At 62.6% G+C, this 135,583-nt stretch overlaps 8 protein-coding genes across 13 annotated transcripts; 5 read left to right on the top strand and 3 right to left on the bottom strand.

Moving 5' to 3' along the window:
• Positions 1-28,853: 28,853 nt before the first annotated feature.
• Positions 28,854-47,493, top strand: SAMD11 (sterile alpha motif domain containing 11; the record flags this gene model as incomplete). Of its 3 annotated transcripts, none has more annotated exons than XM_081088281.1 (14): positions 28,854-29,370; positions 30,429-30,520; positions 33,986-34,167; positions 35,434-35,484; positions 38,752-38,876; positions 41,284-41,373; positions 41,525-41,659; positions 43,872-44,037; positions 45,038-45,153; positions 45,345-45,423; positions 45,504-45,955; positions 46,138-46,262; positions 46,596-46,706; positions 46,790-47,493. In XM_081088281.1, the coding sequence occupies 14 exons, from the start codon at positions 28,854-28,856 to the stop codon at positions 47,054-47,056; spliced, it is 2,508 nt and encodes an 835-aa protein (XP_080944407.1). In that variant the 3' UTR covers positions 47,057-47,493. The 3 variants fall into 3 exon arrangements, with proteins under 3 accessions (XP_080944407.1, XP_080944406.1, XP_080944408.1); XM_081088280.1 differs by having other exon boundaries at positions 41,522-41,659; XM_081088282.1 differs by lacking the exon at positions 28,854-29,370 and having other exon boundaries at positions 30,449-30,520; positions 41,525-41,663; positions 43,828-44,037.
• Positions 47,151-58,863, bottom strand: NOC2L (NOC2 like nucleolar associated transcriptional repressor). Of its 3 annotated transcripts, none has more exons than XM_081088283.1 (19): positions 58,807-58,861; positions 58,540-58,692; positions 57,366-57,540; positions 57,158-57,280; positions 56,418-56,538; positions 56,243-56,333; positions 54,581-54,659; positions 54,341-54,451; positions 54,031-54,144; positions 53,199-53,387; positions 52,933-53,072; positions 52,034-52,145; positions 50,472-50,585; positions 50,059-50,160; positions 49,144-49,287; positions 48,949-49,062; positions 48,373-48,505; positions 47,929-48,048; positions 47,151-47,706 (listed from the first exon to the last, which is right to left on the bottom strand). In XM_081088283.1, exons 1-19 carry the CDS (start codon positions 58,830-58,832, stop codon positions 47,597-47,599), a joined length of 2,271 nt encoding a protein of 756 aa, XP_080944409.1. In that variant the 5' UTR covers positions 58,833-58,861; the 3' UTR covers positions 47,151-47,596. The 3 variants fall into 3 exon arrangements, with proteins under 3 accessions (XP_080944409.1, XP_080944410.1, XP_080944411.1); XM_081088284.1 differs by having other exon boundaries at positions 56,418-56,535; XM_081088285.1 differs by lacking the exon at positions 58,540-58,692 and having other exon boundaries at positions 58,807-58,863.
• Positions 58,864-60,049: 1,186 nt separating this feature from the next.
• KLHL17 (kelch like family member 17) lies at positions 60,050-65,485 on the top strand. 2 transcript variants are annotated; one of them, XM_081088287.1, is made up of 12 exons: positions 60,050-60,272; positions 60,953-61,212; positions 61,291-61,412; positions 61,518-61,739; positions 62,132-62,248; positions 62,466-62,679; positions 62,970-63,114; positions 63,197-63,364; positions 63,739-63,827; positions 63,930-64,003; positions 64,180-64,361; positions 64,620-65,485. In XM_081088287.1, the coding sequence occupies exons 1-12, from the start codon at positions 60,160-60,162 to the stop codon at positions 64,846-64,848; spliced, it is 1,935 nt and encodes a 644-aa protein (XP_080944413.1). In that variant the 5' UTR covers positions 60,050-60,159; the 3' UTR covers positions 64,849-65,485. The 2 variants fall into 2 exon arrangements, with proteins under 2 accessions (XP_080944413.1, XP_080944412.1); XM_081088286.1 differs by having other exon boundaries at positions 63,721-63,827.
• Positions 65,486-66,280: 795 nt separating this feature from the next.
• PLEKHN1 (pleckstrin homology domain containing N1) lies at positions 66,281-73,555 on the top strand (the record flags this gene model as incomplete). The annotated part of the gene is given in 17 exon segments (XM_081088066.1): positions 66,281-66,364; positions 66,367-66,427; positions 66,430-66,545; positions 69,048-69,194; positions 69,271-69,351; positions 69,457-69,529; positions 69,860-69,987; positions 70,057-70,188; positions 70,291-70,371; positions 70,935-71,010; positions 71,099-71,247; positions 71,355-71,504; positions 71,672-71,812; positions 71,986-72,126; positions 72,464-72,673; positions 72,826-72,874; positions 72,957-73,555. Coding segments are annotated over 17 exon segments (1,935 nt in total). The 3' UTR covers positions 73,073-73,555.
• PERM1 (PPARGC1 and ESRR induced regulator, muscle 1) lies at positions 73,543-78,442 on the bottom strand (the record flags this gene model as incomplete). The annotated part of the gene is made up of 3 exons (XM_081088067.1): positions 73,543-74,509; positions 74,738-74,863; positions 75,940-78,442. The coding sequence occupies 3 exons, from the start codon at positions 78,440-78,442 to the stop codon at positions 74,424-74,426; spliced, it is 2,715 nt and encodes a 904-aa protein (XP_080944193.1). The 3' UTR covers positions 73,543-74,423.
• Positions 78,443-90,014: 11,572 nt separating this feature from the next.
• On the bottom strand, positions 90,015-91,661 carry HES4 (hes family bHLH transcription factor 4). The gene is made up of 5 exons (XM_081085696.1): positions 91,596-91,661; positions 91,059-91,230; positions 90,877-90,972; positions 90,694-90,781; positions 90,015-90,609 (listed from the first exon to the last, which is right to left on the bottom strand). Exons 2-5 carry the CDS (start codon positions 91,164-91,166, stop codon positions 90,224-90,226), a joined length of 678 nt encoding a protein of 225 aa, XP_080941822.1. The 5' UTR covers positions 91,167-91,230; positions 91,596-91,661; the 3' UTR covers positions 90,015-90,223.
• Positions 91,662-96,245: 4,584 nt separating this feature from the next.
• ISG15 (ISG15 ubiquitin like modifier) lies at positions 96,246-97,960 on the top strand. Its single transcript, XM_081085695.1, has 2 exons — positions 96,246-96,992; positions 97,410-97,960. Exons 1-2 carry the CDS (start codon positions 96,990-96,992, stop codon positions 97,899-97,901), a joined length of 495 nt encoding a protein of 164 aa, XP_080941821.1. The 5' UTR covers positions 96,246-96,989; the 3' UTR covers positions 97,902-97,960.
• A 2,232-nt stretch (positions 97,961-100,192) lies between these two features.
• AGRN (agrin) lies at positions 100,193-132,836 on the top strand (the record flags this gene model as incomplete). The annotated part of the gene is made up of 38 exons (XM_081085694.1): positions 100,193-100,399; positions 102,336-102,597; positions 114,454-114,501; positions 118,304-118,519; positions 119,010-119,234; positions 119,345-119,569; positions 119,728-119,934; positions 120,790-121,008; positions 121,082-121,276; positions 121,357-121,557; positions 121,638-121,786; positions 121,863-121,968; positions 122,471-122,587; positions 122,666-122,830; positions 123,004-123,147; positions 123,267-123,391; positions 123,467-123,572; positions 123,663-123,989; positions 124,070-124,207; positions 124,638-124,765; positions 124,888-125,002; positions 125,086-125,205; positions 125,305-125,652; positions 125,793-125,985; positions 126,074-126,289; positions 126,647-126,873; positions 126,964-127,098; positions 127,528-127,618; positions 127,715-127,879; positions 127,956-128,067; positions 128,479-128,595; positions 128,668-128,860; positions 128,933-129,020; positions 129,200-129,223; positions 129,833-129,865; positions 130,063-130,287; positions 131,115-131,218; positions 131,447-132,836. The coding sequence occupies 38 exons, from the start codon at positions 100,193-100,195 to the stop codon at positions 131,602-131,604; spliced, it is 6,174 nt and encodes a 2,057-aa protein (XP_080941820.1). The 3' UTR covers positions 131,605-132,836.
• Positions 132,837-135,583: the final 2,747 nt, after the last annotated feature.

Genomic DNA, 135,583 nt, shown 5'->3' with positions numbered 1-135,583 from the left:
CAACCCAAGCATGTGCCCTTGACTGCCTCCTATCCTGACCCCGTGTAGGCTCCAGTTTGGCCACCCCCACCCCCACCCCTCCACCCCCCTCCTCAGGGCTACACCTCCCTCCCCTCAGGTTCAAGGGGCCTCTCGCCTCCATTCCCACTCTGCCCGCACATCCTGGCGGTCTTTGGGCGCCGGGTGCACAACGAGGCCCCTCACATACATGCGAGTCAGAGGCCCTGCCTGCAGGAGAGGCTGAAACAGAAAGGGAACCGCGGGGACACAAGGCATTCGGAGCTCGGGGCCTTCCAGTCCTTGCAAAATGACATGAGCAGGCGCTTTAGAAGATGCTATTCCTACTATGCTCACTAGAGGGCAGCAGAGAAGAGCATTTTCTTGGCAGGGAAGGGGGCGGGGCCAAAGGCTCTTTCTGAGTCTTGTTCTTGATAAACAGCTTAAGATCAAGATTCCAAGTATCGGCATCAGGGTGGCAAAACGGTGACCCCTTCATAAGGAATGTGAATTGCCTGTGACACCAGTATTCTTTTTTTTTTTTTTTAAATATATTTTATTGATTTTTTACAGAGAGAAAGGGAGAGAGATAGAGAGTTAGAAACATCGATGAGAGAGAAACATCGATCAGCTGCCTCCTGCACATCTCCTACTGGGGATGTGCCCGCAACCCAGGTACATGCCCTTGACCGGAATCGAACCTGGGACCCTTCAGTCCGCAGGCCGACGCTCTATCCACTGAGCCAAACCGGTTCCGGCCAGTATTCTTTAGATTGGTAAATGCATTAACAAACTCCTTTCTAGAAATACACTTTCTCATAGTACAATTTTTTATGCTCCACAGGACATGTTTGCTAATAGTCCCAATGTCTTTAGTTCCTCTCTAAGATGAAGCAAAGCATGAATAAACCTGTGTTCAGTAACCCCACTCCTCACCCAAACTCTCACTACATTGCAACAAACAATAAACCACAACACACCCCGTTCCCCACACCAGCCACCCCTGCTGGTCCTCTGCAGGCGACACTCGTTCTGCCTCATGGTTTGTGGAGAGGCCTCCGGTCTATGGAGGTGCCCCTATGTGTCTGCTGAGGCACATGGCGCGGCCGCGGGGACACGGCGCCACCTGAGCAGCGGGCAGTGTCTCCGCTGCTTCCTGGGCCTCCAGGCTTCCGGGCTGCGCTGCAGGGCGGTCACTGGACGCCACACTGCAGGCTCCACGGGGTCAGAGAGGAGACTGGGTGCTCCCTGCAGAGAACATGACCCCCGGGAGCCGATGCCATGAGGACACGCTGTTGGCGTGTGAGGATCTGCACACGGTTCCCCTTTCATCTTCCCTGACGTTAGAGGACGGGGAGGAGGTAGAGAGACGCGGACTCGCAGTCCCGGGACCAAAGCTGCAACATTGTTTGCGTCCGTCCGGGAGGGTGCTCCCGTCCACTGAGCCACACGGCCATGTTCGTACAGCTCAAACACATCGCCCTTGTTTTAGGGAGCGTCCATTACAGTGGGGACAGGGACGCACAGAAGAACTTGGCCCAGAAGCAGCCACAGGGGAGCCCGGGAGGGCGGCTGTGGTTCTAGAAACGAGCTGAGCGGTGGCTGTGACTCCAGAGAAAGAAAAGTCGCAGCGACGAGGTGACCCGCCGGGAGCTGCCTCACCTGAGGCCCAGCCGCTCCTACCGGCCCTGCGCCAGCTCCAGCCTTGCACCCGGCAGCCTCACCTCATGCCCTCGCCTCAGGCCTCAGACCTCATGCCCTCCCTCCGCACCCCTCACCTCACACCTCACACCTCACACCTCTCAACTCACACCTCACACCTCACACCTCTCAACTCACACCTCACACTTCACACCTCACACCTCTCACTTCACACCTCTCACCTCACACCTCTCACTTCACACCTCTCACCTCATACCTCTCACCTCACACCTCTCACCTCACACTTCACACCTCACACTTCACACCTCACACCTCTCACTTCACACCTCTCACTTCACACCTCTCACCTCACATCTCACACCTCACACCTCTCACCTCACACCTTTCACCTCACATCTCACACCTCACACCTCACATCTCACACCTCACACTCCACACCTCACACCTCTCACCTCACATCTCACACCTCTCACCTCTCACCTCACACTCCACATCTCACACCTCTCACCTCAAACCTCTCACCTCACACCTCACACCTCAGGACCTGTCGCTGCTCCAGGCCACCACTCACCTCAAGTTCGCCAGCCGCCTGCCTCTTACCCTGAACCCCGAGTGGCTCCAGTTGGACCACCTTCCTCTCCTCAGGCCTACCCTCCGCTCCCTCAGGTTCAACACGCTCACCTCAGTTCCCGCTCATCCGCGCATCCTGGCGGGTGGGAGGCACAGCAAGGCCCCGCCCCTAAGTCCCGGTCACGCCCCTCATTCCCACCTGGCCCCGCCCCTCCACAGGAAAAGGCTTTGTGGTTCAGCCTTTTTTTAGTTGCTAATCCCCAGGGGAGGCTATTTGCACTGAGTTTTTAAGAGGGAGTGGGAGGGAGGAGAGGAGATAAGCATGTCCATGGGTTGCCTCCCACCTGCAGCCCCCAGGCGGGGAATGGTGCCCTTGAGCAGAACTGAACCAGCGGCCCTTCAGTCCCAGGGCCGACGCTCTAACCACTGAGCCACACGCTAGGGCTGCAGCTGGACTTTTATCTGTTACCTGCTGCCGGCCTCATGTCCCAACCTCACACCTCACACCTCTCACCTCACATCTCACACTTCTCACCTCACACTTATTTATTATTTAATTCACATTTTTTTCTATTGACCTGAGGAGACATGTTTATCATACAAAATTTACCTTTATATTTGAGTCTATTACTATGCCTTCTATTGTTTCATTAATTTGTCTATGTAGTCCAGCCAGTGTAGCTCAGTGGTTGAGCATCAACCTAGGAACCAGGAGGTCATCATTCAATTCCCAGTCAGGGCAGCTGCCCAGGTTGCAGGCTCGATCCCCAGTAGGGGTTGTACAGGAGGCAGCTGATCAATGACTCTCTCTCATTGATGCTTCTCCAAAAAATCAATAAATCATATATATTTTGAAATGTGTCTGTTGGGAAGCAGTGCACTCCTGAATCCTGTCTGGAGGAGGTGATCATGAAAAGGGTCCAACTGGAACCAGGAGGCCGCTCCCCAGGAAACTGGTCCTGAGGAAGCGCTGACTTGGAAACAGCGGGAGAAAGTGCTCACAGACTCTAGCTGCCGCTGTGCATCCCACCCCAGGCGTCCCCTCTGGTTCTCAAACACTCGCTGGCACTGTACCCTGATCTCAGGCTCCCTCTCTACCCCCCACACTGCCTGCCCCAGGACGGAGACATCGCATCCGGGTCTCTCCTCGCCCGTTTCCTCAGGCACCAGCTGCCCATTAGATGCCAGGCTGGAGTCGGGACACGTAATTCATCTCAAGGTCTCTACTGGACCCTCATGTTCCCTGGCCCCTTTCCTCATGTCCTCTTCCCCATCACATCCTGGTGAAAGCAGGGTGGAAAATTCAGCTCCAGCTGTTTCTCCTTTTGCCAGGCAACCACTGTAACCATACAGGCTGGCGAGAGCAGAGGTACAGAATTCTGCTCAAGGCCTTTCCTGGCCACGTAACCAACAACCACTGTGCTCTTCACAGCAGGTTGAAGCAGGGAGGGAGAATGTGCCTGCAGGTCTCTCCTTGCCCACTGACTCATGACCCCTCAAAAGGTGTGTGGAAAAGGGGTAAGTAATTTGTCTCCAGTTCTCTCTTCACCTCTTAGCCAAACACCTGCTCTGCCCCTCACACACTGGTCTCAAAGCAGACTGGAAATGTGGCCCCAGGTCTTCTATGTTCTTCCCCAGCACCCCTCATCTCCTTCATAGCGGGTTTGAGCCAGAAAATCTGCCTCCAGCTCTTTCCTCGTCCCTTACCACAGGACTCCCCATGCAACTCACACAGCATACGACAGATATATGGATAAGAATAAAGATCCCTACTATAAAGAGCTCCTGGTGAATAACTGAGCTCAAATTTAGAAAGAAAGAAAAAAAACAAACAAACAGAGCCTCGTGTTCATTTCTACACAGGAGCTTCTCATACAAACCTCAGTTCAGGGAGTGACCTGAGGATGTCCTACCACATTGAACTGACTGATAAGTCCTCTGGACTGAGCCCAGAGGAGATGCCAGGACCAGACCAGAACACGTAGACTGGAGCAGAACGGAGCTGAATTGTGTAGCCTGAAAGGGAATTCACTCGGGGCAGCCTGACCCCAGGGCTCCTCAAGCCATGACTTAAGGACTCCAGTTGGCATTGAGCTAAAGACAAGGACCATCATTAACAGACACCAGACAGCAGAGCCAGGCTCAGGACCCCAGAAACAGACCCTGGTCCCCACACCAGACCACAAACCAAAAGCTAAACCTCAGACAAAAAGCCAGACCTTGGACCATGAATGCCAGACACCAGGTGCCAGAGAATGACACAGGACACCTTCCATCAGGCCCTGATGTCAGAGCTGCACGTGGACCCCACACAGGAATGCAGGAAACCAGCCACACCCAAACAGAGCCCAGAACCCAGACAAAGACGCAAATACAATCCACCCGAGACCACAGACACTACAGTCAGAACTCAGATCTGTGTTTAGGAATCCAGGTCCCTAAGTAGGCACTGGACACCGGACACCAGCTACCAGATGCAGACACAGGAGCTGAACCACAGGCCCCAGACCTCACACTGTCAGCAGGGCTCCAGAACAGGGGCCTAAGGGTTAGAAAATAATTACAACTGAATGATAATAAAAATACTATATTACAAGACTTATCGAAAAATGTGCAGTCTTAAGTGCACATATGAGGAAAAGAGACAAGCTGAATATTTACAAGTTTTATACCCCTCTTATCATCTAGAGTAGTAAATTAAGTCCACAGAAAGTAGAAGAAAGGAGCTGTGCATGTAGAGTTGTCTGGAAAGGTATGTGTTAGGTCGGAAAGAGCCCAGGATTGGATACATGCAGATGTGTGATGAGATAATTGACCCTCCCTGGAATTTTTAACAGATCAGCGTGCCAGACACAGATATCTGCCCCTCCCTGGAATCTACATGACCCCACACAGATAATGACTCCTTCCTGAATATCCTACTGACCCCCTGCGGCAGAAACTTCCTCAGTTCATGTCCCCACCGCTCACCCAACCACAGTATAAAACAAAGCCCCACCCCCCCACCCCTCGCTCCTTGTGGGCGCGAATCCACGGGCCCTGTCTTTGGGGTTCGTGGGTCATCCGGGGATACAGAATAAAACCTTTCCTTTTCTTTCTCTTCTGATTGACTCCACTCTCTTTATTTCCTACACTGCCTCCTGAGCCACCTAACCTAACAGTATGTACTTATTTTTTTAAATATATTTCATTTATTGATTTCAGAGAGGAAGGAAGAGGGAGAGAGATAGAAACATCAATGATGAGAGAGAATCACTGATTGGCTGCCTCCTGCACGCCCCCCCTCCGGGGGGGATCGAGCCCACAACCTGGGCATGTGCCCTTAGTTGGAATTGAACCCAGAACCCTTCAGTCTGCAGGCTGATGCTCTATCCACTGAGCCAAACCAGCTAGTGCTGGAGAGGTATGTATTTAAAACGAAAGCAGTTTTTGAAAGGGCGAGGACTACGCCCTCCACCTTGCCCCAGGGTAAGGGCTACGCCCTTCACCTTGCCCCAGGGTAAGGGCTATGCCCTCCATCTTAACTTGGCCATGTGCTCAGCAAGCTTCTTCCCGGAAGATAGTCAAGGGAAGTGCACGCCATCACTATGACCACATCCTGTGTAATGAGACACCGACTCGCGCCTGGCCAATCGGCAGGGCCCACAGTCCTTTCTCCTCCCCTTACCCCAACCCCCTATAAAACCTCTCTCCACACAGAGTTTGCTCTCTCTCTCTCGGCCACTGGAGCTTACCGTTGCATCGGTGAGTGTGGCAGGGGAGCCAAACCTAGGTTTGAAATGAATGACTCTTTGCTTTTGCATCGGACTCGCTGGCTCCCTGTGGGTTCTTGGGAATCATGAAATCTGGGCACAACAGTTTTTACCTTGTTAACGTAAGAAATCATTGAAACCTGTAAAGAATTTTTGTGAGTTTATTTGAGCCAAACTGTCGACATATGCCGGGAAGCAGAACCTCAACGAATTGAGATAATGCTCTGGAGAATGGCCATGGGTTGCACCTGTATTTATACATTTGCAATCAAAGGAGAGACATAGATGGGTTACATGAAATCCATTGGTGATAGATTAAGGAGGAGGGATAAAGCAAAGCAGGGAAACCCCTGGGATTGGATAAAAAGTAAAATGATGGACACATGCTTAGGTGGGTGCACGATCAATTAACATGATAATGAAGGAATTTGTGGTATCTGTCCTGGCTCCAAGCACATTTGGTTGTGCCCCAGGGGCTCCAGAAAAAGGGAAGTTACAAGTTACCCAGAGATTTCAAGGGTGTGTTATCATAGATGCAAAAAGACAGATAGGGGAGAACCAAGATGGCGATGTAAGGTACAGACCTGTGCGTGCTGCCTCCCACAACAACATCAAGACTACCAACTATAAGACAAACAGCTATCATTCAGAACCATGGGAAAGCTGGCCCAGTGGAAGCTCTACAACTGGAAGAAAAGAAAGAAGAGCATTGAGACTGAGTAGGTTGTGCAGAGGCTCCAAGAACAGAGGTACGGAGTCGCACGCCAGGCTGGCTGCAACTGGATGCGCAGTTTTATATCAATCAGAAGGGGATGCAGACTCTCAAATCCACTGAGCTTGTTTGGGACGGGATCCTGAGGTCCCAGACCCCTACGGGGAGAGGCGGGACAGCCTTGCAACAGGCCGGAGAGTGAGAGTGGCTGTCTCACGGAGCTGCTCAACGGCACTCGGCACTCTGAGATGAGAGACTCAGAGTCGCGGAGAGGCGAGGAGTCGAGGAGACGCCATTGCTCCTTGCTCCGCCCTGGTGATTCCCAGGGACCCCGCCCTACTCAATTTACATCCCCACCCAAGCTGTCCTAGTAGCACAAAGAGAACCACTGGCGCTTTTGCAGCCCAGCCCAGCAGACTGCAGATTTCAACTCCTTGCATAAATAAGGGACACACTCAAAAAGCAGAATCAGGTTCGGAGGAAGCCGGAACCGGACCCAGCTGGGCCGGCGACGTGGAACCTCTGTACCAGCAAACGCACAGGCAGGTCAACCAGATCCAGTCTCACACGGGACGCTGGGAGATGGCAGACAGGCAGTCTGTGCACTTCGTAGAAAACGAAATCCAAGCAAGCATACCAGATATTCAGCCACCAGGAACGCCTGGATATTTTGTCCAGCAAGGAGACGCCCAACAAAGGACAGAATGCCAAACTTCGTGTTGCTGAGATGGCCCCCATGAGGCCAAGACGGCCCCCGTGAGGCTGAGGAGGCCCCCGTGGGGCTGAGGCGGCCCCAGTGAGGCTGGGACGGCCCCAGTGGGGGTGGGACCGCCCCGGTGAGGTTGAAACGGGCCTGGTGAGGCTGAGACAGCCCCGGTGAGACTGAGACGGACCCTGGGAAGCTGAGAAAAATACCACGTGATCTCATTCATTTATGGATAATAAGGACCATTATAGACTGATGAACAAAAATGGATACAGAGGCAGAGCAGCATTGAGCAGACTGTCAAACTACAGTGGGAACCCTGGGGAGAGTTGGGGGGGGTAGGAGATCAACCGAAGGACTTGTATGCATGCATATGAGAATAACCAATGGACACAAGACACTGGGGGTGGGGGAAGCCAGGGGAATGTCAAGGGGGGAGGGGGAGGAGACATGTGTAATACTCTTTGTAATACTTTAAGAAATTTAAAAAAAAAAAAGACAGGCTCAGTTAAGGTAAAGGTTGACCTTGTCAGTGAAGATACTGGCCTAGGACAGTGGTCGGCAAACTGCGGCTCAAGAGCCACATGCGGCTCTTTGGCCCCTTGAGTGTGGCTCTTCCACAAAATACCATGTGCGGGCGCGCACGTACAGTGCGACTGAAACTTCGTGGCCCGTGCGCAGAAGTCGGTTTTCGGCCTGGGCGAGTCTATTTTGAAGAAGTGGCGTTAGAAGAAGTGGGGGGTGTCGGTTGGTCAGGCGACGGGAGACGCGGTGCAGGCGGCCGTGGGATACGCAGCGTGGAGGAGGCACGCACGATCATGCACGAGTTGAGTGAGCCAGTCAGTCAGCAGTCTCATGTGCAGTGGTTAGTGCTAGTTGCGTCCGCAAATCGCGCACGGGTGACAAAAGTACCTCCTCGAAGCATACAGTTACCTGTATTTTTCCAACCAGCTGCAAATCCTACAGGTATTTTTGTCATCAATTTAAGAATTGTAATTGTTTTGTGTTGGTGGCTTTATTATTATTTTAGCAAAGGCCAGCTTAGGAATACCCTAATTAAGTTAATAACAATGTACCTACCTATATAGTTTAAGTTTAAAAAATTTGGCTCTCTCTCTTGCCCTGACCGGTTTGGCTCAGTGGATAGAGCGTCGGCCTGTGGACTGAAGGGTCCTGGGTTCGATTCCGGTCAAGGGCATGTACCGTGGTTGTGGGCACATCCCCAGTGGGGGGTGTGCAGGAGGCGGCTGATCGATGTTTCTCTCTCATCGATGTTTCTAACTCTCTATCCCTCCCCCTTCCTCTCTGTAAGGAATCAATAAAATATATTTTTTTAAAAATTTGGCTCTCAAAAGAAATTTCAGTAGTTGTACTGTTGATATCTGGCTCTGTTGACTGATGAGTTTGCCGACCACTGGCGTAGGACATAACTGCCCACCATAAGTGCTTTAGTTAAAGTTTAATGTCAGACCATCCTTGGTGGTGACTTTAGGTCTCTGAGTTTGCAAGACCGCCATGCAGGCCTCCCCTGAGCTTGTCAGGTCAGCATGTGGCCCCTTTCGTCCACAACCTCTTGTGGCAGGATTTTGAATTAATTGTATTATTCTGAATAGTTTAAGTAAGCTGCAACAAACAAAGCCATTTTCATTTTAGAAAAAAAAGTAATAGAGGAAAACATCGGATAATTTAAAAAGTATAAGAACCTAGATTTCTGTGGTGAGAACACTAGCGGTCTTCTCTTTGGGCACCCAGCTGGGTCTCTGGACAGTCAGAGGAGGGAAATTATTCCAAATGTTTTAGACCAAATTCGCTCCCTTTCTTGTTTGCACTTCTTCATGGGTCATTGCAGCAGTTCCGATAGAGGAAATTCTCTAAAATTGATCTGAGCCTGGGTCTGCATTTACAGGCAATGTTCTTTTGGACAGAGAACAAACGTCTTAGGGTCTTTTTTATTACTAATAAATTTATCATTTTTATAGCTACCACAGTCATTGTTGAGAGGCCTAAGACCCGGCTCTGCTCCCGAGAGCCTGTGAGGTTGGCCCTCGCAATGCTCAGGTAAACTGGGACCAGAACTGTACACCCCAAGACCCGTGTCCAGTCTAGGGGATGTGCTCACAGAAAGGTAGTCCCACATTAATTCCTCACTTAAATTAGCACCTGAGATTTGTACCCCAGACACAGTCCAGGCACACTTTTCTGGTCCTCACAGGCTGGCTGTATCTGCTCCCCCGCCCCAACTCACCTCAAGTTTGGTCTCACGACCTGGTCCCACCAGGTGCATGGACACACTTCACCTTATGTCCCTCACCTCATTGTTTTCCTGATGTGTGGACTGAGGACTGTGTGTCCCGGCCCAGTTTCTCATCTCAGGTCCTGGTTGCTGTTGTCGACAAATGGCAGGAAGCAGAATCTCAACAAATTGATGGAGAACGGAGGTTTTTCACCAAGTTATATAAATAGACGTGAAAGGAATAGATATAAGTGAGTTCCATGAAATCCACTGGTGAGAGATTGGGGAGGTGGGAGAAAACAAAGAGGGGACACCTCTGGGATTGGGTAAAAGTACAATGATAGACACCGGCTGCTTTTAGGTGCTGCGGGAGAGTTCACAATTAACATGACAACAGGGAAATTGTGGTCTCCGCCCTGATGCATTGGTTGTGCCCCGAGGGGTCTGGAAAAGGGGAAATTACCAGTGACCCTGGGATGACTTGCCACAGGTGTGTTACCAGATTCAAGAAAGACAATAAGCTGGTGCCATTTGCTGTGCCCTGAGGGGTCCAGAAAAAAGGGAAGTTACAAGTTATCCAGACATTTCACAGATATGTTATCTTAGAGGCAAAAAAGACAAATGGGCTCAGTAAAGATCTAAGTTGATCTTTGTCAGGGAAAATACTGGCCTAGGACATGACTACCCACCATAACCTGTTTGTAGTTAAATATTTAATTTTCGGACCATCTTTTGTGGTTATTTTAGGTCTCTGAGTTTGCAAGACGGCCATGCAGGCCTCCCCTGAGCTTGTCAGGAGGTGAGGCTTCTCCCCCCTCAGCAGGTTCTTGGTGGTGACAGCCCAGGGTTAAGCTCTTGGGCTGGAGCTGGCTCTGCTATTACTGGTGAAGCTGGAGGTGGGATTCACACCAGAGCCCTGGCCCAGCTGCCCCCACTCAGGAGGGAGGTGGAGGGGTGCTGCTCCGGCACCAGCCTAGGGCTGAGCTAGGGCTGACCAGGCTCTGGATGTGGTTCTGGAGCAGAATGAAGAGGAGGCTTGTGCACATAACTGATTCCCCTACGTCTTTCCAAAGACAGGACGACCCCGCTGCCTTAGAGGGAAGCCAGCCCGTGATCCTCACCCCAGACAGTCTTCCCAGCCTGAGCCCCTCATCTCCCAGCTCTGCTGCAGAAGGACCCCGAGAAGATGGGAAGGGCCACCAGCCCTGAGCCAGGCACGTTGACCTTCATGGAAGCCAGCTTCAGCATGAAACAGGGAATCGCAGGGGCTGGTCGACGTCTTGCACCTGATCTGGCCAGGCTCCACCATAGAGAACTGGTCCCGAAGGAGGCAGGTGTGCAGCAGAGTCAGAATCCTAGCAGTTCTGTCCACACTGCCCTCCCTTGGCACCTTGCTTGGCTCTAGCCCCTATGCCAGGGCACATCCCACCCTCGACCCGTGTGGCTGTCCTGGTCGTCCAGCAGATGTAACACAGAGTCTGTGTAAGTCTCTTGTTCCCACTGACGTCCCCCAAAGGGCCTGGACCCAGCCCACCCAGCCCTCGCTGTCCCTGGGCCCCTGGACGGAGGGTTGAGACGGACCTAGGAGCGGGCTGCTCACACACCTCCTGTTCTGAGCCCAGTGACGGAGGTCAGGAGGGTGAGAGAGGCAGGCTGAGAGAAATGGGGCCGCGGTGGGGATGGGGCCCCGAGGGACAAGTCTCTGGTCCCCGGACCCGGGGTCCCACCCGCAGTTCCCTCTGACGCCTCTCCTCCAGCCCTGAGCTCCCCATGGGAGTCAGAAGAGGTGCAAGAGCCAGGTTCTGCCAGGTCCTCTGAACCCACAGCCCCCAAACTCTACTCCCACCCTATCCTGTAGACACAGGAGACCCTCCTCTGAATCCAGAGTCCACTCACTTTTGTAGGATTTCCTGTGATTGCACATCCTGGGCAGAACCTGGGAAGATGCCTCCACATGCACAGGAGGCCATGAGGGTGTCAGATCTGACTGTGTCTAGTGCCACTGTCTGGCTCACTAACTAGAACTGAGGCCCACGTTTCGTGTCTGCTTTGTTCATGGAGTTCTGCTGAGTATCTCCCAAAGTCCCTGCTTGTCGTAGGTGCTTCATAACGCAACCACAGCCACCCCAGGGACCCAAATGGGCCTCAGTGGGGCCCCCGTCCCCAGAGATCCCTCATCTGGGACAACATGGACAAGGACAAGGACCGCTAGATGGCATCTCAAGGTCCTCGTCCGGTCACTTTCCAAGCTCAGAAATGCCACAGGCCAGTGATGGGTGAGGCCGGCAGCTCTTCATGGGGAGAGAGACAGCCGGCCCAGCAGCCGGCCCTTTCTGCAGAGCTTGAATCTGGGCTGGGCATCTGGGATTCCGCCCAACCTCGGCTCTCTGTGAGACAGATGGGGCGCTGAGCGAGGCGGCTGCAGCCTGAGTTCCCTCTATCACTGCAATGTCGCCGGATCCGTGAGGCTAACAGCCTGGCAAAGCCACCCGGTGGCCAACGGTGCCGGTGCCTGGCCTTTGACCTCTCTGATGTCATCTGCTGGGTCAGGTCTTGATGGGGCGCTGCGGAGAGCAGCAGAGCCTGGTCCCCCACCTTCCTAAACCCAGACCCCCTGCGCTAGCTAGCGCGGAGAAGGCCCAGCGTCCTCGCTCGCCCTTGGCGGGAAGGACGGCTGGGCCTCTGCACGGGTTCGCAGAGCCGCCACCAGGGGGCGCTGCTCCACCGTGAAACGCCGCACTGCTGAGAGGAGGTCAAAAAATAGAGCCATGGAGACAGGAAGCTTTTACAGAAAAGACATAGCCATGACCAGGTTCCCGAATGCACGTCAAGGGGCTCACACTCCAAGAAGCATCTGCACGTACAGATGTGTTCTGTTCATTTCAGCCGTAGGAGCGGCTCTGGGAACCCACCTAGTTCCCAACATCCAGCCCTGTGAGGACCAGGGAAGGGGCTTTGAAATCAGTAAATTATTTCCCCAAAGAGAAGCTGCATGTGCCTGAGGGCCACTCGGTGTCTAAGGCCACTTTGTCACAGAGATAACGGTGCCTCCCAGAGGGCTGTCAGGACCCTCAGAGGCAGAGTTTATCCTTCCCACCCTGTCACCAGGCACAGCGGCCCTCTCACCACTACCCCTCTCGCCCCCCACCCCTCTCACCCCCCACCACATTGGTAAATCACTGCCTTCTGAAACCACTGTTCAACCGAGAGAACAAATGCATAAAATAAACAGGCCAGGTGCTATTCCACACCCACTAGAACGGCTGTAATCAAAGAAAAGAAAAAGAACGTGTGTGGATGAGCCCTCCTGCACTGCTGGTGGGAACACGAAATGCTGCAGCCACTTAGGAAAGCAGTCTTGGCATTCCTCAAAAAGTTAAACCTAGACTTCCATGTGATCCAGGCATTCTAGGCCTAGCATTATACCCCACAGAATTGACAACTGGTATTCAGACATGCATATGCGTATACATGGAGCACTACTCACCTTCGCCAGTCAATGGAAGCAACCCAAACCTCCATCCACTGACAGATGCGTAAACCGAATGTGGCCACACAATGGAGTGTCATCTGGTCGCGACAGGAATGGAGCAGCGACAGCGCCACAGCACGGATGCATCCTCACACATCACGCTGAGTGAAAGAAGCCAGACACAGAGTGACCTATTGTATGAGTCCATTTATGAAACATCCAGAAAACGCAAATCCACAGACAGAACGCAGATGAGTGGTGGCCAGGGGGTGGGGAAGAGGGTAGCAGGGGATCGCTGCTTAATGGGTACAAGCTTTCCTTTTGGGGTGATGATGTCTTGGAACCAAACAAAAGCATTGGTTGCACAACACTGTGAATGCTCCAAATACCACCTAATTGTTTCATCTCAACACAAGAAACAAATCAGGCAAGCTGGCTTCATGTGCCCAACACACCTGGTAGTGAAGCTGTGCCTGGAGTCATACAAGCCCAGCCACCATAGATCCCCAGCCCCAGTCTGCTGCTCTGGGGTCTGGCACATGGGGTCTGCCTCCCCGCCTCGACCCACAGGCCCCTCTCCATGTCCCTTCCGGCACCTTCCTCTCCACCTCACCTGCCCTCACCCAAGCCTTCCACCTGCACCAGCTTCATCTCCTGCATTTCATCCACTTCCCTATGAGACCCCACTTCCAACATGTACACCCCAATTGCAGTGACTGAAGACCAGCATCTGGGCCTGCCCTCCTATCAGGTCCTCCTGCCCTCAGCCTGATGCTGGTAGTCCCTGCTCCCCTAAAGGCTGACTCTGCTCCCCTGGGAAACTCCCCTTGGGTCTTCACCCCTGCCCTGCCTCTACAGCAGACCCTTGGCCCTTTATTACCCTCAGTCCCTACCAACTTCGGGAGGAGGGATCTGCTTTCCAGGACTCAAACTCCCCACTCCACTTTGGTCCTCTGTCAAACACTCTTGGTCAACATCTAGGAAGAGTAGCTTACAGAGGATCTCTGCTCACCCTGTGCCTCCTGCCACACCCACAGCTCCAAAGCTTGCCAGCCCCACTCATGTCTCCTCAGGATTCTCGGCCTCTCCAGGACCTTTCTCAGTATCAACAGCTCCCACCCCATTCAATACACTCCTTTGCCAAAACCCAGCCCGAATCTTGGGGAGCACAGGTCACATGTGCCTCCACGTGAAGAAGCCAGGCCCACAGAAAAAACTCCAGGAGCCCCACTGTGTGGCGTCTTGCTCTTCCTGTCCTAGGTGAAATCTAAGGTAAGTCCTGAGACTTTTCTGTCATTCACCAGTAAATGAAGTCTTCTGTTTCTAGGACATTTTTTCATGCTTCATTCCGTCTTGTGTGAGCATACTCACCGGCCCCTTGCAGTGGGCAGAGGGACGTGGACATGGCACACCCCCTTGGCCATTGCAGGGCCTCATCTGAGAGTGGCTGTAAGAATCCATATTCTCTGGGCTTAGGAGTAGCTTGCAGGTATATCTCTGCTCACTCTGTGCCCGCCTTGCCACCACTAGGGATGCTCTGCCTATAGATCCTCTGGATACAGTTCCTGGAAGTCACCAGGCCAGCTCTCTTCCTAGGTGGTGGGTCCTGACCAGCAAAGAGAGTGCAGTCCCTCCCCAGAGTCCCAAGTCAGTGAGGTCTTGCCTTAAGACTTCCCAGGGCCCCTCCTTATACCTGAAGGGGCCTCCCTCTGGCCAAGTTTCACCGCACTGTCAACTTTCAAGGCAGACACCTAGTCAAAAACAGCCATGGAAGCACCTACCCTGCTACAAGCACAGACTGTCTAGTATTTTTCTCATTTATTGAAAAATCTTTTTGTTCATTATCTGCCCCATACCCAAGTAGACTACAAGCTGCAGGCAGCCGGGACCTCCCAGCCCCTAGCAGAAGGAGCACACAGCAGGAGCTCAATAAAAAACTGGTCATCAGAGATAGATCCATAGACATAGACCAGTGATGGCGAACCTATGACACGCATGTCAGAGGTGACATGAGAACTCATTTTTTTGGTTGATTTTTCTTTGTTAAATGGCATTTAAATATATAAAATACATATCAAAAATATAAATCTTTGTTTTACTATGGTTGCAAATATCAAAAAATTTCTATATGTGACACGGCACCAGAGTGAAGTTAGGGTCTTTCCAAAATGCTGACACACCGAGCTCAAAAGGTTCGCCATCACTGACATAGACGCATGGAACAGACTGCGGCATCTCAGAGGGAAGGGGAGGGTAAGAGATCAACCAAAGAACTTGTATGGGTAGATGCATAACCCATGGACACAGACAACAGGGTGGTGAAGGCCTGGGGCAGAGGATGGGGGGCCCATGGCCTGGAGGAAGGTCAACGGAGGGGAAAAGGGACATATGTAATACTTTCAACAATATTTAAATTAAAAAATAATAAAATAAAATAAAAAGAATCATCTTAAAATAAAACTGGACGGCAGCATATGGAGCTGTTAAAGCTACAGGCCACAGGGGGTAGAGCAAGGAGTTGCAGAGGCACATAAGGGAGGGAGCAGGGACCACACTGAGGGTGACCATGCAGTTTCTGGGCTGGTGAGGGCAGGAGCTGGAATGAGGGTGTCGGAGGGGGAGGGGGAGGAAGACATAGGAGGGGGAGGGGCATCAGCCTGCAGCAGGAGGCAGGATCCTGCTGTTTCGGGCGCTGTGACCAGGGTCGGTAACCTGGGCAGTGCAGTGTTAGCGCCATGGTTTGTCCAGCAGCACGGTGCCTGGTGCCTGGTGCTGCTGCTACTGCTAATGGTCGCTGGTGTGTCCTCATGGTTCTCCCTGGGATGTTGGGAGGAAGGACTGCAGGCAGACTCGCTGCAGAAGCTGGTGGGTGTGGACGGGGGTGGAGAGGAGTGTGGGACCCAGGAAGGAAGGGGCGGCCTCTTCAGTGACCAGGAGGGCACCTGGCCGGGTCCTGCGCCAGCAGCGCGCTGGGTGCGCCCCCCAGGATCTCTGTCTGGGTGTGATCAGCCCCAGGACACCCCAAGCTCTGCCCCCCCCCCCCCCACCTCGGCGCAGGCGTCAGCCTGCTCCCCTGGGACCTGCGTGGCGGGACTCGCGCAGCCGCGCGCCGGGGCAGGGACGGGGCGGGAAGGGTTAAGCCGCCGCTGCGGGTGGGGGTGAGGGGAGGCCGCCGGCGAGTCGCCGCGATTGGCCGGCGCGGGGACCCGGGGGCAGCTGCGGGCGGACAGCCGCCCAGACTTCCCGGACGCGCCTGGCGCCTGGGCTGTGCCGCCGGCGGCCTCCGGGGATGCTGCCCGGCTGCCCAGGGACAGCTCCGCTCCGCCAGCCGCCCACCCCACCGGTTCCCCAGGCTCCCGCCGCGCTGGGCGGCCGGGACGGGCTCTCCCGGCGCTTGTCAACCCAGTGACAGCGCGGCTGTCCGCCACCGCCTCCGCCTGCCAGCGGGAGGCCCCAGGGTCCAGGACTCCCGTGGGGCTGTCTGTCTGTCCAGACGCCCGGTCTGTGGGACTGGGTGCTCCCAGACCCCAGGCGCTCACAGACCTTAACAGAGAGGGTGGGCCTGCGCCCTGGCCTCCCATGCTGCGGCCAGGGACCTGGGTGGGGGGTACCGGCCAGCACCTCCTCCATGACCATAGGCAGCACCTGGAAGAGGCTCCAGAAATTCCCACGTGAGGGCAGGAGTGGATGGATCTCCTATTGTGAAGAGTCCGGGTGAGATGGGACTCTGTTGAAAAACATCTAAATTCGTATAGAACTCCGCTGCAGACCAAAGGGGGGTGGGGGGGAGAGGGCGGCGTTAAGTCGCCTGGCCCACCGTCTGGCTCAGTGGTTGGGGTCAACCTGGGAACCAGGAGGTCACGGTTTGATTCCCAGTCAGGGCACATGCCCTGGTTGCGGGCTCCATCCCTGATCGTGCGGGAGGAAGCCAGTCAGTGATTATCATTGATGGTTCTATTCCTCTCTCCTTCTCCCTTCCTCTCTGAAATCAATAAAAATATATATTATTTTAAAAAGTCTCCTGGAAAAAAATAGACTGAACACCTGCCTTCCTGCCTCCCCTCCCCACTAGGACCCTGTAAGACCTCAGCCCCACGGGATTTGGGGGGAGGGCACTTCCGTTTCCACGGTCCAGCTGTTGCCTGTCTTTTCTCAAGAGGGCCCTGGACTTGGTCTGTGTCCTCTGTCCCCCACTCCACTCCCACCCTGGCCTTGCCACAGCCTACCTGTGACGCCTCCTCATCACCCCATCCTGAGCCCCTGGCCCTTTCTACAAAGGCAGGAGCCTCCTTCCAGCTGCCTCCCCAGGGGAGGGAAGCAGTGAGGCGAGCACCTGCCTGCTCCCTCATCTATCACCCTGAGCTGTGTCACCATGACATTACTCATCCTTGGCCAGTGATGAATGAGATCAGTCTAGAGAGGACCACACGCATGGGGGTAGGTGCACCCCATTCAGGACTTCTGGGCCTGGGTGCCAGAAGCAAGGTGCACTGTGTGTGTGTCTTGCACTGATGGGTACTCTTGTTGGTGGAAAGACATGTGTGTGGAATTCTGTGTGAGAGTGACAGCAGTGGGGTGGGGGCCGGCTGGGATTTGGAGTTTGGGCATGGCAGCCAGGGGAGGGCTGGACAAGGCTGCAGAGGGGAATCAGAAAAGTGGGGTGAACCATGAAGAGGGGTAGACAGAAGGAGGGGCTGGGTGTCTAGAAGCCTAGCCTGGTGCCTGGTGCCAAGGGAGGGGAGCAGGCAGCTTGAGGTGTGCAGGCTGGAAGACTGACAATCACGTGTCCCCAGGTGACCAGCAGAGCCTGCCCCTCCAGCCTGGAGCCTCCAGACCTTAGATATCCAGAGGTCAGGCAACTCTCAGCACCAGCCCAGGCAGCAGGACGGCCACTGGCTCCTGTGACCCTACTGATCCTCTCTCCCTTCTGCTGTCAGCCCAGGAACCCTTGAGAAGTCCTTAGCTGGCCATGGAGGGGTGAGTTAGTCATCACAGCAAAGAACTGAGGAGGAAGCCTTGGCCCACAGCAGCTGGGTCCAGAGGACCAGGCCTCAGACCTGCTCTGCCACCTGCCAGTTGTCACCTGTAAAGAAATAAAAAGAGCACCTAGCTCACAGGTTGCTGTAAGATTATGCTAGTGAAATTCTGAGTCACTGTGACACTTATTTCCAAGGCCTCCTGAGGGCAGGCTGGCTCCTGGGGTCTCAGTTCAGGTGGGAATAGTGGGTGCCTGTGTGGGCCAGAGTTTTGGAAATGCAGGGATGTGTGCTCAGAAGCTCAGGGGATACTGTTCTGTCCTGAGTGGAGCGATCCAGGACGCTTCATGGAGGAAGCAGCATCTGAGGTCAGCTGTCAAGATGAGTCAGGTCAGATGAGGGGCTGCTGTCAAAGTCTGTTCTGGAAATCGCTTGCCCCCCCCCCCCCTTGGGGAGCTCTGAGGAGGCTGTGACAGGTGTGTCACCTGCCCCACCTGGAGGCTTGGAGGTTCCTGCTCTGACTCCCCCATCAGGAAGGAAGGGCTGTGTGAGTGTTCACCTGTCCCTGCAACACTGCACCGGTCACAGAGGCAGACTCAGTGTTGGTTGAACAAATCTGAGCGAAATAATAAATGAGTGCTCACCCTGCAGGCAGCGGAGCCGTGGAGTTAATGAGTCGGGAAATGACAGGCTGAACACTCTGGGCAATTGAGGAGAGGCCAGTGGAGACGGTCGGAGCCTGGGAAGGCCGCCCCGCAAGGCCAGGCTCAGGGACACTGCAGACTCTAACAGGGGAGCAGGGCCGGGGGCGGGGGGGGGGGTCGGCTGGGGGTGTCTGCGCTATTTGCGCCCAAGCTTCCCAGAGTCACTGCATTTGAGGACAGTGCCTGGTGGGGAGGGAGGCCACCTCCCAGGTGTAACGCTGGCCTCCAAGTCCTCTAAGGGTGGCTGGAGGCAGCATCTTTCCCCCCGCTTGGGCCTCCAACTTGGGGTTACCAGAGGATCTACCTTGCTGCTGGCTGTGCTGACATTTTGAACTGGGCCCTACTCCTAGCTTCTCTCTGGGAAAGAGTTTTACCTGCCACTCGAAGAATTCCTGGCCCATTGGAGCCTTTGGGCCCAACCTGCCCCCCAAAAAGAAGAGACAGAGTCCAGTTCGAGACCAAGACTGAGGGGATGGCACCCTCACTTCCCCTCCACACTCTGGACGGCCCACACCTGCCGCATCTGCAGAGCTGAGACCAAGCCCAGCTGCCTGTAGGCCAGAGGTGTGCCTCCTCCAGGGGCTGTGCCCAGGCTGCTCCTCTGGCCAGGGGGCCAGCCCTGAGAGCTGCCCTGAGCTCTGTGTGGCAGGCCAAGGTCTGAACCCACCTGTTTTGGACAACGTCCATTCCAAGCCAAAGCCAGACGCTGCCAGTCCTGCCCGTGTCTCCTTTGTGCAAGCTTGTTGGAAAATCCCGAATACAGCGTTCATTACAACTGCACCCAGGTGCTCAGAGTGAGGTGCTGAATGGGGACATCTTGGAGCCAAGTGAATGCAGTGAGTTCAGTCGTGGGAAGAGGGTGGAAGCTTGGATGTGGACAGAGCTCTGCGAAAGGCTTGGGCTCAGACCCCACCCCTGAGGAGGAACCCAGCACCAGCTGGGCAAGTGCCACCGAGAGGGAGCCACACCTTCCACACGTGCATTCAGGATGTCTGCGATCTGAAGCCCCCAATCTTGCCTCAGCCTCAGCCTGCCCACTCTGGGGATGGTGACAGGAAGCGCCTGCCCCAGGGTGCTCATTTCTGCAGTTACCATAATTGCTGGGGTCTGTGCCTGTGTTCAGCCCCCACCTCTGCAAACCTCAGCCCCTCCCCCTGGCGGGCAGATGCATACCCAGGGTCACCACCGTCACTGCCCTCCCCTCTGCCAGTGCCTCGTTGCACTACACTGGTGTCTGGACTGCTTGCTCAATGCCTGTCCACCAGACCAGGAGCCCAGCACCAGACACAGGAAGACAGGGTAAGCCAGGGAGCAAAAGCCGCATCTGCAGGTGCTCAGGTCCAGGTGCTGGCTCTGCACCCAGGGAGGCATAGATCCAGACGCAGACTTTTCCTCTCCTCTAGTCAGGGCCTGGGCTGCGCTGTCTGTGGGCCTCTGCTGTGCTGAGGAGGACGGCTGCCCTTACTGACCACGTGCCCCAGGACTCCCTGGTTTGGCTTCACTGGCAGAGGGAGGGTCTGAGAGCACACCGGCTAATGCTCAGAGCCCTCAGCTCCAGGGCCAGGGGCTGGGGGTCCTGCCATTGAGGAGGAGGGAGGACAGAGCTCCTCTGGAGTCCCCACAGCCAGCAGCCGCTGACAGCCAGGCCCAGGCAGGCAGGACCCTGGCAGTGTGAGCGATGGTGGGCTGAGCGATAAGAAACTAATAATTTATGTTTCCAGCTCCACGGCCCTGGCGCCGAGGGAAGGCTGGGCCACAGCCGCCTCCTCACTCCAGCAGCCGCAATCCTTTATTGCACAAATTATTAACGACCAGAGAATGAACGGCTCCATAATCAGATCAGTGCTGCCAGCACTTTTCATTTCACTTATTTGTATAAATTCTGAAGTTGGGGTCTAGCCTGAGTTCAGAAAGCCAGCATCATGCTGGCTGGGTGCCCAAGGCTGCCTCCCCCACTCCTCCCTGCGGGACAGAGCCTGGCCTCTCCCCTCCCCCAGGACTCCAGGGGTGATGAAGACAGAGGGGGCAGGAAGGTCAGAGAGGGGGTCCACCAGGTGGGGCTCCGTCCTTCTCCTGCCCCAGGGCCACTTCCTGCCTGCTCTGAGAGGCAGGGGCTGGTCCCGGGCTGGCGAGTAGGAGAAAGCCTCCCGTGCTGAGTGAAAACCTGTCCAGGCCAGCATCCCTCCGAGGCCCAGGCCTGGACACACCTGCCCCTCCTGTCCTCCCCTCATGAGCCTCACAGGTGTGTCTTCACCTGCCTTCGCTCCTGTCCTGCTGCGGCTGGGACTGGCCGTCGGCTTCCTTGCGCCGGGGACTTAGGCTGTGAGGTTGTCGGTGGCAGCACCAAAGAGCGAGCTGCCTGGAGTCCTCCTGAGTCCACTTTTAATCTCATTGACCTCTCGTTATACTACAGCGCATAAATTCCGATTTGGAGCGCTTATGTCCCATCATAAATTGGGCTGGCAGACTTCCGATCAACAAGATAAAGCTGTCTCCTGTGAGGTGGGTGTTTTATTAGTCTTGGCCTCGGCGCTGCAGGCAGGGGGCGGGGGCCAGGCCTCAGCTCAGCAACCCCCCTGTGCTGCTCAGAGGGACGGCTAGTGCCTGAGGTCTGAGTCCCTCCTGCTGTCATGGGCAGGCACCAGGACCTGAGACCACATCCCCATAGCACCAGCGTGAGCAGCTGCCAGATCCCCGGGCTGGGCACTGGAGGGACAAGACAGAGGCCTGTGCACATGCGTGCCCTACCGAGAGGTCATGTCTTCCTTCAAAAGCTCCATCTCTGCCCCCTTGCAGACACTCTGGCCCAGCTCCTGGCCCAGCCTGCCAGCACCCTGTTCCTCACCGATTCTAAGTTCAGTTCAGTGGAGTGTCCCTGAGCAACCTGGCCTCCCACAGCCTTGGCAGCACCTCAGAAAGCCTGTGGGACCAGCATATGTGCCCTAACGGGAAAGGAGAGCAATCCTGGGAGGCTTCTAGGAGGAGGGGATGCTGCTGTGAGTCTGGAAAGTACGTAGGTGGGAACAGAGCTGAGATGGCCACAGGCACAGTGGGCATAGCACCTGGACCTGGTATTTTTAGGGACCACAAATGTATTTGAGAAAGAAAAAATAATATAATAATAACAAATATCGAATATTGAATCAGCATGGATTATATGCGTCTTCACACCAACACAGTTGTGGAATAGAATTTACACATTTTAATGGAGGAGGCTCGCAAAAGCAAGGTACTACACTAGTTGTAATGGGGCCCTGAGTGGGTGCAGAATAGTGATGTTGGGGACTGGGCTCCTGGGCCCAGGCAAGGCCTGGAGGGCAGGGAGCCCGGGCTGTTCCCGGAGGAGGCCCTGGAAAGCAGAGAGGCCGATGTGCCCATCAGTCGCTAGTTGAGTTGGACAGAGTCTGGGGCTATCATGGAAGGAGTGAGGGGTGAGAGGGGCCTGGGAGGGAGCACAGAGGGGAGTCCAAGTGAGTGCAGCTCTCTGGTGACGGGGGGCCCGGTGGTGAGGCGACCTCGTGGAGGGCAAGGGCTGTAGGGACTGTGAGAGGACGCACATGGCAAGCTGTAGACTCCTGAGTGATGCAGAGCCACAATCTATAAAGAAAACCACAGAAGAACGCACACAAGGTAAGAGTGAGCCTTGGCGAATGTGGCTCAGTGGCTAGAGCATTGGCCTACAGACGGGAGGGTCCTGGATTTGATTCCGGTCAAGGGCACATGCCTGGGCTTTAGGCTCGACCCCCAGTAGGAGGTGTGCAGGAGGCAGCTGTTCACTGATTCTCTCTCACCATTGATGTTCTCTCTCTCCCTCGCTCTTCCTCTCTGAAATCAATAAAAATGTATTTTTTTTAAAAAAAGATAAGAATAGAACCTAAGGTAGAACTCACCCATCCGTTTACTTATCCATCTACCAACCCTCCACCCATCTACCCACCCACCCATCCTAGGTTGGAAGAGTGGGAGGCAGCACAGCACCTGAAAGAGTGAGAAGCGAGAGAACAGGAGGCCGATCTGAGAGGAGCGTCTCGGGGCATGTGCAGCGCATCCAATACACAGCGAGGCCCCAGCTGGACGCAGTGTGGGGGCCAGAAGAGGGCAAGAAGAGGAAGCAGCACATGAGCATCAAGCTGAAGCTGACAAGTTTGCTGAGGGCCGTGTTCCTGGCTGGAGGATGGGACGACCCAGCTCAAGTGTGGCTTTGCCCAGACCAGTGATGAATCAACTCATCCTGCCTCTGCGGCCCCAGGCTCAGGAGCACCCACATACCTGCTGCACCTCAGACAGTTACTTAATTGCTGGCTTGGGGCAAACTCTTGTATTTTGGCAAGACCGCCCAGTCCAGAAGGATGGTCTGTCCGTCTCCTGGACGGAGTCTGTAGCACACAGAGCATGAAATCGGGGCCCCTGTGGGCACGGCACGTGGATCCCACATTTGGGGACCCCACACCCCTCTCTACACCAGCCCCAGCCACCAGCTGCCTCTTCTCCTCCACTTTTCAGGGGTCTCCAAGAGCCTACCCAGTGCCCCAGTCTGCAGGTGGGAACCCCACCCCCACCCCCACCCCAGGCCAGCCTGGAACTGTGTTAAATGCCCCTGGGACTGTGGTGACCTTGGCTATAGCCCTGAAATTGCTGCCCTTCCCCTGCCCACAGTAGGTTCTGGTCTGGCATGTGCATGTGGGCTCCACTCATGGTCTCAGCCAATACCAGGGGGTGCCCTTCAGCCCACCCACTGGGCCTGCACCTGGGGAACGGTGCATCACAGAGTCACTGCTGTCATGGCACAACGTGCAGGGCCACCCCATTGTGACACACAGACACAGAAGAGAACGTGACCCCTGATGGCTCACCGGCCATAGTAATAAAGAAACCCGCACACAGACAGCACCCACAAAGACATCAGTGCACCCACAAGGATGTCACTGACTCAGCCTGCATTTAGAAGAACAGGTCGTGTAGCTGGGAGTCCAGGGCTCGGCCTCAGGTGGTGTTGGGCTAAATATATGACCTCAGAAAGCCAGCCTGGCCAGAGCTGTGGTGGGAAACACGGTGAAACTCATGTTCACCTTTGCATGTCACTTCTGAAAATCCCTGAGAAATCAGTGGTGACAAAGTGACTGTTGGCCGTCTGGTGAGCCTGGTGGTGGGACTGTGTGGGAGGGAGGAGGCCTCTGGCAGTCAGCTGTACTGGGGGTGTACCTGTTTCTTCATGCAGGAGGGGGCGCATCTGTGCCGCCCTACACGGCCAGCATGGACCTTAGGACAGCACCACACCTGTCCTTGGGCCCCACCCTCAGCTCCTTGTCTGGGCAATACCTGCTAAAAATCCAGGATGCTGACCTTGGGCCCTACGGGAGAGCCTCCTCTCTGCGAAAGAGGATGCCTGTGGCCATGGGAGCTGGGAGGCCCAGCTGGGCTGAGAGGGCCACACCAACGGTGTGTGCAACCAAATGCTGGCATGTGGGTAGGTCAGTGAACTACGGCTCGCAAGGCACTCCTGTACGGCAGGAAGTCCACCATATAAAGTCACTTCTGGACCAGTCTGGACTCCCTGCACAGCCTGGCCAGCAACTTCTGCACACCGCCCCCATCAGCCCCTTGGACCCAGCCAGCTTCCCTCTAGGCTTCTGCTCCCAGCGTCCCCACCTAGGTGTCCCCTCTTCAACTTCCACCTGCAGAAAGCCCACTCCTCCTCCAGCACCCACTCCTGCTGCCCCCTGGGGCCTGATCGATGCCCAGTGGCTGAGGATGGCACAGCCGTGTGCCCCTGTTGGGACTGTGGTTGGTTCTGAGCCTTGCAGGTCTGCCCAGCCCACGACAGGTAAACATGCAGAGTGGATGCATGACCAGCACAGTCGGGACTGACCTCCAGGGCATAGCCCCCCACAGTGAGGAGCATGGGTCCCCAAGGTCTTCCTGTGGGATCTGTGTTGCACATGAGCTGATGTGCACAGCAGGACTGAGGTCACAGGAGGAGGGAAGTACAGATGCACGAGGACAGGCCTCTGCTGACTTCGACATGAACATGTGAGCACCTGGGCGTCCCTCCACCCTCAGGTCTGGATCTGTCCTCCCTCACACTCAGCCGTGCTGGCACAGTTTGGAGGTGTGGGGGCCCCAACTCTGCCACTCAGCTCTGGTCATCTCCCTGACCTGGCGTCTGGAAGAGGGGCCATTGTGGTGCTGCAATGGCTTGTGCCACGAGGGGTGAGGACTGCACAGGACCTCCGCGCCCACGTCCACACCCCAGGGCCGCAGCCACATCCAGGACTCCTTCCTCCCTGCCTCCAAACCCCAGGCCAGGTCCAGGCTGCAGGGAGAGGAAGGGTGGAACCAGCCTTAGGCCCTTGGTGGGAGACTCTTCTGCTCCCAGCTTCCTGGAGGGCTCTATTCCTTCCTCTGGCTTGGCACCATGCTGGGGAGCCCCCAGCTCCTGCACTCCCAGCCCATTCCTGCAGGAGCATGTAGGGTGTGATGTTAGTTTACACCCTGGGTGTGTGTGTGGCGAAGCTGTCAGCATCTGCGCACCCATCCTGTCCATGCACATGGGTGTGAGCACACATGCAGGTGGCTGTTTGAGCTTTCAAAGGCACGCGTCTATTACTGACGGGTGTTGTGTGGGCACCAGTGTGTGTGCAATGAGTGTGCTTCCTCACAGCTCAGTGTCAGCTCATTCCACACCTGTGGGGCCAGTGCCACTGTCCTTGCATACCTTCCCCAGTGGGGGCAGGTCTAGGCCTGCCCTCCAACCCCCATCTCCCTGGATGAGCACAGACCAGGGGCGGCCTGCACCTGGGTCTCAGGGACACGTTGCTTCCCTGCAGCCCCCCCTCTGGATCTCTCTTCCTAGGAGATACCGCATCTGGCGCTCCGTAAACGACTGACTGATGAGCATGGGTGGAAAGAGGGCGCCAAGGGGTGCAGTCTGGAGAGGGGCATTGGCAGCACTCCAGGGTGGGAGGGTCCTGGCAGGAGCACCGGTTGGGGACGGGGTCAGGCAGCGCCAGAGGGGGCGGTCAAGCCTGGCTGAGCCCGGGTTGGGGGCAGCGAGGTCGGCCGCCGCCTCCGCGCTCCCCGGGGAGGTCTCGGGTCGCCGTCTGCGCCGCCGCCGGGTTATTTATGATCCCCTCCCCGCTCTGGTGGCGGCGGCTCCGGCGGCGGCTCCGGCCTCAGCCCAGCAGCGGAGGGCCCCGTCAGGGGGACCGCGACCAGCGACCGACCGCCTGCGCTGCGGAGGCGGGGGCGGGGCCTCGGCCGCTGGAGGTGGGGCTGTGGCCGCGGACCCACCTGCTCCCCGCGCCCCCCGCCCCCCGTGTGGCCGGGACGGGGATGATTCCAGCCTCTGGCCCCGGTCTGAGAAGCGCAGCGGCTCCTGTGGGTCCGGGTGGACGGGTGGGAGGAACTGAACGGATCCTCGCGGGAGGGGGACGACCGGGGTGGGAAAGCCTGGTCCCCGCGGGGAAGCGGCTCTGACCCCGGAAAGCAGACGGTGTGTTTCCCATGAGGAGGAGGAAACAGGTGGGAGCGAACCTCCCTGGTCACCAGGCCCCGGAAGGGGAGCCAGCAGGGGGCTTTGCACTGTCACCATCTTTTCAGGAAAGGACCCTGGTCCTCTAGAGCAGCGGTCACCAACCTTTCGGACGTCACTGACCACCAGTTGGCGACCGCTCTAGAGAGGAGTGGAGCCAGACTGTGGCATGGAGGTTGGGCTGGCGGAGTGAGCTTAGCCCCACACCTTGCCAGCTGAACCCCTTCTCTGAAAGCCAGAGTTGGGGCCCCCAGGGCCCTCCTTAGCCGCTGCAGGCTGTGATGAAAGTGTGAAAGGTGGTTTTACAGAAGGAAAGGGAGGTCCCCTCTGCAGGCTCAGGGTGTGACTGGACAGTGGGCACACCGGCCTCCCACCAAGCCCTGGCATCCCTGCATTAACATGATGGCTCCTCCATGGGCCGTGGCAGTAGACATGGAGGCAGCAGGCCCAGAGCAAGACACAGGCCGCAAGGGTGGCCGTGAGGGGAGCTCCCACTATCAGGCTATGTAAGGGCTCAGGCTGCAGATGGGGTGGAGGGGGCTCAGGTGGTGCAACAAGGAGGGGCCACTCACTCATGTATACCCACTTTCCCATCAGGAGACAGATGTACCGGGAGTGGAGGAAACAGAAGGGGGTGCAGAAGTTTGGGTGCACTGACCAGTCAGTTCCTGGTCTGACCCCAGACCTCCATCCACACGCTGGTCTTGGTGCCTCAGCTGAGGATGAGTGGGCAGTGGGTCTGTGAGGGAAAGCAAAATGGTTGCCAATGGTCAGCCACATGCCCGGTAGGAGGTGAGTGGCGGTGATGTGTCCCCTCACTCTCAGCCCCTCCTTTGCGGAAGGTGCTGGTGCACGCTGTGACCCAGCTCGCCCTGCAGAGACTGGTCAGGGAGATGCCCTGCCGGTTGCATCTCAGAGGGGCAGGGATTGGGGTCTGGCTGCTGGGGTGGGTGGGATCTGAGGCTACTTCCAGCCTGTCCACAATGACACACAGAGAAGACAAGCCTGTCTCAACAGCTATGACCACAGCCACAGCCCCCAGGTTTCCCAGCTTCCCTTCCTAATTCTCCCCGTGCAAGGATGACATGCTGACCTGCACAGAGGTGTGGGCTGGTCACCAGGGGACAAGCCACCCTCATTCCTGCTCTCCAAGGCACTGAGGTGGACAGGGATGTAGCAGGTCCTCTGCCCAGACTTGCTCCTCACAGGAAACAGGATGTGCTCAAGGGCACATCCTTCCCTTCTCCTCCCCACCCCCTCCAATCCGATCCCTCACCCAGACTAGGTCCAGCCCACCTTCTTGCCCCACACCTTGGCGCAGATACTGTTTGTACTGGATGTGAAACACCTGGGTGACATCAGGAGTGTTACTTGGCTTTTCTGTGTCTCACCTTTGTCACCTATGAAATGGGAAAGATAAGGAAATAATACTGAAATGGTCAAACGAACTAAAGCGTATAAAGCAGCAATCAGTAATCAATAGAAGTGTGATTGTTATTAACAGAACACAAACCCTCCCACCTCCGTTACCAACGCCTCACATCACAAACCCTGGCCTCACACCCTGTAGATGCAGAGGAGCCCCCCCCCCCCCCAACACACACTGATGCCCACCACCCGCAGGAACTGGGCAAACCACACACTTGCCGAGGAAGTGGGGGGGGGGGCAATCTCGGATCTCCTCCTCTGCCAGGAGCCCACTCCGGATCTGGGGCCGCCACCACCCCACGTGGAGTCAGACTCCAGCAGCGGGCCCCAGATAGTAACTCCCTCAACAAAGGCGCTTTTCGTGCGCGCCGGCTCTGGCTAGCCCGCCCCCACGATAGGTCTCCCTTCCTCCTACCCTCAACCTCTCAGGGGGTGCAGCCCGGTCCCGCCGCCTCCTCGTGAGCCCGGTCGGCCTTCACGCACCCCCTGTTGGAGCCCGCGCCCGCCCGCCCGCCCGCCGCGCCGGGGCCTTTTAAATGGGCCAAGTTGTGGCGGCGGCGGCGGAGGCGGCGGCGGGAGTCTCCCAAGTCCCCGCCAGGCGGGCGCGCGCCAGTCTACGCGGGTGCGCAGCCCGGGCGGCGGAGCCGGGCGGGGCGGGGCGGGGCGGGGGCCTGGGACCCCCGGGAGGGGTGGGGCGCGGGGCCCGAGACTTCAGGACTCCTCTCCGCCCCGCTCCGCCCGGAGGGCAGACCGGCGAGCGGCGGTGGGGGCGGGGCCGCCCCAGGGGGCGCGGGCGCAGGTGGCCCGGCGCCCGGTGGAGCCCCAGGGTCCTGGAGCTGCGGCGGTCGGCACGTCGATCCGGGATCGATAGCAGCTCCGGCAGCACCATGTCTCCGTTAGCCGAGGCCCTGCCAGCCAGCTGGGCAGCTGTCCGAGGTGGCCCGGCGGGAGGCGCGGCGGCTGCCGGCGCCGGGGCGCAGTAGCGGGCAGGGCAGGCGCACGCACGGCCAGGCGCCTCCCGGGTCCCCCTCCCGCCAACGAGACCCTACTCCAGGCCGGGAACAAGTTGCGCCGGCGGCGGGAGCCAGGCTGCAGGACCACTGGCCCGCCATGCCGGCGGTCAAAAAGGAGCTCGCGGGTCGCGAAGACCTGGCCCTGGCTCTGGCCAACTTCCACCCGACCCTGGCGGCTCTGCCGCTGCCGCCGCTCCCCGGCTACTTGGCGCCACTGCCCGCCGTGGCCGCCCTGCCCCCAGCCGCCTCGCTACCTGCCACGGCCGCCGGCTACGAGGGTCTGCTGGCTCCGCCGCTCCGCACCCCGCGCGCCTACCTGAGCCTGAACGAGGCCGCCCCACACCTCCACCTGCCCCGGGACCCTCTGGCCCTCGAGCGCTTCTCGGCCACTGCGGCCGCGGCACCGGATTTCCAGCCGCTGCTGGACAACGGCGAGCCGTGCATCGAGGTGGAGTGCGGAGCCAACCGCGCTCTGCTCTACGTGCGCAAACTCTGCCAGGGCAGCAAGGGCCCGTCCATCCGCCACCGCGGCGAGTGGCTCACCCCCAACGAGTTCCAGTTCGTCAGCGGCCGCGAGACGGCCAAGGACTGGAAGCGCAGCATCCGCCACAAAGGTGCGCCCGCAGTGGGGACCCGGGCCGCCCGGGTGCCTGACCTCCGCTCCCCGAGGATCCGTGGGTCCGGACCCCACTCATCCGCCATCTGGGGAAACTCCGTCACCGCCCAGAGAGGGCGCTGTGGCTCCGGGGCTGCCGCGGGGACACTCCTCCCCCCGACCCCCACCCTCGCTTTGCACCGTCTCCTCCGTGGACCCGGGCAGGGCGTCCTCGGCCTCCGCCGTTCGCGCGGCTCCCGCTGCGCACTAGCCAGCTGCTCCTGACGCTCCGGGGGTCTTGGCAGGATTGCTGGGCCTCGGGACGCAGGGAAGTTACGGGAACTCGGGAGAGCAGGCGGGAGGAGGGCTGGGCAGGATACTCGCCCTCACCCGGACCCCGGGGACCCCGGAGCCACGGGTTCTGGCGGGAGTGGAGGGCACACGTGCGGCCGAGGTGTGGGTGCGAGCTGCTGGAGAGAGGGCGAGGCGTAGGGCTGGAGCAGGCAGGTGGGGGCCGCGGGGCCGCGCGTCCGGTCGGGGGCGCGCGCGGAGCCGGAGCGGCGTCGAAGCTGCGAGCAGCCTGTTGGGCTCCTGCAGGAGGCAGGCTCTTCGGGCGTGAGCGGCGGGCGCCTAAGGGGCAGCCGGGAGAAGTGCGGTGAGCGGGGGTGGGGGGAGTTAGAAAGTTAGGGACCCAGTAGCGTTCGACTTTGGGGTTCGCGAGTCCACAGTGGCCCCCCCTCTTCCCGCTACGGGGTCAGGCGCAGCCCAGGTCCTGACTGTGCCCTCCTGGGGTCCCGCAGCCCGGCTCGGAGAGGGTGAAGCTGGAGGAGGGGCGCGGGAGGGAGGAGGGCGCCCTCGGTCGGGGAGGGCGCTCGCCCGGGTCTTCAGTTTCTGAGCTCTGGAAATCCCCGCGGGACCCACGAGGATGGGGTGGGCGGCAGGGCTGGTGGTGGGTTTGGAAGTTGGACTGAGGTGGGTGTGCATATTCGTGCCGGGAGGGGGCCCCAGCCCTGCTGCTGACTGCACCCCGGAAGTGCCGCCCACGCCCTCACCGGCCCTGCCTGCCTCTCCTCACAGGGAAGAGTCTGAAGACGCTGATGTCCAAGGGGATTCTGCAGGTGCACCCCCCAATCTGCGACTGTCCGGGCTGTCGGATCTCCTCCCCGGTGGTGAGATGGGGGAGAAAGTGGGGCTACGGGGTCCTTCTTTCTTTCCGGGGGAGCATGTGTTTATTTTGTAGGATCCAGAATCCTAACCTCACTCTGCCAGTGTGCAGGAGGGAGCCCCCCGGGCAAATAGGGGGGACATTGCTTGGGGTGGGAATCCTGGGCACCTGGAGCCCCCACCCCTTTGGATCCTGAAGCTTTTCTTTGTGAGTCTTGGAGCTGCTTCTCCCAAGTCCTGAGAACACTCAGGGTGTGAAGTTTCCTCTCTGGAGAGTCTCTTCCAAATGGCTTGGAGATCTTGCCCTCAGCAGTCGGGGGGTCACCATGTCACCTGGCCAGCTTGGAAGAGGAGCTGGTCCTTGGTAATGCTCGTTCTGGGGTGTGACAGTGTTGGCCCCCCGATGTGTGTCTGGGGTGGTTATAGGCTTGGATGTGAACGATGTGCCTCTTTGGGTACCCACAGCTGGAGCCCTGCGGGGCAAGACCTTGGGTGTGCAAGACTGCCCAGGGCAGCTCGGTGCTGTGTGGGCCTTTGTAACCAGAGCTGAGGCTGGGTGGAGGCTGGTGTGGGGCCCAGCCCAGTGTAGACATGGCCTAGGGGAGCCCCAGCACGTGTCTTCCGGGCAGTAGCAGGTGGAGGGTTGATCTGGAAAGGAAATTGCATCTCAAGAAGGACCAATTTTGAGCCCCTGGGGAGAGCCGATTAGAGCCCTGGCTGCGTGGTGGGTGGTTGTGCTGCTCTTACCGGCACCACCCAGCAGCCCCTCGCGCAGGAAGGCCTGAGAGGGCCCAGGGTCCCTGGCCTTTACCTTTGGCGCAGCTGTCGGTTGGGGGAGGGAGGAGATGTCCTGGGTTCTTCTTGGCCCCTGGCGGCAGGGAATCTGGAGAAACTAGGAAGTCACAGACACAACTGTGAAGACAGCACCAGGTCAGACGCACACGCTGGGCGGGGGGAGGGACTCACTGCATGTCCACCGCACACATTGTCTGACATGAGCTCATCACCCACAGGCGTGCCCACACCAAAGACAGTGTGTGCACAGGTAGCCCACCGCCTGCCATGGCCTCCGTACCTTCCTGGGGCCAGAGACCAAGCTCGAGCTCCACTTCTGCACCCTCTCAAGCAGCTGGTGCAGAGGAGGGGTCCTCGCCTCCTCGCCAGCCTTTCTGTTCAGGTGGGAGGAGCCCTGCCTTCCCACAGGAGTGGGGGGCAGGTGGCCTGAGCCCAGGACCAGTTCCTTACGGCCGTGGCTTGGTTGGTGGTTCGGACAGGGATGGGGACACAGTTAGGGCTGCCTGCCTGTCCAGGGCTCCCAGGCTCCTGCTTTGCATGAGTGATGGCTCAGACCTGGGCTTGGTCCTCCTGAGCCGGGTCCCTCCCAGGCCTGGCACTGTACCCGCCCCTAAGGAGCCCCATGGAATTCCTGTCTTTCCAGCCCCCACTTTTGCACACAGACTGGCTTCCCCCACAGCCAGCTCCACAGGTGTACGTACACCACAGTCACAGATACTCAAGGGGCAGAATTTGGGTCCGTGGCACAGGGATCATGCAGCCACACCAGCGGCCATACTTGATGCCAGAGGAGCCAGTATTTGGCTAGGGGAGGAGGCTCGGCACCCAGTTTTCAAATCTGTGCTGCTAAGCGGGGATGAGTGGCTGAGGTTTCCAGTGTGCGTGGAAGGCATGCATGTCCCCTGTACTTGGCCGGGGTCAGGGCTGCCCATCCTGTTTCTGTCTCTGAGCCCCCCTCCCATGGGAGCACCCACAGGAGCCACCCTAAGCCAGCATAGCTGGTCTGGCCTCATTGCAAGCAGTAGTCTTAACCTGCCATTTCCCTCTCCTCTTCCCTATCCTACGGATGAGAAGCAGAGGGCACGCCTTTCCTTTCCTTAGGTGGGTTTGATTCAGCAGGAAAGGTGGTCCTGGTGCTTGGCCTACAGCAGGCTAGAGAAGGGCAGAGCTGAGCGGGACCTCCCAGCAGAGTTGCACTCCAGACAGGCGGGGAGCTGTTCCAAACTCCCACGCCCACTGACTGGCACGTGCAGGTATGGGGACCAGACAGTGGTCACCTGTGCAGCCTCACTCAGGCTCTGCTGTTGCTGGTGACGAGCTGGGCCGGGGTTAGGGTCAGAGAGGGGCCATGGAGCAAGCCCTGTCTTGTAGGCTATTCACAGACTCACCCCCCACCCCAACCCTGTGCCAGACCCTGGCTGCCCAGTCTGTCTCACTGAGTGCCGCAGAGGAGACTGGAGGGTAGACTCCTGAGGGCAGGTGTGGAGGCGACCAGGGTGCCTGGGGGTGGGGGTGCTATGTGTCTGGAGGTGATGGTGGACTAAAGAGAACCTTTACTCTGAGGACAGGACTGATGGCTGCAGAGCTGGTCCAGGGAGGGGCCAGGTACCCCTGACACTTTGTTCCTCAAGCTCAGGGGTGTGCTGGGGATGCCTTGTCCTGGCAACAGAAGGAAGGAGGTCAAAGGAGGCCCCTGGGACTGAAGAGATGAGAGAGAATTAGATGATCCCAAGACCCCTGGCACCTCCCTGAGCCAGTAATCGGTTACTAAATAAGAGAAAGCTCCCTGCCCACCAGAAAACCATCCCTGCCTTTTCTTCTTCCCCTGGGGTGGCGGGACCTGAGCCCACGGGACAGTGCCGTGTGTGGAGGCAGCTCGCCAGCGTGTGTGCGCCAGCTCTGAGCATGCATTAGTCTGTGTGAGTGCCCTGTGCGTCTGCATTCCGGCTCAGGCACCTCAGCTCTGTGCCATGAGCCCTATCTGGTCATGGTGGGCGCAGGGGTGGGGCTGAGGGGCCTTGTGGAAAACTGGATCTCCCAGGGCTCCTGGGCTCACAGTGCTGGGCTGGCCAAGTGATCTGTGAACCCCAGGCCTGCGATTGGCAAGGGCTTCACACCCCGTGGGACCTGGGCTCTGCATGGCTTGGTCTCCGTTGGGGGTTCATAGAGTCTGAGTAGGGTTGCCAGGCAGACAGGCATGCACACATGGAGGGCACTGCATGTCAAAAGAGTCACAGGACGCAGAGGGGCTGTGGTGCAGACAGATGACCCCTCTGAGCTCGGAGGAACTGGGGAAGCCGGGTCTGCCTTCAGGTGGCATCTCACACTCAGGCTGATGGCCGGGACGGCTGGGCTGGAGTGTGCAGTCTGGACAAGGCAGTGCCCAGAGCAGCCTGGCCAGGGCCACCCCTGAGCCTCAGCCCTGGCCAGGGTGGAAGGGTGTCCATGGAAGGGCTCTGCCCGAGGCCTTGTCTCCCTGCTCTTGGCCTCTGGTCAGTTGTGGCTTTTGCCAACCCTGGGGCCCATCCTGGAGGCTGTGGCTCCCTACCCTTGGCCAGGGCAGCGGGGAACATGTGCTGTGAGGCTCTGTCACCTGGGCCTGCCTGGGGTCGGGCCGTGGTGCAAGCCACCAGAGGGCCGAGGGGCTAACCTTCCTCTATTCCCTCTCTGCCCAGAACCGGGGGCGATTGGCAGACAAGAGGACAGTCGCTCTGCCTCCGGCCCGGGTCTTGAAGAAAGAACTGACCCCCAGCTTCATAGCCAGTGATGGCGACAGCGACGGGAGCGGGCCAGCCTGCGGGCAGCGGCCTGGCTTGAAGCAGGAGGATGACACACACATCCGGATCATGAAGAGAAGGTCCTTTCCCAGGGCGAGGGCATGGAGGGCATATGGGCTCAGGTGCCAGATGGGACTTCAAGGCAGGTCTGCAGGCAGCTGGAGGCAGGTCCAGGCCTGGAGGGACTGGACCCGGGTTTAGCTTGCGTGCCTCAGCGGAAACATGCCAGTCCCTCCATCTCATGGGACCACAGTGAGAGCCCACCTTGCCCCACGTGGGCAAAGGGCCACGCCAGACCTGGATCAGCATTGTTGGGGAGCGGGCACAACAATGGGCTGAGGAAGGAAGGGGGACTCTGCCCAAGGGCTCCGGGGGACAGGGAGACCCGGGCAGGGTTCGGGAAGGGGTGCGTGGTCCCACCACAGCCAGGCGAGGGGTGGGGAGTGGGTGGACCCTCCCTTGGGGCAGCCCCTATATACTTGTGCTCATGTTCCTTGGCAGGTGGTGGCTCTGCTGGGTCCTCACTGTCCCATCCCAGGCTTGGGCCGCTCTTCCTGACTTCCCACGTCTCCCCTCACGGCCGAGGAACCTCCCTCTGGCCACTGACTTCTCTGTCCGTCCATCCAGAATTTCTAGGCCTCTTCCCACCTCGTCTCCCAGCACTTTCCAATGTCTCCTACCCTAGTAACCCTCTCGGACCGCAGGACCCCACTGCCAAGCCCACACCCACACCCGGGAAGGTGAAGCACCACAGGCTTCCCCCTGCCTCCTCAGCCCGTGGTCTTTCCAGGGGCACTGCTGTGGCGGAGGACCCGGGCACGGGGCAGAGCCGGGCATGGGGCAGAGCCGGGCACGGGGCAGAGCTGTTTCCTGCCTGACCTCTGGTCCTGGCGTCCCCGCTGCCTCCGTAGTGCAGTGGTCACTTTTGGGAAGGCAGTTGGCAACAGCTGGGACCCCGAGGCCTATACCTGGGCTGACACCCAGCCATTGGCACTGGCGGCAGTTGCCGGCTCATTCCTGGCTTGGTTCCAGCCCAGCTGGGGTAGCTCTAGCCACTCGGAGTTTGGTTTGGTCACATGAGTGACATGCAGAGGGAGCTGCAGCCCCCACCCCAGCACAACGTTCAGCTCTCGGGGTCCCAGCAGAGACGGTGCCTCAGCTCTGTGCTTCCTGCCTCCTGGGGGCAGTCCTCGCAGTTGAGCTGGTTCCGGGTGGCATTGGAGACAGGCCTGAGCCGGCGCAGTTCCCCAGGGGGTGCTGGGGGCAGATGAGGGACTTGCCACACACCCGTCTGCTGTCCAGCTGCCATCCGAGAGGCCACGCTGACTCGCCTTCTTTCCTCCCAGGGTCCACACCCAATGGGACGTGAACATCTCCTTCCGGGAGACGTCCTGCAGGTGAGGTCGGGGCCTGGGTCAGGCTTGCTCCCACACAGTGTGTCTGCTTCTGGATCTCTCCGGCCTCCTCCTTCCTCCCCTCCTTCATCGCGGTCTGTCTGTCGCCTTGTCCCTGGGCCTTGGCAGCACAGCCCTGGAGCCAGAGTCTCCCTCCCCCATGGGACTGGCCATTTGAGCCCATTTGTCCAAAGACGAGGCCATAGCCGCCCCCTCCCACCCTCCCAAAGACCCACCAGGAGGTGAGAGTGGTGATGTGTGAGTGGGATCTTGAAGGAAGCATGGGAGTTCCCTAGGGAAAGGGGGTGTCTGCAAAGACGTGGAGAAATGAGGGGAGGGGCGGTGGGGGGAGGAGGCTCCCCGTCAGCAAGTCTAGCTCCATCAGATGCTAAAGAGCCTTGGATGCCAGGCCTCCTGGCTATTGTCCTCCAGGCAGTGGGGAGCCACCGAAACTTCTTGAGCTGGAAGAGTGACCAGGTGTATGTTTGAAAGGTTCTCTGGAGGCCCTGCCCAGCAGGTGGGGGGTTGGCTGAGTCCACAGTGATTCAGGCTGTGGAGGCAGGATGGAGGGAGATAACAGTGAGGGGACCTGAGAGGAGGTTGGGGGCATTAAGGGACCCAAGTTTCTGGTTCCAGGGGGGCAAGGGGAGGTCAGTCTGTGGGTGGAGCCCAGGCCGTACTTTCTGGTCAGTGGGGTCAAGTCTTATCCTCCTTACGGGGCGGCCGCAGGAAGGGCAGCGGGCAGTGAGCACCAGGTCTGGCCGAGCTGGTCCTGCCCACTCCCAGCCTGGCTCCGAGGTCTAGATCTGGAGCCAAATTACAATGAAAACATCTTCAAACTTATTTCTACCTCATTTTGAAGTTGCCCGCTGAGCTGGTCCTTTTTATAAACCACCGTGAACAGTGGTGACATCTTATGAGGCTTGTACTTGGGAAGCTATAGGGTAAATTTACTCGCAAAGCTGGTAGGAACCCAGGAGCTCTTGCTCCTCTCCAGGGCAACTCTCCCTGCAGGCCCCCCAACCTCGCCCCCACCTCCCCGGCCGGCCGTGGAAAGTGGGAGAGGATCCCCCTGCTCAGACAGGCGGCAGAAGCAGCTAGGATCATTTCCTGCCTCTTACCAGAGGAGAGGTGGGGGATGGCCCAGGGGACTTTCAGCCCCTCCATGCAGCACCCGGCCCAGCTGCCTCACACTGCCTACCTTCCTGTCTTTGTTGCCGTGGCTCCTTTTGGCCCTGTCCCTCTGTCCTTCTGTTTCTAGTCTCCTGTCTGTCTGTCAGACTCTGTCCATCTGTCCAGTCATGCCTGTTTGTCTGCCATCATCACCCTCTATCCTTCTCCATCTGTCTCTTCGTCTGACTCCGTCATCCATCTTCATCTGCCTGTCCATCGTCTGTCTGTTCATCCCGTCCTTCTATCCATCTGACCCTGAGGTGGCTGGGTCTGAGCCCTGGGCAGCAGGCAGACGTCCCTGCCCTGTCGGAACCCCTGAGCTGGCCAGGAGGTGGGAAAGGACTGGGCAGTGAGATGGTCGCTGAGGGAACCTTTAAGGCCCCTCTTCCTTCTCCCAGCGCACCCTCCTCCACTCAGCCCCCCAGGGAGCCTCAGAGCCCCCTACAAATTGCAAGTAACAAACAGCAGGTGAGAGGGTGTTTTCATGGCTCAAGAATCTCATGCTGGATGCCCAGGGAGGATTCACCTATCATCAGTCAGTGTGTGCAAAGTTCCTTCGTCGTATAATTTGTTCAGTGAGTGACCAGAACAGATTTCCCAGGGCAGGAACAGGCTATCTTGGGGTGAACTCCCAAGGCAAAGAGCGGGGTGTCCTGGTTCCCACTGGGCATCACCCCCAAGGAGCTGCCCCACCCTTGAGTGCCCGAATGACCTGTGCATGAAAGAGCTGATGGCTGAAGTGGGGGCCTGTTCTCACATGTCAGTCACCTTCTGCAGGAGCCCTGGGGACCTGAGGGCAGCATTGGCCCCGCCTCTAGGCCCCACCCCACCCTGGTGCTGAGACAGCAGCTCATCTCCTACCCCCCTCGAGTTGATGAGGATGCGTGAGGGGGTGGATTAGTTTCTAATTAGTCCCCTAAAGTACCTGCTCCCACCCCACCTGCCCTCCTGTCTGCAGGGGGAGGCCACCTCCTCTCCTGAGGGTGGGGTGGGAGGGAGCCCAGCCCTGGCGTCTTTGGTGCTGAAACTGATCTGCTTAGGGGACAGCCCCGGATAAGCCGCTCAGCCACCCAGGCCAGGGCACAGGGCTATTTACTGAGGTTTAGGGTCGGTTCCAGGTCACTCCATGGAGGTCCCCCTGCAGTGGCCCAGCCAGGAGGCTGCTCTGTTACAGGTGGGCCAGGGAGCAAGGGTGCTGGGGGGGAGGGGGCAGTCCCTCCCTGCTTCTCCTCTGTCCTGCCCCGACTGTGTCTGCAAGGTGGCAGGTGACCCTTCATCACTAAGGGAGTGGGGCGCCACCTCTACAAGTCGCACTGGGGTTTCTTCACTCCCTCTTCTCTCTGGGGTTCTGTAATGTAGGATTGAGGAACAGAAGTGAGAGAACAAAAGTTACCTACATGCTTACCCTAAGCCCACCCGCCCCCTCCCCAGGGCCTGGCTGAGGTCCTGCTGGGAGCCTTGAGGTGAGCAGGCTCCCACCCTGCCTGTGTCCATGTCTGCAGGTCTGCAGGTCCGCAGGGCTGTGGCTCCCATGAGTGTGCATGTGCCTGTGTGTCATGAATGTTCGTCTCCATTGAGGAGCTGGCCTTTGGTCTGACCCTTGGTTTCCTTATTTGAAGAAATCAGGGGTCCATGGCTGGTTGCAAGTTTTCGTTGAATAGTATGGGCAGCGTTCTCCCTGAAGCAGCCAAGGCTGCACACATGTGACAGTGTGTGCCCGGGCTCCCCGGGGGCAGGCATACTGCCTGGTGGGTGCCTGGCTGCCTTCCCAGCAGGGGGTATGGACACAGTCCTGGTCACTGGAGAGAGCGTGGCAAGGCTGCGCCAGCCTAGCTCTGCACAGACCCTCCCCGGAGCTGCTACGGGGTGTGTGTGCAAGTTCCCCTGCCCAGCAGACACTTGGCAGGTGCTAGCTGTTTGCAGTTGGTCCTGCTACAGGGATGCTCACACATGTGGGGTCACAGGCCACCCCCGGAGGTGTGCAGAAGGCATGGCCGCACTCAGATGCTGTCCCCTGGTGCCGTACACGCCCACACGCAAGCTTGGTCTGGCACCCTGCCTCATGGGTCCCACCTTCCCCATCTTGCCTCGCTGCAGCCAGGAGAGCGACCTTCCCACCCTCCTATCCAGCCTGCATCGCAGCAGCCACCTCGTTATGCCTGAGCATCAGAGCCGCTGTGACTTCCAGAGAAGCAGCGTGGAGATAGGCCTGGGTGGTCCAGGTGAGGAGGCTGGGAGTACCAGGGGCCAGGAGGGCGCTGCCAGGGCCACAGCAGCTTAGCCTGAGGACAGCCCTTGCCGCTGCCCTCCCAGTGTCTGCTTAGTGGCCTGGATGCCGCCACCCCCAGCAGCCTTGGCAGGCAGCCAGGGAGGCCAGCGGAGGAGGAGGGAGGTGGCGAGGCTGGCTGTCCCCTGGGGCTGCATGTGATGGTAATTGTGTTAATCCCGGCCAGCAGGGAGGGGGCGGGGGGGGGGCGCGGAGGCCGTGGCTCCATGGTGGCGGCTGCTGCGGTGGGCTTGGAGTAGCGAGGCCTCTGTCACCCCTGCTCACAGGGGCAGACGGAGGCAGGGACGGTCAGGGATGGGCGGGCCTCGCAGAGGCTCAGAAAGGCACGCCTGCGAATGACATGTACTGAGACCCTCCAGCCCCACAGCTCACGGGGTCCCAGGAGGGAAGGGTCTCACTGAGAGCAGGGAGACTGGGTAGGAAGGTGCTGGCCCAGAAGCTCTGGGGTCACCTCGGAGGGGTGGCTCTTGAGGGGCAGCAGCTCAGAGGGAGGGGCTGCGGAGGGTGGGGCAGAGTGAGCTGCAGCTGACAGGGCGGGGCTGTGGGCTGGGCAAGGAGCTGGCAGGGTCCCTGGCTGTCCTAGGAGCCCTGGGCAGGGAATTTTCCAGCAGTGGCTGCAGTTCTCAGGGAGGCTGGCAGGGGATGCCAGCATCCTGGGCCCCTGAGCGTCCCATTGGTGCCCTCCCCCGGGCTCCCCCCACATGCCTGTGCCTGGGAAGGCCCTGGGGTGGGGGCTGCTTCTGGAGCCGCACTGGAGGCTGCTGAGCAGGCGGCTGATAAAATCTAATTGCCCCATCGATTGGCGGAGCCTCCGGAGCCCGTGATGATTGAGATATTCTGAGCCAGCGGGCCCTCCCTGGACAGCAGGGCGCCTGCACCTCACGTGTGCCCAGCCCCAGCCAGGGGTGCTCGGGGCCCTGCGTGCCTGGGTCAGGGTGTCCTGGGTCAGGGTGTCCTCACTCCCACTTTGTGCCGAGGTCACCCCTGCTCTGCAGGAAGTGCCACCTGTGCACTGGGCCCAGGTTTCACCACAGTCTTGACCTCTCCTCGGGGCTGTAGCATCCTTTGCCTCCCTGTGTTCCTGTGGCCCTGCCGTGGGGTCACCTGCCTGTCTTCACCTGCTCTTCCCCAGAAGCCGCCTGCTAATCCTGTCCCCACAGCCCCAGCCCCTCCCCGGCACCTGAGTGGGAAGGTCAGGGGGACTGTGTGTGTGTGTGTGGGGGGGCCGGCACCTTGTGGTTGGCTGCCTGCTTCTGGATCCAGGCTGTGTCCCTGCGTAAATGTGGCCTTTATCGCGGACTAGTCACCTGACCCCCTGGCAGGACCTTATGCAGCCACCACATGGGGGACCCCTTCCCCCCATAGAAAGGGGTGGGGGTAGGGGGCTCCACTGTGGACAGTGGGAAGCAGGTCACAGGGAGGTGAGAGCCCTGGGTTATGTGCAGGTCGGGGTGTGGACCCAGCCCTGGCATAGTCAGACATGCAGCCCTCCTGCCTGGGACCCTGAGGCCACCGGGCTGCCCACTGGACTTCTCTAGGGGCCTCATGCTGGCTGTGCCCCCATCCTGCCAGGCCCCTGAGATAGGGATGGGCAGGGCCTGGGTTGAGCCACGGGACGGGCCAGTGGCAGCAAGGTGGCCAAGATCAATAAGTTATTAGCACCATTCTGTCAGCTGTAAAGTGGAGATTGATCGCGCCGCACTTCCCGGGCTGATAAAAATGACAGATTAAGGGAATAAGGAAAAGGAATTAGGCTCTGGAGCTGATGGCAGTGCCCCTTTGCCGAGGCGTCCTGGTGGCCCTGGGTCACAGAGGGGGCGGCTCCTGCACCCCACCCCCAGGCCTCCCTGAGCAGGGAGAGTGTGGGGCAGTCCTCACCCCTGTCCTGGGAGTGGCATCAGGAGCCTCTTCTCCCTCTCTGGCAGGGTGCTGAGCAGACCTACACTTGCACTGGACAACCCTCTGGCTGGGTGGGGGCAGCAGGATGCCTGTGGGGTCCTGAGTTGCCCTGAGGCTGTTACCAGAAATCTGCCATCACATCTACACACGCACACACACACACACACGCGCGCGCGCACACACACACACACACGCCCAGAGCCCAGGGCCAGCACCGTCCTCTTGCTGGAGGCCTGGGACTTGGCTAGGCAGTGCCTTCATGTGGCCAGGACCCACAGACACCCTGAGCAGTGATGGGTGTGGTTCTGGGCTGACCTGGGGCTGGGCAGGGACGGAGGCTGGAGTTAGTGAGCCTGGGTTGTCCCTCTCCCTCCCTGCTCGGCTCAATCTCCATCCCTCCAAACCCTGAGCTACATGGTGGGGCTCACTCTACCCTCCCCCAGGTGACCTGTTGGGCAAGAGGCTAGGCCGCTCCCCCCACATCAGCACTGACTGCCCTTTGGAGAAGAAGGCTCGAAGCAAGTCCCCCCAAGGTGGGAGCCCTCTGTGGGGGGTGGAGGGGGCAGGTCACAGGACGGGGAAGGTATAACAGACCTGAGACCCTCTGCAGGGTGGGGTATGCCCAAGCTCTCCACCTGGGCGGCAGCTGAAGGAGACCCCTCCCTATATGCTCCCCACAAGCAGAGACTCTGTTGCTGTCAGAGCTGGGGCCCAGCATGGCCCCTGAGGATCACTACCGCCGGCTCATGTCCGCACTGAGTGAGGCCAGCACCTTTGAGGACCCGCAGCGTCTCTACCACCTGGGCCTCCCCAGCCATGGTATGTGCCCCTTACCAAGTGTCCACCTACCTGTGCTGGGCTCTCCCTGCCCCTGGAGGCTGATACTCGCCCTGAAAAGAAACCCTGGGGTCTTTGCCGACAACAAGGCTGCGCTGGGTGCAGGGTCAGGCCCTGGACCCCCGGCCCCATAAGCAAGCTCCCTGGAGGTGGGCAGAGGCATGACTCCCCTCCCTCTGCCAGAGGGTCCCACCCCCACCCCTACCCCCCACCTGCATGTCCCCTGCGGCCCCACCCCTACCCCCCACCTGCATGTCCCCTGCGGCCCCACCCCTACCCCCCACCTGCATGTCCCCTGCGGCCCCACCCCTACCCCCCACCTGCATGTCCCCTGCGGCCCCACCCCTACCCCCCACCTGCATGTCCCCTGCGGCCCCACCCCTACCCCCCACCTGCTTGTCCCCTGCGGCCCCACCCCCACCCCTACCCCCCACCTGCATGTCCCCTGCGGCCCCACCCCTACCCCCCACCTGCATGTCCCCTGCGGCCCCACCCCTACCCCCCACCTGCATGTCCCCTGCGGCCCCACCCCTACCCCCCACCTGCTTGTCCCCTGCGGCCCCACCCCTACCCCCCACCTGCATGTCCCCTGCGGCCCCACCCCTACCCCCCACCTGCATGTCCCCTGCGGCCCCACCCCTACCCCCCACCTGCTTGTCCCCTGCGGCCCCACCCCACTCTCTCTCACCCGCAGGGCCACCCCCCACACACACATGCAGACACTGTCATTTCACACTGTGAGCCTGAGTGGGAGTGGGGGCCCATGCCCCTGCCATCCATGCAGGCAGTCCTGTCCCTGTCTACACTGCAGGCCTCCCCTCCAGCTGGAGGGTGCCACGGTGGGTGTCAGGGCCTCCTCCAGGGAACGCTAGGCCTGCCTGGGGGAGGCCCCAGACGGGGAGCAGCAGCCTTAAGAACGTCCCTGGTGGATCCAGGAGAACCTCACTGGTACTCAAAAGCCCGGCTGGAGGCGTCCTCCCTCCCCGTGCCCCACCCTGTGCATGGCCCTGGCCATCTGTCCTTCCCAGCTCTCATGGACGCCTGGGGGTCCCACCCACCATCGCGAGATCACACCCAGCACCCTGCCCAGCTGCACCCTGACCCCAGCCCCCAGTCTGCGGAGCGGCTGTTGTGGCTGGAAGGTGGGTGGGGGGTGCTGGGAGAGGGGGCAGGACTTCCTCTCCTCACACAGGCACTGTCCCCGAGGGCAGTGAGGCACCGAGAGCCTGAATTATTCACCAAATGTTAATAATTTAAAAATCTTCCTTTTTAATTGCTTTCCCTGCCCTGCCTGGGGCCGCTCGGCTGGCCTGCGCGGGGGAGGGGGCGCCGGCCGCCGGGGAGCAGCGCCGCGAGCTGGGCTGTCAATCACGGCCCCGCGCCGCCGCCCCCGCTGCGGAGCCGACAGTAAATAACCCGGCCGCCGGGCGCGGGGGCGCGGAGGCCCCACTGGGATCGATGCAGGCGGCCGCGCCGGCTGGGCTCTGCGGGCTGGCACCCGGCCCGGGCAGGGCCCACCTCCGCTTTTCGGGTAATTAATTTATAAACAGGCGGCGGCGGCGGGAGCCTGCACACCGGGGGGCTGCGGGGGGGGGGGGGGGACTCGGAGGCCCGCCCCGAGCAGGCTGGAGGGATGCGGGTGGGCAGCCGAGTGCATCAGGCGCAGGGTGGCGTGTGCACAGCGTGTACCCAGGAGGGGGCCGCCTGCGCAGCCTCAGTCTTGCGTTGGAGACCACACTGCCCTCCGAGAGCCAGCCCGCGCCCCCCGCCTCGGGCATTGCACCCCCCCCCCCCCAGGCCCCTGCAGCCTTGGTCTCCATGCTCTCGGAACTGTCCATATCAACACTCATGCACCCCCACCCTCCCATGCCTGCCGGGTGTTCGCCTCCCTCCTCCCATCGCTCCTACTGCAGTTTGGTTACTAACATCCCCATGTCACTTCCAAATGCTTTCCTGGCCCCCCTCCCAGGACAGGTGGGTGCCTCCCACTCCCACCCCAGCATCCTCTAGGGTTAGGCTGTTGCGCTGTAATGATCTGTCTCCCTTGCCCTACGGCCTTTGTGGGTCAGTGTGAGGACGAGCTCTCACTGGTTCTGGCCTTGGTGTCCTTGGCCAGTGCCCTGTGCTGGCCGCGGGTAGGAGGGTGAGAGCCCAGGGCCCTCTGGGTCACTGCTGTTGTCGCCCCCTCCCCCAGACCTCCTGAGGGTCCGGCAGGAGGTGGCAGCAGCAGCAGCAGCTGTGAGGGGCCCCAGTGGCCTGGAAGTCCACCTGCCCACGTCCACAGGTCAACGTCGGAAGCAGGGCCTGGCTCAGCACCGAGAGGGCAGTGCTCCAGCCGGCACCCCATCCTTCTCAGAGAGGTACTGGGTGTCTGCATCTCAGAGACCCCCATATTCACTGTGCTTGTTGCTGGGGTGGAGACATCACCTGGTTTCTGCAGGTCAGGGCAGCAGCCTGCACCTTCCTGCTTGTCAGCCACCTTGACTCTCTCGTCCCAGCCGCTTGGCCCTGTGGGGACTGAATGTGCCAGGCACTGGGCTAGCCCTGGGTTCATGGCTTATCGTGCAGAAGGGACCTGATGCCCTCCTGAGCTGGGCAGAGGCCCGAAGAAAAATATTCCTGGGGTAGAATGCGTGGGGGTGACCAGCCCTCTGGTTGGCGTACTAAGGGCGATTCCCTTTCCATTGAGCAACTATGGGACCTGCTGAATCCAGGTGCCCCTGAGACAGCTGAGGGCCTGGCTCCCCCAACAGGTAGGTGAGGGCGCCAAGACTCCATGGGGGAGGCCGTGGCGAGTGGGCAGCAGGCAGAACCCGGAAGTCGGAGGCCACTGCCTCCAGCAGCACCGAGTCAGACTCGCGCCTTTGGCGCCACAGTTGCTCGTCGCGGCCCGCAGACCCCAGGAAGGGAGGAGGGGGATGGTGGACCTCCAGAGGGGCGAGCGAGTGATGGGGCGGGCAGAGCTGCAGCGACCTCTGCCTCTGCTGCCCGCTCCCCGCGCCCCCCGCCCAGAGCGCCGTCTACAGCCGCCTCCCGAATCGCCGCTAATTGCGCTCCGCCCCCGGCCGCGCAGGGTCCGAGGACGGGGAGGCCAGGGCCCGGCGCGCCCGCGGTAATTGCCGCTGCAGCCGCCGCCGCCGGGTCAGCCTCCGCGCCGCCGCCGAGATTAATTGGCGCCGCCAGCGGGGGCCGGGCGGGGGCGGCGCGCGACCCGAGGCCGAAGGGATTGGCGCTCCGACCGCCAGCGGGGCCGCAATTAGCAGCGCGGCCGGCGGCGGGGCGGCGGGGCGGGGGCGGGGGCGGGGCGGCCGTTCCGGGAATGGAAGGGGCGCACGGCGTTCACCGCCCTGCCGTCCACAGGGAGCTGTCCCAGCCGGCCCCCCTGCTGTCGCCCCAGAATGCTCCGCACATCGCTCTGGGCCCCCACCTCAGGCCTCCCTTTTTGGGGGTGCCCTCGGCGCTGTGCCAGACCCCAGGTGAGGAGTAGGCGGGGGTTCGAGGCTTGTGTCCTGGGGGACCCGTGCGTTCGGGGCCACCCGGGTTTGCCTGTGCCCCACCAGCGTCCGCGAGTGTTCCTCTAGGACCCAACCCCGCCAGGGACAGACGGGGGCGGGGGTAGGCGGTTGGGGGGCACGGGACCACTCGCTTCGTGCTGTCCGCTCCCCAGGCTTCGGCTTCCTGCCCCCGGCCCAGGCGGAGCTGCTCGCCCGGCAGCAGGAGCTCCTGCGGAAGCAGAACCTGGCGCGGTAGGTGGCGGGGCCGGCAGGGCAGAAGGTGGCCCCGTCTCGCTGATCCTGACCCCGGCCCCCCGCACCCCCTGACCCAGGTTGGAGATGTCGGCCGAGCTGCTGCGGCAGAAGGAGCTGGAGGGCGCGCACCGTCCGCAGCTGCTGACGCCAGAAGCTCCGCTGCCCCCGCCGGACGGCGCGGACGCCCTGCTGGTGCTGAGACCCAGCTCCGCGCCCAGGCTGGCGCTGCCCCCACAGGGACCCCCCGGCTCCCCCACCCGCCGAACCCCTCGGAAGGGGAGCGTCAGCCCGGCCTTAGCCCGGCCCAGTGAGCCCAAGACCACCGGGGCTGAGCTCTGGGTACAGGATGGCTCTGAGGATGAGCCCCCCAAGGACTCAGACGGAGAGGACCCCGAGATGCTGGCTGTTGGGGGCCGGGGCCTCACCCCAGGTGGAGGGGCCAGCTCTGAGCGGAAGGGACTTCTCTCAGGGTCCCTGCCCCCCTCTCTGCCCTTGAGCGTGCCCTGCGTCAGCCCCTACTTCCACACAGGTGGGCACTCCAATGCTCTAGATCCCTCAACAGGGTGGGGTGGGAGGAGACCCATCCCCCACTTCTCCTTAGGAAGCCCAAGGGGAGAAAAGGCCCTTTTAGTCATGGATTTGGACAAGGCAGATGGGTGGGAACCTGGGAAAGAGGCAGCCACAGTCCTAGTAACACCCCCTCCCAACCAGGTGCCATGGGGGGACTCTTCAGCGATGGGGAGGCGGCCACTGTCCCCGAGGACATCAGCAAGTGGACAGTGGACGATGTCTGCAGCTTCGTGGGGGGCCTGTCGGGCTGTGGAGAGTACACACGGGTGAGGGGGCACCTGCCCAAGATGGTGCTGAGCTCCTGTTCCCCAGTGCCTCTCCTCACCCCCCTTCTCCTCCTCAAAGGGTGTGGGGGGCACTGCATGCTCCCGTCCCAGCCTGCAGTGCTGTGCCCTCCACACAGGCACGTGTCCACGTTTTCTTTCACATGAATATTTTCCCTACAAACTGCACCAACAGCTCCTCTTGGCTCCGCTTTCCAAAGCCTTGAGCCCTCCACCCCTCCACCCCGACCTGGCAGCCTTGGCCTGGCTGAGGGACCCTGAAGGGTGAGCAGGCAGTTCCCACACTCAGGCCCTGACAGGCTCCCACCCCACCAGGTCTTCAGAGAACAGGGGATAGATGGGGAGACCCTGCCCCTGCTGACGGAGGAGCACCTCCTGACCACCATGGGGCTAAAGCTGGGGCCTGCTCTCAAGATCCGGGCGCAGGTGCGTGCCAGGGGGGCGGAGGTCCCACGTCCCGGAGGGACAGCACCGAGGCTGCAGACCCCCAACCCAGGCTCTCTCCACAGGTGGCCAAGCGCCTGGGCCGAGTCTTCTACGTGGCCAGCTTTCCGGTGGCATTGCCACTGCAGCCACCAGCACTGCGGGCCCCCGAGCGGGCACTCACCTCAGGGGAGCAGCCCCCGTCCCCAGCAACGGCCCCCTCACCCTTTGTGGGGGGACATCCCACTGCTGGCCAAGCCTCACCCGAGCAAGAGAACGGGACCATGGCTCTGCTCCCAGGGCCTTCAGACCCCTCCCAGCCTCTGTGCCGAGTTGTGGAGCCCACCCTTTAGTGCCAGCCACTGCGATGCAAAGGCCCCTCCCCACAGCTGCTTTCCCTCCGGTTTTGGGAGCAAAAACACAAAGAACTTTTAAAAAGAAAACATGTGACAAGAGGAAAGGAATGTGTTTTAAAAAACTTCTGGGGGTGACGCAGAGCCTGGCGCACACGCCTGGGATCCAGCCCGGTGCTGCAGACAAACCAAAGACGAGCGGTTCACAGGCCAGGCCGGCCCCTGGCTCCCTTGGGAACAGACTGCAGTGAGATTTCAGCGTCCTGACATCAGGTGAGAGCGCAGCTTCCCTCATGGGTACCCAGCACCCTTGGGTGCAGCAGTGGGCTGGCTCCACAATGCAGGCAGGTGTCAGTCACCAAGGCTGCCACTCCAGCGATCAGCACAGTGCTTGGTACTTCCTGGTCTTTGATGTAAAAATAAAGCCCTGTCCGCCATCTACTGTCCTTCCTGGGGTGTGGGCACTGACCCCAAGGCCTCAGGCCCAAGGCTGAACTGCTGGTGAGATGGGGCACTGCAGGCAGACCAGGATGGTGGCCCTCAGTCCTCCTCAGAGAGTTGTAGGTCCTCCAGTTCATCCTCCGGCCCCTGGGCAAGCAGTCGCCACAGCTCCCGGGGGGCCGGCCCTGACTCTGCATCTGAGCCTCCATCTGCAGGGAGACACCGAGGCTACATAAATTCTGCTTTATCAGAAGGAAGCCAGCCTGGGGGTTACTCATCACTAATTAATCACAGCACTAATTAATTTATCGGTGCCGCTGCTGCTGGCTGCCAGAGCTAGCAGGAACAGAGCAGCTGGCCCTACATCCCCAGGGAGGAGCCTTGGGCACGAGCTCAAAGGGCACAGCACCCTGACCCCAGGAACCACTCACCGTCTGAGTTGCTAACTTCTTGGCCACTGCTGCTGCCGTCCTTGTCTTCACCCTCGTCGTCGTCATCATCCTGGTCCTCGTCCTCTACCCCCTGCTGAGCTCCAGGAGACCTAGATGTAACTGGGGGACCAAGGCAAAGAGCCCATGGGAGGGGCCCACTAGCAGATGCACAAGGGGTGGGTAGCTAGGCTCACAGCCTTGCACCAACCCTCCCCTTGGGCAAGTGGAAAAGATTCAGAACTGCCCTGGAGAGTAGTGGGGAGAGGGACAAGGCCTAGGGACACATGTTCCAATTCCAGGAGGCCCACCTCAAACCAAAGAAAGCAAAGTGGTGGGGAAGGGCAGAGTGGCCCCCACAAACAGGAGCTGAGGTGGGAGTAGGCACCCCTCCACCAGGTCTGGTTGCCCAACCCTGGGAGTTCAAGCCGAGCCACACAGGCCCACCTCTCTCTGAGAAGTCTGCAGCATCATCATCATCACTGTCCAGGTCGAAGAGGTCCTTGAATTCCACCCTGTCCTCATCCTTTCTGTCCCCCAGCTTCCGCCGCTTTATCTCGGGGAAGTTCAGGTCTTCCAGCTGAAAGGCCCAAAACGAGCAGCGGGTGAGGGTGTGCAGGGAGCCCTGGGTGCCAGCCCGGCCCCACAGCCACAGCCGTGCCACCAGCAAGAACCCTCACTCCTAGACAGCTCCACCTAGACCCAGTGCCTGTCCCCCCCCCACCCCCCCCAACACACACCTGCTGGGCCACTTCTCCCGAAGCCTAGTGAGCATCTCTGGGAAGGATTCCTGGACAGCCACCCGCCCGGTGGAGGAGGCCCCAGCCATCCACTGGCCTTTGAGTGTCATCCAGGTCACAGTCACATCCTTCAGGGCAGCCCCAGCCCTGCCACCCTTGCAGACATTGTCCCCAACAGGCCCCACCCCCATCCCGTCTTAAAGTCATAGGCAGGGTGCTAGGTCCTTGTCTCCGAACAATCCAGCCGGGCGTGCCCAGGCTCCGACAGCCTCCCAGCCCGTACCCGCTCTTTGCCACTGATTTCCAGCTGGATCTCCCGGTCCCTCAGTTTCCGCCACTGGCTGTAGTACTTGGTGAGCGGAGTCCCCTCCTCTCGGGTCTGCTTCTCCCAGTCATCCTATGGGGAAAGGTTGGGGTCACGTCCCATCCTGGGCAAAACCCCAAGCCCCAGCCACACACGGGTGCCCTCCCCACTGACCACGGCCTGCCGGCTGGCCACACCAAAGGAGGCCCTCTGGCGGAGGCTGCAGATGTGGTCTGCGTTCTCCTGCACCTTCTCCAGCAGCTGGCGCACCTGCCGGCAGTAGTTGGCTACCTTGCACTCTCGGAGGAAGGACTTCAGCTGCAGAAGGAAGAGGGGCTCAGCCAGCTCCACACAGGGCTGCTCTGCATGCACCCAAGGGCCCACTCCCTACATGTGCCCAGAGCGGTAGAGGGGTGGAGGCATGGAGCTCTGGGGCAAATGCCTGTGGGGGCAGAACATGAGAACCAGGGCCTGGTCCCTTCATTTACACACTTGTGGGTTTTTTACTTTGAAGGAGAATCAAGCAGTTGTGGAAACCACAGGACTGCAAAGCCTAAGATACCTCCTGGCTCTTTACCCAGAACAATGTGCTGATCTGGGGCTTCAAGCCCAGAAACAGAGCCTTGCCCACCCGAACCCAAATCCCGATGGGCTCTGAGCCAGTGCACTGGGTGGAGGCAACCCCAGCCCAGGGCCATGCAGACAGGCAGCACCACTCCCAGGAGGCACAGGCCTCCCTGGAACAGGACATCTCGGCTGAAAACGAAGGATTCCCATGAGAGCCAGCAGGGGCTTCGGGGGGAGGGTCCCCGCCCCCCACCCGGCCCCTCTCTCCTGAAGGAAGCTGAGGGAGCCCTACCCCCCACCACACTCAGGACCACGGGGAGGCAGGCAGGCAGGAGACCAGCCCACTCAGTCCCAACTCCCCCAGGACGGACCAGGGCCCAGGGTCCCACCGCTGCTCTGTGGCTGAGACAGGCTGCCGTCTTCTGCCCTGGTGTCAACAGGGCTGAGGCGATTCCACAGTCTCGTCAGCCTCACAGGAGGTCACAGGGGTCTGGGCAGGGGAGCCGGGCAGCGGGCACTCACCTGCAGGATGGCGGGCAGCGCCAGCTCCGGGAAGGCAATGCTATGGGCCTGGCTGTGCAGGTACTCGAGGGTGAGGTCGTACAGCTGCTCCACCAGCCCGTCCTGAGGAGCAGCGGGAGGAGAGCTCAGGCACCTCCCTCAGGCTCAACGCCAGCCCCTCTCCAGGCAGGAGGAGGTGGGGACCCACAGCTTCACTCAGGCTCATGGGGCTGGGCCCACGGGTGTCTGTTCCCCGACCCTGGGGGCCGACAGGAGTCCATGCAGAAACTCCACAGGGCAGCCAGCCCCTCCTGGTCACACGCCTCCTGCCTCCATGGTCACTCAGGATGCTGACCGCCGTGTCCTCTGACATCCGGGGGGGGGGCCCCACCCGGGCACTCCCTCCTTAGCCCCTCCCTGGAGGCCAGCCTCACCCGGTAAGCCTTCTCCTGCAGGTTGACCTTAGACAGCTTCAGGATCACAGCAAAGTTGATGGGCTTGGAACTCATCCGTCCCGGCTTCCTGTTGAAGTCAACCTGCTGGAAAACCTGCAGGACCGACAGCCTCATCAGACTGCAGTGCTCACACCCCACTGCACCCCCGCCCCCTGGGTCCCTGAAGACGCGTCATGAGAGTAGGGACAAGTGGCCAGAGGCAGTACCAGTCCTGCAGCCCACAGACCCCCTGGCAGGGACTGTTTGCCTTCCAGAGCTCTGGTGGCCCCCAAGGGAGCCCCGCCACCCAGAGCGGGACCCTGGCCAACGGGCGTACCCAGGCCCCACGTCCGGAGACGAGTCCTTCAGTCCAGGACCACAGCAGCCTCACCCACAATCATGTCCCCAAGGGCTGCATCCCCAGGAGCAACACACCGAGGGGCATGAGGTCTCAGACGGGAGCTGGCAGCCCTGCCTCTGCGTCCTCTACAGAGGGCAGGCTGCTCTGTGCGGGCCCTGCCTCGGGGAGAAGCCCTCCCGGTCAGGAGGCTAAGGCTGCCCAGGAACAGAGTGAGTGCCTGGCCTCTCAGCGTGATGTGTGGACAACAAAGTGGTCCCCGGGAGGGCAGGGTGCTTGTCCCAGCCTGGCTCAGCCTGGGGGGAAGGAGTTGGTCTGATCTCACACACAGGCTGCTCTTAACCTCTTTTCCACCCAGGGAGGGAAGGGCTGGGGCTCCCCAGAAGCAGAGAGCTCGGCTCCCGCCTCTGTGGTCCGTTTTCTCTGGAGAGGAGAGGCCTGCACCCATGGGTGAGGGAGTGCGGGACGGAGCTATGGCGAGCCCAGATGGGGTCAGTGCAAAAGTGAAGGAGGAAAGAGATCAGTTGAGGGAGATGGTAGGCAGAGGACAGACAGCCCTGAGCTGGCCAGCAGTGGGAGCTTCACCCTGGACACCAGGGCTGTTTGGGGGGGGGGGGGGTCGGGGGAGGTTGTCATTCTATAAGCATGAATCTTGCACTGTCGCTGCCTCAGGGCATTGAGTGAGGAGGTTCCTGAGGTCCCCTCCCTCCCCCTCCTGCTCCAGGGCAACCACAAACCTGCCCTGTGTCTTCCTGAGGCACAGCTTCTGAGCTGTCTGGTGGGTGATGGGTGTGAACTCTGAGTATTTCCTGGGTTGGGGCCTGACCACCAGTGGATTTCTGGGCTTTGGACCACAGCCTTTCCCCACTGAGCTTCCGTGAGCACGCACACACAGATGCACACACAGACACACACGCTCGTGCACACACTCGGGGACGTGCAGAGGGCAGACGCAGCCTTGGGATCAGACCTGGGTTTCCAGCCTGGATCTCCCGCTCATGCTCATCTCGGGCAAATGCCCGGATCGACCCAGGTCTGTGTCCTAAAACCGGCAACCTCAGGCCCACCCCACGAGGCAGCTTCCTTGTCCTCACTGCTGCTCTTGCCAACTAACACATGCCACCAGCCTGGGCAGGACCAGGGATGCCCTTGCAGCACCTGTGCTCTGCAGGTGAGGGCCCCGCCCACTCACCTCCCTACTCACCTCGAGGATGAAGGGCAGCACGGGGATGAAGGTGCCGGTGCCCTCGGAGAGCAGAGTCAGGATACGCACGCAGTGCATGCGCAGCGGGTAGAAGCGTGCGGTCGGAACCAGCCTAGGAGCAGGAGGATGGGAGTGAGATGAGGCCCAGCCCCAGGGATCCCACAAGCCCGCCCCACCCTCCTGGCACTGCCCCGACCCTTCCCATAGCGCCCCCACCGCAGCAAGGACCTATCACCCTCTCAGGGTCACTGGCCACACCTGCCCCACCGGATCCCTGACAGAACAGGGCAGGACACAGGCCCTCAGGACCTGCCTCCTTGCTCAGCTATGGGGCTGAGGGGACACCCAACCAGATTTAACTTTGTTTCATTTTAATGTGTTTGTAGGGATCATTCATTCAAGCCTTTCATCCCAGCTTTCAACTCTCTTTCAGGAGGACAGAGCTGCCCCCTCCTGGCCAACAGCCACCAGGCCATGCACAGCTCCTCCATTCTCTGCTGAGACCCACGCCCAATATTCACACCCAGGATTGCACACACCAGACCCCACTTGCTCTGTCCAAGAACCCCATGCAAATAAACCCAATGCCCTTCAAACTGCACGTGGCCCTCTCCCAGAATGCACACTGCTGCATCCTCGGACAGAGATGCTAGGGAGGCACTCACGGCACAAGCCACCCAGAAGCCCAGCTGCCCGAGCCTGGGGGGTCCTCCCACACAGGGTACAGGCCGCAGACAGCTCTAGCCCAGCCCCTCCACGGGTGTCGCCGAGTCACAGACCGCAGACCCTCCCTAGAGGCCTGGCCACCTGGAAGAGGACCCTTGCAGGAAGCCTCTGTGTGCTGCCCCTGCCCCTGCCCTGCCCCCTCGGCCTCGGGGTCCCCGCACCCTCGGACTCACTTGATGCAGCCGAGCACGACCTGGGCGAGGGGGTAGATCAAGGGCTGGAGGGTGTCGCTGGGGCAGATGGTGCTGAGGACGCGGCACCACAGCTGCAGGCAGTGCATGAACTGCCAGTTGTACACGGACTGGTGTGTCTCCTGCAGGGAGCCCCCAAGTCAACAGGGTCCCCAGGGCCCAGCCCCTCCTACACACCATGCATACAGGCCCCCGCAAGCTGTGCCCCTCCCAACCCCACAAGGACCCTGCCCCAGCCGGCCACACACCTTCTTGCGCATGGTCATGGCATTGCGCAGGTGGATGGCGAGCTGGCGGATGTACAGGAAGGCGTGCTGGTAGGCGACGCTGGTGTCCAGCGCCAGCAGCTCGGTCAGCGTCCGCTGCATGAAGCTGATGAGGGGCAGGGTGCTGGGAGAGGTGAACTTGCAGTTCCTCACGTACGTGATGTACATTTGCTGCCAGAAGACCAGTCACAGCTGCCTGAGCTCCCAGGCCCCGAGGCCTCACCGTGACACCTGGGTCTGACCCTCAGAGCTACTGCCTCTCAGAAGCACAGCCTGGCTGTGTCTGCTGCAGACCCTCCCCTGGGGCCCCTGCTGCTGCTCAGCTCCCACAGGGGCGCACCCATAACCTGGGGCCCAGAGCCTGCAGTCAGAGGGCGGGCCCAGTACCAAGGGAGGGTGAGCTCCAGCAGGAACAAGTTTGGTGGCCAGCAAAGGGACCATGAGGGCCTGCGAGGGAGGAGCCCTGCTGCCAGGCCGATGCAGGGGGATCTGGAAGGTCCCATGCGAGGCAGGCCACTCTTGGTCTGGAGTCAGGCACCAGGGTCCCTGCCCCTCTCCACACCTGATGCCCTTGTGCACTGAGGGGAGAGCTGCGTACTGCAGTCCACAGAAGAGTGGGAGGAGGCAGGGATGCCATCATTGTCACCACCCCTTCTCAGGGAGGAAAGATGACAAGGACCTGGATCTGCCTTGAGCCAGTCCGTGAGAGGTGCTGACCACGAAGGCAGCCTGCCAGCCCCCAGGCTCAGCCTCTCAACCCTGACCCGATGGACACAGATGGGGCAGTAGGGGCGGGAGCCGCTGGCCACACTACCTTCAGGACGGGGCTCAGGAAGGTGTCTTTCTTGTGCCGGCAGACTCTGATGAGGACCAGGAAGGCCAACACTCGGACTGTCTCCTCGCCCGTGCTCCACAGGACCACCATCCTCTGCAACGAGCGAGACGTCACAGCCGGCCCCGGCCTCCCCAAGTCCAGCCAGAGGCACCCGTGGACATGGCTGAGAAGCAGCCCCAGCTTAGAACCTGTTCCCACGTGCCCAGCTGTGTTGCCCAAGGCAGACCCGTGTGGGGGGCATGCTGAGGGTAGCCACATGCACTCGAGCACGCCAGTGGGGAATGCCCACCTTGAGCAGCATGCGGCACTGCTTGGGGAAGGTCAAGAAGTAGGGCACGGAGCTGCTGATGTGCTGCAGGAGGGCCGCTGCCACCGTCGCCTCTGCCACGCAGGCCACTAGCTGAGGGAGCAGGAGGTCAGCGCCGCCAAACCCACCACATGAAGACACAGAGAAGGACCAGACCACTGCCCATGGCCAGGCCCTGGTGGCCAGCAGCCCGCCACCCCCCCATCCCCGCGGACATCACACCTGCATGACTGAGCTCAGGTAAGCCTTGACGTCCAGCCGGAGCTTCCCCCACAGCGGGCTACTGGATGGCTGCAGCGCCCTGCAGAGACCACCACACCCCAGAGTGAGTCCCAAACCTTAGACACCCCCCAGCTTACACGTTCTGTCCATGCACAAGACACAGGGCACGGGGCCTGTGGGGCGACCCTCTCAAGAGTGGCCATGACCAATGCCTGAGGGACAGACTGCCACTTCCCAGGGTTCCCAGAGGCACACACCTGTGACAGGCAGGGAGGGCCGCGGAGTCTAACCCAGGCGCTAACCACCACCACTGCAAACAGGTATTCTGTGGCCCAAACAAGCTTTAAAAAAAGCAGTCGCCCGGGCGGTCTACTCAGTGGATAGGGCGTTGGCCTGCGGACTTAAGCGTCCTGGGTTCGATTCCTCTAGTCAAGGGCATGTACCTCAGTTGCAGGCTCAATCCTCTGCCCCGGTCGGGGTGCAGGGTGCCTGCGGGAAGCAACCAATGTGTCTCTCTCACATCAATGTTTCTCTCTGTCTCTCCCCCTCTCTTCCACTCTCTCTAAAAACCAATGGAAAAACGCCCTCTGGTGAGGATTAGTAACAACAAACCCCCGAAGCGGCCCAGCCGGTGTGGCTCAGTGGGCGGAATGTCAGCCCATGGACCAGAGCTGAGCTGTGGGCTCCATCCCCAGCAGGGGCGTGTGGGAGGCAGCTGATGGCCGAGTCTCTGTCATCAACGTTTCTCTCTCTCTCTCCATCTAAAAATCAATAAAAAGATGTTTAAAAACCACCCGCCGAAGTACATGAAGGGGCAAAGGCCAGGGGCACCATGGCAGCTCGCTCTGCCCAGGAGGCAGTGCTCTCCACTTCCTCCAGCGAGGGCAGTGCAGCGGCCTCCTTCCCGGGAGGGCACCGCCAATGCAGCACCTGCTGCCCGCACACTCACTGCTGTCCCCTTCCGCCCTGCCCGGGTCAGACAGGGCGCCTCCACTCGGCCCAACCCTCCTCAACCCGTCAGTCCAGCCTGATCACCACCACCAGGCCCAGGCGATGACAGAGGGCCTCTCTGGACACTTCTTTCTTCCTTCGAAATGGCTGTGTGGCCCGCTCTGCCCCAAGGAACCCGTTCTACCCATCTGCTGCCCTCCTCCCTCCTCTGAATACAGCTCCTCTGCTCGATCTACCTCTAATGCGGAAGGAAAGGTTCTCAAACCCAGCATCGACCAGGCCCCCCCAGGAGACACACCCAGCAACCGCAGGGCAAAGGGCAAGGAGAGAGTGAACAAGACTGTTCATCCAAAGAGGAAACAGAAGAACAGAGGAAGAGAAGGAGGGAGGGAGGTAAGGAGGGAGGGGGGAGGGGGGAGGGGGAGGGGAGGAGGGAGGAGGGAGGGGGGAGGGGGGGCGAGAGAGAAAGAATTCTGACTGGGGAAAATGGGGAACAAAAGGAAGCAGTTTGTGGTCCCTGAGAAATTCTGGGCAGAGAATTTCCCTTCTCAGGAAGAAAAAGGATGGGGCCACTCCAACGGGCCCTGGGAGCTGAGAGCCTGCTCTCCCCAACATCCCTCTGTGCCAGCTGGGCCCAGAGGGAACTGCCAGGTCCCAGACCTCGGCTTTCCCCACTGCAGGGCCCTGAGCACCCCCACACCCCTCCCTCACCTGCTGCTGTCCTTTGGGGCTTTTCCAAATAGCAGCTTCTGGAGGCAGCCAAGGAGCTCTCTGACGCAGAAGGTGACCAGAGCGTTGAACACTGCAACGAGGGGCACAGATGCCACTCACAGGACAGCAGATGGACCCGAGAGCCTGTATCCCAGGTCCCCTGGCCCCAGCTCACCAGCACTGTCGGTGACCTGGAATTTAATGGCCTCAGCACCCGCTGGGTCTCCTTGGGTGGTAGCCACAGCTGCTCGGAACGCCTGCACCACTTCGTGGAACAGCCTGGGAGTCAGGCGCTGCTGAAGGGGCAACAGAAGCCAGGGTGCTGAGGGAGCCGTCAGCCGTGCCGGACAGAGGGGGAGGCAGCCAGCGGCGCCCAGACCTGCCCTAGGAGAGACGGCACCCCGCGCCCGCATCCTCACACAAGGCAAGAGGGGGGGACAGTGTTCCACGTGCCAGGAATAAAGAGAGAGCCCAGAATCCTCCTGGGCGGCCGGGAGCCGAGCTCAGGGACCGCGGGGGAGGGGCTGAGGGTCCCCGATCCGGACGATGGCCAGCTGCGCAGCTTCTGGACTGCTCCCTTGCCGTCCCTTCCTTCCCCTGTAAACCTCGGCCAGACCCGCGGAAGAAGGGGCCTGGCTTAACCAACTGGCAAAGGCACAGAGACCATATCCTGCCCCCAAGAGGCCTGAGGGAGCAAGGAGCCCAAGGGAGAAACTGAGAGCAAAGGGGCAGGCAGAGCCCTGGGACCCGACTGAAGGAGAGAACGCGTCCTGGAGCCCTCGCCTGAGAAGAGCTCAAGAGCTGTGCGCGGTAGCTGGCTGCGAGGAGAAGGGGACCCCCCATCTGCACGGTCCCAGGTAACCCAACCGAGTCAGGGCCGACTCCCAACGGGGGATGGGCCCAGCCATTTCTCACTTTCGCTGCCTGCTTCCACCTCTCCACCATGGCCAGGGTCACCGGGGTGGCGTCCCCCTTCTTCCCCTCCGGTGCTCTGGAGGCCCCATCCTCGTCCTCCTCACCTTCCTCATCACTGGCTTCCTGCACCAGACACAGAGGGCCAGGCTCCAGCAGGGCGCCGAGGCCAGGAGCGCCCCGGCCCCACCCAGCTCCGCGCAGCCCTCGCCTCCAGCACGTCCGGCAGGGAGTGCAGCTGCTCCGCTCCGGCCTCCGAGCCGTCCGAGTCGCTGAAGTTCAGCAGGCTCTGGTCGTTCTCCTGCAGGAACTTGTAGAACTCGGGGTCTTTGTCCTTCAGCCGAGAAAGCTGGTCCTTGTGCTCGGATGCCCGGCCCTTACGGCGGCTGGGGAGGGGGGTCAGTCATCAATCAGATGGGTGGGCAGAGCCAGCAGGTGGGGGTGAGGCTTCCTGGCCTCCCCTGGGAAGATGGGGGCTAACCTGCTCCCTCACAACAGCCGCCGACAGCCGAGGCGGGGATCTCGGGGTAGGTTTTCAGATCGCCCTGGGCCCACGGTCCACGCTCACATCCCTCTCTCTACGCCTCAGCAGGTGCATTTCAACCGACAGCACAGCACTGAGCCCGGGTCCCCCAAACTTGCTCTGCCCACCCCTGCTTCACCTCCGTGGTCGGCAGCTCGGCCTTTCCGGGCGCTGGGTGGAAGGTCGCCCTGCCCGGCGCTCGGGCCCAGCATGCACCGTCCGGAGATCCCGCCAGCAACGCCTCCGCTGCGACCAGACCATCCCTCAGGCCCCGTCAGGGTCCCTCCCGCGCCCCTCCCGCGCCCACAGCAGCACGTGCCTCGCGGTGCCACCGTCACGTGCCATTCCTTCGCTCGCAGCGCCAACCCCTCGACGGCCCAGCTCCCGGGACGCCTAACGACGGCCCCTCCGTCACCTCTCAGTCCACACTCACCTCCGCGGGGGGCCGCGCCCCGCTCGGACCGGCTTCCGGCCGCCTGCCCACCCGGACGGGCTCCCTCCTGCGGCGCCGCCTGCCCCTGGGTCCTTGGCTAATGGCCACCTCTTCCCACGACCTTCTCACGCCGCTCGGCCCAAGACGCCCGCCCCTCCCGCTTTTCCTCTCCGTCTCACCCTGCGCTTCCTGCTCACCCAGCCCGAGGGGCGTCCCGGACCGGCCCACGCCCGCCCCAACCCGGCTAGGCAGCGGGGGGCCGCTCGGTCAGCACCGGCGAAAGAACCAATCAGCCCGAGGGTGCGGGGCGGGGGCCGTCGGTGCCCAGGTCTCCACGCTGAGGCCCCGGGAATAGTCCGCACCCCGCGGTGGGCGCGCCGGGACGACGAAGGGATGCTGCCCACCCGCCCGGGGACACGCCCCGCTCACCCGGCCGAGGGGCCCCCGCCTGGCCCATCCGGGTTCCGGGAGGCTCCGCGCGCCGCCCGCGCCTGGGCTTCCTCGGCTCCTTCAGGCTCCGACTCGGACTCGGAATCAAAGCCCGAGGCCAGGAACTCATCCACCGTCAGCTCCGCCAGGCGCCTGCGGGCCCCGACACCGGAGTCACGACCGCCGCCAGCCCGGCGCCCGCCCCGCTGCCCGGACACGTGGGGGCGCCGCGGGGAAGCCTCGTCGGTCCCCAGACCCTCAACTCACCGCTTGCGGCCCCGCACCCCCGCCATGCCCACCGGCTGCCACGTGAGCCCCGTTTCCGGCCCCAGAATGCCGCGCGAGCTTCACTTCCTCCGCAGGCCCCACCCCTGGCCCCGCCCCGCACGCTGGCTCTGTGGTTCTCCAGCCGCGGTTCCGGCGGCCTGCGAGCGGGAGGGCGGGCGCCGAGCTCCAGGGAGGCGCGAGGGAGGCGGCTCCAGCGCAGGCCCGGTTCGGGCACGGCGCAGGCCCGGTTCGGGCACGGCTCCCGCGCGCCTCCGCTCGGGCACGGGGTGGGACGTGCCGCTCATGCGCTGTGTCTGTCTCCTGAGAGGCCGTGATAACCTACCGACCTGGCGGGACCCCGGGCGCCCTCGCCCAGCCGGGTCACAGCCCCCAGGGCCCTGTAAGCACGTGCCTGTGGGGATGTCCATGCCTCTGGCCACGGGCAGAATGCACCACCGAGGACCCCCGTAGAGAGCGCTCTTACACATCAGCAATAAAAACCCACGCTCTGGTAGGAAAAACAGAGCAAAACAGAAACGGTGATGCTCAGATGGCAGTTCGCCAAAAGATGCAGGACACCCTGGTGGCCAGACTGGCCTCGCCCGACCAAGGAGGGTCGGAGCCCGGAGAGCAGTGTCCGCCTCACGGGACGGTCCCGAGTCCCCGTGGTGGGGAAGGGGGCGGGTGGGAGGCGCTCTTATTCGAGGGAGTTGCCCAGATCTACCCGAAAGGCCTGTGCCTGGTCCTTCCGTGAGCGACTGGCCCTCTGCTGGGAATTCACCCGTGAGCACCTCTGCCCGAGGCCGCAGCCCGGGTCGGCAGGGGCTGTTCCCTGATGTGCGAACAGCAGGTGCAAAGGCCGAGGCCGGAAGGTTGCCTTAAGGCCTGTGCCCTCCTTCCCGCCAGACCCCACAGTAGATCCCACAGCCCCCGGGGCGCGGGGAGGCTCTGGTCAGACCCCTCGACCTCGCGCCCCGCTCCCCCCACCCGGACCCCCGCAGCCCGCGCCCAGCTGGAGGTCTGGGGCTTGTAGGGGGGGGGCTTCTTGGGGGGCTAGCGGGGGCTGCAGGCCGGGAAGCTTCTGGGATGAAGCGGCAGGCGGGGCCGGGGCGGGGGGCGTCCTGGAGGAGCGGGCGGGCGTGGCGCCGGGACGTGGAGAGGATTCGCGTCCCACGTTGCGCGCCCGCCGCTGCGGGAGCGCGGGAGGCGGGGCGGGCGGCGCCGAGAAACGACGGCTGCGGGCAGCGGCGGGAGCCAGGGACGCCGAGCGGCCGCCACCGCCGCGCAGCCCTCCAGCGGTCCCGGCCGTTCGTCTGGGCTCCTCCGCGGGTCGCGGGTCCGGTGGCCGAGCCCATGCAGCCGCGCAGCGAGCGCCCGGCCGGCAGGACGCAAAGCCCGGAGCACGGCAGCCCGGGGCCCGCGCCCGAGGCGCCCCCGCCGCCGCCGCCGCCGCCGCAGCCGCCCGCGTGAGTTGCGGGCCCGGCCGGCGCCGAGCAGGTCCGGGAGGAGGAGAGGGGCGCGCCGACCTGGCGGGCTACCGGGAGGGGCGGCCTCGGCGCCCGCAGGCTCGGGCCGCGGGCGGTGGGCCCAGCTGCCCTCCGTGTATCGGCGCGCACCCCGGGCGCGGGGCCGGGCGCCCCGAGGTGGCTGCTCCCGGAAGCTCAGCCCCCCGCCCGCTGCCCTTGGTCCCGGCCGCGCCGCTGCTAGAGTCGCGGGCCGGGCTGCAGGAGGGGGCGGGCGTAGGCGGGACGGGCGAGGCCGCTCGGAGGGGTCAGTGAGGTCACGCCTGGCCGGTGGGCGCCGGGCCCGCTTCACAGCCGCCTGAGCCGCTGACCAGTCTCACTCCGGGCACTTCGGTGCCGGCGCGGCTGTGGACACCGACTCCGATGGGGCCGGGAAGGCTGGCCATGGACAGAGGAAAGCCTGGTTCTGGCGAGGCCTGGGCACATGGGGTCCTGTGCCCACGGAGGGGTGGGCAGAGGCTGTACAGGCCCGACACCCCGACCTCATGCGGGACGTGGAGGCTCTGCGGGAGCAGATGGGTGAGCCTCGGCCGCAGGGCAGTCCCTGCAGGTGCCAGGTATGGCCCTGGGGGAGGGGTGGCCTCCTGGTGCCCCGGCCCTGACCTGGCACTGCCCGCCTGCAGCACCGAGGCGGAGCGTGCGCGGACCCGGCAGACCCGGCCCACCGCCCCCATGGAGGGTGCCATGCAGCTGCTGAGCCGGGAGGGCCACACCGTGTCCCACAACTCCAAGCGGCACTACCACGATGCCTTCGTGGCCATGAGCCGCATGCGGCAGCGCGGCCTCCTGTGTGACATCGTTTTGCATGTGGCCGCCAAGGAGATCCGAGCTCACAAGGTGGTGCTGGCCTCTTGCAGCCCTTACTTCCACGCCATGTTCACAAGCAAGTACCACCCCCAGTGGGCACTAGGGGGCTCTTCCGGGCTCCCCAGGCGACCGGCCTGACCCACCCTCCCCACAGATGAGATGAGCGAGAGCCGCCAGACCCACGTGACGCTGCATGACATCGACCCTCAGGCCTTGGACCAGCTGGTGCAGTTTGCGTACACGGCTGAGATTGTGGTGGGCGAAGGCAACGTGCAGGTGAGGTGCTCCCCCTCCCGACCTGTGTCCCGCCTGGCCTCCTGCCTCAGCTCTCTTCACCTGTTTGTCGCTGCTCCCCTGCCCTCTCTCCCTCCTCACCCACAGACTCTGCTCCCCGCTGCCAGCCTTCTGCAGCTGAACGGCGTCCGTGACGCCTGCTGCAAGTTCCTGCTGAGTCAGCTTGACCCCTCCAACTGCCTGGGCATCCGGGGCTTTGCCGACACACACTCGTGCAGCGACCTGCTCAAGGCAGCACACAGGTACGTGCTGCAGCACTTCGTGGACGTGGCCAAGACGGAGGAGTTCATGCTGTTACCGCTAAAGCAGGTAATGTGCCAGCTGGGGTGCAGCTTGGACCGTGACCCAGTCCCTGGACCCCAGACAGCACCCAGCCCTTGCACTCTTTGACCCCCATCATTTGGGCCCTTAAGGCCCGGGCCTCTCCCCCTGGCCTTTATTCCCAGCCTCTGACCCATGTTCCAGCCCCACCCCCTGCCTCTGACACATCCCCTGCCCCCATCTTCTGACCCCACCCAAGCCTTCTTCTTTGCTCTGGGCCTGGGTACCCAGGAACTGGGTCTGTGGCTCCTGACCCCACTTGGCCCCTCCTCATAGGAACACTGGGCCCCTCCATTGGACTCTCCTTCCCAGGATCATCAGGGCTCCGTGGGCCCCCGAGACCCTCCCCAGATTTCAGGTCTGAGGGTCCCTACCCCCAGGTGCTGGAACTGGTCTCTAGTGACAGCCTGAACGTGCCTTCAGAGGAGGACGTCTATCGGGCCGTCCTGAGCTGGGTCAAGCACGACGTGGATGCTCGGAGGCAGCACGTCCCACGGGTGAGGCCAGCCCCGGGGGCCGCTGTGTCTAGGAGGGGGTGCCGTGTCTGAGGACCTGGGTGCCCCTGGGCTCCTCCGTGTCCAGGGTATTGCAGGCACGTGTCTCGAGAAGTGTCCAGGGGACAGGTAGACAGGTGTCTGTGGGGGTCTCACTGCCAGGAGGAAGTGTGCCCACGGGTCCTACCTGCTGCCTGACCATGGCACTCTTGCACCCCAGCTGATGAAGTGTGTGCGTCTGCCCCTGCTGAGCCGGGATTTCCTACTGGGCCACGTGGACGCCGAGAGCCTGGTGAGGCACCACCCTGACTGCAAGGACCTGCTCATCGAGGCCCTCAAGTTCCACCTGCTGCCGGAGCAGAGAGGCGTCCTGGGCACGAGCCGCACTCGGCCCCGACGCTGTGAGGGTGCCGGCCCTGTGCTCTTCGCTGTGGGTACGCCCACCTGCTTGGTCCCCCACATCCCTTCCCTCTCCCTTCACCTCTGTCAGGCCTCTTCTGTCCACGAGCCCGACACCAGCCCGTCCCCCCTGTGCTGGTCACATCCTGCGCCCACCCATGCTGCTCCTCTATCCACCTCTGGGGGACCCATGTGGTGTGTCCCACTCAAATCCCTGTCCGCACCCTTGGAGCCCCTACGCCCTCCACCTTGAGCTGTGCCAGAGCTGCCCAGCCCATTACCTCCCTGAGCCCCTCATCTTGTCCCGTCCCCTCCCCCTCTCTAGGTGGCGGGAGCCTGTTCGCCATCCACGGGGACTGTGAAGCTTACGACACACGGACGGACCGTTGGCACGTGGTGGCCTCCATGTCCACTCGCCGAGCCCGGGTGGGCGTGGCGGCCGTCGGGAACCGGCTGTACGCAGTGGGCGGGTAGGTGTGGAGGCTGCTCTCGGTGAGGGGCCTGTGTGTGCCCACCGGGCCAGCCCTGACCGGAAGCGGACCCCTCTCCTAGTTACGACGGGACTTCGGATCTGGCCACCGTAGAGTCGTACGACCCCGTGACCAACACCTGGCAGCCCGAGGTGTCCATGGGCACGAGGCGCAGCTGCCTGGGTGTGGCTGCCCTGCACGGGCTCCTGTACGCAGCCGGTGGCTACGATGGGGCATCCTGCCTCAACAGGTAGTGGCGGGGGCCCGGGCAGGGTGGCCTTTAGGGTTGGGCTCGGCCACGGTGTGCTGCATCAGGGCCGCAGAGGTCAGACCTCGAGGGGAGCAAAGCGGATCCCGTCTGTCCCAAGTCCCCGAGGCCTGTTTTCTGTGCCAGCCACCTGTCCCTTCTGCTCCTCTCTGGGGTCCTTCCCATGGGTCCAGGACTGGGCCCAGGTGGACACTGGCACAGGATCACCCCGGCAGCAGGGGCCCGTGCACACCCAGCAGGCCCGCTTCCTGCTCCAGTGAGACTCTGGGGCCAGTCTCTGTGACTTCCCATCCTCTGCGGGAGGGCAGCCCTGGTCTGCTACCGCTCAAGGCCAGCAGTGGTCCTGTCGTCCGCAGTGCCGAGCGCTATGACCCCCTGACGGGAACGTGGACGTCCATCGCCGCCATGAGCACCCGCAGGCGATATGTCCGTGTTGCTATGCTTGGTGGGTGACAGGGCTTGCTTGCTGTGGCGCCCACCCCTGCCTGCCCCACCCTGGAGACCCCACACACAGCAGGCAGGCCACGGGCATGTTGATTCCCTGCAGATGGCAACCTGTACGCGGTGGGCGGTTACGACAGCTCCTCACACCTGGCCACTGTGGAGAAGTATGAGCCCCAGGTGCGAAACACCCCAATCACAGGTGTTCCCCTCCCCTAGGCCACCCACACCCCCCAGAGCCTCAGACCTTTAGATCCCTCTGCCCCTGCCCCTCCAGCAGGCCTGGAGGGGGCTGTGTGCTGTGGAGGGGGAGGGAGGCTGGTAGTGGATGTGCCCAGCGGGTTCCCTCACCGCAGGCGAACACGTGGACGCCGGTGGCCTCCATGCTGAGCCGGCGCAGCTCGGCTGGCGTGGCGGTGCTGGAGGGGGCGCTCTACGTGGCTGGCGGCAACGATGGCACCAGCTGTCTCAACTCTGTGGAGAGATACAGCCCCAAGGCCGGTGCCTGGGAGAGTGTGGCGCCCATGAACATCCGAAGGTGTGCTGTGCCACCGCCCGGGAGGGCCCTGTCCCCCCACAGCCTGTTTGCCCCTCAGAGACAACTGCCGGGTGTCTCACCCCTGCGGGGTATGCCCCTCCCCCCCTCCCTGTCTGGGCTCAGCTCCAGTACCACCCCCCACCCGCACCTCCCAGCTCCAGGAGGCTCCTCCCATGGTCTGTGGCCCCATCCCCAGAGGCTCTGCCTGGGCCTGTGGCCCATCGGCGACCTCACACCCGCCTGCCCCCCCCCCCCCAGGAGCACCCACGACCTGGTGGCCATGGACGGGTGGCTGTATGCCGTGGGGGGCAACGATGGCAGCTCCAGCCTCAACTCCATCGAGAAGTACAACCCGAGGACCAACAAGTGGGTGTCGGCGTCCTGCATGTTCACCCGGCGCAGCAGCGTGGGCGTGGCGGTGCTGGAGCTGCTCAACTTCCCGCCCCCGTCCTCGCCCACGCTGTCCGTGTCGTCCACCAGCCTCTGACCCACGGCGGACCGACAGGCTCGCCCACAGCCTCCCACATGCCTTAAGCCCCACGGAGGGCCAGCGCCTCCCTGCCCTCAACCGCGCATCGGGGTTGGGTTCCCCACCAGGGACGCCCTGGACCATCTGTCCACCTGTCCGTGTCCATTCCGCAGTGTTCACTTCTGTGTGTGCCGTTTATTTATGCGTGTGTTTATTTATTCAGTATTTATTGACGATGAGTAGTGCCGCGGCTACCAGTTCATACGATTGCTCTGGAAGTTTCTTTGTCTCTGGGACCAAGCTGCCATCCGGGTGTCCTGCCCTCTCGCTGGGGGTAGACACTGAAGGGATGTGGGTCAGGGCCAACTCGGACTCTGCAGATCTGGGGGGACCAAGGGGTAGATGCAGAGCCGTGGGTGGGGGGAGGGGGCCTTCTGAGCAGGTGCAGACCCCCAGCCTCCACTTGGCACAGGCCCTGGTCTCAAGGGCAAGGCGTGCTTCGGGAGGCCCGCGGGGTGGGCCTTCCTGCCTGTGGGCGTGGCGTCTCCTGGATCCTGCACTGAGCTGGCACCGCGTGTGCCCCAGACCCCTCAGCAATATGAGTCGCCTTGGACAATAAACGTGTTCCTCAGGCTCTGGGCCTGTGTCCAGCGTGATCTCTGCCTTTTGGGGTTCTGTCTGGGTTGACCAGGAAGGTCTGGGGGTGGGTATACAGTTGGGCAGAGGTACAGCGTTGGCATCTGGGGCCTTGGAGGGGGCGCCATCGTGTCCAGCTGGGGCAGCACTGAGATGTCCTGGACAAGAGGTGGACCCTGGCCCCTCAGCCTGGTCCTGCCAGGCCCCGTGGCCCAAGGCCACCATGACTGCCCCACCCCCTGGGAAGCCCACGCCTCCTTCCTGGCTTCTGGTTAGGCCTGTGGGACCCTGACCTTGGCGCAGAGTGAGGACTGAGCTGAGGCTGGGGAGGGGGCCTGGCTTTCCCTTCCCTCACGTTGGACTGGCTTCCCCAGCGAGCACCCCCCCCCTACAGTCACTGGTGACTCAGATGGGCACTGAGGTGGAAACAGGATGTGTGCTCACGTGGGATGCCTCGAAGGGGTCCCTGTCTCCCGAGCTCCAGCCCCAGACATCCCAGCCCAGGTTCGGGCGGGGCATGCTCTCCGGGGACAGGCCTGGGAGGCCCATCCTTCACAGGTGGGAGGCTGGGTTGGGGGAGCCTCCCCCACACCTCCCAGGACGGCCTTCTTACCAGAGGACCCAGGGCTGAGGACTGAAAGGCTGGGCCCAGGTAGGAGCCGGTCCGCCCAGAGAGGCTCCACCCTCGCCCGGGGTTTGGGCACCAGGCAGACACCGCCAGCCCCGCCCCGGGAGGTGGGGGCAGGAGGCTCAGGACCCAGGGACCCAGACCTGTCGCCCCGCTCTCGGCCTGCCGCCGCCGCCGCCCGCGCCCATGGGGAACAGCCACTGCGTGCCCCAGGCTTCCAGGAGGCTGCGGGCCTCCTTCTCCAGGAAGTCCTCACTGAAGGGCAGCAGGTGAGGGGCGGCTCAGGCTGGGTCTCGGGGTCGCCCCCGCCCGCCGGGGGGCCAGGCCGTGAGCCGCTCCCTTTGTCCGCAGAGAGGATGGCACCAGGAAGCTGGCCGGCCTGTTCGGCTCCGAGGCTGGTCCCGACGACGGGGACACCACAGACAAGATCTTCTGCTACATCCCGGGGACGGTGAGCGGTGGGCGTGTCCTGCCACCGGGCGGGCGGGGTGGGGGGCGCGGGACGGCGTAGCCCCGAGGGGGGCGGGGGGCGTCAGTCCCAGAACCAGGTGAGGAAGTAGGAGCAGCCCCGCCCTAGAAGCTGGTCTGGCCGAAAGTCTGAGCTGAGAACGAAACTGGGACCGACTCTGAGTCAGTGGGTGAGCAGCGCCGGCCCCAGCTGGGGGGGGCGGGGCGGGGCCTCCGCGGCTGCTGGGGGGCGCTGTGGCCGGGCGGGCGGGCGCCCTGGGTCTGCAGCCGGGTGGGGACTGGCCAGCGTGTCCAGGCACCTTTGGGTTGGACCCAGCACACGTGTCTGCGTTGTCCTGTGTGGGCTTGGATGTTGTGTTCCTGGTGCGATGTGCATCCCACCCCCTCCGCTCTTTACTCCGCGTCAGGGGCTTGGTGAGCAGTGAGCCCCTCGCACTATTCCAGGGCTCAGTTCCTTCCCAGGTGTCCCCCAGCATCCAGCACTCACCACTGCCTCCTCCCATAGCAACGCCCTGCGCCCCCACCCCCACCCCCAGGGCCATACTGCGAGGATTGGCACAGCCATCTGAGCGTCACCCTGCCCCCTGCCCAGCCCCTGTGGGGGAGACACCCAGCGTTCCAGGTGACTGGCATGGGTCCCAGCTTGTGAGGGATGTGACCCCCAAGTTGTCATTCCAGGAGAGGGTGCAGGAGGAACAGGTGTAACTGTGCCAGGGGCTTGGGCCAGGGCTCCGCCCAGTAGGCCTCGGTTGGTCCCCTGCTGGTGTGGGCTCCCACCAATGTGTGCCCAGCAGGCTGGCCCCTCCCTGCCCCCTGAGGTCCAGGGCTCCCTGGGGCAAGGACTGGCTTCAGCAACGTGCTCCCTCAGAGGGATGGGGTCCCGTGTGGCCCTGTCTCGGACCTCAGCTCCTGAGGTCCAGGCCCACACATTGTAGGGCCTGATGGAGTCCCTCTGGGTGTGGCGGTCCTCTTGCCAGGACTGGGGGTGGCTGGACAGGGCACCGGCATGTTATGTCGGGAGAGGGGGCCCCGGAGAAGCCGTCTCTCCTTGGGTCCTGCCCGTGGTGGCTCTGAGCTGACTCTTCCCTGGACCCTACGGCTGAGCCTGGGCCACAGGGCCAGCTTCACAGCCCTTCCTGCTCTGTGGCCTATTTCTCACCATCCCATCCCGGCATCATTCCCCGAACTGGGTGTGGGTGCAGGAGGCCCCACCCAGAGGCAGGGAGGCCGGGAAGCTTCGCGTCTGTCTGTGCACATTCCTGGGCTTGTCTAAGGGGCGGCTCAGCTCAGCCAGGGCACGGCAGCCTGGGAGGCAGCCCCTGCCGGCTCCCGGAGGGAGCATGGCCCTCCACAGCGCCCCCTCCAGCCGCAGCCCCATCTGACTCCCAGTCTGACTCCCATTTGTGGAGGACTCTCTGTGCCCCAGCATTGGCTGTGTGTGGGCGCCGGCAGGCAGGCACTGAATCCCCAGCACATCTCAGACCTGTCCTGGCCCTGACGATGCAGCAGTGGCCAAAACAGACAAAACCCCTGGGCTCAGGGCGTTCCCATCCCTGTGACACAGCCAGATGGCCAGACAAACGCGCACAGGTATCATGAAGATGCAGTTAGCACTGAGGCGTGCAGAGGGGTCGGGGAGGTTGGGAGGTTGGAGGGGCAGACAGGGCGTGGCGAGGAGGCAACGTGAGCCACTCCCTGAAGGAGGTGCGGAGACTGTCCCAGGCAGCGGGACAGCAAACTCGAAGGCCCTGGGCTGGGCATGTGCCTGATGGGAGGGAGGAGTCAGGGTGGGGGCAGGTCCTCAGGACCCCTCAGCCATTGCCAGGCAGGAAGCCGGTGTCCGCCCGCCCGGCCCAGGGCTGGGCAGCGTGTCCAGGCACATGTAGGCCTCCACTGAGTGACGTCAGGAGATCAGGGTCACGGGCCCTCTTCCAAGCTCCACGTTCACAGACATCACAGTGGCTCAGAATGGCCTGTGGAGGGACTGGCAAATACATCAGACACGCCCCCCCGCCCCCTTTCTTAGTACCAGGTTAAACATTTACCAGCCAATAGAAGATTTGGGAGGGTTTTTTAAAATACATGTTTTTATTGATTTCAGAGAAGACAGGAAAGGGAGAGAGAGATAGAAACATCAACGAGAGAGAATCATGGATCAGCTGCCTCCTGCACGCCCCACCCTGGGGATGGAGCCCAGAATCCAAGCACGTTCCCAGGCTGGGAATCAAACTGTGACTTCCTGGTTCATAGGTCGATGCTCAACCCACTGGGCCACACCAGCTGGGCCAGGCGGGTTTTGAGTCTTGTCTCGGTCAGACACCCAGAATGCTGTGACCAGCAGACTTAGGGGCTGAATAACCAGAATAAGGGTGCACGGCTTGGGAATCTCCTTTGAGTCCAAACATCACTGTCCCCGCCATGGCAGTGGGGCCGTGTGTGTGCGGACTGGAGCTCAGGCCGCCCCCCTGAGCCGTGCTCCCCGCAGGACCTCCCGGGCCTGGAGAGCCAGCGAGAACCCCTGGACCAGCCGTTCCTGAGCGTCTTCAAGAAGGGGCGGCGCAGGGTGCCTGTGAGGAACCTGGGCAAGGTTGTGCACTATGCCAAGGTCCAGCTGAGGTTCCAGCATAGCCAGGTGGGGGCCGGCCGGTGGGGGTCTGGGCCAGCCTGGGCCTGCCCCCCGTGCTCACACAGCAGCCCTGCCCCCCCAGGATGTCAGCGACTGCTACCTGGAGCTGTTTCCTTCCCACCTCTACTTCCAGGCCCACGGTTCTGAGGGACTCACTTTCCAGGTGAGGGAAGCGGGCAGAGGGAGGAGGCTGGGGGGGCAGGGAGGAGCCCCCGAGGCGGCGGCCACGGCGCCTGGGGGTGCTCAGCCTCCCACTGGGCTCTGGCAGGGGCTGTTACCGCTGGTGGAGCTGAGCATCTGCCCGATGGAGGGCTCCAGGGAGCCTGCCTTCCAGATCACAGGTGTGTGGCATGAGCAGTCCCGCCCAGGAGGGTGAGAGGGCCAGGGCGTGTGGTAAGGGTGCCCCCAGTGCAGATGGGGAGCACCTGGTTCCCTCAGAGCTCCCTCTGGCCAGGCCCAAGGACACTGGCAGGACCCTGAGTGTTGAGAGATCCTGGCTTTTCTTCCAATGGGCACATGGCCGTGTGCCTGGCTGGGAGGAGTGCAGCAGGTCCTGGTTAGTGCCGTATTCTCCCCCAACTGCAGCCCTGGGGTCTGCGGGGCGAGGGGGGGGCTGGGGAGGGGCCTCTCCTGGGGGTGCCGGCCCAGCGCCCCCTGCTCTCCGCCCACAGGCCCACTGCCTGCCCCCCTTCTGGTGGTCTGCCCCAGCCAGGCAGAGCTGGGACACTGGCTCTACCACCTGGAAAAGCAGATGGCCCTCCTGAGAGGGTTGCAACGCTGCCACTCAGCACCCCCACAGGTCAGTACCATGCACCCCGAGCCCCTTTCCCAGCCCCCCTGCCTGCCTGCCCTGACCCCCGTTTCCCAGGGCCCCCCTGAGGACGAGCTCCCCTGGAGTCTGCAGCACAGGCTGGCCCAGCTGCGGACCACATGGGGGCGCCAAGTGGTGGGCAGCGCCATCTGCGCCTCCAGGGTCAAGCTGCAGCATCTGCCATCACAGGTGGGTGGGGACACGGGCTGAGGGGCGAGGGGTGAGGGAGGGTGGAGGCAGCAGGTGGGGCCAGGCCCTCGCTCCCCTCCACTCTGCCCTCGACCCTGGCAGGAGCGATGGGACCGGATCCTGGTCCTGTACCCGACTTCCCTGGCCATTTTCTCGGAGGAAGCGGACGGGCTTTGCTTTAAGGTAGGTCCTCCCGCCGTGACCCGCCCCAGGGAGGCACCTGTGTGTAGGGGTGGGAGGGGGCGGCAGCTCAGGAGGAACCTGTATTTCGGGGCCAGTTGGGACAGAGCATCCTGGCCCCACCTACCAGCCTGCTGCCCTGGTCAGTCTGGTCTCAGCTCTGTTGTGAGCAAGAGGGACCCTGTCTGGGCACCTGTGTCACCGTGGAGGGTCTTTGGCCATATCACCTGGGGGTGACCATGGTCTTCCGTTGCCGAGAAGCACACATGGGGGCTTCAGTCCCCCCAATATCCCTCCCAGCCAGCGGTGATGGAGGGGACCCGTCCCCATGAGCATGCGTCTTTGCCTGCCATTGGTTGATGAGGTCCCCACCCAGAGGCCAGCGGGAGGCGTGGAGATGCCCCTGGGGCAGATGGGGAGCCCTGGCTCACTCAGGGCTGTCGGCTTTGGCCCTGCCTTGCCCAGCCTGGTATCCCCATGTCTGGAGGGCGAGGGGAGTGATGGGCCCAGGCAGAGCCCCAGGGTTACCCCCAGGCAAAGGCCCCACTTCCGTGGCTGCCCCACAGGGGGAGCTTCCACTCAGCGCCATCCACATCAACCTGGAGGAGAAGGAGAAGCAGATCCGCTCCTTCCTGATCGAAGGTGGGCTGTGCCCGGGCCTGGGAGGGAGGTGCCCGCGGTGACCGGCTCTGCCCTGGGCCTGGGGACGCTCACGGTGTCTGTGTGCCAGGCCCCCTCATCAATACCATCCGGGTGCTGTGCGCCAGCTACGAGGACTACAGCCACTGGCTGCTCTGCCTGCAGACCGTCTCCCGCCGGGAGGGAGCGCCCCTGCTCCCCGGCCCCGAGGGCTTCCCGGGGCTGCGGGGGCCCCTCCAGGTGAGGGTCAGCAGGCCCTGTGGGCGGTGATGGACAGAAGGGCAGACCGTGGGTCGGTGGTGAGAAGGGTCCTGCCACATGGCTCACTACCCCCCACCCACTGCCAGGTCCTGGGCAGTGGCCGAGGCTCGCTCTCCTCAGATGGACAGACCAGCTGGGACTCGGGGTACCCAGCACCCCACTCTAACCGCACCAGCCGTTCCCTCCCCGAGTGCTCAGTTCCGTCCGCAGCTGGCTGCCCTGCCCAGCCTGCATCTGTGAGTGTCTGGGGGTAGGGGCAGGGGCCATGAGGTGAGCTTGTGATGAGGAGCCTGGGTCCCCATGGCACTCCATCCCTCCCGGGATGCCAGCTCCTGGGGGAGGGGACTCAGAGGATTGTGGGATAGGGCTCCGGGAACCTTCTGGAAAGTCCTGTTCCCCACAGGACAAGGCCAACCCTGGCTGGACCAGCGTCAGTGGGCAGAAGGCAGAGCTAAGACGGGGCGGCAGCAGTCGGTCACCCAGGAGCAAGGCCCGGGGCGAGGGGCCTGGCCCGGCTACCCCGCTGCACCTGGATCTGACCAAGGTGGGCCCAGACACTGACCCAGCCCTGAGCCTGGCCCTCCTCTGCCCTGCACCTCCCGGGCCTCTGTCTCCCGGGTCCGGAAGGTCCTGGAACCACCTGGGAGCCTCCTCGAGGAGGGAGGATGCGGGGTGTCCTGCTCCTGGAAACCTGTCTCTTCTGCCTCTTGCCTGCAGCTGACCAGGCCGAGCCTGGAGGGTGGCCCGGAGGTCGAAGACCACTCCCTAGAGACACCTCACTCCCCCCTGTACGCTGACCCCTACACACCGCCTGCCACCTCCCATCACAAAGTCAGAGACGTCCGGGACCTGGGTGAGGTCAGTGCCCTGCTGGGGACAGAAGGGCCAGATGTGCCCACAGCCTGCTGCTTGGAGTCTAGACCAGCGGTCGGTCGCCAACCTTTCGGACCCCACGGACCACCTGGGGGACCCCCTGGGAGCAGGAGAGACAGAGGCGGATGCTGGGGCAGTGGGCACTACAGGCAGCCGTGGCGACAGCTGGTCTACTCTAGACCATGCCCCACCCCCTGAGGTTTAGAGGAAGCCTGAGGTCTGCTCAGGCCACGAGAGGCGAAAGGGGGTTGCGGGCAGGGGTCCCCCAGCTCCACCAGGCCCCGCCCAGGGCCTCAGTCACCCACCGACACTTCCCTGGCAGTTCCTTGCTGCGATGAAGAGCTCGCTTGGACCCGAGCCCTCGAGCCCGTTCCCCTCCGTGCCTGTGTCCGTGCCTCGCTCCGACCCCAGCTCCGGAGTCTCCAGCCCCCACTTGCTCTCCAAGAAGGGAGCCCTGCACCCCCGAGCCTCTCAGCGGCACCGGGGCTCCGTCAAGGGCCGTGGGCCCCAGCCCCCCGACTCTCCTCGGCTCGTGAGTAGCCTCCTGCACCGGGACAGGGGTTCTGTGGGCCCTGGGGGACCCTCTGGGAGCAGGAGAGACAGAGGCGGATGCTGGGGCAGTGGGCTGGTCTCCAAGCCCCTTCCCCAGGGCGTGGCTCTCACACTTGTGTTTGGGGTCCCCAGGTCTCCCCTCCCAGGGAAGTTTCGCGCGACCCCCCGCTGCCTCCCCCAGGTGAGTGAGAGGCCCTGCCTCCTTCTGGGGGGAGCTCGGGTGGTGCTTCCTGAAGACACACGCTCCTCTGCCCTCCCACCAGACGGCGGACCCCCCAGGAGCTATGACAACATCTGGGACCAGGCTCCGTCTCCCTCCCGCCGACGGTGGCCCCGAGAAGCGCCTGAGGCTGAGGCGGGGCTCACCCAGTGGATCTGAGCGGCTTCTCAGTCCCACCTGCCAGTGTCGACTCTGGGGGGGTCTCCAGCAAGGCCTGGGTCTTTCTTTGTGGGGCCACCGGCCAACCACCCCCATCCAATACCCGGTCAGGGTCTGACCCCGGGGGGTGGAGGGGGTCTCCAGAACCCTGAGTTTTCTAGGATCTGGAGGGACCAGGAGGACAGCTCCCCCCCAGGATGCCCTGACCAGCGCCCTGGACCACAGATGAGGGCGCGATGCCCAGAGGGGCTGAGCCCAGGGAACGTGTGAGGGAGGAGCTTGAGGGGGCTTCACCTGGGAGGGGGGGAGCGGAGCAGGGTTGAAGGTGAAGGTCAGAGGGCTGAGGAAGTTACAGAGAGTCCGAGTATGTGAGGCCAGAGGTCATGAGGACCCGAGGTCAGCAAGGTCAGAGCTAGGAGGGTGGCCCATGTGGGTGGGTGGCATTGCTCGGGAGAAATGGACAAAAGACTAAAGAAGGAAGAGAAGATTTTATTTGTCTGTGTCCACACGTTCTTCACCCACAGCCAGGAGGCCCTGTGGCCCCGGGACCTGTGCTCGCTGCCTGGCTGGACGCCCTTCCAGCACCCGGCTGGCCCCCTGCCCACCCTCCTGCCCTCTCTTTGGCTCCTCTCAGCCCTGGGACAAGCCCAGTGTCCCATCCCCCCGCCTGACACCATGAAACTCTGCTTGGAACCTCATCCAGGGCTCCCCAAGGAGAAGCCCCAGGCTCTGCCCTGCAGACCCCAACCCCGCAGGGGCCACTGGGGTCGCCTTCCTGCAGCCCCTCCAGGTACCTGCTCTGGTCTCGGGCAGCAGCCAGGAGACCTTGGCCACAGGGGTTCAGGGCTCCAACAGGCCAAGGAGGCCCTGCCAGCCAGCCCGCCCCTGCCCACTCTCCAGGTGCTCGGACACCCGCTGATCTCCTGCTCCGTCCCACCACTCACCCTCCAACCCAATTACCTGACAGAATGCCAACGCCCCGTTACATTTGCTTTTGGAGAAACCACAAGTACTTTCTCAGTATAAGCACTCTCACATACTGCCTGTCTGAACGTCCAGCCTTACTGGACACCCTGCTGCATTTGCTAACCTGGCCACCTTCCTAACCAGTTCCCTGCTGGACCCCAGCCACCCCACCTCCCGTCTCCCCTCCCAGGTGTGGGTACAGCCTGGGCTTCGGCCACTGGCCTGAGCCTCGGGCGGAGTCCAACAAAGCCAGGACCTAGGACACTGGCTCCTAGATGCTGCCGTGGAGCACAAAGGTCAAAGGGCGAGGCCAGAGGGCAGCACCTCGGCCTGAGCACCTGTGGCCGTTTCCTGGTCCTGCGTCTTCCTGGGCTGAGCCTGGCTCCTAGGGGCTGGGGCTGCGGCGTCCCAGCCTCACCTGCCGGCGGAAGTAGCGGATGGCCGAGATGGTGCCGATGTTGGCCAGCAGGACTGCAAGGGAAGCAGAAGCTGCTTGGGTGCCGGCTCCCGGCCTGGTCACCACTTGACCTGCACGGCCAGCCTCGAAGGGCGAGAGGAAGCCCGCGGGGTGAGCGGTGGGTCAGCAACGAGAGGAGCAAGGTCAGGGAAGAAACGCGTGTCCCCCAAGCACCCTGACCCCTGCTGGCCCCTCCACTTGACTTCTGGGCACCATCCCCACTCCCCCCAGGGCCCCCAAACCTGTTTTCCAGGCGTCTGGGGTGTGCAGATCTGAGGTTCTCACAGCCCAGGTGGCAAAGGCTACAAACACCAGGCACATGTCCTTCTGGCTGAAGGTAAACGAGGTGAGGGGACCCCAGGGCTCCCCTAGGAAAGGAAAGCACATTCTGAGCTCCAGCTGCTCCCCTTAGATACGTCTGTCCTGGGACATGTCTGTCTGGAGACACGTCTGTCCTGGGTCATGTCTGTCTGGAGACACGTCTGTCCTGGACATGTCTGTCTGGAGACACGTCTGTCCTGGACATGTCTGTCTGGAGACACGTCTGTCCCGGGACATGTCTGTCTGGAGACACGTCTGTCCTGGGACATGTCTGTCTGGAGACACGTCTGTCCTGGACATGTCTGTCTGGAGACACGTCTGTCCTGGACATGTCTGTCTGGAGACACGTCTTTCCTGGGACATGTCTGTCTGGAGACACGTCTGTCCTGGGACACGTCTGTCTGGAGACACGTCTGTCCTGGGACACGTCTGTCTGGAGACACGTCTGTCCTGGGACACGTCTGCCTGGAGACACGTCTGTCCGGGGACACGTCTGTCCTGGACATGTCTGTCCGGAGACACATCTGTCCTGGGTCATGTCTGTCTGGAGACACGTCTGTCCTGGGTCATGTCTGTCTGGAGACACGTCTGTCCTGGGACATGTCTGTCTGGAGACACGTCTGTCCTGGACATGTCTGTCTGGAGACACGTCTGTCCTGGACATGTCTGTCTGAATCACATCTTCCCCGTGATGCCTCTGTCCCAAGACACAGGCAGTGGGTGGCACAGTTGAGTCAGGTCGACTTGGGCCAGTTGCCTCTGGGCACCACTTCCTGGTTCCTAAACTACCTTCCCGAAGGAATGTGAGACCCAGTCCGCTGAGTGCCCACGGCCCAGTACCTGCCCTGCTGGAGGCCAGGGGCAAGGCTGTCATCTGGGCCTGAATTCAGGGTGACAGTCGGTGCACAGCCAAACCCTTGAATGACCTGGGCTGCCCCACCTGGCCTGTGTCCTGGGATGGCCAGGAACTGCTCCTTCCTTCCAAGATCCTCCTTGAGGCCTCCCCCTGGCTCAGACCAGCCTCCTGGCCTCCCCCCTCCCCCCGCCATGGCCCTCTGGCTGACATCTCTGGACAGTGTGTTCCCAGGACCTGGACAGGCCATGGGGCCCACGAGACACGCACCTGCTTGCCGGAGCACCAGGTCGAGCTGCTCTGTGGCCACTGGGCTGGGCTCCGGCGCAGGGCCAGGCTGCACCCCCTGGGGCCCCGGCGTGGGGGCCGCCCGGGCCTGCAGCGGGAGGGGGGCAGCCGGCCCCAGCACGCCCTCCAGCCTGCCCTCCAGCCTGTCCGCCCCGAGGAAGTGTTCATAGGCTTCGGGGAAGGAGATGGGCATGGGGTCTCCGGGCAGAGCGGCTGGCACAGGCTTGTCCTCTGGGGCTGGGGCCGGGGAGTGGCCCCCCTGGGGCCCAGACCTCTTGGCCCGGCTGTCCCGGAAGAAGAACTCACACACTTCTGGCCACTGCACTTGGGCCTCGCCAGCCTCTGCCTCCTCAGCCTCTTCATCCTCCTCCTCGATGGTGTCACAAAAAAAGAACTCGTAGGCCTCGGGGACGGTCACGGCAAAACAGCTCTTATACCCAGGCCCCCCCGCGGCAGAGGCGGCAGGGGGGGGCAGGTGCTTCAGGATCCGAGGCTGGGGGAGCCTGGGCCCAACCGCCACTGCGTCCCAAGCTCCAGGCCCCCCGCGGCCCCCTGTGGCTGTCCTGGGAGCCGAGGGCCAGCCTGTGGCTGGTGAGAGGGGGCGCGTGGCCTCTTCTGACCCTGGCTCCTTGGGGCTGGGCTCAGACACAGAGAACCGCACTTTCTTCTTCTTGGCTGGGACAGGCCCTGGCGGGGGCTCCCCCAAGGGGTGTCCAGGGGCACCTGCAGAGGGCTCCCCTCTGGGCTTCTCTTGGTGTCCCCCTGAAGACACCACAGAGCCCAAATCCAACTTGGCCTGTGGGGCACCCTTGGCCTCGACCGCGTCAGGCCCAGCCTGGGGAACGGGGGCCAGGGTGGGTGCACCCACGTCACACTCCGCCTTCAAGGCAGGTGCCGATGGGTCCACCTGCGGCTCGACCTTTCTGCCCGGCGGGGGCAGGGCCACATCCAGTCTAGGCTGGCAGGTGGGTGTACAGGGAGCCGTGTCAGGATGAGGCTTGGAGGCGGGTGTAGACAGAGCCGTGTCAGGATGAGGCTCGCAGGCAGGTGTAGACAGAGCCGTGTCAGGATGAAGCTTGGAGGCAGGTGTAGACGGAGCCGTGTCAGGATGAGGCTTGGAGGCGGGTGTAGACGGAGCCGTGTCAGGATGAGGCTTGGAGGCGGGTGTAGACGGAGCCGTGTCAGGATGAGGCTCGCAGGCAGGTGTAGACAGAGCCGTGTCAGGATGAAGCTTGGAGGCAGGTGTAGACGGAGCCGTGTCAGGATGAGGCTTGGAGGCGGGTGTAGACGGAGCCGTGTCAGGATGAGGCTTGGAGGCGGGTGTAGACGGAGCCGTGTCAGGATGAGGCTTGGAGGCGGGTGTAGACGGAGCCGTGTCAGGATGAGGCTTGGAGGCGGGTGTAGACGGAGCCGTGTCAGGATGAGGCTTGGAGGCGGGTGTAGACGGAGCCGTGTCAGGATGAGGCTTGGAGGCGGGTGTAGACGGAGCCGTGTCAGGATGAGGCTTGGAGGCGGGTGTAGACAGAGCCGTGTCAGGATGAGGCTTGGAGGCAGGTGTAGACAGAGCCGGGTCTGACTTAGCCATTGAGAAATCTGGACTAGGCTCTGGGGCAGGTGTGGCCACAGCGTGTGGCCCAGCTCTGGGGGTCATGCTGAGTGGCTCCGACCCTTGCTCAGTAGTGAGGACAGGTGTAGACAGAGCCAGTCCCGGCCGGGCCACCTGCTCAGGGGCCCCTGCAGACTCCAGGCCCCGCTCATCCTGCCCAGCTCCTGATGTCCGCTCGGCTGACCCAGCTGAGGGGCCCTTCCCCCTGGACCCAGCGGGGCCTCGGACCTCATCGGGCCTGGCCGCAGAGAGCAGCGGGGAGCCCAGTGGGGAGGTGGGAGCAGAGCCCGCGGCACTCGAGCGCCCACCCCCCTTGGCACCAGCAGCGCGCCTCTTCTTTCGGCTGGGGCTTCGGGGCGGGGCTCCAGGGCTGCCCGGGGGCCTCTGGGGCAGAGGGCTGCGGCCTGGGGACTCGGGGCTGGGAGGAGGCTCACCGGGGGGCCGGGGGGCAGGGTCCCGGGGGGCTGGCCCCTGCAGAAGCCTCTGCATCTCGTCCTCGGAAGGCGCTTGGCGGGGGGCGCTCTGGCCGGGAGAGGCGGCGCCGGAGCTGAGGGATGGCCGGGCTTCTGACTGCGCTGACGTGCTGGGCGTCTGCTGACCAGCCCCCAGGGCCAGGGAGGGCTCCTGCCAAGACCTGCTGACCAGCTGCTTTGTGGCCGCCTGGTCCTCCTCCTCAAAGCCAGGCCAGCCACTCCCCCCAAGCAGGGGCCGGGGCCCGGGGGGACTGCTGCCGCTGCTGTCCCCTTGGTCAATGTCACTGGACAGCAGCTCGTCCCCAGAGGCCAGGCTGGCCTGCAGGAGACCACACTCCTCGGTCGTGGCTGAGAACTCAGCCCAGTCCTGGTCACTCAGCTGGACACTGTACTGGAAGTTCTCCATTTCGGTCAGCAGGGTGCGTGAGCAGCAGGGCCGGGGTCTTCACCCCCTGCCCGCCCGCCAGCACCCCTCCAACCTGGCTCAGCACTGGGCCGGCATCTTCGTCCTGAAGGCCACTAAGCAGATGCAGACGGCAGCTGGCCGCTTCCTCCAGGGCCGAATCGCCGCAGCCCCACCGTCCCCGCTTTTAAATTGACGCCCGTGGCAACTCTACGACATGGGGTCACATTCCTTCCCCAAACGCGCTCTGGATCGGCGAGGGCACGAGGAAGCAGGATCCTCGTGCGTGGATTTTCAACCCCAGAAGTGGCTTTCCTTCACGTCTCCAAGCATCTCCTGCTCAGCTGGGTCGGCCTTACCCTCCAACTTTCCTCCGGACAGGCCGACCTGGCTGTGGGGAGCCCTGGCCTGTCCCAGCATGCCCCAGGGGGCATTTGGCCATGGGGGCGGAGCCACAGTATCCAGCAGGTGACCAGCCTTGGGTGATGACCTTCCACTAGCCTTGCTGGGACAGGCCGCTGGGCTTCCTCTGAGCGCCCGCTGGTCACGCTGGTGCCGGCCAGAGTATACGTGGGTCCCCAGGAAGAGCCTCGGGAGGAGGCCCCAGGACAGAAAGGAGCCTCCTGCCTCCCTCGGTCATCCTCAGGGTCTGTGTCCCCGACCCAGACGTGCCCCTTCCCCTGCCCCGTCTCAGTGACCCAAGGTGACCCTGGCTGGACAGTCTCCAATCCCTCAACCCCTGTGGGGCTGCCCTTCTGTCTCTGAGATGGAGATGCCTGGACCCCAGGCACCGAACGGCTTCCTGACCCTGAACTTCGTCCTCCTCTCTAGCTCTGGGGAAGGTCCCTGGGGGCTGTCTACCTCGGGGACCCCTCCGGGCGGGAATGAGGAGCTGCTGGTGTCGTACCTGGAACCCTGCAGCAGCCAAGCAGCAGCACTGGGCGTCCAAGCTGCCTGTCCATGGCCCAGTGCTGGCTCGCCATGCAGCCCCACCCCCACGGCCAAAAATACCATCCCGGGTCACATGTCTCCTGCCAGCCAGCAGGGTCCAGGCCACAAATAGATGGCATTTGCGGGGCCTCCAGCTACGTGAGGGACACCTTCCTAGTTGGGTCGGACGCTGGCCAGAGAATGCTGACCAGCAACCAGCACGTGGCTCCCCTTTGCCTGGCTGAGGGCTGCTCCTTCCTCTTAAAGGGACCCCGCTACTGGGAGACCTTGCTCCGCCCCCATCCCACCGCCCTCTGCCCCCGCCCCCCAAGGCCAGCCCGGGATCTCTGGGTCTTAGGGCTTTGTCCTGATGCCTGTGGGGAACGGAGGGATTAGAGTGACACGGTGGGAAATGACGGATCCTCGAATGTTCCTCCAGGTCATTTGGAGGTGATCCACGCAGACCCCTTCCAGGCAGCACTGCCATCCTGTTGGGAGTGTGGGGGACGCGTGGAGTTCTTGAAGGCTTCCAGTGGAGGGCACCCCAAATGGGCATGACCCCTGGGCCCCTGGAGAGCGTTGGGAGAGGTCAGGAAGGAAAAGGGGGTCACTCCCGCCAGCATCTCCCCACGTAGGCTCCTGGGGATGGGACCCCAGACGGGTTCCAGGAAAGAGGGTCAGATGCCACCACCCCAGGTGACCCCGTCCTCAGGAGGGGGGCGGGGTGACATGCCTCTGAGACGGGTGGCGAGCAGCAGCCCCTGCCAGGACCCCCCTGAGCACTTTGCCAAACACTGTCCACCCTGAGGGACACCTTCCTGGTCGGGTCGGGGGTGCCAGGAGGACCCTCTTTCACAGCGGAGTTGGGTGCGGCACAGAGAGGGTGAGCCACACAGCCAGCAAGCGGCAGAGCTGGGTCCTGAAGCCCCTGCTGCGGCTGGCTCCCGGCCATCCTGGGCTCGGGGCTGTGCTGCCTTTCCCTGGCCAGGTCCCTGTGGTGCATCGGCCCCCCTGGGAACACAGGAGGGAGCAGTGGGGTGGACAGCACAGCGGCACACAGGGAAGTAAGGCCATTCCCGGCAGCCCCGCGGCGCCTGGGACCAAAATCCTGTGAGAGGCGGGGGCCAGGACCCGGGGCGAGCTGCGAGGGTGACAGCGGAGGCATCGCACGGATGCGCCAGGACGGGCATTGAGTCGGCAAACGATTCCGCGCGTGACAGGTGTTCAGGCAGCGCTCAAGGGAACAGACGGGGAGTGCGCGCATGGCGTGGCCACCGCCAGACGCCCCGCGGGAAGGCCGGTGCTCCTGGGCGGGCAGCCTGGCCGGGGAAGGTCGCCCTCCGCGCCTCTCCACACCGGCACCCCTGTCTCCTTGGGGCTCCTTCCTAGTCATGCAAAGCTCTGTGCCGGGTCCAGGTGTGGGGACTTCACACCCCACGATGCCGCGCACCGACTCCAGTCCATCCTGACGCTGTCAGCCTGCGTGGAGCCTCAGATCCCAGGTTAAGGGCTCCGTCCCACAAGGCTGCCCCCGTGGACGCCAGGCCCCCGGACATCTGTCTGACTTGGCACAAACTGGAGGTCCCATGGCTGCTGCCCCTGGATTAGCGGGAGTGGCTCACAGAACTCAGGAAAACACCGCATTTGCCAGCTGATTATAAAGAGGTGACAACGGACGCAGGTGACCACAGGACGCAGGTGACCACAGGACGGAAGCGAGGCACTGGGCGTGGCACGTGGAAGGGGCGGGGCTTCTGCATCCTGGGCACCACCAACCGGCGGCTGCCCTTCCCACTCACCCTGAGCCCACCCGGCAGGGTTCTGCGCAGACGGTCATTCACGGTGGGGTCAGCCCTGTCCCCTCTCACGGGAATGCAGGGCTTGGTTTCTCTGGGGACCAGGCCTCACCAGGAGCCCAGCAGAGCTGCTCACGGAACAAGACACTGCCGGTGCTCCTGCCATCCAGGACATCAAGGGTTTCGGGAGCTCGGTGCCAGGAACCGGGGCAGAGACCAATCTGTACAAATTCTGTTGTTTCACGGTCACTTCCTTCCCTCTCCCACGGTCACTGTCACGCTGGAGCCGGGAGCTGGGGGCTGTGCTGTCAGCGCCCGCCAGGCGCTCACCCCGCAGCGTTTCCTGGGCTGGGCCTCGGCTGTTTCCCATTTGTAGCTAATAATCAACAGCATGTGGCGACCAGTCAGGAACATCCTGTTGGCAAACGTGTGTCCGTGGTTTTGTAAAGTGTGTGGGTCGGAGGGCGAGGTGGGCCTGCCCAGCGGTCCTCCCGGGAGGTCCTGCGCTCACCAGGGCTACAGCCTGGGACCGTGTGCCCGCGCCTGCCGTCCTCCAGGCTCACACCTCCATAACAGCAAAGCTCCTGGCCATTCAAATGGTCTCCTCGGGGCTTTTGCCACTTTTCGAGGCCTTTTCCTTATGCGTTGGTGGGAGCTTTCACACACTCTGGATGTGCATCTTTCGGAATGTTTGCCCTGTGATTACCGCTCTTTCTCACTTTTTCAGTCTCTTCACGGTGCCTTTGGATGAACAGAAATTTATTTTATTTTATTTTGGATGAACAGCAACTTAAATGGATAAAATTCAAATTTTAGCACAATCCAAGTTGTCAACAGTTTCCTTGGTGGTGATCACTTTTCAGTTCCCTCAAGTTCCCTGCCTGCCCCAAAGCCTTGCAGGTGCAGTGAAGGTGGCTTGCAGGTGTGAAGATGGCTTGCAGGTGTGAAGGTGGCTTGCGGGTGTGAAGGTGGCTTGCAGGTGTGAAAATGGCTTGCGGGTGTGAAGGTGGCTTGCAGGTGTGAAGGTGGCTTGCAGGTGTGAAGGTGGCTTGCAGGTGCGGTGATGATGGCTTGTTCGCTTTGTAAAGCCTCACTACCCCACTTCTCCCATCGGACCTGTGACTGAGCTGGTGCTGACATCCCCCCCCCCAGGATGGTGGGTGATGGGGTGCCCTGTCACTTTTTGTTTCCTGTGGACTCCCAGGGCGGGTCCCTGCTCTGTGGCACATGTGCGTGGACCTGCATGTCCAGGCAAACACGGTTCCCACCAGGGGAGGGCTTTGTGACAACCAGCCTGGTGGCCCTGGAAGAGAATACAGGGTCACAGGAGGCAGGGAGGCTGGCTCCGAGGCTGTGGGAGTGCGGTGGGCGAGGCTGGAGGCCAAGCAAGGACAAGAGGCCTTTTGAAAACCAGGCGTTGCCGGAGTTAATTACCACCCCAACCAGGGACCTGCTTGGCCCCGGGGAGGTCTGGCCGCCAAGGAAAACAGGCGAGCTCCGCAGCAGGTCACTGGGCACTGACTCAGCTCCTCCGCGGAGGCCTTGTCTGCAGAGACCAGCCCCTGCGGGAGGGAGCGGTTCTGTGGATGGAGAGCAGCCCCACAGCGGGAAGCTACGGCATCAGAAAGAGGCAGTGAACGGCACGCAGCCTGCGCTACCCCTGGCGGCCACCAGAGGGCACAGGTCCCCCACTGGAAGCCAGCAGAGCGCAGCGGGGTGGAGGGTGGGGGGAGGGCCTGGACACTTCTTGGGGTGCCACGCCCCCCTTTTGAAGGTTTGTAGCCCCTGTGAGACTGTAAATACCCCGAAACAAGAACCAACTTTCAATGAGCAGCTATTCCCTGCCGGGCACTCTTAAATGCTTTCTACAGATTACGGGCTTTTTACTTTAAAAATTGTAGTCGTTTTAATGGGGTATAATATATACACGACAAACTGCACATAAAGTGTAAAATTCGCTGCGTTTTGGCAGGTAAACACCCAGGAAGCCATCACCTCAATCCAGAGAGTGAAGCGCCCATCATCCCTGAAGGTTCCTCTCCCTTGGAACCGCCTCCGGCCCTGCTCCCCTGGGTCGCCGTAGCTTGGAATTTTAGACAAACGGGTCAGACCGTATGTTCCCTCTTGTAAGGACAAGAAGATGTGTCTGGTGTCTGTCACTCGGCACAAGTATTTTGAGATTCATCCACACCAGTGTGTATATCCATAGGTCTTTTAAAATGATGAATGTGGAGTGCTCCGATGTTGGCTACCCAGTTGGTATTTCCGTTCACCCGCTGATGGACCCCTGGGTTATCTCTGGATGGGACTAGTCTATATGAAGCTGTGTCCGGGTCTTGTGTAGACGTGGGCTTCCATTTCTCTTGGGCAAATACTGAAGGTGGGGTGGCTGGGTCACAAGACAGGAATACCCTTAACTTCCTAAGAAAGTGCCAGACTGTCTCCCAATATGGTTCGTTTTCACTCCCAGCAACAGTGTGTGAGGCACATCCTCGCCCACAGGCGTGGCCAGTCCTCCGCCATCTAATACACGCCTCGGTGCCTCCCTCCGGCTTTAACCGGAGCTTCCTTGACGACTAGTGATGCTGAGTATCCCTTCGTGTTGTTTAAAATATATTTTATTGATTTTTTACAGAGAGGAAGGGAGAGGGATAGAGAGTTAGAAACATCGATGAGAGAGAAACATCGATCAGCTGCCTCCTGCACACTCCCCACTGGGGATGTGCCAGCCACCAAGGTACATGCCCTTGACCAGAATCGAACTTGGGACCCTTGAGTCCGCAGGCCAACGCTCTGTCCACTGAGCTACACTGGTCAGGGCTCCCTTCATGTTTTGTTTTGTTTCTGCCATAATCTTCTGTGCGATGACGGGTCGAATCTCTGGCCCATTTTCTTCATTGGGTTAGTTCTTTTCTTATTGTTGACTCCTGAGAGATCTTTGAATCTTCTTAATCAGATGTGTGATTTGCAAATGTTTTCTGCTACTCTATGGCTTATCTTTTCATATTCTTAACAATGTCTCTTGAGGAGAAGTTAAAAAATTTACCGGGGCCCCAGCCGGCATGGCTCAGTGGTTGAGCATCAACCTATGAACCAGGAGGCTGACCCAGGTTGCGGGCTTGATCCCCAGTATGGAGACAGCTGATTGATGATGCTCTCATCATTGAGGTTTCTAACTCTCTCTCCCTTGCTCTATGAAATCAATAAAAATATATTTTAAAAAATTTATCCATGCCAGGACCGGTTTGGCTCAGTGGATAGAGCGTCGGCCTGCGGACTGAGGGGTCCCAGGTTCGATTCCGGTCAAGGGCATGTACCTGGGCTGTGGGCACATCCCCAGTGGGAGATGTGCAGGAGGTGGCTGATCGATGTTTCTCTCCCGTCGATGTTTCTAACTCTCTCTCTCTCTCCCTTCCTCTCTGTAAAAAATCAATAAAATATATTTTAAAAAAAAATTATCCATTTTTCTTCCATGGGTTGTTGTTTTGGTGTCATATGTAGGAAATCATTGCCTAACCAAAGGTCACAAAAATGTTTTAAGTTTTCTCCAGAAAGTTTTATAGTTTCGGGTTTTGCATTCAGAACTATAATTTGTTTTGAGCTGATTTGTGCCTATGGTGTGAGGCATGGTTCCAGGAGATTTTATTTGCATACAGATGTCCAGTTGTTCCTGGTCCAATGATTGAAAACACTCCCCGTTTTCCAGGGAATTACCTTTGCACCTTTGTTGATGATCAACCAACTGCATAGGTAGGGGTGGGTCTGCTTATAGAGTTCTAAGGAATAGTTTTCACTTTTAGCACTTCAAATATGTTCCACCGTCTCCTCACATGCATTTTTCCAACAAGAAATCTGCCGTCATTTCATCTTTGTTCCTCTGTGTATAATGCCTCTTCTTTCTCTAGCAGCTCTTAGAACTTTCTCTCTATGGCTGTTTTTGTAGGGAAGAGGTCATCAGGTTTATCGATACATGATTAACACATCATTCAATTCATCTATTTAAAGTAAATAGTTTTTAGTTGTGCAGCCATTATTATAATCAAATTTAGAGCATTTCCATTACTCCACAAGGGGCCCCACCCCCATTCCCTCAACCTCCCCCCAGCTCCAGGAAACCACTCATCTAGTTTCTGTTGATTTGCATGTTCTAAACACGTCAGGTAAACGGGATCACACAATATGTGGTCTTTCGTGACCGTTTCTTTCACTGAGCATAGTATTCTCGAGGTTCATCCATGTTGTATGTAGCATGTTTCAGTACTTCATACCTTTTTATTGCCAAATAACATTCATTTGCATGGCTATACACACTTATTTATCCATTCAGTTCGTCAGTTGACAGACATTTGGATTATTTCAACTTCTTGGCTATTATGAATAGTACTGCACACGCTTTTTGGTGGACATTTGTTTTCATTTCTTGTGGGTCCAGGCCCAGGAATGGAATTGCTGAGGCACATGGTAACCCTACAGTTAATCTTTTGAGGAACTTCCAGACTTTTTCTAAAGTGGCTGCACCTAACCCATGGACACAGACAATAGGGTGGTAAAGGCCTGGGGTGGGGTCGGGTGGGGGTGGGCTGGAGGAGGTGAGTGGGGGGGGGGGGAGATATGTAATATTTTCAACAAAAAGATTTATTTTAGCCGAAACCGGTTTGGCTCAGTGGATGGAGCGTCAGCCTGCGGACTGAAAGGTCCCAGGTTCGATTCCGGTCAAGGGCATGTGCCTGGGTTGCAGGCACATCCCCAGTGGGGGATGTGCAGGAGGCGGCTGATCGATGTTTCTCTCTCATTGATGTTTCTGACTCTCTATCTCTCTCCCTTCCTCTCTGCAAAAAATCAATAAAATATATTAAAAAATATAAAAAATATATATATTTTAATTGATTTCAGAAAGGAAGTGAGAGGGAGAGAAACATCATTGATGGGAGAATCATCGATTGGCTGTCTCCTGCACACCCCACACTGGGGACCAAGCCTACAACCCAGGCATATGCCTGGACCCGGAATCAAACCATGACCTCCTGGTTCATAGTTGATGCTCAACCACTGAGCCACGCTGGTCAGGCCCATTTTACATTCTTACCAAAAATATATAAATGTTTCCATTTCTCCACAAGCTCATAACGCTTATTACTGTCTCTTTAATGATAATGATCTTAGTGTGTGAAGTGGCATCTCATTGTGGTTTTGATTTAAATTTCCCTGATGGCTAATGATGCTGAGCACCTTTTCATGTGCTTATTGGCTAATTACATATCTTTGGAGAAATGTCTATTCAGATTCTTCGCATTTTTTAAGTTGGATTTTTTTATCTTTTTTATTATTGAGTTGAGAGTTATTTATATACTAGAGGCCCGGTGCATGAAAATTCATGCACTACAGGTGGGGGTCCCTCAGCCTGGCCTGCCCCCTCTCACAGTCCAGAAAGCCCTCAGGGGCAGGAGGCCACCCAGCGATCAGGGGAAGGCGATGCCCCCATCACATCTCTGCTGCTGCCACTGCTGGCAGCGCAAGCCTTGGCTGGCCCTGGTTACCTGAGCCTCGGGCGGCCCTGGGCGGCTGGGGGGCTGAGGGGACTGGGGGACTCTGGAGGCAGGCGTCCCAGCGGGGCTGAGGTGACTGGGCACCGCCATCTTGTGGCTGGAGGCGCTGCCATCTTTGAGGGCGTGGCAGTCAATTAGCATATTCCCTCTTTTTAAAAAAAATATATTTTATCGATTTTTTACAGAGAGGAAGGGAGAGGGATAGAGAGTTAGAAACATCGATGAGAGAGAGAGACATCGATCAGCTGCCTCTTGCACACCTCCTACTGGGGATGTGCCCGCAATGAAGGTACATGCCCTTGACCGGAATTGAACCTGGGACCCTTGAGTCCGCAGGCTGACGCTCTTCCACTGAGCCAAACTGGTTAGTGCAGCATATTCCCTCTTTATTGGCTGTGGGCACCACCATCTTTGTGAGGGCATTGTGATCAATTAGCATATTCCCTCTTTATTAGATAGGATTCTAAAGACAAGTCCCTTGTCAATATGTTTTGCAAATATTGTCACCCATTCTGTCTTTTTGCTTGTTTGCTAATGTCCTTTGAAGTACAAAGCACTTTAATTTTATGAATTCCACTTTGAATATATATTTTAAGGATAATTTATTGATTTCTACAGAGAAAGGGAGAAGAGAAAAACATCAATATGAGAGCACAACATTGATCAGCTGCCTCCTGCATGCCCCCTACTTGGGATCCAGCCCACAACCCAGGCATGTGCCCTGACAGGGAATCGAACCAGCAACCTCTCGGTGCCCGGGATGACACCCAAGATCATGAAGATTTGCTCCTGGTCCCCATAGAACAGCCTGGCCAAGGCCTGTGTAACACTTCCCTGACCTGGGTTGGCAAGGAGAGCCCACATCCAGGGTGCTGAAGTGCCTGGGGCCTTGAAGGACAGTAAGGGGGTTAGGAGTTGGGGGTGCTCAGGCTGGAGCCATCCAGGCCCTGGGCAGGGATTTTTGGCTCAGACTGTGGCCAGCACAGAAGTTGGGGGGTGGGCATGGGAGCCTGGAGAAGACAGTGGGCCTCCCCACACTTGGGGCTGCTGGGCCCTTCCCCTCACTGTGCTGGGACAAGGCAAGGAAGGATGCTGGGGAGCCCCACCCCCAGGGTAAGGATGGGAGGGTTGGAGGTGGGAAGCTATTGCTGCTCAGGTATCTGCACCTCTCTTACTGTGAGGTCAGGGGGTGATGTGGGCCAAGCACAGAGCTTCAAGCTTCCAGCCCTGACTGTCGCTGCAACTGGGGCTTGTCTGAGGGCCGGACGGTACCAGAAGACCTGCTACTAAGCTGACTGTCATGGCGGTGACCACAGGTCTCAAGGCCACTAGGGGTGCCTTCTTCATAGCAAAGCACAGCTGGTCTCCCCAGAGTAAACATTGTCAGACAGACAGAGAGCAGGCAGCACTTGCCACCTAATCTTGAAGAGACAGCCCGTCATGTCTGCGGGATCTGAATACCAGGAGGGGGTCACTGGGGGCCTTGGGGAGACTGCAAGCCCAGGTCTGATTCTTTGCCCAACAAGGGTGCATCCCAGGAGGGGTGTACCCCCAGGGCTCCAGGGAGCAGCGATGGACAGCCCAGCCCAGCTTGCTGGGAGCAAGTGTGCCACAGAGGGGAGGAGGTTGCTGGTGCCTGGAGAGAATCAGGCACCACAGTGCCCCAGCCCGTCCCCCATGGCAAATTTACCGGGCTGATTATTTCTCCTGAGCTCATACCAATGATTTGCTGTCATTGTCTGGTCCCCAGGCCCTGGCCCTACAGGCAGACAGACACAGGCAAAGGGACCGACAGGCTCCAACACCCAGAGCAGGCGGATAGGCTGACAATGCACATTCACTCAGCAAACATTTATTGACCCATGGCCCTTGCAGGAACTAGCTGGAAGGACTGCCTGCCATGAAGGGAAGTGACTAAGATCACATACCCCCCCCCCCCCCAGGAAGTTCTGGCCCCTCCCTGCCCCTCCACATGCCAGGCCTGAGAAGGTGTTTCATCACTACTTAGCAGGAAGTGTCTGCAAGACAAAAGCCAAGATAAAAATAGCTGGTGGGTGTTCCAGAGAGCCAGCTGCCCTCAGCTGCCGGAAAGGGACAGCCTGAGGAGGGCCTGGGACAGCCCCTTGGTGATGCCCTCTGCCCAGGCCCTCACCGTGGGGCCCCTCAGCTCGCTCTGCTTCTCAGACCTCCCTAACCGAACTACATGACGACCCGCCCCAAACCTCCCGGCTCCAGCTTTCATGCAAATCGATCAGGTCAGTGTGGACTGAGCGGTTCCAAGTGTGGGGCTCAGCTCTGAGCAGGCCCTGACTCTTCCCCTACCCACTGGGCTGCACACCCCATCCCCCCAGGCCTTCCCCTCCCTGAGCTCCCCTCCCCCAGTACAGACGCTCTTCGACCCTCCTGCTCAGGAGGGCCTCCCGGGCCTACTGAGCGTGTGTGTCCACACCGCTGCCACCACCCTAAGCCACTGGCCCAGACCCTGGCGCTCAGGGACAGATGCGCAAGGCGGCCAGAGAGCAGGGAGGACGGGCCAGGGGGCACAGACGGGGCAGCCTTGAAGGAGGCAGGCCAGCCTCCGGCAGTGACTCACCCTCCTCCTCCTGGATGGGCCCTGGCCGGCAGGCGGCGGGCAGGCAGGCAGGCAACCATCTGAACTTCGGTTGGGAAATGAATCTTGCTCCGCCTCGAGCGCTTCCAGTCTCCGCTGTGCACCTGGGACCACGCCCTCCTTGCACCTGGAGCGCAGGCCCCGCAGGCTCCTGGCCCCGTGCCCATCGCCACCTGGCGTCGCAGCCTTGAATTGCAGCGCTGACACCCGCAGGTTCTCAGGGGGGACGCTCAGGCAGGGAGAACCTCCAGTCCTTTCTCACTGGGGAGGAGCGGGCCTCCCAGGGAAGGCCAGGCACGCAGCAGGACGGGACTCGGGTGGGAGCGCACCCCCTGAGCCCCGGGAGAAGTGCTTGTGCCAGCCTCACTCCAGTTCCCTGCCCGGGCACACTGATGCCCTCTCCTGCTGGTCCCGTCCTGGGGAGACTGGCCTAGGGCACGGTTCACGGAGGAGGGGGCAGACGGTAAACGTGAGAACAAAGCAGGAGGTGGGCCAGGCGCCTTAAAAACATTGCCCAGTGACGCTGGACTGGCGCTTCCCAACACTGGGGTGCATTCTGGAAAACGTGGTGGTGCCGCCTCCTGCCCGAGCCTCCCGCAGGCCTCACACCCCCTCCCACTTCGAGGTGGAGCGCGGGCTCCCGCACCACCGGTGCCGGCAAACGCACCGCCCGCGGACCCCAGCGGGGGCGCACCTGCCAGGAGGGCGGGGCCTGGGGAGGGGGCGGGGCCCGGGGCGGGGCCCGGGGAGGGGGCGGGGCCCGCACGGAGCCGCCGCACGTGCTACCAGGCTAGATCGTTCCCAGAAGAGACAGAACAACACAAAACTCTCGCTGCAGCCGCTGGAAATGAACATGCCCGTTACAGTCTCAGCAAAGGCCGCGGCTCTGAACGGGGCGGCCTCACCGCAGCCACGGCCTCCAGGGCGCACCGCGGCCCGGCAGCCCCGCCGAGGGGGCGGCGGGGGGCGCTCCGGTCAGGCCCCGGAGGAGCGGCGGGGCGAAGGCCGTTTCGGGGCGCAGCCGGGGTAAGGGGCCGTCGAAACCCGGCAGCGGCTGGCGGCCCACGGAGACCTCGGGCGTGGGACCCACCGTAGCGGGGGCCGGGGGCGCCGAGCGGCTCGGGGGGCCCAGCTGGCCCAGGCAGGCCGCCAGGTGGCCGACCAGGCGGGAGCGCACGTCGGCCGGGATGTCCTCGAAGGCGGCCAGGAAGCGGTGCACCTCGGCCAGGCACTCGCTGAAGCCGGCGCGGTACTTGCTCAGGACGGCGGGGTCGGCGCCGAGCGCGGCTGGAGGCGGCGGGGACAGGTGGTGGGAGCGCCGTGGGGGCCCCGCGCGCCGCCCCTCCCCGCCCTCTCGCCGCCGCGTCTCACCTGCCGCCGGCCCGCGCCGCAGGCTCCGCAGGTGCCTCACCGTCATCTCCAGGATGTCCGCCTTCTCCAGCTTCGCGTGGCGGGCGCTCTGGGGGCGGGGCCGGTGTGGGCGGCTGCAGCCGGCAGGGCCCCCGACGCCGGCTCCGCGCCTCGGCCCCCCGATCGCGCCCCGCTCCGACTCACCTCTTTCCTGAGCGCGTCCAGGAGGAGCGTCTTGAGCTGAGCGAGGCTCTCGTTGATCCGCGCTCGGCGCCGCTTCTCCATGACCGGCTTGGAGGACTGCGGGTCGGGCCGCGGGCCGTGGCTGAGTCCCGGGTCCGTCCGTCCCCCCCTGCGCCTCCCGCCCGGGCCCGACCCGGTCCCACCTTCCGGTGCGCGGCCGCACTCCGGAGTCGGCTTGGGGTTCGGCTGGCGCTGGCGGGCGCGGCTGCCCGCGGCGAGGTTCGCGGCTTCCCCGGCGCGTCCGCGGGCATGGTGAGCCCGGCGCGCGAGTGCGGGTCCGGGTCCCACAGGCTCCGGGCGCGCGGCCGTTTCCCGCTGTTGAAAGCAGCGCCCCCGCGGCTGTGTGAACCCCGCGCCGCGTTCTTTCCCACACTCGCGCCAGCCAATGAGCGGCCGCCCCGCCCTCCCACCCGCCCCGCCGGCCGCTGTCAGTCACGCGTCCGCTCCCGGCCCGCCGGCCCGCGGGGGACAAAGGGGAGCTGGGCCCGGTCCCGCGCCCGCCTCCGGCCCTCGGGGACCGGGCGGGAAAGCGCCGTGCTGCCCGCTGCGAGCGGCGCCCCAGCAGGAGGCCCCCTGGGCGCCGGCTGCGACCCGGGCGGAGTCGCGAGGCCCACCTTCCCCCGAGCGGGACGTCCGAAAGGGAAATTCTCGAGGGGAACCGAGTCGGGGGGCGGGCGCACCTCGACCAGCAGACCCTTCCTTCTCCGCCGTCCGAGTCCCGCCGGGCCTGGAGCCTCCGCACAGCCGGCCTCGCCCTGCCGCGTCTCAGCCCCCGGGACGCCGCCGCCTGCAGCGCCCACGAAGGACCCGTGACACGTGGGCGTGGGACCCAGCCACGGGGCAGGAGAGAGAGCGCAGGCCAGGGTCATAGCAGTCAGGGTGGCTTTACAGCACCATTAAATGATGGCACAGGACCAGTGAGGGTGGGGCCGCGGGCAGGTAGTGACGTCACCAGTCAGGATGACGTCATCAGACAGTAAACCTGTCCCAGGTGAGGCTGGCGAGGTCACCAGATAATCAGAGATGATTGTCTCAAGGTGAAGGTAGGTGATGACATGAGCCAATGGGGTGACTCATGGGGCTGGTGACGTCACACCCTGGGTTTCAGGACATCAGGGTCAGCCCCAGCAACGTGGGGGGACAACAGCAGCGGTTTTGTTTATTTTAAAGAGACAAAGTGGGGAAACGGTTATGCTTATTTTCTTTTTAAAAAATATTGATTTCAGAGAGGAAGAGAGACAGAAATATCAACGATGAGAGAGAATCATGGATCGGCTGCCTCCTGCAGGTCCCACACCTGGGATCAAGCCCGCAACCCAGGGCATGATCGGAATTGAACCCCGGACCCTTCAGTCTGCAGGCCGACGCTCTATCCACCGGCCAGGGCGGGGCGAGGCTTAATTTCGTGTTTGACGTGGTTTTCATTTTGAATTGTGTGGCGGGAGCGCTATTGTGTCCTGGGGTCACCGGCCTGTTGCCCATGTTTTCCAAGGCCCACCAGCCGGCCTGGCCTTGGGACTTCTAACCGGTGGGAGGCAGGCGGATGAACAGAATCACTGCTCCGCTGTAAGGGACAGATGGACTTGGGGGGCAGGGTTGCTGGGGGAGCGGAAGCCCTTCTTCCGCTGTGTGGTCCGGGGGTCTTCAGGGAAGTAGGCAGCAAGCGAGGCTGCAAGGGGCGCACCCCGGAATCAGAGGGACGGGGAAGGTGCCGAGGGGGCTTCTGGCGCTCAGATCCTCCTTGCCACACACATGTGCCTACACGGGGGTGCGGGCCTCCAGATTGGCCTCAGGCCCAGCTGCCCCCACCCCCTTCTTCTACTGCCCCAAAGGAGCCAGTGGAGCTGGGCAGGGGGTGCTGGGAAGACTTGGGTGACAGACAGGCCCACCCAGAACCTCCTGGGAGCGCTGATGGGTCCAGTGCCTGCTCGGACTAGTCCTGCCGGCCAGGAGGTCTCCCAGACCTGCAGCCCCCACTCCCCGCCCCAGGGGCCACCTGGACCTTCTCCTCCTTCTAGAGGCTCTTGGGGAGAAGCTGGGGACCCGCACTTCCTGGAGGGGGGGCCTGGGACCAGTCTGGGGGGTTCTGGGCCACCCCAGCGGCCCACAGAGACCAGACAGGCAGACAGCTCAGGTGGAAAGACTGGCCTGGGAGCCCTGTTCTTCACCTTTCTCTCCCTGAGTTGTCAGCTGGACTCACCCCGTCCCTGTTTCCTCGCCTGTGCAATAGCTTATCTTTCTCTTTGTCCCGGGTCATTGGGAAGATGACTGAGATCCTACTTTGGAAGCTCCCAGAACATAGAACTGGACACATGTCAGCAACAGCTGTTACTGCCCAGGAGGCAGGCAAGAGAACGGGATAGGGTGGGGGGGAGACTGAGGCAGGGAGGTGCTGCCTGGACCCCTTTCCAGAGAGCGAGGGATGCCTCCCACCAGAGTCTCCTCAGGCCTGTGACTTGAAGGAGATGCAGGAAGTGAGCCACCTATATCTTGGGGGGTGGGGTGAGGTGCAGGGGACATTCCGGAAAGAGGAACAGGCAGTGCCAGGAACTGGGGCAAGAGCGAGCCAAGTTCCAGAGGAAAGGAGATGAGAAGGAGCCAGAATGGCCAGTGTCCCTGTGTGTGGCCGGCTTATCACTCTGGGGACCATGGGGTGAGGGATGGAAGCAGGACCGCTCGGCTGTACCTGCAGTAGCCCCGGCGAGAGGAGATGGTGCCCTGGGCCAAGTGTGCAGGGGTGAGTGGTGAGGACTGAGAGGTACTTGGGAAGGTGTTTGGTCACTGCTGTTGTTATATATGTGAAGGGCTTCAAAATACAATCTCTATACATAAAAGCCTAAGCGACTGAATGACCGGTCAACCAGTCGCTATGAGGTGCACTGACCACCAGGAGGCAGATGCTCAATGCAGGAGCTGCCCCCTGGTGGTCAGTGCGCTCCCACAGCCAACCTCCCGCGGTCCCCGCCCTCGCCCTCGCCCCCCAGCCCGATCCTGGCCGAGGGACTCCACCCGTGCACGAATTCATGTACCGGGCCTGTAGTCAAGAATATTAAGTTACATATGCTGTTTTAAAGGTTTAAGGAAGTTTAAGTTCGTTTATAAATAAGCCCCAATATTAACCAAAGGCCCCTTTATGAGGCTGTTGTGATTTCATAAATAGAATATTAAGGTTTGGGACCAGAACTTAACTATTTTGTGGCCATGTTGTTAGGTGCAACCTAATATTTTTTTAAATGTACTTTTACTGATTGCAGAGAGGAAGGGAGAGGGAGAGAGAGAGAGAAACATCAATGATGAGAGAGAATCACTGATCGGCTGCCTCCTGCACATCCCACACGGGGGATCGAGTTTGCAACCCAGCCATGTGCCCTGACTGACCCGAATGGTGACCTCCTGGTTCGTAGGTTGACACTCAACCACTGAGCCCTGCCGGCTATGCCACATCTGTGTCCTTTTAGTGAATATTTGTATGACAGGTCTCTTTCCATCCCCTTTCAAATGTCCTGTGTCTTTATATTTCAGATGATTCTTGTCTTCTGTAAACCACATAAAGTCAGACTATTTTTAATCATGGTCCCTCAGTCCCCCTGATTTCAGACCTCTGTCTGCAGCACTGCGAGGGCATACGTTTCTGTTGTTTTAAGCCACGGGTCTGTGGTTGTTTGAAACATGTACTTCACAGGTTCTGTCGGTTGGCCTGCCTCTGTGGTTTTCAGGTCCTCCTGTTGAAAGCAGAAGACATTTGGTCACATGGGACAAAGGAACTAAAAGTACCCGTATGTCACGTATCAAGAAATCAGCAGGGCATGAGTGGGGGGGTGGGGGGGGCAATGGGGCGATAAGGACACATATGTAATACCGTCATCAATAAAGAAAAAAGAGAAAGAAATCGGCAGACATATGAAGCATGTTTAAGAATGGTCATGGGGGAGGTTGGGGCGTTTTAACTTTCTGTGTATTCTTTTTATTGTTTCAAAAAATGTTTGTGGTTTTCTTTTTTGTTTTTGTTTTTCCCCTTTGTGGTATATATATATCTCCAATATTATTATGCAAGGAATGGGTCAAGATATAACTTAAAATAATTTTTAAAAAGTTTTTAAAAATCATTTTTGTGTGTGTTAACAATTTTGGTGCCTTATCAGAGTTTTGGGGGATGGAGGGGAGGAATGGTCAAGGTTTATATTCAGCCCAGACGGTGTGGCTCAGTGGTTGACCGTCAACCCAGGAACCAAGTCACTAGCTCAGTGATGGCGAACTATGACACTATGACAAAGAAATATCAACCAAATGTCACCTCTGACCCGCAAACTCATTTTTTTGGTTGATATTTCTTTGTTAAATGGCATTTAAATATATAAAATAAATAACAAAAATATATGTCTTTGTTTTACTATGGTTGCAAATATCAAAAAATTTCTATATGTGACACGGCGCCGGAGTTAAGTTAGGGTTTTTCAAAATGCTGGCACGCCGAGCTCAAAAGGTTCGCCATCACTGCTAGTTGATTTTGGTCAGGTTGCAAGCTTGATCCCCAGTAGGGGGGTGTGTGAGAGGCAGCCGATGAATGATGTTCCTCTCTCATCATATAATGTTTCTGTTTACCTATCCCTCACCCTTCCTCTCTCTCTAAAAATTAATAAAAAACATATTTAAAGATTCATATTCAAAACATTTTGTTTTTGCCACTCTTTGACTTTTTGCTGTTGTTAACCCTCACCAAAGGGTACATTTTTCATTGATTCAAAAGAGAGAAATGGAGAGCAAAAGGGGGGGAGAGAGAAAGAAAAAGGAACATGGATTGGTTGCCTCCAGTACTCACCCTGACCCAGGATTGAACCCAAAACCTGGGTATGTGCCCATCTGGGAGTTGAACCAGACCCTTCGGGGCACACGATGCCGCTCTGACCAACTGGGACACCAGCCAGGGCTGTTTAACTTTTTGAGGAATGTCTGTTTTCCATCGCAGCTGCGCCATTTCACATTCTCATCAGCAGTGTATGAAAGTTCCAGTTTCTCTACATCCTCGTTAACTTGTTCTATTATTAATTACTAGTAGCCCAGTGCACAAAATTCGTGCAAGAATAGGCCTTCCTTCCCCCAGCTGCCGGCACCAGCTTCCCTCTGGCACCCGGGACCCAGGCTTCCCTTGCAGCCCTGGCTTCACCTGGAAGGTCGTCTGGTCTAATTAGCATGTTATGCTTTTATTATTATAGATTATTATTATTTATAGTCATGCTAGTGGGTGTGACATATCTCGTTGTGGCTTTAACTAGCATTTCCCTAGTGCCCAATGATATTGAGCATATTTTCATGAGACTGTGCCCATTTATATATTTTCTATGGAGAAATGCCTGTTCAAGTCCTTTGACCAATTTTTAATTGAGTAATATTTTTGTTGTTGAGTTGTAACATTGCTTTTTATATTACGGATACTAGACCCTTATCTGACATATGATTTGTAAACATTTTCTCCCATTTTTGTGGGTAGCGTTTTCACTTCCTCAATAATGTCCACGAGTTCATTTTTGTAGAAAGGATACATCTCTTTCATTAAAAAAAATAAATCTGAACAAATATTGGTGACCATCCCCGGGTAGTTTGGTTGCCACTATTTTATGTTATTTCTGAATTAACCGTCACAAGATTGTCTAAGTGTGTTACTTTCGCATGTTGGTAAATGGAAAGTGAAACTTTCCCATCATCACGTCATGCTATTCGGGCACTTGTTGAAGTGCAGGCCGTTGGGGGTGGAATGCACACCCTGGGGAGGAGGCCTGGTGTCCACCCTGGGCCTCTCCTCGCAGGTGGGTGGCAGCCCCTCCGAGGAGCCCTGATGGTTCTCCTTCCGCTTGGTTTCTGTCACTGGCTCCCAGGGAGCCTTTGGGAAACGGAAACTGAAACTGAAGCTGAACCGGCGCTGAGGCTGCTCTGACACGCCCCCTGACGTGTGAGGCTCACTCAGAAAAGGGGTGAGCCGCCAGGGCCTGCGGGAGAGGCAGCTGGAGCTGAGACAGTGCATTCATCGTCATCGTCTCACGACCTGTGGAGAGGACCTGGCATCAGAGCCCACAGCCATGGTGAGGCGGGTGACAGGCTGGACAGGTGGGCTGGGCACCAGTCCATTACCCTCTCCCTCCCTGTGTGCCAGGCAAACGGAGCTGCTCTGAGCTCCCAGGTTCCTAAGTCTGACACCAGGACTCCTGCTGACACCAGGGTCTGGGTCTTGGAAGGTGGGTTCTGCCCAGTGGCTGCTTCTGAGGTCCCTTGGGGGACATCTTAGCTAATGAAGGGAGACCAAGTAGATGGGCATGGGAGGCTGGCCGTTCCTCTAGAAATGCCCCCTTGTGCTTCTGTCTCCTGCACTGGAGGTCTCTCCTGGCGGATGGAGAGGACACAGAGGGGGGAGCAGGGTCCAGGGCCCTAGGAGCTTGCCCTGCGACCAAGGTCATGCGTGTAGTGGTGCCGGGGTCTCTGAGCTCTGCTGATGCCCACAGGGCGGGTACCTGAAGGTGAAGATGCTGAGCAAGGAGTTCCAGGTGCCCATGAGGGACTCCATGCTGCTGTCAGAACTGAAGCAGCTGATCACCCAGAAGATCCAAGTGCCTGCCTTCCAGCAGCGCCTGCTGGTCCAGGGGAGCAGTGAAGTGCTGCGGGACGGGGTTCCCCTGGCCCACCAGGGCCTGCGCTCGGGCAGCGAGGTCGTGCTGGTGGTGCAGAGCTGCGACAGGCCCCTGAGCATCCTGGTGAGGAACGACAGGGGCCACACCAGAGCCTACGAGGTCAAGCTGACGCAGAAGGTGGCCCGACTCAAGGAGCAGGTGGCTGACCGCGAGAGCACGAACGTCGACCAGTTCTGGCTGAGTTTCCAGGGGCAGCCCCTGGATGACGAGAAGCAGCTGGGGGAGTACGACCTCACGCCCCACTGCACCGTGCAGATGAATCTGCGCCTTCGGGGGGGCAAGGCGGGGCCGGGAGGGCAGCGCTAAGAACCACCACCGGCGAGTCCCTGGCCAAGGGGGCCCATAATAAACGTTGATGCAAAGCTAACTGGCTGCCTCTGCGTCTTCCCTCGCCCCTGCCCTGGCACTCTCACCTCTGCTGATGAACCTGGGGGAGAGGTGGAGGAGGAGGAGGAAGGCAAGCGGACCCAGGGTCCCTGGGTGGTCACAGCCCACAGCTAAGTAGGATCAAACTAGTAACAACATCCCCCCCCCCCCCCCCCCCAGAGAGACTGAAGGTGCGTTCCCACACCTTTGGGAAATTAACTTCTAGAGAAAGAAATAGAGGCCTCGCTGGAGTCCATCCCTGGCCCAGGTTGACACGGCCAGGCCCTGCACAACTGGCCCCACCCAACGTCCGGGTCAGCAGACGGCACTGAGCAGGGGAGGCCAGGTCAGGCTCCAAAGGCCACAGGCGATGTCTCCAGGGGGATCAGCGCCCCTGGAAGCGGTGAGGGAGGGAGTCCCTGGGCCTGCCTGGGTCAGCTGGGAGGTGGGGCTCTGGGCCTCTCCGTCCTCGGGGCCCACTAGCCCACTCCGTCCAGTGCATTGGTCTGGGAGGGGTGTGGTCAGGGCCTGAACACTCACTGTCACCACCGGTGACCTGCTGAGTGGAGGCTGTGCCTTCGGGGTTTCACTTAAAGGAGAGGCTGTGGCCGAGGGAAGGGCGCCTGAAGGGGGGCTCCCGTGGAAGAGCTTTGGGGAGCACCGCCTGGCACAGGCTGCGAGTGCTTCCACACCCGATGCGCCTCCTATCCCAGTTCCCAAACGAGCCCACAGGAGCCAGGCTGAGCCAGCCTGGGATGCAGGCAAGATGGGGATGACAGAACAGACACCTCTCTGGGCGAAAGTCCGAGATTCTAGGGACACTCAGACCTCAGCTTTCAGACTCTTCGGGGGGATTTATTTGGCTGGAGACCCAGAGCCCCTTTTCTGGTCTGTGGGAGTCCGTATTTGGGCTGGGGGTGGGCAGCCACCTCAGGTCTGCCTTGCCTAGGACGGGAGTGTAGACACACAGGTGTGCCTGTGGGGGGCTCTCCACGTTCCAGCCTCATTTCCTGGGCCCCACTCTCACCTCTTCACTGCAAGTCAGCAAGCGTAAGCACACACCTTGATGCCACCCCCCTTTCCTGAGCCCCCCCGCCCCCAGGGCCTGGAGAAGGAGGGTCCTCCAGAGGGGCCTCTGCATAGCTAGCCCTGCCTAGCTCCTGGCCCCGAGCTCTGTGGTTGGAGCGTGAGGGCGCACCTCGGGTCCAGCCCTGGAGGAACGGAAGGGGCCTCTTCCCGCTCCCCTCGGTCGCCAGCCAGGCCCGGCCCCAGTCTGGACTCTCTGGATCGCAGTGCGTCCCTGCACTCAGCCTGGCGGGAGCAGCGCGATTGTGGGCGCTGGGAGGGGGCGTGGCTGGCCCTCCCCGCTCCCCCGTTCCCCCGCCACCAGCGGCCTGCAATTGCCACCGCTGGACGGCAGGGGGCGCACTCCGCCCTGCAGTGAGGCCCGAACTGACCCAGGAACGGGAGGTGGGCGGGTCTGCGCTCAGTTTTGACCAATCGGCGCAGCGCCCGGAACGCATTGGCCCTCGGCCGCGGGGGGCGTGGCCTGTGGAGCGACCGCCCCTCCCGGACCCGCGGGGGTCCCGGCCCTACCGAGCTTCGGTCCGGGGTCTGCTTGGGGCCGGGGTTCCCCCAGGTTCCCTGTTCTGCAGGGGCTCCAGCGGCGGCGGGGCCCCGGCGTCTGGGAGCCCCTTCCCGCGGCCGGAGAGCCCCCGCCGCTGCGGCCCCGCGTGGCCTGGAGCCCCTTGGAAGTCCCGTCACGTCGCCTCCCGATTATGCATTAACCCGGCTCCAGCCGCAGTGCCCGGGGCGGGGCGCGCGCCGGGGGAGGGGCGTCCGTCCGCGGGGGGCCGTCCGTGGGGGCCGCGCAGCACACAGCCCGGGCCGCCCGCCCCCGTCCGGGCCGCCCTCCGCCCGCCGCCCGCCTCGGCCCGGCCCAGCCGCCCCTTCTCCCCGCCCAGCCTCCGCCGGCGCCGCTCTCCCGGCGCTTTGTTCGCGGGGCCGGCGCGGGTCGCGGAGCGCCGGGCGGGCAGGGGCGGCGCGGGCGGCGGCGGTAAGGGGGCGGAACGCCCGGGGGGCGGTGCTCTCCGGTCCCGCCCCCGCCCCGCCCCCGGGCCGCCCGCGCTCCCACCGCCTCCAGGGAGCTGCGTCCCGTCCTGTCCAGTCCGGTCCCCGGCGCGGCCCGGCCCGCGCGCTCGCTCCGGCCCTTCCGCCGCCCTCGGCCCGCCATGGCCAGCCCGCGGCCGTCCGGCCCGACCCCGCTGCCGCCGCTGCTGCTGCTCCTGGTGGTGGCCGCGTGCCCCCTGCCCGGCGTCGACGGGACGTGCCCGGAGCGCGCGCTGGAGCGGCGGGAGGAGGAGGCGAACGTGGTTCTCACGGGCACCGTGGAGGAGATCCTCAATGTGGACCCGGTGCAGCTCACGTACTCGTGCAAGGTGGGCCCCCCGGACCCCGGGCCCTGAGCCCCTCGGACCCCCCTGTAGCCCGGCCTTGGGGGCTCTTCCCGCGACCCCGAGCCCGAGGCCCTCCCCTCGCGATGCCTGGCCGCCCGCGGGGACCCCGCCCGGCCGTGGGAACCGGCCCCAGACGCCCCGCGGCGCCCGCGCCCGCTTCCTTGGCGACCGCCGAGCCCCCGGTGGGGCGCCGGGTCCCGGAAAACTCGCGAGCGCCGCAGGGAAAGTTCCACCGCAGCCCCGCCGAGCGGCGCCCAGGCCCGGGGCCCGGTCACGGCCGTCCCTCCTCCCGAAGCCACGTCTGGGAAACGACTCCGTCGCCCCCGGAGGGAGAGCGCGGCCCCCACACCCCTCCCACCTGCCCGCGGGGAGGGAGAGGGGCCGGGGAGATGGCGCTCTCTGCCGGGGCGGAGGTGGGGGTTCCGCCGGGTCAGTGCTGCCCCCCAGGCCTTTATCAGGGCCGGAGGGGGTGGTCGGAGAGGGGGGTGTCCCATCTCATCTCCCAGTCCCGGGGCCCTGGTGGGGGTGCTGCCGTGCCGGGTGTGGGGGCCGGCGCTGGAAGGGGGCGGGGCCGTTGCTGCGCTCCAGTGTGCGTGGGGGTGGCCGGGCAGGGGCAGGTGCCCCCATCCGCTCCTGGAGGAGCCGCATTTCCCCCGGCCTCGCGAGGGGGGCTTGCGGGCGCTCTCCCGCAGCGGGACCCGGCAGCCCCGGGGCAGGATGGTGGGTTTTCAACCACGGTCCATTCCTAGGGTGTGCTCGGGGCACCCCGGCCCCTCCCCCACTCTGGCCCCTAAAACTCTCTCCCCGACCAGCAATCGGCTCATTCCTCTCGCTAGGAGATGGGAACGGGCGGCAGCTCCTTTTGGCTTGGCCTGTGAGGGCTGCTGCTGGCTCCCCCGCTGGGCCCCCTCCCCTCCACCTCGGGGCACTTTGCCAAGTCCCTGCAGGATTTTCCCGACTTCCTCCCCGCCGCTCCTGGGTGTGGCTGGGGTGGGGGGAGGCGATGAAAGCTGCCCGCCCTCCCCTGCTGGTTTTGTCCTGAGCCTACTGTGTGTCTGGAGGTCCGAGGGAGAGGGCTGGGCCAGGCGCACCCCGACCACTGGAGGGTGGTGGGGGTCCCTGCAGGTGCTGCAGACCCGGGGCTCCCAGCAGGGGGGACATAGGCAGGTGAACTGGCCACCACTGTCTTTCATCCCCCATTCCAGCACCCCAACCCCCCAGAGCTCCTGAAGAAAAAGGCCTTTCTCAGGGAGCTGGGCTCCTGTCGGGGGACCTGTTCCTTTGAGGGCAGCCTGTTGTTCAGCCTGCATCTCCTGCGACCCTCCTGCTGCCCCCACTCCCCATCCCTGTGGACTGTGAGCATCCCAGGGCACAGTCTGAGAAGGTGCCCTCAGGGCCCCCAGAGCCGAGCAGGGAGGGTGGGGCTGCCTTGCGCTGCCCAAACTTGATTCTGTGGTTCTCAGGCTGCTTTTACTGCACTCACCGCCGGGAGCCTGGCAGGAGGGAGGGGTCTTTTATCTCCTGGGAGGGGGTGTCTTAGCCCACCCACGGGGCTGCAAAGAATGCAGCTGGCCCAGAGCCCTGAGCTCAGAGCTTGTCGCCCTGAAAGTCTGTCGTCCATGTTGGTGTCTCCTGGCTCCATCCAGGGCAGGCCCGAGTAGTGGGGGGCAGATAGGGAGAGGAAGGCAGGGAAGGCAGGCAGCCCAGGCCAGGCGGGTCCCCTTCCCATATCCGGCCTGAGCCGACATGGACACCATTGGAATCGGGGTTTTTTGGACCTGGGGGTTGGGAGCTGTTTCCTGGAGGAAAAGGCGCAGACGCCCCCGTCTGCAGTTTGCCTCTGGCCTCTGTGGCCTCCTCTTCCCAGTGGGAATGGATCACTGATACCTGCCCCCCATTCTGCCCCCCCGCCCCCCAGGTTCGGGTCTGGCGGTACTTGAAGGGCAAAGATGTGGTGACTCAGGAGAGCCTGATGGACGGCGGCAACAAGGTGGTGATTGGCGGCTTTGGAGACCCCCTCATCTGTGACAACCAGGTGTCCACGGGGGACACAAGGATCTTCTTTGTGAACCCTGCACCCCCGTACCTGTGGCCAGCCCACAAGAACGAGCTGATGCTCAACTCCAGCCTCATGCGCATCACCCTGCGGAACCTGGAGGAGGTGGAGCACTGTGTGGAAGGTGCGTGGGGCCAGGGCGATGAGGGGAGCGTGCTGTAGGCTGGAGCAAACTCTCGGGGTCTGACCTTGCAGCTCCCCCGCTCCTTGGCTGTGTCTCTGCCATCTCCAGGTCATTAGCAGTGCCCCCCCCCCCCAAACCCCCACAATGCCACCATCTTTTGTCCTGAGCTGAGCAAGCCCCAGCCCTGCAAAGGGACAAGCCTCCCTCTCTTACCCTCCCCTCCCCCTCCCTGGCTCTGTACCTCGCAGAGAGTCCTTTTCTAGAGGAGAGGCTGGGACCAGGTGAATGAACACCAGCTGTTCATGTTCCTGCAGAGGCCCAAACATCTGTCTAGACAGGGCCCAGATGTTGAGCAATCCCTTGGGGGTGGGGCCTATAGATGGGGGCACAGCCCCCTTGTGTGTTCCAAGGCCTGTCATTGTGGGAAGGGGCAGCTCTGTGGGGTGAGGGCTTCTGTGGGTTTGAAGGGGTGTGGGACTCCGTTATCGAGGTGAAGAACGTTTTCTGTCGCCTGTCCCCACACGTCTATTCTGAATGGCCTGAGAGCATCCCTCCCCCACCACAGCCTCTGGGAGGTGAGCAGGAATCACATGACCAGGGCTCTCTCCCCTCACCCCCCTTCATCCCAGTATAGTCCCAGTTAGGAGTTGAGATCCTTGGCTGAGGAACGCAGGGAGAGTGTAAGAACTGCCGGTCCCACATCCTGCCTGTCCCCTCTTGGCTGCCTAGAAGGGATTTATTGGGGGGGGGGGGGGGAGCATGAGAGAGTGTTTCTCCCCAGGGGCGTAGGAGGGGCCTGTTACTTCCTGTCCTGGGAAGGTGACCCTGTCCCTCTGATATGCTCTTTGGGCCAGTAGGGAAGTCCCCCTTCTATCCAATTCAGTGCTGTGATGCTGGCTTGGTTTTTGTGGGGTCCTGGATGGTGGATTCATCTGGCCTGGGGAGGACTGTGCTCGGGAGGCAGACCCAAGTGGGCGGGAGCCCCATGACGTCTTGCCCAGACTGTGGTTGGCTGCTTCTGGGCTGCCTCGTGGTCCCCGGCCACAGCGTCACATGGAGGAGCCAGCGGGGCTGGGTGCCCTAGTCCCTTGCCAGCACTGGCTCGACTGAGGGGTCTCAGCCTGCTGTCCTCCTCCCTGGCAAGGACTTGAGACACTGGCCTCACTCTGGAAGCTTGTGGTTGAGGGAAAAGAAGGGAGTGAGACATGGAGACCAGACCGGCAGCTGTGTGATGTGATGCCCAGTGTTGGGTGGGGGGGTGAGTGGGGGCTAAGGAGAGGCTGGAGAGAAGGGTCAGGACAGAAAATGCCCTCTCCCTCGACAGGGAATCTTCGAGAGGGTCAACTGTTAAGTGTACTGCTGGGCGGGTCCAGCCCGGGGGTCTGTGATCAGTAACTGAGGCCTTATGTGGGGTTGGAAGGCATGTGGCGTGAGGGCCACCACGGGCACAGCAAGATTGGCCATCCTGCCAGAGCCCCATCCACACCAACCCGGCTCTGGACAAGCAAGGCTGGGCAGAGAGACAGCTGGACAGGAGGGTCCACAGGGAGAGCCCCCAGCTAGGACTGAGACTTGACCTACTGTGTGCTGCCTGCCCTGGCAACCAACACTCAGGGGCAGGACCTGGGCTCCGGGCTGGGGCAGGTGCTGGGATGCACAGGCCTGTGTGCAGCAGAAGGGTGAGTGCCCAGGAGGGCTGAGCACCGGACGTCCTGAGATAGGCCCCCCAGGGGTATGGTCCAGGGAAAGGAGTTCCTGGAGATGAAGGGAAAGGAAATGGCTGGAGCCTTGTGGTTGGAGGCCGGGAGCTGGGCGGGGAGGGCCCAGACTGAGGAGCCTCCCTCCCACTGCAAGGCCCTGGATTGGAGCTGGGCCACATGGATCTGCTTTGGAAGCCACCCAGGGCGCTGAGGGCAGTGGGCTGGGCGCTGGGGCAGGGCCAATACATCACAACCCTGGTCTAGATGAGAGGGGGCGTCTCCCCAAGTGCCCCGAAGCCTGAGGGACAAGGTCCCCGGAGCTAGGGCCAGGCTGGGGAAGAAACAATCTTGTGCAGAGGCCCTCGGGCTGGGTGGGTGGGAGGAGGGCCCCCCTCCTGTTCTGTAGGAGATGAGCACCTCAGACCCCACCCCAGGCTCCAGGAGCCCCGGCCTCAGCCTAGTGAGGAGGCAGGGCTGAGATAAGCTGACCCTCCCCGTCTGACTGACCCCATTTGCTTCCAGGGCCCCCCAGGGCCCAGGGCGAAGTCTGAGCAGCCACTAACCTGTGGAGGTCACCCCAAGACCACCAGGTCTCACTTGTCCCGAGCACGCCTCACCCCCGGCAAGGCCCAGAGCAGCCAAGGTGGGGGGCCTGGTCCTCCCCGGCCCACCTCTTCCTCCTCCTCGCTTGGGTCCTGAGGGGCACCTGCTGCTCTCAGCACACCTGTCCCCAGCTCTGCTGGGACCTGCAGGGTCTTTCTGGCTCTGCTGGTCAGGCTCCTTCCCCAGCCTCTGCCCCCGGAAGGCACCTCCTCCAGTTCTGACCTGGGGAACCACATTCCTGGCATAACTGAGACAGGTATGTGTCCCTCCCTCTGCGCCACCTTTGGGTGAGGGAGGCCTGCGGCTCTGGGACAGCCTCTTCCGGAAGGAGACCCCCCCTGCTGCTTTGTCGGGGGTGTGGCCTGGCCTCCTCCACTGACAGCCACCCCCACGCCGAGCCTGTCCAGGCTGGCAGCTGAGCCAGCATCTCTTCCAGCCCTTGGCCACCTTGTCCTGGTCAGGGCACTGCCCACTTACTCCACCGCATGAGACTGGTCCTGGCCTCCCCTGCAGCCCCCAGGAGGACACAGGCTGGCCGAAGGCCGGCCAGGCAGCCGGCGGCCCTCCCCTCTCCAGTAGGAGCCAGGAGCAGAGAAAGGAAGTGTTGTTTGCCCCCGCCGGGCCTGGCACAGGGACAGGAGCCTGTCACAGGGACAGGTCGAAGTGAGTCTGGCGCTGGCCTTGCCCAGCCCTGAGACCCAGGTCCTGGCAATCACAGACCCTGGGCAGCGGTGCTGCAGAGGAGTGGGCCCTGCATGCCAGGAACTGACCCTCCATCTGCCGGTCAGGTAGCTAGCTGTCCCGGGAAGTTTCTGAGGCCCCCCCCTCCGCCCCCTCCCCCGCCGCCTCCCGCAGCCTGGCACTTAACCTCTGCACCCCTCGCGATTCCTCGGCCTGTCCCACCCCCTCCACATTCTTCCCCGCTGACGGGAGGTGACTTCTTCCTGTTCACGGCTCCCTCTCCTACCCGCTCTGCATGTGGGTGCCCACCCCGCCCCCTCCAGGGCCCACCCAGCGCCCTTCCTGGCCCCTCCCCCCGGCCGGGCCTCGTAGGGGCAGGTCGGGGCTAGAGGCTGCCCGCCCGCCTGCTCCTTTCCTCCGGTGGCTGGGGGAGCTGGGGAGCTGGGGAGCGGGGGGCGTGTCTGCACGGTGGGGCGTGTTCTTCCACCTGGCGTCCCGGTGCGCAGGGCAGGACGGGCTGGGACTCCACGTGGGTCCAGGTGCTGGCGGGTGGCGTGCGCTCCCGGGGGCAGCGGGGGCCTGTGACCTCGCTGCTTCCCTTTGAGCTGAGTTCGTGGAAACACCTCTTGGCTTTTTCCATACCGACCCCACCCCCTCGCTCTCCACCGAGAAACGAGCCCAGCCTCCATTCTCCCCCCACAGACTGGAAATGGGAAGAAGTTGTTTTGACCAGACAACTGCCCTCCCTCCTGCCTCCCTCTGTCACACGGGGTGCTGGACCGAGCATTCTGGGGGGGCCTGCCTGTACCTCGCAGCGCTGGGTGCTGGGACCTGCGCTGCACAGGTGGGGGAGCGGCCGGTTCCCTAGCCGAGGCCTAGAGCTGGCCGGGTCTGGGACTGCCCGTTGGGGCAGGAAGTGCAGGGACTGCCCGGGAAGTCTGGGTGGGGGAAGGGGGAGCGAGCCCAGACCTGGGGCCTCACGTCAAGCACTGCCCTCCTCACCATCCCCTGTGCAGCCAGGCCCAGCGGCCTCCCTGGCCTGTCTGTCTGCTTTGCTTCCTTCCTGGAGGGTGAGACCCGACCCGCAGGGGGGAGATAAACAGCTGCAGGGACAGGCTCCCACACCCGGTCCATCCATCGCCCATAGCCTCCACCTGTGGAACCCAGGCCAGCTGCCCCCTCTCCCTGCCCCCACGCTCAGCCCTGGCTCAGAGGCCTGGGTGGAGGGCCACGGACTTCCTGTCTGCCCTGCCCTCCTGGCCCCAGCACCCACTCACCACAGGCCACTGGGGCTGCGGCACCATCACCACAGTAGCCCTAGGGGCACTGACACCCCACAGACCCAGGAAGCGCCCGCCTCTCACTCAGAGAAATGGGACAGCACCCCAGTAACAGCCACCCCAGGACAGTGACCAGGGACGCAGCTCAGCTGAGGCTACTGTGACCCCAGTGGGTTTGCCCTGGGGCCCAGAAGGGGCCATGTTGGAGTCCAGGCTGCGGCTGGGATCTGGAGAAGGGTGATCTAGGCCTGCCCTGCCGTGGGAAGCTCCCCTCCAACCCCCCTCCCCCCCCCACACACACACCCCACAGACCCTGAGAACTTCCTCTGAGGAAGGCCCCCTGCCAGGCACTGACAGCTGGGCCTGGGAAGGGGCAGAGGCCCCTCCTAGCCACTCCCTCATTGCCCCCCATGGAGAGGGCTCTTCAGCTGTGTGGCGTGCACATGTGCGTGTGCACATGTATGTCTGCACATGCACTCTCTGCCTCAGATGCAGTCATCTGTGCACAGGAGAATTCTGGTCAGAGCCACAGCAGGTGGCCTGTGGCTCCTGCCATGCTGGTTTCCTGGAACCAAAGCTGGTTTCCCTGTGTTCTGATGAGGGCCAGGGCCCTGCAGGAGCGCTGACAGCAGGCTGGTAAGGGGCGACCTTTGCCAGGCCTTGGGGACAGGGCCCCAGCCTCTGTCCGCTGTGGGTTCCAGTCTCTGCTGGCTGTAGCTGTCCCGTCCGCCCCAGTGTCCAACTGTGGGTCTGTGTGCATCCCTCCCTCCCCTGTGCCTGACAAAAGGCTGGGCACCACTTCCTACGCCTCTCAGTGCTGGAGACCCAAGGACTGGTGAGGGCATGAGAGTCCCTGGGGACCATTTGCTCCCTCACGTACCTGCCAGACCGAGTCTGACACAGGGCTCCGGAGGGGGGCGGTCGCTGGACTGAGGGGTGCCTGAGCCTTCCCTGCTCCTCCTCAGGGCTGTCAGTCACCGGACACTAGGCCCTGGGCAGAGCAGGCAGCCTGGTTTGGCTGTGGTGGCCCCTGTCCCTCTGCTCACAGATGTGAGGCCCCAGTGCACACCTGGGCCAACTGTGGCCCTACCTGGCTGCCAGGAGGGAGGGGATGTGGGCCCACTTTTCCTGGAGCTGGTGGAGGAAGGCTCAGCATATCTGTTCATTCATTCATTTATGGTTCCTTTCTCATCCACCACCCCCAGCAGATCCTCCAAGGGCCACTGGGAGGAGCGGCTGCTGCCACCTGCACAGGCCCCTCCTGGGTTCCTGATGTGCCTCCCAAGGAGGCCAGGTGTGTGCAGGGGGGAAGGCACATTCTGGGCAGAAAGACAGTGGGATGAGGTGAGCAGCGGTGGTCCCGTAGTGTGGATGAAGGGTAGTGGAGGGCATGGTGCCGGGGAGAAGGCTGGAAACTCACAGCTCACTGCCAAGCCCTGGATGGCAGCGGGCCGATCCCCCTGCTGAGCCCGCCTCCACCTGACAGCTGGCACCTTTGCCCTCCGTCTGCACCCGGGTGGCCCCAGACCTCGCTGTCCGGCCTCTGTCTTTTCGCCTCTCCAGCTCTCTCCTCACTGGGTCTCCTGTCTTTTTGCTCCTTTGTTCCGTGGGTCTGTCTGCCACCCCCCTTCATCCTGAGGCCACGCTGGCCGCCACCTCCAGGAAGTGTGCCCTCACACCCCATTCAGACTGTGGCAGAGAAACGCCTCCCCACTCACCACTGACTCACTGACCACACCTGGACACCTCCCTTGCTCCCCAGCTTTCTCTTTCCTTCTGGAGGTGTGCTTGGAGCAGTCTTGGAGGTAAGGGGTGGTGGGGGTCAGCCTCGCCCCAGCCCTACCTTTCTCCAGCGGCCTCCTTCCCCTCCTCTGCTCCGCTGGCGCCTCCTAGCGGCTCTGTCCAGGCTCCCTCCCCTGTGCTCCCAGGCCTGAGGACCTGCCCACTGGCTCCTTGTCACCCTGGGCCTTCACCACACTGGCTCCGCCCGGCCTCCTGCAGCCTCCCGAGCCTGTTCTCACCTGGCACAAGGAGTTGTCTGTCTGAGGGCTCTCCCTCCAGGACTGTGCACACGCCTCTCCCCCGATTCAGGTCTGCAGGCGTCACCCCTCGGCCCCTCCAGCCTAGCGCACCACTGCCACTGGGTAACCTGAGCGCAGAGAACTTGTGTGGCTCTGGACACACCTCCTGCATGTAGCCCCTCAGGGAGGAGCTCAGACCCGCCGGGGAGGGAGAGAGAAAGGGAACGAGGGAGGGGGGCCTGCAGCTGCCTTCCCCGCTCCCAGCCCTGAGCCGGCCCTGCTGAGCTGCTCCCAGAAACTCATTTAATCCCACCGCCCTGTGGTGCCGGCTGCCTCACAGCCCCTGGAGCCAAACCTGAGCACCTCCAGCCTCACCTGCGGCTGTGATCTGGGCCTGGGCTGGACGCCACCTCCTTCCCAGAGCCTGGCCTGGGTCCAGCAGCATGTCCTGTTGTGAACCGCCAATTGTCTGCTAAGGCTGGGGGAGGGGACTCTGCAGCCTGAGACCGGACACCGGGAGGCCCTGAGGGGGCAGCTGGGGAGGGGTCTGCTCTGCTCGGTCCCCCCCCCTCTTTCGCCGAGGCAGCCAGACACTTGTGACGTGCGAGCGCATTTAGCGGTGCGTGTGCGCAAGTGTGACGTGCCTACCCCAGGGAGGACAGCTCCCCCACCCCCCACCCCATCCATCCTCTCCCTCTGGATGAAGCCAGGGGTCATCTGCATGAGAAAGGGGCCTGCAGGTTGTCAGGGGCTGGACTCTGTCCTCTCTAGACCCCATCCCCCACCTTCCTTTTCGGGGCCAGAGAAGTACAACCAGACCCTGTGCGTGTGCACACGTGTGTATGTGTGCTGTGTGTGTGTGAGGACCCAGCTGTGTTGCATGAAGATGAATGTGTGTGTGAGGTGCCCAGTGTGAATGTACACCGGTGAGTGAGTGACACCCAGTGTGCACGCACACAGCTGACACCAGTGCCCACGCAAACTTGAGTGGGTGTGTGCGTGCCTGTGTGACACCTGGAACACCAGATGTGTGTACATGTGTGTGTAGTTGCATGTTGCTGTGTGTGAGCCCAGAGTCCAGGGGACTGATTCCTGGTTCCAAGCACCCTCTCTATTCCTTTGTGGGGTGTGAGCCGCCTGGGCTGGTCTGGGCTGAAAGATTTTGAGTCTGAAGATCCCAAAATAGCTTTGGTCGCCTGAATTCCCCTCCCCCAGCTGGGTCTGGGGCCTCAATGGCCCTTTGTCTCTGAAGACCGCCAGCCCCTGTGGGGGGCTCGGGCTGGGGCTGGGCTGGGAGGGACCAGGCAGCCTGGCGGTTCCCTTTCCCCCAAGCCGGGCGTGCAGGCCCCAAGCCCCACCCCAGAGTTGGCTGGTTGGCCAGCCCCTCGTGGGCAGATCCCAGGGTCCCTGCCAGCCCCGCTGGGTTCCCTCTGATCCCAGGCTCACCCTCCCCACACCCAGGTTTCTTCCCCGCTCTTTTCACGGAGCCCCCCAGTTGCAGTGGCAGCGGCAAACAGGGCCTGTGGGTGTGTTCCCCGTGGGCCCTGGGCACCGTGGTGTTGTCTGGGGGGCTACAGAGAGAAGCAGATGGGAAAGTGTGTGACCCTGGGCTCCCGGCCAGTCTGTGCCCTGAGATAAAAAGTCAGACCCTGCCCTGGGTGCTCCCAGTCCAGGGCGGTGCCGGAGGAGCCACGGGCACTATCAATTGGTGTGGGCAGTGCCAAGGTCCAGCGAGGTGAGGGGCGGGGTAGGTGGGAGGACCCCGAGGAGAGGGAGGCAGCTGAGGGCTAGGGTCGCCACTGGCTGGAGGAGTTGTTGCTCTGAGTCTGCCTGGTATTGGGTGGGGGAACCACTCTGATTGGTGTTTCCTGCAAGGTTTTATTGGAACCTTGGGTTCCAGGGCTCCAAGAGTTTGAAGACCTCCACTGGGGGTGATGGGGACCCTGACTGGGGGGCTGACCCCGTGTGGGGTGTGGCGTTAGTGTGCCTGCTGAAGGACGGAAAGGAGTCGAGATGGGCTGCCCGTGAGGAAGGTTGAGTGTGTGGAGGAGCCCTAACAGGAGGGGGCGATGGGGTGGGACCCCTGGCCTCTTTGTGAGGCAGCTGGCTACCTGCTGGGTGGAAGGCCCTGGGGGAGGGGTCTGGCTGGAGGCACAGAGGTAGGTGGGTGTTGCCCTGCGGTGGTGATGCCAGGAAGGGTCTGGGGAGAGGTCGGGGTGCGGTTAGGACTGAGATGAGATGTAAGAGGACCGAGGTGACACTGGTGGCCATGCCACAGCAGTTTGGCTGGAGGGAGACCTTCGGACAGCAAACACAGACGCCCCTCCCAAGGCCCGAGCGTGAATGTGACTGGGTGTGATAGGATGGCTGTGACTAAGGGTGGGGGTGGAAGGGGATGCAGTTAATGTCTTCTCAGCTGGGAAGGGAGTCAATGGGGGAACCGGCCAGGAGGGACGCTGGGATGGGGCGGGGTGTGGCCTGACACCAAGAAGAGAAGGGGCCCTGTGCTTTGTCAATGTGAGAAACGTCCAAACCCGTCGAGCGCTTTTGAGTTTATTTGAGCCAAACTGACGTCAAGTGCAGGGAAACAACATCTCAAAGGACGGAGAAAACTCCGGAGTGAGTTTTACAGCTTGTTTTGTACGTTAGAACCACAGAGTCACGGGAGGGGACGTGGGGGCTGGGTAACCTGAAATCCGGGCGGAGACAAAGCGAGCAGCCTGTGTGGTTGGGCAGCGTCAGACGGTCAGACGAAAGACAGGAATTGTACGTTGGTGTGCAGGCAGCGGAGTGACATTCACAGCACACGGAGAGGGTGTCATTGTCCTGCTCTGGGCGTGCCCTGAGGGGGCTATAAAGGATAGTCTCTGGCCTCTCAGAGGTCTGTTATCTGAAACGCAGGGTGACCTTTGTCACTGGCAGCTACGGGCGGAAGCAGGCCCAGGCGGTGACGGTGACGCCGTGACCCGGTTTAGCTGGGAGTCTAGGATCTGACCATCCTGGGCGTCTCTCCGTCTCGGAGCTTGTCCGCCGCCATGCAGGCCTCTCCTGAGCTCGTCAGCGTTAGTGTGTGGCCTATTTTTCCTCCACAGCTTCCTCGCCCCCACCCCGGCCCCCAGACAGGGCCGTCGGACTCTAGGAGGGGCCAGGGGGCCGTGGCAGGGGCCTGTGGCCAGGTCCAGGATGGAGGGAGCCCACATGGGTGGGTGTGGCAGGGGCACTTCGAAGGTGGAGGGTCGGGGTGCAAGTGAGTGAACTGTGGTCATGGAGATGCTCACCTATGGGATCCCGGCCGCCGAGGGTGGGATGTGAGTGGTGAGGACATGGGGGCAGGGCACGCGTCCCCCACACCCCAGCAGGCCTGGAGCTGGGGGCCTGACATCTGGGCGGGGCAGGGGCTGGGGAAGGTACCTCTGGGGGCGATGCGGAGCCTTCTGACCACGCCCAGCCCTGCCGTGGCATCTGGGCCTCGAGTTCCAGGGGCGGCCGCTGGGGGCGCTCCAGGCTCGCGGGCGGGTCCTGAGACTGTTGACTGACCCTCATTTGCATGAGCTCATTTGCATGAGCTCATTTGCATGCTCCACCGGCGGAACGGAGCTGGGCGCGCGCGCGTGGGTGGAGGCGCTGCTGGCGATTCCCAGGCGCCGCGGGCCCGCCGTGGCCACCTCCACCCGCTGCATCGGACTCAGGCCACTTCCCACCTTACGTGTCTGTACTGGAGGGTCCTACACACGCCAGGGTGGGGCGGCTGGACAGACACGCACACGCCCACAGTGACCCAGCAGCCCAGAATGGGGCCCCTCGTGCAGGCCCGAGCCCCGAGCCGCCCCCCGCCCCCCGCCCCGCGAGGACTCAGACCTCACATGCTGCACCGCCCAGCCCAGCTCGTGGGAGCAAAGGGAACCTGTCCCTGACCGGCCGCGCGCCCCAGCTCCTACCCCTCCCGCCCCTGATCGCCCCCACTCACCCTTCACCCGCCCCCTCCCCAGCACCTGCCGCCCACTCTCCTCTCGCCCACCTCTGCCCCAGCCCCCACCCCACCCCCATCTCCTCCCGCCACTACCTCCTGCCCGACCCCGCGCCCCCGCCCCGCCTGCCCCCGATCCCTTTTGTGCCGCCCTCCGCCCTCCTTCCGTCGCCGCCGCCGATCTCGCTGCGCCGTGAGCCGCGACTCCCGGAGGACGCCGGGGTCCCAGAGGCGCATCTTCCTTTGTCTCTGCGCCGCCCTCCCCGGCGCCCCTCGCCCCACACTCACGGCCTCAGCCCGCCCGGCGCGGACGAGGGCGCGGGGAGCCGGGCGCGGCTCTGCCTCTGCCTCTGCCTCTGCCGGCGGCTCTTTATTCTCTGCCTGTGACGCGCACGCTCCTCCCGCTGCTGCCATCGCGCGCCTCTGCCAGGGACCCGGCAGCCTGGACCCTCCGCGCCCTCGCCCCGCCTCTGCCTCTGCCTCTGCCAGGGGCCCTGCGGGCCTTTGGGGGGGCGCCCCGCCCCTCCCCACCCAGGGGCCACCCGCTGGCAGCCCCTTCGGACAGGCCTCTCCAGGGTAAAGCCGCTGGCAGGACAGGACTGAAAAGGATCGGGAAGACAGCCCTGCAGGGAGCTGCTGGCGACTCTGGCCGGCCGCGGGCATGGGATGTGGACAGCAGGGGTGGCCACTGGCCCTCAACCCCTCCTCTGCCTCCCTCTGAGCCCCAATTTAGGATTTTACCGCGGTGGATTCTGCATACCGCCCTCATGAGCCTGGAGGGTGTGGAGGGGGCTGGGTGCTCCCAGACTGTGGCTGGAGCTGAACTTTGAGAACACAGCTGCTGTCAGCTGTCCCAGGATTTCCAGGATGGGGGGAGTCGCCCTGTGAGGCCCCCACTCCCCAGGAGTAGAGGCTGCGGAGCCAGGCCATGCCTCCGCTGGCGCTGGAGCGGGACCCGCGGCGGCAGCATCGGGTCTCGCTGCTGGTGCGCTACCTCATGATCCCCTGCAACGCCTGCCTGATCCTGCTGGCCACGGCCACGCTGGGCCTGGCCGTGCTGCTCCTCCTCAACGGCTGTACGTGGCTGCGGGTGGCCCCTGGCCGCCAGGGGACCCTGCCGTGTGGCTGAGCTCCCGCCCCAGCTGCCAAGGACTAGGGGGCAGGCAGGGTCACCAAGAGGTTGCCAGCTGGGGTGAAGCTCAGAGGAACCACCTGCATCTTCTGGGACAGGATGGCCATTCTGGATTCCTGGGTCCCTGGACGCCGCTCCTTGGGGTCACGGGGGGCTGACCATCCTCCTGAGTGGCAGGAACGACTTTCTGGGGGGGCTGGGGAGGAAGGGGCCAGGCGGCTATGCTGGGAACGGGGCTGTGGCAGGTTTGGACTGGGCTCACCTGGCCAGTAGGTAGGTGGCTGCCACAGGCCTGCAGCCGGAGGGCCAGAGATGAGCACGGCCTCTGCCTTTGTCCACCCCCAGGCCTCAGGGCTCGGCGTGGGGCCAGGGCAGGGCAGCAGGAGTGACCCCACCAGGGAGGGTGAGGGGGACAGGCTTCGGAGGGGCCTGCTCCTAGGGGCCTAACTTGGAGATTTGTTTTCTTTTTCAGACAAACCTGGGACCCACTTCACACCGGTGCACCTGACCCCTCCAGATGGTGAGTGCAGGCATCCGGTAGTGACAGGCTGAGGTGGGGAGTCCATGCCTAGAGGGTGGTGGAACTTTTGGGGTCAGGAGCCTCTCTTGGGGTATGTCTGGAGCAGGGAGGTGTCTAGACAAGGGACAAGGAACTCCTTTCCAGGGAGTCCACAAAGCTGGGCTATGGAGGGCGCATGGGTTTGAGTCCCTGGGCCCGGCAGCCCCTTGGCCAGCCATGCATACAAACGTGGCTCTCACTTCTCTGGGAGTAAGGCCTGGAGCCCACAGGTTGTGAGATGGTCAGACAGGCGCAGAGGGTGGGAGCTGGGGGCCTTGGTGGGACCGACAACACCTGTCTGGGAAGGGGTTGGGTTGGAGGGTCTGTCCTGGGACTGAGCATGCTGGGGCCTGGCCTCTTGGGGCCTACGGGTGTGAGAGGGGAGAGAGGAGGCTGTTAGGGCGGCAGGAGTGGCCTGCATTCGGGGAGGAGCCTCCCTGCTGGTCCAATACCTGCCCAGGTTCACGGACGTCACAACAGGGCCTGTTGGTTGTGGGATGGGCCGTGAGAGGAGGCAGGCCTCTGCTGGGCTGGGGCAGGTGCCCAGGACCGTCTCCCAGAGACTATGGGCAGGTGCCTAGGGCGGCTTAGACTTATAGATGGGGCTCCATGGGAGGACACCCTCCCCTCTCTCGATGTCCTCGCCTCCTCTCCTGTTGCCTGAGGGCTGGTGTGCCTCCTGCCCTTTACACACCTTCCCACAGCTGCACACACAGGCCCCAGACCCGCATCCAATCCCATGGCACACTTGTCATCCCTCCCAGGCACACCAGGCACACACACTGCACATTTGTGTTTGCAGGCGGGATGTGGGGTGTCCTCTCCATCCCCAACCCCCCTAAGACCTGGAGGGGAGTTTCATATACGCACTCAGTGGGCGGCTATAAGAAACCACCCCACCTCCAGCATCGCACACTGCGGGGGGGCGCCATGGGCCTGCAGGGAGTGAGACTGTGGTGGGCATGGAGTGGCCAGAGACAGGCTCTTGCAGGAGGCTGGGCTGGGGCAGGGCCCGAGGGGACCGGTCAGGGGCACAAGCCCAGGGGTGTCTGGGTGCTCCCCTTGCATTTATGGGCAGCAGTTGGCATGGTGATGAGAGCTAATACCCGGATGCACGCGTGTGCGTGGATGTGTGATTGCACCTGCCTGTGCTCGTGGTCTCTGCTTGTGCAGCTTTTATGTCCAATCAAGAACCTCGTCTTGAGACTTTATGCTCCCTAGTCCCATGGAGGTGCAGGTGCATAAATGGACAGTCGGAAAGCGGGCATCAAGGGGTGCATGGGAGCAACCCTCACCCCGCTGACAGCCTGAGCGTGGCCTCGGGGGACTATTTCAGCCTGGACGGGGGACGAGTCCATTATGCTCCAAACCTCAGCTTTGCCCAAATCAAATCACCGGATGCCACAGCTGCCCTGGAGACTGGGAGAGGCCCCCCCCCCCCTGCCCTCCCCCCGCCCCCCCGTCACAGCCGGGAGACCGCCCCTCAGGCTTTCATTCCGTGTGGGAGGTGGAAAGGCTGGGACCTGGGAGTCCGTGTGGGGCCTCAGCTCGATGGCCCCCCAGAGGCATCCTGTCCCCCCTCCCCGCCCTCAGCCACCTTCAGTCCATAGCTACTCCCCGGGCACCGGTCTCTGAGATCTCCGGTTCCTGCCCCAGCCCCTGCCTTCCCTCCGTCCTCTGTGCACTGCTCCGGGGCCCAACGGCTCATCACCTTTCCCCCAGGGTTCTGTCGTGAGAGGCAAAGCAGATTCCTGGGCTGTGGAGGAAGGTGCAGGTCTTGGCAGGTCACTCAGACGTAGGTGTCCTTGGCCAAGGGGTTGGGACTTTGGCAGGGGTCTGGCTGGACCCAGGTGACCAGAGGGAGAAAGAGGCCTGAGCCCAAGGGCACCGGCACGGCAGCTGGCCGAGGAGCCTGGGGTCAGTGAGGTGCCCAGGTCCTTGGCCATGGGGTCAGGACCCTGGGAGAGATCTTGATCAGCAGGTCCAGTGGAGGCCAAAGAGAACAGCCAACTAGACATCAGCAGGCGCCAGTGGTTTGGCCAGGGGTCCAAGGGGCTTGGGCGAGAGAGAGACCGAATATAGGAGTGATGGGGGGGTGAGGAAGGTGGACGGCGTGAAGAGGGGTCGTGGGTGGACATGGTGAGGTGTGGTTTGAGCCAGGGCAGGGAGGCCAACATAATGACAGTTCTTGTACCACAGTCGCCGTAGCTGGCAGCCTCAGCTGGGCACTGGGTACCCACAGCCTCTGCACGTGTTGGCCCATTGAACCCACAACCCCAAGGCAGGTCCCACGGGCTCTTTCACAGGAGGCGCTGAGACGTGGCCAGTGAATGCGGATTCGGGGAGAGCCTGGCTCCTGGATATGATGAGGGATCCGAGGTGGCCGGGGGCGGGGGGAGCACGGTGTGGCCGCGGGAGGGACGTTAGTCTGTGGTGTCCACGCTGTCTCAGGCTCTGGTTCCGTCAGCCCTTGCGGCGTGCAGGGGAGACACCAGGCAGACATGCAGGAGCCGGGGGCAGGCGTTGCTGTGGCAACAGCAGCTCAGCTCCTTGTGCTCCCCGCCCTCCATAGAATTGAGGGTGCTTCCTCCCACCCTACTTCCTGAGTCTACAGGGAGGTGATGGGGGACCCCCCCATCCCCCATAACTTATTCATGCTAATTGGGCCCAGTTAAATATTTATTAGGTCCAGACAGCTGTGGCCTTTAGTGTCGTCGTGTCCTGTTACCCCCCCCCCCCCCCCCCCGGGTGTGTAGTCCTGGGCGGGTGCCTGAGGAGTCCGCCTGCCCCCTGCCCTCCGGACCAAGTTGCCTCCCCTGGGGCCTCCTCGCTGGGCTGCTGCAGAGGTTCCGTGACAGGACGTGTGCTGGGCACATGCAGCTCCCAACTGCAACGTTAAGAACTTAGATGTTTACAGAAAAAATGACGGGTCTGCAGACCCCCCCCCCCCCATGCTGGGCCTTCCTGGGTGTGAGGGGGAGGACAGTACTGAAGTGGGGCGCAGGAGGACGGGTGGGAGAGGAGGAGGCATGTGGGTGCCCATGCTCACAGGCTGGGGAGGCCGTGGGGTGGGAGGGCAGGAGGGCTGGCCACATAGAGCGAGGGCCTGGGGGCGGCTGGCCTGGGGGTGGAAAGAGGGTGGGCAGAGGCAGGGCCCACGTGGGGACTGGGGACGGTCCTGGGCTTGGGGGAAGCCTCCAGAGAAGCAGGAGGAGAGAGGTGGGAAGATGGGGGCCAGGGGCAGCGGGGCGGCGCTGGGCCCTGGCCTAAGCCAGAGAGTGGAGCTGTGACCATCCTCAGGTCTCCCACCCCCTCCCCCAGCTGTGCCCTCAGGTGACCAGGAAAGGCAGGGAGTGGTCTGGGAGGTGGGCGGAGGCACGGGTCAGGGGTGCGGGTGGGCCAGGGCGGGGAGGGGGGTCCCTCAGGTGAGGGCCTTTGTTCTGCTGGGGGAAGGCTCCTGGGCGGTGGGGGGGGGGCACTCCACCGGGGCCTGGGCCAGGGCAAGGCTGGGGCTGGTGCGGGCCCCGGTGGGTGGGGGTGGAGAGGGCAGGGGCCCTGTGAGTGTGCCCACGAGCATGCGTGTGTATGTGGCCATGATGGGCACATGTTTTTCTGTGTGCGTATGGACATGTGTGGCACGCATGTCCTTGGAGTTGAATGAATGAACCGTGTGGACGCTGGACCCTGCGCCCAGATGACTGAGCCGGGAGGGGCTGGCAGGGCGGCTCTGACCCTCCTCGCCCGCCCGCCCCCCCCCCGCCAGCCTGCCGCGGGATGCTGTGTGGCTTCGGCGCCGTGTGCGAGCCCAGTGCAGAGGGCCTGGGCCGAGCCTCCTGCGTGTGCAAGAAGCGCGCCTGCCCCGCAGTCGTGGCTCCCGTGTGCGGCTCCGACGCCTCCACCTACAGCAACGAGTGCGAGCTGCAGCGGGCACAGTGCAGCCAGCAGCGCCGCATCCGCCTGCTCTTCCGCGGGCCCTGCGGTGAGTGGGGCTGTGGGGGAGGGGGCTGTGGGGGAGGGGGCTGTGGGAGAGGGGGCGGGCGGGCCCTGCGGTGAGTGGGGGCTGTGGGGGGAGGGGGCTGTGGGGGAGGGGGCTGTGGGGGAGGGGGCGGGCGGGCCCTGCGGTGAGTGGGGGCTGTGGGGGAGGGGGCTGTGGGGGAGGGGGCTGTGGGGGAGGGGGCGGGCGGGCCCTGCGGTGAGTGGGGGCTGTGGGGGAGGGGGCTGTGGGGGAGGGGGCTGTGGGGGAGGGGGCGGGCCCTGCGGTGAGTGGGGGCTGTGGGGGAGGGGGCTGTGGGGGAGGGGGCGGGGCGGGCCCTGCGGTGAGTGGGGGCTGTGGGGGAGGGGGCTGTGGGGGAGGGGGCGGGGCGGGCCCTGCGGTGAGTGGGGGCTGCGGAGGGGAGCGCGGGGGCGGGGCGGTGGGGGGGGAGAAGGGGGACTGCCAGCCAGCGTGACCCACCCGGCCCCACCTACAGGGCTCCGTGACCCCTGCTCCAACGTGACCTGCAGCTTCGGCAGCACCTGTGCACGCTCCGCGGACGGACAGACAGCCACGTGCCTGTGCCCTGCCTCCTGCCGGGGAGCCCTGGAGGGGCCCGTGTGCGGCACCGACGGCACTGACTATCGGGGAGAATGCCAGCTGCTGCGCCAGGCCTGTGCCCGCCAGGAGAACATCTCCAAGAAGTTTGATGGCCCCTGTGGTGAGCTGCCCGGGCTGCCCGGGTAGTGGCTCAACCTGCCTGTACCCACCGTCCCCTGCACGACCTCCGTGCGCCTGCCCCACACCCTAACTGCGCCCTCCCGCCCCCAGACCCCTGCCAGGGTGCCCTCAGCGACCCGAGCCGCATCTGCCGTGTGAACCCGCGAACCCGGCGCCCCGAGATGCTGCTATCGCCAGAGAGCTGCCCTCCCCGGCAGGCGCCCGTGTGCGGGGACGATGGCGTCACCTACAGCAACGAGTGTGTCATGGGCCGCACCGGGGCCGCCCGGGGCATCCTCCTCCAGAAAGTGCGCTCCGGACAGTGCCATCCTCGAGGTGGGGGCTCACCCTGCCTGTGCCCGCCTTCCCTTTATGCCTCTCGGGTCCCCACCAACCAGCTCCGGTGCCCATGGGTCCCCTGCGTGTGCCAAGATCAGGGCCGTGGCACTCCTGCCTCTCTGATCTCATGACCCCCCACCCCCACCCCACCCCAGACCAGTGCCCAGACCCCTGCAGGTTCAATGCCGTGTGCCTGTCCCGCCGAGGCCGTCCCCGCTGCTCCTGTGACCGGATCGTCTGTGACGGGGCCTACAGACCCGTGTGCGCGAAAGACGGGCACACGTATGACAACGACTGCTGGCGCCAGCAGGCCGAATGCCAGCAGCAGCGTGCCATCCCCCCCAGGCACCAGGGCCCGTGTGGTGAGCACCGTGGGGGGGTTGTGCCTGGAGCAGGCTGAGCCCGCGTCGGTCCCTGCCGCCATCATCACGCCATCTCCATCCGAGTCACCTTCCTCCGGGTGGCGGGTGAGGGGGCTCCGGGTCTTGGCAGGGCTCTTCTCCGTCAGTGGCCTCTGCAGCCCCTGGGGCATGAGCAGCCTGCAGCCTCAGGTCCCCCCTGGGCGGAGCTGGGTTTTGCGGGGCCAGCAGAGGTGGCTCTGTCCATGGGTCTGTGCATCTCTGCGTCCGTCTCCTGTCTGTCCTTCCTTCCCTCTTGGCTGCACCTCTTGTGTCTTCCAGCCTGACCCACGGGCAGGAGGACGTGCAGCGCCTGCCGCCAGGAGCCCGCGGTCTGAGGTCTGCCCCAGCGTGCGGGGGGGTGGCTTGCTGCTGCCTGGCCGTGTAGCCCTCAGAGCAAGTGGACAGACACCTCCCCGTGCGCCCTGGGTCTGACTCTGGGCTGCAGACTCTTCCTACCCACAGAGAGGCCCCCACACGTGCATACGTGTCCCAGGGTGGCTGGGGTCAGGGTCATGGCCCGGGGGTGCTGGGTGAGCCCGGCCCTCGTGTGGCCCACTGTGGGCCGTCAGGAAGCCCCGGTCCTGAGGGCAGCCCCACCCCGCACGCCTGCAGGAGGCTGGGGCGTCTGGGTCTGTGCCCCTGTCCACGTCTGCTACGTGTCTGTCCCTTTCTCTGCTGCGTCTGTGCCTTGGCCCGTCTCCTGGCCCTCTCTTCCCGCGCCATCCCCACCCAGGAGGGCCTGCTGCTCGGAGCTGGGGGCTTGTGCGTCCGTCCGCCCGGGGCTGGCGGGCCCGCTGAGTGCCGTGTCCTCCCCAGATCAGCCCCCGTCCCCGTGCATCGGGGTGCAGTGCCTGTTCGGGGCAGTGTGTGCCGTGAAGAATGGGGGAGCTGAGTGTGTGTGCCAGCACGCGTGTCCGAGGGTCTACAGCCCCGTGTGTGGCAGCGACGGCGTCACCTACGGCAGCGCCTGCGAGCTGGAGTCCGCGGCCTGCGTCCTCGGGCGAGAGATCCTGGTGGCTCACAGAGGACCCTGCGGTCAGTGGCGGGCAAGGGGGTCTTGCTGGGGGCGGGTGTCCCGGTCGCCATGGTGATGGAGCCTCCTCCCCAGACCGCTGTGGGCAGTGCCGCTTTGGAGCCGTGTGCGAGGCTGAGACTGGGCGCTGCGTGTGCCCCTCGGAGTGCGTGGCCCTGGCCCAGCCCGTGTGTGGCTCTGACGGGAACACGTACGCCAGCGAGTGTGAGCTGCATGTCCACGCCTGCACACGCCAGATCAGCCTGCGTGTGGCCTCAGACGGACCTTGCCGTGAGTGGGGGTGGGGGGAGCTGTGGTCCCTGCCTCTCCCAGCTGGGTCTGCTGACCTGCCCGGGTTTCGCCCTCTGCAGAGACCTGTGGAGACACCGTGTGCGCCTTCGGTGCCGTGTGCATGGCGGGGCAGTGTGTGTGCCCCCGGTGTGAGCGCCCCCCACCCGGCCCTGTGTGCGGCAGCGACGGCGTCACCTACCCCAGTGCCTGTGAGCTCCGCGAGGCCGCCTGCCAGCAACAGGCTCAGATCGAGGAGGCCCGGGTGGGGCCGTGCGAGCAGGGTAGGCGTGGCACAGCCCGCGTGGTCTGTCCGGCACGGCTCCGACCGGCTCCACGCGGTGACCCAGCCCCCTCCCCACAGCCGAGTGTGGCTCCGGAGGCTCGGGCTCCGGCGAGGACGGCGAGTGTGAGCAGGAACTCTGCCTGCAGTACGGCGGCGTCTGGGACGAGGACTCGGAGGACGGGCCTTGCGTCTGCGGCTTCAGCTGCCAGGGCGCCCTGAGGAGCCCGGTGAGGCCTCCCCTTCTCGGGCGCTGGGTGGACAATGAGGAGGGGCCACGCCCCCCCACTGACACCCCCCCCCCAGGTCTGCGGCTCCGATGGCGGCACCTACAGCACGGAGTGTGAGCTGAAGAAGGCCCGGTGCGAGTCCCAGCGAGAGCTGTACGTCGTGGCTCAAGGAGCCTGCCGAGGTGCGCGGCCCGCGGGCTCTCGAGATGTTTGCTGTTCCCTGTGTGTGCTTGTTCACAGATGTGTGTGCACACGGGTGTGAGGCACGTGTGTGTGTGTGTGTGTGTGTGTGCGCGTGTGCGCACGCGCGCGCCCCTGACCACCAGCAGCCCTGGGATGCATGTGCACCTGTGGCGTGGTCTCCGTGGGAGGAAGAGTCTGCAGTCCAGTCAGACCCAGGGCTGGACAGGTTCAGAGACACACTCACCCGCGTGTGTGCCTCTGGGTGTACGGTGTGTCCAGGGCTGCGTGCCCTTGATCTTTGGGTGTCCCGTGTGTTCCTGGTCCTGTGTGAACAGACATGTTCCTCGATGTGGTGTGGGATCCTCGCCTGTGGCCTGAGCTACAGGCTCCGGCCCCAGTGGCAGAGGGGGACGGTGGGACTGGGAGCGGCTGAGGTGGAGTGGCCAGGCCCGGGGGGGGGGTCCGCTCCATGTGGCGTCTGAACTCCCGCCTCCTCTGCAGCCCCCACTGTGGCCCCAATGCCCCCGGCGGTCCCCCTGCACTGCGCCCAGACCCCCTTCGGCTGCTGCCAGGATAACGTCACTGCTGCACGGGGCGTGGGCCTGGCCGGCTGTCCCAGTGAGTCCCCCACCCTGGCCCTGCCCTCCAGTCCAGCCGAGCCCTGCACGGTGTGACTGTCCTGCCCTGGCCTTGCAGGCTTGTGCCAGTGTAACCCCCACGGCTCCTACGGTGGCACCTGCGACCCGGGCACAGGCCAGTGCTCCTGCCGCCCAGGTGTGGGGGGCTTCAAGTGTGACCGCTGTGAGCCTGGCTTCTGGAACTTCCGTGGCATCGTCACCGACGGCCGGAGTGGCTGCACCCGTGAGTGACGAGCCCCGCGGTCGGTCCTCAGCGGAGCCCTCCTGCCCGTCCCTGACGTTGCTGTGCCCTGGGTCCCCCCCTCGGGCTCTGGCCTGCCCTCACCGGGCAGGGGCTGGGCTCTAGGGCCAGGGGGGTGCCAGGCTCAGACCTCAGGCCCCGCCCCATCCCCTCAGCCTGCAGCTGTGACCCCCGGGGTGCCGTGCGGGACGACTGTGAGCAGATGACTGGGCTGTGCTCGTGCAAGCCTGGGGTGGCCGGACCCAAGTGTGGGCAGTGTCCCGACGGCCGTGGCCTGGGCCCTGCTGGCTGTGAAACAGGTGAGGCCTGGCCGGTGTGGGGGGGGCGGGGGCGGGGAGGGCGGGTGGTGACCTGTGCTGGGGGTGTGGCCATCATGGAGGCAGCTCCTGAGCCAGTGGGACCCCTGTGTCTGTGCCAGACTCCTCAGTGCCCAGGACCTGTGCTGAAATGCACTGTGAGTTTGGGGCCTCCTGCATGGAGGAGGCTGGCTCCGCCCACTGTGTGTGCCCAACACCCACCTGTCCGGAGGCCAATGCTACCAAGGTGAGGGAGGGGGTGTGCGGAGGGGGGCGGGTGTAGGGTAGGAAGGGCACCCCGGCATCCTTGCCCTGTGCCTAGGTGTGTGGGTCGGACGGAGTCACCTACGGTAATGAGTGCCAGCTGAGGACCATCGCCTGCCGCCAGGGCCTGGACATCTCGATCCGGAACCTCGGCCCGTGCCAGGGTGAGGCCGCCCGCGCCCAGCACTGACCAGGAAGGCCCGACCTGCCCTGACGTGGCCCCCACCCAATTCTCCCCTCTCCTCTCCCCACAGAGGCTGTGGCTCCCGGCGCCCGCCCCACACCCGTGCCTGTGGCCACCTCGGTGCGCTACCTGAGTGAGGCACCCCCGCCCAGCGCCCTCCCCCTGGCTCCCGGCAGTACCCCCCGCAGCCGACCCACCCCTAGACCCTCATCGCAGCCTCGGACCACGGCCAGCATCCCCAGGGCCACTCGGAGGCCCGAGCTGACCATCCCCCCCACGGTAACCCCCTCGGCAGCCAGCCTCGCCACAGCGGCCTTCAGCGAATCTGGCAGCGCCGACGGGAGCGGTGACGAGGAGCTGAGCGGGGATCTAGAGGCCAGTGGGGCCGGCTCGGGGGGTGAGTGCGGGCTCCGGGACGTGGGGGGCAGGGCCCAGGGAAGCTGCACCAGCAGCTTGGCTCAGACCACCCCTCCCCAGGACCTGAGCCCCCCGAGGGTGGCAGCGAGGTGACCCCTGGGCCACCCATCGAGAGGGCTTCCTGCTACAACTCCCCTTTGGGCTGCTGCTCGGATGGCAAGACGCCCTCGCTGGACGCAGAGGGCTCCAACTGTCCCGGTGAGTGGGTGGCCAGGCTGGGGTGCAGCGTGAGGAGTGGCCTGGACCCGCAGGGGTGCCGTCTCCTCCGGAAGCAGGCTGCCCAGGAGGCAGGCACCCGGGCCTTCTGGGGTTCCAACCTGAGCACACACGTGTGCACGGTCTGGGGGATTCGGCACACTCGTGCACACGTGGGGTCCTGGATCCCGCGCACACGTGGGTGCCTAGGACCCCGTGGCAACCTGTCTCTCCTGTTGCACGCCGGCCTGGGTGCTGCCCACGGAGTTTGCCTGGTAACTGCCAGCCGCCCGCCCCAGCTCCCACTAACCTCATGACCATCTGACTAACCGCCACCTGCCTACACCGTGTGGCTTGCTGCTGGGGCCGTGCCCAGGGCCGGCCCGGAGGCCGGACGGTGCCAGGCAGGGCCTCACTGCGCCCTCCCCCACAGCCACCAGGGCGTTCCAGGGTGTGCTGGAGCTCGAGGGGGTCGAGGGGCAGGAGCTGTTCTACACGCCCGAGATGGCCGACCCCAAGTCCGAGCTGTTTGGGGAGACAGCCAGGAGCATCGAGAGTGCGGTGAGTTCGTGGTGTTGGGTGGGGCGCAGCTCTCTCCTCCCAGGCCCGGCCCAGAGAAGCGCTGGGGTGGGGCAGCCGACGGCCGCCCTGGGCAGCCCCTGGAGCCTCCCTCCCCCCCACAGCTGGACGACCTGTTCCGGAACTCAGATGTCAAGAAGGACTTCTGGAGCGTCCGCCTGCGGGACCTGGGGCCTGGCGACTCTGTCCGGGCCATTGTGGACGTGCACTTTGACCCCAGTGAGCCCCCCCCCCCCCGCCCGGTCCCTCCCAGGGGGTGGGGGCTGCACCGGGCTCCTGTGCTCAGTGTCCCTCCTCCCCAGCCACGAGCCTCAGGGCGCCCGACGTGGGCCGCGCGCTCCTGCGCCAGATCCAGGCCTCCCGGCGCCGGCCCCTAGGGGTGCGGCGGCCGCTGCAGGAGCACGTGCGCTTCATGGACTTCGGTGAGCGCCCACCGTCCTGCACCCAGCTTGCCCCTCCCCTCCCAGCAGCCTCCCCCTGCACCCTGCGGCCTGGCACCCTGACTGTCCCCCTGCCCACAGACTGGCTTCCTGCCTTCTTCACGGGAGCGACCACGGGAGCCACCCCGGCCGCGGCCACGGCCAGGGCCACGACCGCCGCCTCTTCCGCGGCCCCTCGGGCCCTCCGCCCCAGCCACACCAGCCGGCCCGTGAGCAGGACCACAGGCCCCCCCACCACACGCCGGCCCCCCACCACGGGCCCCAGCCGTGTGCCCGGACGCCGGCCCCTGCCCCCAGGCGCCCAGCAGCCCCGGAGGCCCTGTGACTCCCAGCCCTGCCTGTATGGGGGGACCTGCCAGGACCAGGACGCGGGGGGAGCCTTCACCTGCAGCTGCCCAGCCGGCAGGGGGGGCGCTGTCTGTGAGAATGGTAAGGGCCCTCCTGGCTGGGGAGGCACTGGGGGCCAGGGCTGGGGGCTGAGGGGTCAGGTGGGGTAAAGGGGTGGGTTTCGGGCTGGAGGACAGGGCTGTGGGCTGGTCCTGTCCCCCCACCTGGTGTCCGTCCCGCAGCTCTGCACCCCTCAGTGCCGTCCTTCGGGGGGCGCTCCTTCCTGGCCTTCCCCACGCTCCGTGCCTACCACACGCTGCGCCTGGCGCTGGAGTTCCGGGCGCTGGAGCCCCAGGGGCTGCTGCTCTACAACGGCAACGCCCGTGGCAAGGACTTCCTGGCGCTGGCGCTGCTGGGCGGCCGCGTGCAGCTCAGGTGGGTGTGGCCATGGCAGGGGGGCTGCCGGCCATGGGCCTGGCTCCCTTGGGCTGTCCTGAGCACCCGCTTCCCCTCGGCACCCCAGGTTCGACACCGGCTCCGGGCCGGCGGTGCTGACCAGCACGGTGCCCGTGGAGCCCGGCCGGTGGCACCGCCTGGAGCTGTCCCGGCACTGGCGCCAGGGGACGCTCTCGGTGGACGGCGAGGCCCCCGTCCTGGGCCAGAGCCCCAGTGGCACTGATGGACTCAACCTGGACACAGACCTCTTTGTGGGGGGCGTCCCTGAGGACCAGGCCGCTGTGTGAGCATCCGGGGGGCCTGACCCCAGCCTGACCTCTGGCCTTGTTCCTGGTCAGCTTGTTGGCCGAGTCCAGGAGGCCTAATTTACCCGAGTAGCAAAGGGGGTGGGGGGCGGGGGGACCACGCTGTGACCCTGACCTCAGCCCCAGCCCTGGCCCTGCTCCCGACTCTGCCCCATCTGGGGGTGGCACCCTGAGGCCTAGTGTGACCCCCAAGGAGGGGTGGGCTGACCTTTAGTCCTGACCCCGACCCTCCGCCCACCCCTGTGTTGGGTGGGACGCCGTCCTGACCGTGACCCTCCGTCCACCCCTGTGTTGGGGCGCGGGAAATCGCTCTGACCCCGCCCGTTCTGGCACAGGGTGCTGGAGCGGACGTCCGTCAGCGTCGGCCTCAGGGGCTGCATCCGCCTGCTGGACGTGAACAACCAGCGCCTGGAGCTCGGCAGCTGGCGCGGGGCCACTGGGAGCGCCCACCTGGGCGAGTGTGCGGCCCACCCCTGCCTGCCCAGCCCCTGCCTCGGGGGCGCCCCGTGCCAGGCCCTGGAGGGCGGCAGGTTCCACTGTCAGTGCCCCCCCGGCCGATTTGGTGAGGACGGGGCCGGGGCCGGGGGACAGGGAGCACCTGTGTGACTGCGGCCGGGGCTCAGCCTCCTGGGACCCCCCTGTCTCCATCCAGGCCCCACCTGTGCTGAGGAGAAGGACCCCTGTGACCCCAACCCCTGCCACGGGGCGGCCCCCTGCCGTGTGCTGCCTGGGGGCGAGGCCGCCTGCGAGTGCCCCCTGGGACGAGGGGGTGCTCTCTGCCAAACAGGTGGGGGGGGCGGGCCTCAGGGCCGGAGGGAGGTCAGGTCGCACGTTTGGGTTTAGGGCAGTGACGGCGAACCTTCTGAGCTCGGTGTGTCAGCATTTTGAAAAACCCTAACTTAGCTCTGGTGCCGTGTCACATAGAGAAATTTTTTGAAGTTTACAACCATAGTAAGACAAAGACTTCTATTTTTGATATTTATTTTATATATTTAAACGCCATTTAACAAAGAAAAGTTAACCAAAAAAAAGTTCGCATGTCACCTCTGACACGCGTGTCACAGGTTCGCCATTGCTGGTTTAGGTTCTGCTCCGGGTTGGGGTTGGGGTTGGGGTTGGGGTTGGGGTTGGGGCTAGGCCAAGGCTCACAGGGCGGTGGGGGTGCAGGCACCCCAGAGCCAGGCCCAGGCCCCGTGTGACCTTCTCTCCTCCACAGAACGGAGCGGCCCCGGGCCCTTCCTGGCTGACTTCCGCGGGGCCTCCTACCTGGAGATGAAAGGCCTGCACACCTTCGAGCCGGACCTCGGGTGAGTGGGGCGGGCGGTGCGGGCAGCAGTCCCCCAGCCCTCGGCCAGCCCGTGAGGGTCAGCATGCCCTCCCTGACCTCCCCCCCCGGGCCCCAGGGAGAAGATGGCGCTGGAGGTGGTGTTCTTGGCGCGCGGCCCCAACGGGCTGCTGCTCTACAACGGGCAGAAGACGGACGGCCGGGGGGACTTCGTGTCGCTGGCCCTGCGTGACGGACACCTGGAGTTCCGCTACGACCTGGGCAAGGGGGCGGCGGCCATCAGGTGTGCGCGGGGGGCGTGGCTGGGGCTCGGGGCGGCGCCGTCGGCCTGCGTGGCACTCAGGGTGCCCTCTCCCCAGGAGCAAGGAGCCCGTGGCCCTGGGCGCCTGGACCAGGGTCTCCCTGGAGCGGAACGGCCGCAAGGGCGCCATGCGTGTGGGCGACGGGCCCCGCGTGCTGGGGGAGTCCCCGGTGAGTGTCCTGGCTGTGGCCCCCCCCTCCCCCCCCCCCCGCTCCTCCTCCTCCAGGCGGTGTGGCAGCCCCCCACGCGACTCTCACTGAACTGTTTTCTCTCCCGTCTGTCCTGTGCCTCTGTCCGCTCTCTGCTCTCTGGCCTTGCTCTGCAACCCCCACCCCGCTCTCCGGATGTCAGAAATCCCGAAAGGTACTGGGCTCCCCGCTGGCTCACCTGCTCGTCTCTGCGCCTCCCTCCCTCCCTCCTGCATAGAGTAGCCCCTCCCCCACTAAGCCCCCATCGGCCACGTCTGGGATTAACTGCCTCCTAGCTAGGCCGGAGGGCGAGGGGGTCCTGTCGGACGGGCGCAGCGCCCAGTCCCTGCCCCGCGGGCGGCCCCACAGCCCCTCACCCAGCGCCTCCCGCAGGTGCCGCACACCGTCCTCAACCTGAAGGAGCCACTGTACCTGGGGGGAGCCCCCGACTTCAGCAAGCTGGCCCGGGCCGCGGCTGTGTCCTCCGGCCTCGATGGCGCCATCCAGCTGGTGTGTGGGGCTCGGGGGGGCTGTAGGGCAGAGGCAGCGGGCAGGACAAGGCTCAATTCCCTGTCCCCCCAGGTCGCCCTGAAAGGCCATCAGCTGCTGACCCGGGAGCACGTGGTGCGGGCGGTGGACGTCTCCTCCTTCGCAGACCACCCCTGCACCCAGGCCTCGGGCCACCCCTGCCTCAACGGGGCCTCCTGCCTCCCCCAGGAGGCCTCCTACACCTGCCTGTGCCCCGGGGGCTTCTCGGGGCTCCACTGCGAGAAGGGTGAGCACGGCGGCCGGGCTGAGGCTGCAGGTGTCGGACCCCGAGGCGCCCCTCACCCTGACTGTCTCCCAGGGCTGATAGAGAAGTCGGCAGGCGACCTGGACGCACTGGCCTTTGATGGACGGACCTACATCGAGTACCTCAACGCTGTGACGGAGAGGTAACGCCCCCTCTGCTCCGGCTGTCCATCCATCTGTCCTGTCTGCGCCGTGCAGGGCCAGACGCTGGCCATGCCACACCCGCCCTCGGCTCCGTGACCAGGAGGGCAGGCCCGCTCGGCCGGCCCACGGCCCCCTCCTCCCTCCTGCCTCTCACCTTCTCTGTCTCTTTGTTTCCAAGCGAACTGACCAATGAGATCCCAGCGTAAGTAGCACCTGGGTTCCTCCACCTCACTTCACTCGCACATTCTGTGCCCATTCTCTGTTCCTTGCAACTGAGGCAGAGGCGGGACTTCCCTCCCTGATGGAGGAGGATGGGCAGGACTGTGTGTCCTGCACGGGCTATTTCCCAGCACGGAAGTGGGTGCCACCCCTTCCGGGATGTGTGCTGAGGGCGGCCACTATCCACCCCTCAGCTGCTGCTCTCACTACATGAGCATCTGTGGGCGTGCGTGTGCGTGTGCGTGTGTGTGTGTGTGTGTGTGTGTGTGTGTGATGCTTCCACATTTGCACTGGGACTTCTGGGCCCTCCCAGCAGGAGCCCTCGGTCTCCATTCTCCTCACCCCATTGCCTGCCTCTGACCTCTGCTCCCAGCCTGGGCCATGCCCACCAGCTCTGTCTGCACATGCGTGTTGCACGTGTGTCATTGCCGACTCTCTGAGGGGTGGGGCAGGTGGCTAGGGTCCTCTTCCGAGGGCGCTGGCTCCTCCTGCCTCCACTATTGGAGAGGGGGCGTGGGGGGCCGCCGCGGGTCCCCCCTGCACCACAGCCTTTGTGCCTGCTCACCTGCCTCCCTCTCTTCCTGCTTCTAAGCCCCGAAGCTCCAGATCCTGGGGCCCTTCATAGGTAAGCACGTGGCCTCAGCCCTGCCGCCGCCATCGCTCCGAGCTGTCCCTCTGTCTGTCCACCTCTCGTGTCTGCCGGGCTGGCCCTGCTCCCCACCGTCCGCCCCTCAGCCATCTGCCCACCGTTGGCGTCCGCCCCCTCCTTGCCCACCCGCCCCTGCGGCCCTTGGGGAGGCCTGACCAGCCCTCTGCCCCCAGCGAGAAGGCGCTGCAGAGCGACCACTTCGAGCTGAGCCTGCGCACCGAGGCCACGCAGGGGCTGCTGCTGTGGAGTGGCAAGGCCACGGAGCGGGCCGACTACCTCGCACTGGCCATCGTGGACGGCCGCCTGCAGCTGACCTACGACCTGGGCTCCCAGCCCGTGGTGCTGCGCTCCACCGTGCCCGTCAACACCAACCGCTGGCTGCGGGTCAGGGCGCACAGGTCAGGGGGAGCCGAGGACCAGGGTGGGAGGGGCCTGGACCTGCCCTCAGGGCACACGGGGTCCCTGGTGGCTGCTTGGCCCGGGGTCAGAGCTGGGGACGAGGAGGGACGGGAACCCGAGGTCAGAGCTGGTGAGGGGGAGGGACAGGGACCCCCAGTCAGAGCTGGTGAGGGGGAGGGACAGGGACCCCCAGTCAGAGCTGGTGAGGGGGAGGGACAGGGACCCCCAGTCAGAGCTGGTGAGGGGGAGGGACAGGGACCCCCAGTCAGAGCTGGTGAGGGGGAGGGAGGGGGACCCGCAGTCAGAGCTGGTGAGGGGGAGGGACGGGGACCCCCAGTCAGAGCTGGGGACAGGGAGGGATGGGGACCCGAGGTCAGAGCTGGTGGGGGGGAGGGAGGGGGACCCGTAGTCAGAGCTGGTGTGGGGGAGGGACAAGGACCCCCAGTCAGAGCTGGTGAGGGGGAGGGACAGGGACCCCCAGTCAGAGCTGGTGAGGGGGAGGGACAGGGACCTGCAGTCAGAGCTGGTGTGGGGGAGGGAGGGGGACCCCCAGTCAGAGCTGGTGGGGGGGAGGGACGGGGACCCGCAGGTGCTCGGGGAGCCTGCCCTGAAAGGGGTCTGTGCTGCTGGGACGTGTTCCCCTAGCCTGAGCCTGGCATCCCTCCCAGCACAGCCTGGCTCACACGACCCAACCCAACCCCCAGGCCCTCTCCTGGGGTCAGTGCCACCTTGTCCTGGACCCTGGGGGTGATGTGATGGGGCTCAGGACCTGGAGGCGTCAGGGTGGGCCTCGAGTCACCTGATGGCTCCCTCCCCCTCACCCCAGGGAACAGAGGGAAGGCTCCCTGCAGGTGGGCAACGAGGCCCCCGTGACCGGCTCCTCCCCGCTGGGCGCCACGCAGCTGGACACAGATGGAGCCCTGTGGCTGGGTGAGTGAGTGGGGAGGTCGGGGGGGTGTCTCAGGACCTGAGGGACAGACCCCAGGGTGGTGTGGGTCCAGGAGGCCAGAACGTCTCGCTGGTCACCAGGTCCCCCCTAGGCATGAACAGGCCCCAGGCCACTCACCTGGTCATCGGTGCTGGTGGGTCCCTTTGCCCACCGCATCCCGGCCTGCCATCCGGGAGTCCCAGCGGTGGCCGCCTGTGCTTGCTCTGTAGGAGGCCTGGAGAGACCGCCCGTGGGCGCAGCCCTGCCCAAGGCCTACGGCACCGGCTTCGTGGGCTGCCTGCGGGACGTGGTGGTGGGACGGCGGCCGCTGCACCTGCTAGAAGACGCCGTCACCAGGCCCGAGCTCCGGCCCTGTCCCGCCCCGTGAGCCCGCCGGAGCCCGCCCCGCACCCTGCTGTAATTATTTTATATTTTTGTAAACTTGTTGCTTTTTTTATATGATTTTCTTGCCTGCGTTTTGGCCGGAGGGACTCTCGGCCTGGCCTCCCTCCTGTCAAGGCAGGCGAGCCGCAGAGGCAAACTCGGGCCGCGGGACTCAGGGCGGACGTGGCCACAGGGCGGGCGTGGCTCGGACAGCAGCCTCAGGACACACCCTCCACCCGGGCCACCATGTCCCAGCCCCTCCCGCTGGGCTTCCCTGCCTGCCAGCAGACCCCCCAACACATCGAGCTCCGCCCTGCCAGTCTGGGTCCCCAGAGCTGGGATCTGCTGCCGGATGCAGGGGGCCTTCCCAGGCCTCCCCTGAGCTGGACCTCGTCCTGCTGGGAGGGGCCAGCCTCACCAGGACTGGCCTCAAGCCTGGCGGCCCCTCCTGGGCCTCCTGGGCCAATACTGTGACTTAGAGATGACGTTCCTGCTGGGGCCACCGGCATCCCTGCTCTCGCTGTGTCTGCCAGCCCCAGGTGCTGGAGGCAGAGGCCAGGCCCAGGACTGTTGGGGGTCCTCACCTCCCTGGCCCTGCCCACCAGGGACGTGGCTGTGTCCCATCCCGACACCTCAGGGCCCCGTGAGGAACCCTGAGTGGCAGTGGGCCAGTGTGGTGTGTTGGTGTCCGTTGCCTGCTCGCCTGGGCAGCCAGCGTCCAGGCCTGACCACCAACCAGAGTTCTCAGTGCATTGAGTTTACTTGACGTCTGGGGAGGGGGCTCATCATGCCCGAGGGCAGCTGAGGACACCCCACGGCAACCCTCCCCCGTCCTGGTGGGAGTGGGGTGTCCTCGTTCGGGAATGACAGGGGCCGGCCGGGTGTCTGACCGAGGCCCAGGAGTGGGTGCTGGGACGGCAGAGACGGCTGCGAAGCCAGAAACGCCTTAAATTGCACCATCGCGTCATCCCAACCAGCCTGCCCCCTCCTGCACCTGGTACTGGGGTGTGGCAGCCCAGCTCCCACAGCGGGGCGGGGATGTCAGGCCCACAGGCTGAAGGGAGCCCTGTATGTCACACTACTAACACCTCCAGTCTGTCTGTCAATCACCATGAAATAAAGTCTGAACATGTTAAAGGTGCGTCCGTCTGTGTCCCCCCTGTACCCCCTCCCCCGTCACCCCTTCCCCCCTACCCTCCCGCTGGCTCCTCTCCTGTGGCTTTTCTTAGGCCTCGGGCGCCCTATGGCCTCCGAGCTTCAGACGGAGGGGGCTCTGCCCTGGGGTGGGGCCCTTTGGCGAGGAGACCCCTGCAGTGAGTGTGCACCCTTGTGCATGAGCTGGTGGCCTTGCAGGCAGTACCCCACACACTGCCCTGGTGTGTGTGCATGTGCGCATGGCCAGCCACTTCTGTGTCTGAGCACAGGGTGGGCAGGAGCTGAGGGGAGGGTGGGGGTGGCAGGGGACCCTCTCCACTGGCCCACCCTGTGCTCAGACACCCTCGGCCCGAGGGGCTGGGCCTGTGGAGCGGCTGTGAGCCTCGAACCAGGAGCAGGAAAGGGAGGGCTGTGTGGCCTCCTCCCAGGTCACTGTTTTGCCGGCTGGCACGGCTCGTGTTTCAGCATCAACCTAAGAACCCGGAGGTCAGGGTTCAATTCCCATTCGGGACACGTGCTCGGGATGTGGGCTCCATCCCCAGTGGGGGGCCTGCAGGAGGCAGCCGATCCACGATTCTCATCATGGATGTTTCTATCTCCCTCTCCTTTCCTCTCTCAAATGAATCAATAAAAAAGAACTGGATGTTTTAATTTATTTTGTGTCGATAGAAAAAACAAAATGAAAATAAAAACTCCCAAAGCTCCAGTGACGCACCTGCTGACGGTGTCCACATTCTCATCCCTGAGTCACTAACGGCTTGTTCAGGGGAGCGCGGTGCTCCCAGGCGGCGGGAGGGGCTGCAGCGGAGGAGCAGCTGTGGGCGGGTGCAGGGTGGACAGGCCACTGGTCAGGGGGTGGGACCCTCCCATCTGCACCCTCCAGGAAGGCGGTGCCCAGAGAGCAGGACCCGTCCGTTACGGTCAGGCCGAGGTGTGCGGAAGCACCCTGGGGGGCCCCTGTGAGCCCCGCAGTCTGAAGCTCAGCGCCCTCGAAAGCCTGCTTTTATCTAAACTTCCTTGGTGACGGCCAGACGTGTTGGCGCAGCACCTTCAGGGGAGTGGGGTGGGGTGTAGCAGGGCTTGGGCGAGGGGGCAGAGATGACCTGGTGCTGGTGAGCACCCAGCAGCCGACGCCGACGCCAACACCCCAGGAGTGTGCTTGGGGGATGCAGGTGAGATGCCCCTGGACATCCTGCCCTTCAGGCCCTGTTGCCCCCAGGCCTGGCGCCCTGACACGGCCCCCACACCAGGCCAGACACCTGGAGGCCAGCCTCAGTGCAGGCCGGTGGGAAGGACGCTTTCTGAGGGAGCTGGGCCTGGGGAGGTCAGAGGTGCTGTGACCCAGGGGCATCATGTGCCCTGCAGGCATGGGCGACAGTGTCTCACCCGGAGGGGCAGCAGGTGTGCGGACGGGGGCAGGCCCTCCCTCTCCCCACACCCAGACCCTCTGCCCTGCTCCAGGCTCCCTCTGGCCACCAGCGATGTGTCCCCTCGCTGGGCCTGACACCAAGGGCAGAGCAGGGGGGTCTCCAGGAGGGTCTGGTCTCCCCTCTAGTCTCGGGCCCTTGACCCTGCGTACCTGAGGCAACAGCCCTCTCTCAACCAGCTCCCCCCCATCCCCACAAGGCCTGGGGGGGGGACCCCAGCAGGGAAGTGTATGAGCTTCCTGCCTCATAGAGAGTGTGACCCGAACTGCCGATCTGGCTCCCTGGGAGTGCGTGCGTGCACACTCACACACACACACACACACACACACACACATGCTCACACATGCACTCTCACACACACGCACTGACACATGCATACACACACGCACTCACACACACATGCACTCACACACACATGCTCACACACTCACATGCTCACACATGCACTCACACACACGCATACACACACACTCAAACACACGCACTCACGCATACACACACGCACTCACACACACTCATGCATACACACACACTCACACACATACACACGCACTCACACACATACACACACGCACTCACACACACGCACACACGCACTCACGCATACACACACGCACTCAAACACACACATTCACTCACACGCATACACACACACACATACACACACGCACTCACATGCTCACACATGCACTCACACACACGCATACACACACTCACTGATACACTCAAACACACACACGCGCGTGCGCACACACACGCACTCACACACACGCACTCACGCACTCACGCATACACACGCACTCACACACGCACTCACGCATACACACGCACTCACACACACACACGCACTCACACACGCACACACACACACGCACTCACACACACGCACTCACGCATACACACGCACTCACACACACGCACTCACACACACACGCACTCACGCATACACACGCACTCACACACGCACTCACACTCACACGCACTCACACACACACGCACTCACACGCATACACACACACACACATGAACTCTGATGCTAGCGTGCATGTGCCTGTCAGGGGAGCCACACGGGTGTAGGACACGTGTCACTGCCTCCTGGCGCTTGGCACCCCCTCTTAGGCTCGGTGAGGGTGGAGGTCACAGGAAGGGTCGCCCTATGACCCGTGACCCCTAGATCACTGCGGGGCGCAGGGGCTTCTCGGCCTGAGCAGCGTCCTCAGCCGACATGGCCGGTGCCCCCTCCCCCAGCAGCGCCTGGGGGAGGCCGGGGACCTAGGGGTGCTGTGAGGAGGCGGCTGGCACCGCTCTGCAGGGTCGGCTCCTCTGAGGCTCAGGAGAGCGGGAAGGAGCCGTGGAGAGTCGGCCTGCGGACCCAAGGGCCCGTTCAGGTCCGGCCAGGGG

Source organism: Myotis nattereri (genome assembly GCF_964212035.1).
Source record: "Myotis nattereri genome assembly, chromosome: 3".
NCBI lineage: Eukaryota > Metazoa > Chordata > Mammalia > Chiroptera > Vespertilionidae > Myotis > Myotis nattereri.
This window is presented reverse-complemented; position numbering and strand designations above follow the sequence as displayed.

Excerpts from the sequence above, each read along its gene's own strand:
- HES4 (XM_081085696.1), bottom strand. The coding sequence starts at position 91,166 with ATGCCCGCGGACGCGCCGGGGAAGCCGCGAACCTCGCCGCGGGCAGCC. Across the intron at positions 90,782-90,876 it reads TGGACGCGCTCAGGAAAGAG|AGCGCCCGCCACGCGAAGCT; the intron begins GTGAGTCGGAGC and ends CCCCGCCCCCAG. Across the intron at positions 90,610-90,693 it reads GCGGCGCGGGCCGGCGGCAG|CCGCGCTCGGCGCCGACCCC; the intron begins GTGAGACGCGGC and ends CGCCGCCTCCAG.
- NOC2L (XM_081088283.1), bottom strand. The coding sequence starts at position 58,832 with ATGGCGGGGGTGCGGGGCCGCAAGCG. Across the intron at positions 50,586-52,033 it reads TGCTGCCCTTCATCCTCGAG|GTTTTCCAGCAGGTTGACTT; the intron begins GTGAGTAGGGAG and ends TCGGTCCTGCAG. Across the intron at positions 49,063-49,143 it reads TGGCCAGCCGGCAGGCCGTG|GATGACTGGGAGAAGCAGAC; the intron begins GTCAGTGGGGAG and ends CTTTCCCCATAG.
- KLHL17 (XM_081088286.1), top strand. The coding sequence starts at position 60,160 with ATGCAGCCGCGCAGCGAGCGCCCGGCCGGCAGGACGCAAAGCCCGGAG. Across the intron at positions 60,273-60,952 it reads CCGCCGCCGCAGCCGCCCGC|CACCGAGGCGGAGCGTGCGC; the intron begins GTGAGTTGCGGG and ends GCCCGCCTGCAG. Across the intron at positions 63,828-63,929 it reads TGTCCGTGTTGCTATGCTTG|ATGGCAACCTGTACGCGGTG; the intron begins GTGGGTGACAGG and ends GATTCCCTGCAG.